The 131,702-nt window shown below is 51.1% G+C and overlaps 4 protein-coding genes and 2 long non-coding RNA genes across 14 annotated transcripts in view; 4 read left to right on the top strand and 2 right to left on the bottom strand.

Moving 5' to 3' along the window:
• Positions 1–605: 605 nt before the first annotated feature.
• LOC136106195 (voltage-gated potassium channel KCNC1-like) lies at positions 606–8,340 on the top strand. 3 transcript variants are annotated; one of them, XM_071813639.1, is made up of 4 exons: positions 606–922; positions 3,579–3,625; positions 5,612–5,858; positions 6,464–8,340. In XM_071813639.1, exons 1-4 carry the CDS (start codon positions 857–859, stop codon positions 7,265–7,267), a joined length of 1,164 nt encoding a protein of 387 aa, XP_071669740.1. In that variant the 5' UTR covers positions 606–856; the 3' UTR covers positions 7,268–8,340. The 3 variants fall into 3 exon arrangements, with proteins under 3 accessions (XP_071669740.1, XP_065702449.1, XP_065702451.1); XM_065846377.2 differs by lacking the exon at positions 606–922 and having other exon boundaries at positions 2,933–3,625; positions 5,328–5,858; XM_065846379.2 differs by lacking the exons at positions 606–922; positions 3,579–3,625 and adding an exon at positions 3,685–5,214 and having other exon boundaries at positions 5,328–5,858.
• A 14,414-nt stretch (positions 8,341–22,754) lies between these two features.
• Positions 22,755–61,005, top strand: MSN (moesin). 2 transcript variants are annotated; one of them, XM_065846083.2, is made up of 13 exons: positions 22,755–22,893; positions 45,677–45,760; positions 51,014–51,109; positions 51,660–51,934; positions 52,385–52,468; positions 52,761–52,907; positions 53,374–53,470; positions 54,337–54,500; positions 54,953–55,083; positions 55,419–55,579; positions 56,152–56,244; positions 56,651–56,884; positions 57,912–61,005. In XM_065846083.2, the coding sequence occupies exons 1-13, from the start codon at positions 22,882–22,884 to the stop codon at positions 58,074–58,076; spliced, it is 1,743 nt and encodes a 580-aa protein (XP_065702155.1). In that variant the 5' UTR covers positions 22,755–22,881; the 3' UTR covers positions 58,077–61,005. The 2 variants fall into 2 exon arrangements, with proteins under 2 accessions (XP_065702155.1, XP_071669736.1); XM_071813635.1 differs by lacking the exon at positions 22,755–22,893 and adding an exon at positions 40,328–40,426.
• Positions 61,006–67,090: 6,085 nt separating this feature from the next.
• On the top strand, positions 67,091–70,878 carry LOC136106323 (adrenodoxin-like). The gene is made up of 4 exons (XM_065846618.2): positions 67,091–67,335; positions 69,211–69,335; positions 69,755–69,884; positions 70,139–70,878. Exons 1-4 carry the CDS (start codon positions 67,157–67,159, stop codon positions 70,257–70,259), a joined length of 555 nt encoding a protein of 184 aa, XP_065702690.1. The 5' UTR covers positions 67,091–67,156; the 3' UTR covers positions 70,260–70,878.
• A 1,467-nt stretch (positions 70,879–72,345) lies between these two features.
• LOC136106478 (uncharacterized) lies at positions 72,346–102,486 on the bottom strand. 5 transcript variants are annotated; one of them, XM_065846813.2, is made up of 15 exons: positions 102,301–102,486; positions 88,407–88,489; positions 86,049–86,219; positions 85,310–85,459; positions 84,361–84,402; positions 83,551–83,635; positions 82,644–82,721; positions 81,310–81,376; positions 79,914–80,102; positions 79,324–79,499; positions 78,736–78,897; positions 77,508–77,617; positions 76,463–76,652; positions 75,728–75,845; positions 72,346–75,165 (listed from the first exon to the last, which is right to left on the bottom strand). In XM_065846813.2, exons 2-15 carry the CDS (start codon positions 88,484–88,486, stop codon positions 73,457–73,459), a joined length of 3,327 nt encoding a protein of 1,108 aa, XP_065702885.1. In that variant the 5' UTR covers positions 88,487–88,489; positions 102,301–102,486; the 3' UTR covers positions 72,346–73,456. The 5 variants fall into 5 exon arrangements, with proteins under 5 accessions (XP_065702885.1, XP_065702884.1, XP_065702886.1 ...); XM_065846812.2 differs by having other exon boundaries at positions 102,305–102,486; XM_065846814.2 differs by lacking the exon at positions 102,301–102,486 and adding an exon at positions 90,655–94,487.
• A 9,121-nt stretch (positions 102,487–111,607) lies between these two features.
• LOC139828805 (uncharacterized) lies at positions 111,608–116,535 on the bottom strand. The gene is made up of 3 exons (XR_011740792.1): positions 115,811–116,535; positions 112,901–115,063; positions 111,608–111,830 (listed from the first exon to the last, which is right to left on the bottom strand). It is a non-coding gene; the product is annotated as an uncharacterized lncRNA (long non-coding RNA).
• Positions 116,536–130,767: 14,232 nt separating this feature from the next.
• The window catches only part of LOC136106496 (uncharacterized), a 5,663-nt gene continuing 4,728 nt past the window's right edge, over positions 130,768–131,702 (top strand). The window contains exon 1 of one of the 2 annotated variants that reach the window (XR_010652131.2): positions 130,768–130,955. This is a non-coding gene — a long non-coding RNA (uncharacterized lncRNA). The remainder of the gene's footprint in view (positions 130,956–131,702) is intronic. The other variant, XR_010652130.2, reaches the window with a different exon arrangement.

The raw sequence follows: 131,702 nt of genomic DNA, 5'->3' as shown, positions 1-131,702 counted from the left end.
ATAAATTGTCTTATCTTTGGAGGCTTTTTTTTTTTTCTTTTTTTAAACTTCTCTCTTCACAGAATCCCAGAATGTGAGGGATTGGAAGAGACCTGGAAAGCTCATCCAGTGCAATCCCCCCGGAGCAGGAACACCCAGCTGAGGTTCCACAGGAAGGTGTCCAGGCGGGTTTGAATGTCTGCAGAGGAGACTCCACAGCCTCCCTGGGCAGCCTGGGCCAGGCTCTGACACCCTCAATGGGAAGAAGTTTCTTCTCAAATTTAAGTGGAACCTCTTGTGTTCCAATTTGAACCCATTACCCCTTGTCCTATCACTGGTTGTCACCGAGAAGAGCCTGGCTCCATCCTCCTGACACTGCCCCTTTATATATCTGTAAATATTAATGAGGTCACCCCTCAGTCTCCTCTCCTCCAGCTCCAGAGCCCCAGCTCCCTCAGCCTTTCCTCCCACGGGAGATGCTCCACTCCCTTCAGCATCTTGGTGGCTGCGCTGGACTCTCTCCAGCAGTTCCCTGTCCTTCTGGAACTGAGGGGCCACAACTGGACACAATATTCCAGGGGTGGTCTCCCCAGGGCAGAGCAGAGGGGCAGGAGAACCTCTCTGACCTACTGACCACCCCCTTCTAACCCACCCCAGGTACCATTGGCTTCCTGGCCACAAGGGCCCAGTGCTGGCTCATGCTCACCCTGCTGTCCCCAGGACCCCCAGCTCCCTTTCCCCTACACTGCTCTCTAATAGGTCATTCCCAACTTATAGTGGAACCTGGGGTTGTTCCTGCTCCGATGAAAGACTCTAACTGATCTGTTGCATAATCCCAGGAATACACTTGTGTCAGAGGTCAGAACCAAAACATGGGATGGGAAAAAGCACTGGAGGTGGCAGCCTGCAGAAGTTACTGACACTGGTGTTGCTGGTAGAAAAGGTAAGGCTACAGATTCTGGTGCTGGCTGCGGGTTCTGGTGCTGGCTGCGGGTTTTGGTGCTGGCTGCGGGTTCTGGTGCTGGCTGCGGGTTCTGGTGCTGGCTGCGGGTTTTAGTGCTGGCTGCGGGTTCTGGTGCTGGCTGCGGGTTCTGGTGCTGGCTGCGGGTTTTGGTGCTGGCTGCGGGTTCTGGTGCTGGCTGTGGGTTCTGGTGCTGGCTGCGGGTTCTGGTGCTGGCTGCGGGTTCTGGTGCTGGCTGCGGGTTCTGGTGCTGGCTGCGGGTTCTGGTGCTGGCTGCGGGTTCTGGTGCTGGCTGCAGCACTGAACAGCAGCTTGGTCTTTTCCAAGGCTGTCAGGACTTTAGGGTAGCTTAAGTTTTTTTTGTTCAATAGTCTGAAGCAAGAGTTTGTTTGCAAAACTGCTAACATTCTCACCAGCTTTTTATGAACATTCTCTGAAGAAATGCTTATACTGGAAAGCTCAAACTCCTTTTATATTCTAGCACAAGTGCAGTTAATGAAGCCCCCCCTAATTTAGACTGATGAGTATGCCTGAGCGCGTGGTTGAGTGTGCATCTGAATATGAGTGAATGGGAAAAATCATGCAAATTCTGCCCTATACAAAATATTGCATTAAATGCCAAAGATTATGGGAAAGAAATGCTGAACGAATTATCTTAAAATACCATATTTGAAAAATCTCTCAGTTCATTACAGTTTCAGTCTCTTCGCCCCTGTCTCCCTCCAATAGAGTCTACCTTGTTCTTCGGTTTTGATAAATGTAGACCAGTTATCACAACCAGTAAGCAATTGCATTGTGCATCACTTGTTTTGTATGTTCTGTTTTTATTATTTTATCTTCCCTTGCTGTCCTATTAAACTGTTCTTACCCCAAACCATGAGGCTGTGGGTTTTTTCCTTTCCAAGTCTCTCCTCCATCCCACATGAGGCGGGAGGAGTGAGCAAGCAGCTATGTGACCCCAGTTGGCTGGAGTTAAACCCTGACACTCCAACAATGCCTCATGTAGTGAAAGTGAATTCTCAGAAGACATGAGGAAGGGAGAAAACTTGGATCAGGGCCCCGTTCTCTGGGAATGGAGTTGCACTTTTCATCTGCTTAAAAATGTTCTGGAAGGACAAGCTGTTTACTGCAATCAAAGGGTCTCATTCACATCGTAGGAACACCATGTGTCATTCTGCTTGCCAGACTATTTCTGGGTTTCAGAAATGACCTGCAGTACAAAGGCTGTAAAGGCAAACAGTGCAGTGCTGTGGAACAGATAGGATACATCAAACTCGACTAGGTCACCTGCTTCCAGAGCTTCAGGGATGTATCAGAAATTAAATTAAAAGGAGTATTTTTCATTCTTATTCTCTCTGGAGAGGGAGAAAGATGTGAACAGTTTGGTGTCTGTTACAGAGATGAGGGGAGCAAGGACTGAACCGGTGCAGATTGCAGCTGCTCGCGTGCTCGCGGGTCTGCATCCAGGGGAATGGTGCCGAGGCCATGCTGGCGAGGTCCGGCTGCTCGGCTGCTCGTGGCGGAACTGGGAGGTTCCAGAGATGGGCAGAGATGGCTCGTTGCCCACCGTGTCCCACACAAGCCTGGCAACAGTTTGCCGGTCAGGTTCCCGCACCTCGCTGTGGTGGTGGCCGAGGGAAGAGGCCGGGACGCCTGCGGTGGGAGGCTGGGGTGAGTGGGGTTCTGTGCACCTGCAGATGCCAAGAGGCTGGAGAACAAGGCTTGTGATCTGTAACAGGGAAAAGGCCCAAATGGAAACCCTGTTATTTAAAAGACAAGGATTTCAGTGTGTCAGGGTAATGTAGGTAGTAGATTAAAATGAAAAATCCAGCAGGCGAACTGCGATAATACTTCCTCCAAAGAGACGTGAATCTGCGTTTCATTTGTATAACTGAAAAGGAAGCTCCAGAGCCTTCCTGAACACTCTTGCTCTTTCTGGGAATAAGGAAATTCCCTTTCCTACTTTCATTCTAGAGAGGTAGAAGCAAGCAGAGGTGATGGCCTTGAAATGTTAACTGATAGGAAATTTCGTGTGCAGCATGCCTTTCTAGACTGGGATGAACAGCTATGTGCAACTTTCTTCCTGGAGTAATCCATGGCAAAAAAAATGCATTTAAAATCAGTGGGTGCACAAGATCATGCTCTCAGTAATACAGAAATGGAAAAAAAAAAAAAAAAGCCCTTTAAATTTAAAAAAAAAAGTGTGTGACAAGAAGGTGGGAGGTGGGCTTTTTTGTTTGTTCGTTTGCTTCTCTTGTTTTCCATATTACTTTTTTTCACTCGAATAAGGCACAGCCAAGACAGAACGATGCTCTGACTGCCTTTTCGTGGCTTGCTAGTTTAATCTCTAATTGGTCCTGAGACGTTTTAGCTCCGCACATTTCCCAAAGACACGGGCTGTGAGCAGAGCAGCGGGTGGCGGAGCGGCCGCCGCGTGTCTGGGCTGGCGGCTCTGTCCTTGGAACGTTGTTCCCTGGAGCGGGGAGCAGCTGCTGCCAGCGCAGGACCGAGGGAGAGGGGCCTCTGCATCTGCTCAGTGCTATTGGCTGGGTTTGGTTTTGGCATCTGTGAGACTCGAGCTTTGGAGACCAGCCATGGAACATCCTGTTTTCACTTGTTTTGTTTCTGTTCTTCCCAGTCTCTTCTCCTTTCTTCTCGTTGCAGAGTTGCTGTAATAGCACCAAGGTAAGAACATGAAATGGCAATTCTGGGCTCATTTCTCAATGGGGATTGTTATGTTTGAGAAAGAGGTATCTGGCATTCCAAGCAGATAAAGGCAAGTTTAGCTGGGATCTCAAAAATCACTGTGCTCTTTAGAGAGCTAGGAAACAGAGGCCAATAAGGTAACTATGGATTTGCCGAGTGCTGAATGAATCCACCCTGCTTAGAAGCAGGCTGTGTGGATCGCTGTGCAGCATGTACTGAGCAATGCCTGCACACTGTTAGACCTTATGCTCAGTCCTGCTCTCGATGAAGTTAGTGGAAGTTTTAGGGTGAAACTGCATCCAGCCTCACATCTGCTTGGACTGGCAAGGGCAGTGGATGGGCAGTGATTCTCCTGTGCCATCAGCACGTGACCAAGCTGCAGCTTCCAGCCCTTTCTGATGCAGTTGAGTGGGGGGCTGTATGCAGCTCTTTACTTCTGAGAGTCTCCCATGGCGCAGGGCTTGTTTCCCTGCTGATCCTGGATGGAAAGTTCCGTCGCAGAAGTGATCTGTGACTCCCATGCTCAGCACTTTCTGCAGCAAAGGGAGGAGGGACAACTGGAATTTCTGTGTGCATGGTCTCAGCACGCTGAGCCCCCGTCTCTGGGTAGAAGAGTCCAAGCAGGAGGGGTAGACAGGCTTGCTCTGCTACAAGAAGAGAAGGGCTAGAACTAGGAACGCAGGGTATAAGAGAATGGAAGAGGAAAGTGGAGGGGGACAGGCAGTCAGAAGTGGATGGGTGTTGGGGGCAGACAGCCCCAGGCACTTCCTCGAGAACATCCTGTCCCTGTTCTACACCTCTCCTACCTGCTACAGAGATCCTCAGTTTCCCTCCTTTAGAATAATGTCATAAAGCAGGCCTCGAGCTCCTTCCACGTATGTTGGATTTTGAAGAGTAAAAGAGAGAGGGGATGTATGACAGGAGATACGCAACTGAACGTGGAACGTGCTTTCCAATGCCAGAGGCCATGGCAGCAGGTTCTGGTGTTGTTCTGAGGTGACAGCTGGCCCCGAAGGAGGAGGCAGCATGTTCTGCATCCCTATCGAGTCCAGGAATCCTGCACAGATCCCAGGTAGGAGGTGGGACTCTGTACAGGGAAGACTCAAAGAAAAAGCACAACTCAAAAAAACCAAGTGTTCCCACCAGGCAGCAGGGTCTCTTGTGAAACTTGCTGTGCAGGCTCAACACAGGAGATTATGTTTGAAGACTTGTTTGGAGAATAAGCTGTTGATGACTGTTTTATCTCTTTGGCCCATGGAGGTACATGCAAGAAAATCTTTGTGGAGAAGGAAATTGGGGACAGAGGTGGAAGAACTAGACGAGCGGAGGGATAGTGGAAGGCATGTCTTGGGAATTACAATTTTACCTCAAATGAGCTTATCGCAATGATTATCCACAGTATATGAGCAAATGTGGCTCTGTGCTCTGTTCCCATGGGTACAAGCTGAGAGGGAGAGCAATGGGAACCGGATGTTTGCCATTTTATTTGATGCATCTCCTGAAAAGTGCTCAGACAACATGGCCTTGGAGCAGAGCCTAGAACATGCAACAGGAGATGCGGGTTTCAGGTACAAAATGTGCTTTAAAAGCACTGGAATGAGGTACCCTTGAAAATTTTCTTGCTCCCAAACTTGCTTTACTTTACATCTTCCCATCTGTGTTCTGCTCTTTTTGACTGAAGGTAAACAAGAGCCTATGAGGACTTGTACCTCCCTCACAGATGGAAGGCTCCAAGGAAAAAATCATCCTGAATATTGGAGGAGTCAGATACGAGACATACAGCAGCACCCTCCGGACCTTCCCAGGGACCAAGCTGTGCAGCCTCACTGAGCCCCACGCCCCAAGCACCTACGACTATGATCCCACTACCAAAGAGTTCTTTTTTGATAGGAGTGCTGAGATCTTCAGCTATGTGTTGAACTATTATAGGACCAAACATTTCCACTGTCCCATTGATACCTGCAGGTCAGTCTTAGAAGAAGAGCTGGCTTTCTGGGAAATAAATGAGGCGCAGCTAGCATCCTGCTGCTGGCTGAAGCTGAATAACAGGGAGGTGCAGCCAGAGGAGGCTGACGTTTGGGATGAAAATGAACAGACTGATGACCAGTGCCTCATAGTCCAGACAGAAAGAAGGGATTTCAGCTGGCGAACCAGGTGGCAGCCAAAGATTTGGTCTACGTTTGACAAACCCTTTTCCTCTTTCAGCGCTAAGGTAATACTGTATGCGGAGATGGACACAGCCCGTGTCCTTTGGGATTACTGGAATGGGTCCATGAAAAGTGCTAATGGGTTCATAGCTTTGATAAGTACGCTTTGAGTCCCAGGTTGAAAAAGTAAATGAAGTTCTCTCTTCTCATTAACAGACACCTCCTTCTTCTCTCCTCTTCTCGTCCCTGTTCTCTGCACAAAATGCACACCCTGTTCCCCTTTAAAATGTCAGGCATGCAGAGCAACAAACACAAGCCAGAGGCTGCAGAGGATGCTTTCTGTGCTGCTGGTATTTCTGGAGCCAACATTTTAGTGCTGAAGAGGCCCCAGTGTGAGCCGGTCCACACCGCTCCGGCTGTCGGACATTTCCCCTTCCTTACAAACTTCATGTAGGAGTTCATGTAGTTTTTCCTTTGACTCCAATCTTATTATTTTTCAAGTCTGGAAGGAGAAAGTGCACTCCACGTGAGCAAAACACGGGGATTTGAGAAAGATTATTCTGGGATCGTACTGTGCCTGTGGCGGTGGCGCTGGGGTCGTGGTGGGGCAGTGAGGTCAGGCGATGCTCGTTTGTTGAACTAATTGCACGTGTGCCCTTTTCCTCTGCAGTGCGTGGCGTTTGTTTCTCTGCTGTTCATCGTTGGAATTGTCATCATATTCTGTGAGGAGACCAAGGCACAGTTTGAGTTCTTCACTGCTAACTCCACCTCTGTTGGCTATTCTGAAGCCTCTCACAACAGCCATGAACACTTTTACCACCAGGCTGCCTACTTGCTTCATCTGGAGCTTTTCTGTGTCCTCTGGTTTACTTTTGAGTTCTCTGTGCGACTTTGTTCCTGCCCAGACAAGAAGTTGTTCTTCCAAAATCCCCTGAACGTGGTTGACTTCCTCTCCCTCTTTCCAGTTTATATCGAACTCTTTGTGGCTGGGCAGATCCAGAGGATGCCGAGCCTGGGGCTGTGGTTGGGCTTTGTTCGCATCGTCTATCTTCTCAAACTCCTGAAGATATCCAAGCTGATAGAAACGCCACTGATCCTCAGAGTTCTGTGCTATACCCTCAAGTCTATCCTCAGAGAGATTTGCATCCTGCTGATGATTTTGGCCTTTGAGACACTCTTCTTTGGCTCTCTCTTTTTCTACGGGGAGCTGCTGGGGAGCCATCCCTCCTACATAGGGGAGCTGCACTTCGCTGACATTCTTCTTTGCTTCTGGTGGGCTCTGATCACGCTCACCGCGGTGGGCTATGGAGATATCATCCCTCTCACCACAGCTGGCCAAGTGACAGCAGCCTTAGCTGCAGTGTTCGGCATGTTAACTATTATCATCCCAATACCCATTTTCATGGTGAAATTTAGAAGCTATTATGACATCGCTATCTTTAAACAGAAGCTGAAAAGGAGGAGGAAGCATTAACACTTCAGAACCTCTGTTCCCCTTTGCCTTTAGCAACAAATCTTCGTTCTGGTTTATTCCCTTTGCTGGGAAGAGAGTGCAAATAGTTCTTACTGCTTTTATTTGCTGCTTTAGCGTATTTCAAACCGTTGGCAAGGCCTCAGTTGCAGCACTTGGTACACAGCTGATCAGCTCCGCTGAATCCCATGGATCATTCCCACATTGCACTTCATCCCATACTCTTTTATATGCCACAGTTTCTCACGTAGCTGTCCGGAGATGGGCCGTGATGCTGCGTTATAGCCTGAATGTGTGCCACATGGCTCGGTTCCATGGCTGCAGCCCCAGCGTGTTCCCGCAGCCGGCGTTCAGCCCGCGGTGCCCTCCGCCACCCGCAGACCCTCACCTCATTGCACGTGCTGGGAGAGAAGCCTTGTGCACCGTCCTGCTCTCACAGCCAGGAGGAAGCACGTCTGTTTTCTTTTTAACAATGTTTTGTTTTCCTGTTTTATCTAAACAAGCCAGTGCCTCTGATTTGCCAGCGTGGCAGAGGCTGCGTGGAGCTGGCGGTGCTCCTGGAGCCGCTCGGGGTGACAACCCACTCCGTGCGCCACAGGAATCCCCAGGCAACCGGGTGGCAGCGAGGGAGCCCTGTGGCAGCAAACTCCTCTTGGCTCTGCTGAACTCCATGGCAACCTGTCCTGGAGATCAGCGATTCATCGGACACTTCCAGCAGAGCAGCACCTTTCAACCGTTCTGGATTTTTATGTAACAGTCACCGAGCTATTAGCCAACTTATCTAATGTTTTAGTTGTTCAAAGGGAAGAAAAACTACAGTACTCGATATAATGTTACGGTTATTTAGTTTCTCAAGGCATGGATATAAACTAGGAATATTTATCTTTTAACTGGATTGTGTTGTTACCTATGTTTTATTTTGAATTAACAAATATTATTGAGGTATGAAAAGCCCACCGCCCTTTGTTTATATAGCAGGATGATGTGCTAAGATTATTTTGTTGAGTAAGTAAACATTTCTGTATACAATAACACATATGTATTTAAAATTAATTAAGGCTGTATTTTAATTGCAAGTTTGATTAAGTTTTGTCTGTCACTATGATTTTTTCTGTTCAGGGTAGATTTTAAGGCTGCTTTATTTTTTTTTGTTGTTTTATCAAGTAACTTCTCTCTATTTCAATGCAATTACAATTAATTAGTTTTTGTGTAAAGAGATGGATAAAACACTGCAAACATTTCAGACACAAAGCACACGAGAAGCTGGAGGTGCCCTGGCAGTGGAAGGAAGGTCCGGGTGCTCTGCTCCCGCTTTGCTGCACACAGTGGAGGAGTGAGCAGGGTAAACCGCGCGTGCTGGTGCACAGGAATGACCCTGAATTCGACCAAAGTGATGCTCCGTTTTCTGCAGACATACGTAGTCTTGGAAACTCCCGGTCAGGAAAGGGTCTGTGATACAACCATCAGCCATTACTCCACTTTAAGAATCGAAGTTGCATTCACTGGAAGTTACGTGTTACTGCCCGCGAAGTTAGGAGGTGGCTCAGGATGCTGCAGAGCTTATCTCTGTGCTTAGCCAGCTCCTGCTATACATCCCTCTTTCAGCAAACGGTTCCCAGAAGACAGACCTTTTGTGTCTGAGGAGAGCGGCCTTCGCAGCCGCCCCAGGAGAGGGTGCTCTGCAGATGCAGGTGGCAGCCCCGCTTCTGCACAGGAGTCGTGATGGGAACATCAGGAGAGGGTATCACCCTGTGTTCTGGAACACGGCCCCATTTGGATGTGAATGGGTGTTCCTGTCACATCTGTTAGTGTTTGCTCCCGTTTGCCATCAAAACAGCAGTTACAGCAGCAACATTACGTCAGTGTTGATGTGATAAAGGAACCGTAGTTCATCTGGACCAAAGGATCCTGCAAAACAGCTTCAGCTTTCCCTGCAGAAAATTCGGCGGGGCTGCTGACCGGTGCTGCCACCTTGTCCTGCCCTCTCAGCATGGGACAGACACGGCTCCCCCTCCTTCGTGTTCCCAGTGCTCCCCGCTGTGGAAGGATGAGGAGTTGCTTGTCGTTGGGAAACTAACAAACACCTTCACACAGTGCAAAAGCGATGGGGGAAACGGGCCTGTCCTGGGCAACAGAGCTTTGCTCAAGCAGGTGGAGTCCCTTCCCCTCTCCAGACCACACTTGTCTCTTGTGGAGCCTCCTGGCCGCAGGTCTCCTGAGCCAGGGGAGCACTGCGATGAGTTGGGCTTTAGTGAGTGAGAAGGGAAAGCGTTGCTGCCTGCTGGTGTGATCCACTGGAGGAACGGTCTGTGGGACAATTCCCTGCTGACTCCAGCGCAGCCCAACAAAGGAAGACACTGAGGCTTATCCAGGTTTGTGACCCGCTCCTTTGGCCCTGCTGGGGGGCTGGGAACTGCAGCCTCTGACCAGCTCTCAGTCTCTCTGCAGTGCTGGGGTAGGAGTCAGGTCTCAGGCCGTTAGGTGATCCAGAAGCAGATGAGAGCAGTGGTGTGATGATGGATTGTATTGCACTCCCAGACATGACTTTTAGGTGGGTGGTTTCCTTAACCAGCCATGTCATGCACTTTGTGCTTAGAAGTCACTGTCTTCTTAGGTTGTTACATTCACCCCTAATGCTTGTTTTCCTGTTTGATTCCAAAACAGTTTCCTCTTTCACTTAAAAGTAAAGGACCAACCTATTTCTGATACCCTGCATGATAAATGAACCTGTGGTCATCAGGTCTCTGCTAGACCCCCACGCTCCTTGGCACTTCCGTGTGAGCTTGGTTTCCATGCTATGTTTCAAAAGGAGTGTGTTCTGTGGCTGGTTCCCATCCCAGATAAGCACTTTCAGACCAGTGTTTTCCACTCATCTAGAGCAGCAGAGATAGGAAGAATAAAGCCTTCTGCAGCAAGACAAAATGAGCCATCCTGGTTATGAGTTTTCTTACTCAAATGAGACTCTGAGGTGTAGCTACACAAAGTGAGGCTCTTTGCTGCCACTGCAAGAAGGAGCCTGACCAAGTTAGCCTCGTGCGCCGTGTCCCACACCCTCTTCTTGCACTGATTTGCAGCCAGCCAGGTTCATGCTCCATCTCCCTGCCCCTTTTGGCACAGAGTAGCAGTGAATTAGCTGATGCAATTTGACCTTGTGCCTCTGACACAGTTGCAGGGCTTGTGCGGTGAACAGGATTCAGACCCAGGTAGAGGACAGCTCACAGTGGCTGCTCATCACCATCAGATAATTTGAACTCCTTCTTGCTTCCCAGCTGCTGTCAGCCTAAAAGCAAAGTTCAGTACTCCTGTCTCTCTCTTCTGAGTCTGTTTTCTTAACACTTTCTACACTCAATGGGCTGAATTTCTACTGATTTTAGCCATGTTAACTCCATAGCATCCCCAGATACCAGTAAGAGCTTGTGCCAGTGAAGGCAGTCACTCTCCTGGGCCTCTGAGGGTATGGAAAATGTAGGGTCCTGTACAGCAGCTCCCACACTGACCCAGCCTGTGCTCACAGGGCATGTGCACCGTCCATCTGTGGGCAATGACTCAGCAGCAAAGGGAAATTCAGCTGCAGACAGGCCTGGTGGAGCCCCAGGCGCTGACTCACAGACAGCAAATGCATTTGACTTCTGCAGAAAGTTAATGAAAGTTCCCAAATCAGGAAGCTCCTCAGGACCCTCGAGAGATAACACTGTCTCTCAGAGGGTCATGCTGTTAGCATCTTTGGTAGTGACATCGAGGACATAGCACCAGGGGCTTCAATGCCGTTTGTACCACTTGTCATTGACCACAGATAAGTACTTGAGTAAGCTAAAGTGGTGAAGTCACATCTTCCTGGCTCCCGTTCTTTCCGCTAACTGCTGTAAATGGCACTTTGCACTTGCCGCACAGACCCAGGCTGTCAAGTGCCTCTGACTGTAGTTTTTTTCCTGAAAGGCTTTCCTGCCTTTCTGCTCCTGAGTTTTACGATCTGCAGTTTCTCAGTGCACTGAACAGGGCCATGATGCTCTGAGAAACACTTCTTGCATCGTGGTGGTGTTGCAGAGTGACTCTCTCAGGCTTTTTGCTTTTCCATTTGGGTGATTTCTTGGCATGATTTAAAGCTGTCAGTGTTGCTGGTGCTGCATGAATGGGAGAAAACAGACAATAGAAATAAAATTATTTTATTTTCTACTGTTTCCCTTCCTGCCCTGTTCATGTCCAGACCCAGCAGGATGAGACAAGGAAGGATGTATTTTCAGATGTGCCTGTGTGGCACCGTTTCCCCAGCCACGGGTAAATTCAGAAGCAAAACTTCTTTGCCGGGCAGATCTCTTCTGAGACTCATCTGTGCTAGGCAGGGGAGAGCTTCTTTTTCATTTCTGCAGTTTGGAGAGGAACAACCCCAGTGGCTCCTCAGGCCAAGTTCCCGACTCGGGTCTGGCTGCTGTGCTCAATCGGTGCGCGGGGCCGGGGGGACTGTGCTGTGTGTGAGTGACACAAGAGGAACCATCCTTTTAAAATACGCCTTTCTGTCTCCCTCCCCCACTTTCCTCTTTCCTCCTTCAGTGTTGTCACCTTGTAGTATTTTAATCGGAGGAAGCAGATATACCAAGGAAGTCAATGGCAGGGGCGAGGTGGGTGGGGGGGCAGAGAGGAAGAGGAGGGAAATCACATCACAGCCCAGTCTGCCAGTGTAAACACTCGATGATTTCCTGTTATTGTAGCCTAAAATGTACCATGACATCATTTGCGGGCCTCCCAGAATCACCCAGAAGGAGGAAACGCCAGCATTCCCAGCCCGCCCAGCGGGAATCCAGGGGATTCAGACCCTATAAGGCAGTGAAGCTTTGCAAGAGCACAGATAGAGTTTCGAAAGCTTTCTTGTTCTTGGCAATGGGGAGATTTCACAAACAGGAAAAACTGCTTTTTCTTTTCCTAAAGGGGAACCATTTATGCCTCATGAAATATTGATGCCTTGAACCATGGTTACTTTAGAAGCAGAGATGAAATATAAGAAATATTCTCAGCTGAGGACAAGCACAGGGAGCCCCTCACCCACCTTTTATAGTACTTCAAAAATACAGTAGTATAGAAATACGGTGCTGTATTTGGAATCATTTGGACTCATATCCTCTCTTGCACACCTGCCAACTACTTGGCAAACATCAGTAACTATAGTGTAACATTTTGTTCTTGAAACAGAAGAAATCAGTGTTTTCATGTTACATGTAAGGAAACTGAGGCACAGAGATTAAATTAACGACTACCTTACGGAATAGAAAGTATTATCTTAATGTGGTCTTAAACAAATCCAAATAGTATCAGAAAATTAGATGTGTCTTACCATAATGTAGACTTGACAGGTCTGAAGGAAGTAAACCTGGAGAAGAATGATAGAAGCAAGTCTATTAAGTAAAGCACAGTTGGGATTGACATCGGAAAGGAGCAGAATAGTCTTGCAGTTTACTGGACAACAGACAACAACCACGTGCAAGTTTTGCTGTTTCACTCTCATTTGGACTTACTGGAATACAAAAGTGGGTTGTTCCCCATGAACTATTTTTGGGTAGCAGAACCAAGCCATTCAGTTCTTCACCACACTGAACTCTTTCCAAAGCTATATATGCAAGATGACTATCACTTGTTAGGCAGTTTTCATTCCACATGCTGCAGGGTGCAGCACTGGGAACTGAAGTAGGCTTAAATTTGTGCACGGCTGTGTCAGGACCCTGCATGCAATGATCTCAGAGGCTGGGTGCTGCTCACAGCATGGGGAGCCTGCAGATTTACACCCAACTCTGCTGGGAGCCAGGGACCAGGACATCAAATCGCTCAGAGGCTGCAGCGCTGCCTGTGGCTGTTGAGGCCTTGAATTAACTTTATTATTCTGTATCTCATTAGAGGAATGAGGTTATCATGTGGGCTTGGAATGGCGGGGAGGAGTCCTTCTAAGCACTGAATTTGCCAGATCCAGTGGCAGTTGTTCTGTCTGCGGGATTGTTGCTGAGTGACGCAAACACGTGGCCTGGTAAATGGCAGGGGAGCCGGCAGCGGGGCTGAGTACTGGATTGCAGCTCGGGGGGAGGTAGTTGTGGGGTTTTGTGGTGTGAATATTTGTCTAAGGTGTGTGTTTCTGGGATATTGATCTTTGTTTGTGCAGGAGAAAGTCTGAGTCCTGTGCCGAGTCTCTGTCCATTCCAGCAGCACAGGGATGAGCTGCTGGTTCAGGGATGAGCTGCTGGTTCAGGGATGAGCTGCTGGTTGAGGGATGAGCTGCTGGTTGAGGGATGAGCTGCTGGTTCGGGGATGAGCTGCTGGTTCAGGGATGAGCTGCTGGTTCGGGGATGAGCTGCTGTTTCAGGGATGAGCTGCTGGTTCGGGGATGAGCTGCTGGTTCAGGGATGAGCTGCTGGTTCGGGGATGAGCTGCTGTTTCAGGGATGAGCTGCTGGTTCGGGGATGAGCTGCTGGTTCAGGGATGAGCTGCTGGTTCGGGGATGAGCTGCTGGTTCAGGGATGAGCTGCTGGCACTGGGATGAGCTGCTGGTTCAGGGATGAGCTGTCGGCTCTGGGATGAGCTGCTGGTTCAGGGATGAGCTGCTGGTTCGGGGATGAGCTGTCGGCTCTGGGATGAGCTGCTGGTTCAGGGATGAGCTGTCGGCTCTGGGATGAGCTGCTGTTTCAGGGATGAGCTGCTGGTTCGGGGATGAGCTGTTGGCTCTGGGATGAGCTGCTGGTTCAGGGATGAGCTGCTGGTTCAGGGATGAGCTGCTGGTTCGGGGATGAGCTGTCGGCTCTGGGATGAGCTGCTGGTTCAGGGATGAGCTGTCAGCTCTGGGATGAGCTGCTGGTTCAGGGATGAGCTGCTGGTTCAGGGATGAGCTGCTGGTTCAGGGATGAGCTGCTGGTTCGGGGATGAGCTGCTGGTTCAGGGATGAGCTGTCGGCTCTGGGATGAGCTGCTGGTTCAGGGATGAGCTGCTGGTTCGGGGATGAGCTGCTGGTTCAGGGATGAGCTGTCAGCTCTGGGATGAGCTGCTGGTTCAGGGATGAGCTGCTGGTTCGGGGATGAGCTGTCGGCTCTGGGATGAGCTGTCGGCTCTGGGATGAGCTGCTGGTTCAGGGATGAGCTGCTGGTTCGGGGATGAGCTGTCGGCTCTGGGATGAGCTGCTGGTTCAGGGATGAGCTGCTGGTTCGGGGATGAGCTGCTGGTTCAGGGATGAGCTGTCGGCTCTGGGATGAGCTGCTGGTTCAGGGATGAGCTGCTGGTTCGGGGATGAGCTGTCGGCTCTGGGATGAGCTGTCGGCTCTGGGATGAGCTGCTGGTTCGGGGAGGAGCTGCCTGTGCAGGGCTGCTCTTCACCCCACCACTGCCCGCAGCTGCAGCTCTCGGCAGGCAGAGCAGCGGCAAGTGATTTTTGACACAGATAGCCTTTGATGTTAAATATTTCCCATTTTGGTTTTATGGCATGACATGATACCGTGTTCCCTGAGTGCGATGAAGAGAACAATGGCATGGTGCTGTGATGCAGCATGATTGGGATTTATGAGAATACTTCATCCCTTATGACAAATGTGAAGTGGTGCAGAGGTAGGTAATGATGACAAAGTAGAAATAGCAGCAGTTTAGGTTATGATGACGAGTTTGGGAGAGCAGCAAATGTGGTAGATTTCCATGGGTTTGTACAGGATTACCTCTGCTTACAGCCAGACCGAATCATCCTGGAAAGTTTGACTCCGCTTATTGTGGAAAGCTAGGCAAAAACAAAGTGGAAGAGAATCTGGAAGAGCAGTCATTCATCAGGGCAGTAAATCCAGGTTTAAGACTCTAAGTATGAGACCAGAACCACATTGGCCTGGTGATACAAGGAGCCAGTCGAGAGGTAGTTCTTTCTTCTGGTTCAAATTTAATAAAAAAAAAAAGATTGCTGAACTTATTTGTCCCAGGAAGATGGACCATACATCACCTTAAACATCCACCTCATGGACTCCCATGACCAGATCAGAATCTCAGCTTCAGTTTTGAAAAAACATAACATTTCATCTCAGAATGTTGCACCTCAGCCCTGGGGCTGCTGGAAGGCGTCTCCCTCCTCAGCTTCAGGGAGGACTCGTGGTATCTCCTGTGCTCTGAGCAACCATCCTCCTTCCTTTATTATTATTTTTCGTTGTACACTACTCTTTCACTGAGAGGGACGTTGGTATCTCAATGGCTGTGTGGTTTCTAAAAGAAAACTACTCGGAGAGCTTTTGTGTTTTCTGAGCACTGTACAAATACCAGTGAGCTAACTCTGCCTGCCCCAAGACTGCTGAGGACAGAGGTTTCTGCTGGGGAAGGCTCCTGGACTCGGCAATCTTCTCAAAATATGTGTTTGGGCTTGAAAAACTAGTTTTGACATTGGGGGCTTTCTTACTTGTCCTTTTAATTCAGATGATTTTCTTTTCTTAAAAACAGACAGGATGGATTGGGTGAGAGAAAATTGTAAGACAAAGAAAAAAAGTGACGGCTATGTTTTTAGAGTGGGAGTCTGTGTTCCTTATGAAGACAGCAGACTTCTGAACCAGAACCGGTGTAACTGGGACTGAGTGTCTGCTGCGTTGTGTCTGTTGCTGAAGGCGGCCATTTCTGGGATAGAGAACAGCTGAAAACACAGTATGTACATATGTATCTATGTGTCTGCCTACCTGTTCTTTATCTACCCACCAATCCATTACTTTTTTTTATAACCCACTCACTCTGCTGGTAAGTATATCCTAAATGCCTTAACTCTGCATTTTAGTGTCAGAGATGCCATGTGTTTAGTAAAAACCTAGGAAAGATCAACGATGCCCTCTGACATGGCCGTGCCTGAGTGGGCAGGGCAGTGAGTGCTGCGTGGTGCATCAGCGTGTTTTGCTGTGGGGAAGAGAACTGGATGCAGAGCGTGGGAGCTGGGGCTGCCAAGGGGTGCAGATCACACTGTGGGTGTCGACCGGGTGGGAGAGAATTCCCTTCACCTGTGGGTGAATCAGCTGGGTGGAGAGGCAGCAGGAACATTCCCAGAGCAGAGTCCTGCTCTAGGCACCTCCCGTCCTATAATGTTCTGGTGGCTTTGATTTGTTTTGTGTGGGGTATTTTTGTGTTTTGTTTGTTTGTTTGTTTTGGCTAAGTCTACTTCATGTTCTAGCCCAGAAACAGCTGTAATCCTTACCTAGACAACATTGTCATGGGTGACGGTTTGGTGTTCACCTGGAAAAATCCTGCCGTCTGAGCAGGAGACAAGAGTAATGCCTTCAGTATATAATGTTCCTACATTGTAATAAAAATGGCTGGCAACTCCCTGTATATTTTTAAGGTTTCCAAAAATAGGTCTAAGTTTCAGGCAAAATGAGTGGAGCCAAGACTTAGATGGAAAGAACTGGTAAAGTTTATCTGAAGCGGTTAGTGCTGAGATCATCTTCCGCGTTACACGCCACTCTCTGGAAACACGGGCCAGTTTTCTTTTCCCTCTTTATGGCTGTCTGAGCCCTGTGTTTCAAGCATTGATTCTGCTGACCGAGTTTCAGTACAGTGGGGAGAATTGACTGCACGTTAGTGGTGAGACTCAGATACCTGGGATTTTCCAGGCATTTCCAGCTACTTCTGCCCTGTGGAATGGACAAGAGCGGGGACCATGCACTGTAATAAGCTCCCTTCCTCCAGGTGGGGAGCGGTCAGATAAATGGGGTCACACATCCAGTGGCCCCATCAGCTTCTGCCCTGTCCCAGCAGCTGAGTGGGAACAGAGTTATTCTCAGCCTTTTCAAATCCTGCCTCCCTAGATGTCTGTCAAGGGTTAGGATTGCGGGGTGACAATCAAACCCTGGCAGATGTGTTGTCAACCTCCTCTCCCCCCCACTTCCCCCTTTTGCCCCTCCCTCTCCCCCCTTCCCACTCAGCACAGGCGATCGGGAGGGAAAGAAGGACAGAGAGAAGAGAGTTGGAAAAGTTAAAGATGTTTTACTAATGCTACTGATAAGAATAGAGAAAATAATACAAATATACAAAACCAATCTTGTAAGTCTCAGCAACTGCAGAGCCAGCACCCAAAGTCCTGGATTAGACTCTGTAGCCAACCGGAGCTGGATTCAGTCTCTCACTGGCCTCAGTTCGCAGGGACGACCAGCAAGGTCCTCTCCTAATGTCAGCCGTGAGGAAAAAAGGGAAAAAGGGACGAGATCCTCATGATCTCCCACTTTTATATGAAGTATTGACGTGAACGGAATGTTATACACCATTGGTCAGTCTCTCGGTCATCAGTTTCTCATTGCCCCTCTCGCGAGATGTCCATCCGTGCTTATCAATAAGTTTGCATTCCATTGCTGGATTTAACCAAAACATGTGTTGAGTTCTCCAGGAGGATGCAGCTAATATGAAGGCTTTAGCTGACAGGCAAAAATTCACTAAAAGAGAAACTTGGTTTTAACAAAACCAGGACAATGTCGTATGCTCTCCCTTTCCTTTGCTCCTCTCATCCTCCTAGCTTGAGAATCACTGCAAAGATCACCCTGATGCTAAAAGCGTGAAGCTGTTAGAGAGAAAGGGTGTTTGGAAAGAGCGGTTGTGTTTGTTTGTAAGATAATATGCTTTTTGTCTCTAAACACAACCGAATACTAAAATGGTCCAAGATTATAATCGAAGGCCTATCACTGTGAACTTGCGGGCATTAATGTCTGAGCAGAAGGAAACTATCAGAGCAGGAGAAAGAAGCTCACTGGTTATTCAAAGAAGAGCTCATAACTGGGCTGGTTAATTTGAAATAGAGGACAATTGGGGACTACCGTGTGCTGAAGGTGTAGCTCTCATACTATGGTAATAACTTCATTTTGTGCCTCCCTTTGCCTATGTGAATCCAACTGGATTTCTTTCAAGCCTCTGATATGCACTTTCTAGTACGGAACACCTTCGCTTTTTCACTTTTTGTTGTGTTTTTTTTTTAATTACATTGTGGCAATCTGGATGGAATAAGGCCTTTATCTTCTGTCAAAGCTATGCAAAGGGCAGTTCAAGTTACCCAGGATTAGTCTGAAGAAACTATAGACTGACGAAATGGACTCTTGTTTAGGTGCTCATGCTAAATAATTCTGGTGTTTCAGACCAAATAATTTATGTACTTTTTCTGCTTAAAAGAAGGTATTAAAAAAGGCTTGATGTAAGTGAAACCAAGACAATAAATCCCCAGTGAAATACCAGACCTCCTCCCAGGAGAGTGCTTAATGTCATCCTGGTCTAATCTGATTCTAAAATACTTTAATACTATTTGGGCTCTGAGCAGTCTGGAAAAAATGGCATTTTTCAGCCCTGGGTAATGTTACTCACCCCTCCAGCCTCCTGCAGGGAGGATCTGTCAGCGGACAGTTCTGCCCTTGGATCTCGCCCTGCAGCCGGGAGGAGCGATAACCCTGCCTGTGCTCCCAAGGAGCCCATGATGTGCGGCTTCTCACACGGCCCAGCCACAGCCCGGCCTGGCACCGCCATCCTCACCAGCCACAGCCCGGCCTGGCACCGCCATCCTCACCAGCCACAGCCCGGCCTGGCACCGCCATCCTCACCAGCCACAGCCCGGCCTGGCGCCACCATCCTCACCAGCCACAGCCCGGCCTGGCACCGCCATCCTCACCAGCCACAGCCCGGCCTGGCACCGCCATCCTCACCAGCCACAGCCCGGCCTGGCGCCACCATCCCCGGCAGCCACAGCCCAGCCTGGCACCGCCACCCTCACCAGCCACAGCCCAGCCTGGCACCGCCATCCTCACCAGCCACAGCCCGGCCTGGTGCCACCATCCCCGGCAGCCACAGCCCGGCCTGGCACCGCCATCCTCACCAGCCACAGCCCGGCCTGGTGCCACCATCCCCGGCAGCCACAGCCCGGCCTGGCACCGCCATCCTCACCAGCCACAGCCCAGCCTGGCGCCACCATCCCCGGCAGCCACAGCCCGGCCTGGCACCGCCATCCCCGGCAGCCACAGCCCGGCCTGGCACAGCCATCCCCGGCAGCCACAGCCCAGCCTGGCGCCGCCATCCCCGGCAGCCACAGCCCGGCCTGGCGCCGCCATCCCCGGCAGCCACAGCCCGGCCTGGCGCCGCCATCCCCGGCAGCCACAGCCCGGCCTGGCGCCGCCATCCCCGGCAGCCACAGCCCGGCCTGGCGCCGCCATCCCCGGCAGCCACAGCCCGGCCTGGCGCCGCCATCCCCGGCAGCCACAGCCCAGCCTGGTGCCGCCATCCCCACCAGCTACAGCCTGGCCTGGTGCCACCATCCCCGGCAGCCACAGCCCAGCCTGGTGCCACCATCCCCACCAGCTACAGCCTGGCCTGGTGCCACCATCCCCGGCAGCCACAGCCCAGCCTGGTGCCACCATCCCCACCAGCCACAGCCCGGCCTGGCGCCGCCATCCCCGGCAGCCACAGCCCGGCCTGGTGCCACCATCCCCACCAGCCACAGCCCGGCCTGGTGCCACCATCCCCAGCAGCCACAGCCCGGCCTGGTGCCACCATCCCCACCAGCCACAGCCCGGCCTGGCGCCGCCATCCCCACCAGCCACAGCCCGGCCTGGCGCCGCCATCCCCGGCAGCCACAGCCCGGCCTGGTGCCACCATCCCCACCAGCCACAGCCCGGCCTGGTGCCACCATCCCCGGCAGCCACAGCCCGGCCTGGTGCCACCATCCCCACCAGCCACAGCCCGGCCTGGCGCCGCCATCCTCAACAGTCAGCAGGAGAACTGGGGAGCTGAGGCCTTGGGGCAGCCCATCTGCAGCAGGAATTCCTCAGGAATCCTGGAATCATAGAACAATTTGGGCTGGAAGGGCCCTTCAAAGGTCATCTAGTCCATCCCAGCCCCATGACTCTGGAGCTGGAGCACCATGTGGTTCAAATATTTCAGATATCTTGTCCTCCCGCTCAGCAACAGAGGGGAAGAGGAAAGGAAGCAGCAGGAGAGGAAATAAAACAAGAGACTCATGTGCCTGTTACAGGGAACTGTTGTCTTTCAAAGTGGTGGCAATGGTATTTTGTTTGGCTATTGCTATGAGAGATAGAGAAGAAGGACAAGAGAAGTGGCTGGGGTGAGAAAGAAACGTTGATCATGCTGTGGAATTCACATTTTTGTCTCACGCATTCAGACTGTTCGCAGACTGTGTGACAGGCATTTTGTGACTGTCTGCGCACACCGTGAGCGGGAATGTGGTTCTTTGGATTGATTGTTTCACCGGCACGGGGCTCCACCTGCACCACGGCTCCTGTTCTCAGCATGCTGGAGAAAACACTGGCTCCCGGGTGCTAAACTACGCCGTAGAAATACCGAGACTATTGTCACCTGAAGGTGGAGAAACGTTGGAACTGAAGTCCCAAAAGATGCGGAATCAGGCTCTCCCGGCCATATGTGACGTTGTCAGCGTGGTAATGGAGAAGTGTCCCCAGAGTCACCTGGATTCAGTGAGAAAGCTCACGCATAACTCACGCAGATCTGAACCTGGCACTGTGGTGCCCACTATTGTTTGTTAACATCACAAACAAGTGCCTTTATTATTCTAGATCTCTCCTGTCAATGTCAATTTCTGTAGAAACAAGTGGAGCCCTTTCATGGGGCAGTCTCCTTTGACCTAGTCTAAGAAAGTATTAATGCAAAAACAAGGAAGAAAAGTTTGTAAAATAGGCTTTTACGGACCCTGTGACTTTTTGTGTAGAAAAGTTATACCAATTTATATCAATCCAATTATATCAATGTTTTTTCCTGTGTAGACAGAGCAGAGATTTTAGTCCAGGTGAAACCTGCATATTCAGATGAAGCAAGCAAAGCTTCTGGACCCCATTTCCAGCTCCTGCCAGGGGGGCACAGAAGCAGTTTTATTATTCCCATTTACTCTGGGGTGAGGCAAGGCCTTGTCTCTTACAAACCTCATTTTTCTTCTTTATAGGGTGAGAACTGTTCTGGATTTTCTCTTTCTCACATAATGCCGCATGGTAAGGAAACATCACATTGAAAAGCAAATCAACACATTTTATAAGCTTCTAGTTTAAAAATTATTTGTTATATCACATCTACATTTACAACAATATTATTCCTTGGGGAAAAAAAGAGAAACATCCTTTCTGCGGACCCTGAGGATTTAATTATGGGTATTTACAAGGCACTTAGGGATCTTTTGAATGAACTGCAATTTTTAAAGTTGTACAAAGTGTTGTTATGAATCTGATGTCAATTCCCAACATACCTCAGTTTCATTTTAATCCCAACAGAATCCTGTAGTCAAATTAAAGAAAACAGTTTACTCAGCAGGAGTCTGTGCTGAACTGCCTAGTAGAGCTTGGCTTGCTCTCTGCCTATTTTATATCTGAATTTATGTGTTCTCATATTAACACTATCTTCATTTATTCAACATGCTGGGAAAATTAGGTACGAAGTACAGCTAGTCTGCATGGTCTTTCCATCAGCCAGGACGGCCTGAAGATTGAAAGTGTTCAGTAGATTTCATAAGACACACATTCAAGAAAAATGGGAAGATAGGTTTCTACCTTCCTTAAAAAATAAGCTGTTAAATTTACTGAGAACACTTCATTTCCTTCTTCTGGACACTAGTTGTTAACTTTAAAAAGAATGAATTTTTTTTTTTCCTCAGAGAAAATAGGACTTGTGTCCCTGTTTAACAGTTATCCTCAGAGCCCAGCGGAGATGAGGTGGCTTTTTCAGATCCCCATGAAAATGCTGGACCTTCACTCCCTCCATCAGTGGCTCCAAAACACAGATGGCACAGGAAGCTCTGGCGAGCGGCTGCTGGCGCTTGGGTTATTTTCATCCATAATTCAATCGTTCATTCATACCCTGTGATTATGGTGGTGGCCTCCAAGACGACTTGAGGACCAGAGGCGGTTTGCCTGCCAAGCTTCAGGGAGCCGCAGCCCTTTCTGCTTTTGAAACACCTGGAGCTGGATGAAAAACTGGTACCTGTTGGCCTGTGACACCTTGGTACCTGCCAGGGTGTGACCACCCGGCACCTGCCAGCGCTCACGGGTAACACAGGCCCCAGGCAGCTGCAGACGGAGTGGGCCCCAAGCTGTGCCCTGAGCCCGCAGCACAGACTGAAAGAGGCGAAAGGATCTATCCCATGCCAGCGCAGTGTCTTACTTTGAACAGTGCCATCACCCATTAAATTGAATTTTTTTAAAAAATAATGCTTTTAGCAAGGACCAGAAGACCCAGTGACACCTGACATGCAAATGAACTCCAGTGTTCAGGGCTTTCTCGGCTCTTTCGGCACCCAGTTTTGGGGCACTGGGACGCCCACGGCCCTTGCCCGGGCGAGACGCTGCCGCTGCCTCCGGGGCCGCTGGGCGGGTCACACAAATGCGTCCCCTCCCGGAGCCTCAGCGGCGACTCCCGGCGCGGGGTTTTCCCGCCGCACGGCCGGGCCGCGCCCCGCTAACGAGGCCGAGGCGCGATGGCCGCAGCTCCCGCCCCAACGGAGGCGGCCGGGGCGGGGCCGGGCGGGGCTTGCGGCGGCGCGGGCGGGCGGGCGGAGAGGCGCGGCGCCGAGTCCCGTTAGGAGCAGCGCGGAGCCCGCGGAGAGCCCCACCGGCGCAGGAGCAGCGACCTGCCGTGCCCAGTCCGCCGGGAAGATGCCGAAAACGGTGAGTGCCGCCGGAGCGGGGCGGGGGCGCGGCGCGGGGCTGGGCGGGGGCGGCAGCGGTGCCCGGGCCCGGCGGCGGGAGGGGACGGCGGCGCCCCGGCTGCGCGCCCGCCCGCCCGCTGGCCGCAGGGGCTCTTCCCGCCCGGCTCTCCTGCGCCCCGCCCGGGAGCGGTGGCGGCCCCGGAGGGAGAGGTGAACGGGGGGGACGGGCTCGGGGAGCGCGGCGCGGGCCGGGCGGGAGGGAGCGGAGCCGCCCGCCGCTCCATCTTGTGCTCCCTGCCCTGCCCCGGTGCCCCCGCCCGAGGGGCCGCGCCTGGGCCCGCCTGCCCGCTCGGCGCGGCGGGTGACGGCGGGGCCGGCCCTGCTCAGGCCGCCGCTCCGCGCTGGAGGGGCCGCGGCCGCGGAGCTGCCGCCCGCCCGCGTGTGCGCCCGCTCCGGGGTGGGGCTTCCCCGGGCCTGTGGGGAGGTGGTGCCGTGGCCGCCTCTGCTGTGCGCTGTGCAGGGAAACCGGGGCTTTCACAACTTGTAATTAGTCAGCATGAGTTGCTAGGGAGCCTTGTCCCAGCTTGACTCGAAGTATTTCTTGGCTGGAGAGATCTTGGTACTTCAGAAAGTCTGGTCAAGTCTGTACTTGACTCTGGCTCTCGCAGCAGGAGTTTGGTGACTAATGAGGAACATGGGGTTTTTCCATTTAATTTCTCCTTGTTGGAGTAAAAGAATTGGTCCTGGCCCTTCATTGATAAAACAGGAAGGAGCAGCCTGGAAGGCTCTGGATGTTTCCTCACTGGGAGTGATCTGGAAGGCTCAAAGAACATCGAATGTTTAAGCTCAGAGTCTGTGGTTTACATAAGGGAGAAAAACACCCCAACCCCTAAACAAAAACCTTTCCCTGTGCAAGCTGAAGTTGGAATGGAATCCACCCTGATTTTTTCTTTTTTACAGATAGTTTGATTTTATTCCTTTAGAACAGATACTAAATGTCTGTTTGACTGACTTCTACTTTTCCTGCTGTCTTAAATGCCAGCTGAGACAATAGCTGGATGATTATTTTTTTTAAACATCAATATCTTAAAGGATATCAAACTCAAGGCACTTAAAGGTTAAGACAGTATTTTCTAAAGCTTTGGAAAGGCTTTTCTTCAAACATCAACAATGATAAGTGAAAAGTTACTTCCTAAAAAAAAACAAACCAAAACCAGAAAGCCCCAAACCAACCAACCAAACCCAACAAAAACCCTAACAAGCCAAACACCCCAGCCCCTCCACCCCCCCCCCCCCAAGATCAGGCAGCAAGTTCAGCAAGATCAACAGAAGTAGCTCAGGTTAGGGGAGTTCTGTGTAAAATGCAGCGAAGGTGTTTTAGCCAGAGAGTTCACAGCTGCGGTGAGTGACTTTTTTTGTGTGACTGTACCAAGAAGTCTTGGCTGTGTTGCAGAGGCGCTTACGGGCAGGGCTCCCACTGCCAGGCCGGGGCTGAGCGTTGTGAGCGGTGGTTGCAGCCTCTGCGTCTGCAGACACGCCCTGGGCTGGACCCGCGCTCTCGGCCTGCTGCTCTCTGGTTCTGACAGCAGTTCTGCTTTCGGGCTGTTTATAAACTGGAACAGATGCAGAGCTGCAAGTGTGTGCTGTGGTGCTGTGTTGCACGCCGCAGATCCCGCGGAAAGCGGTTGGGGTGTTGGTGCTGCGCGGTGCGGAGCTGCAGGGCTCTGCCGCATCAGCCCTCGGCTTCCTGCCCCATCTGCCCTACTTGCAGACCAAACAGAAATAATACTTTAAACATTATTTCTTGAGCTGTGGTTTGCAGGAACAGGATATGCTGGCCTAACTGTGTAATCAGTTCTTCATGTGAAAGAAACATGACTACTACTGTGCTAGCTTGAGATTTGTAGCAGCTACTTAATTAACAAAACAGTAAAATGCAAGCGACTTTCCTCAATCAAGGTCAAATGTGGGTGAAACTCCGGCAGTTAGATGTAGCTATATGTAGGCTTCATCACAAAAATAAATCCATTGTGAAGAAGACAGATGGAGGAAATGTTCCAGGGAACAGTTCTGGCTGGGCAGGAAAAACATTTGTGTCTGAAGTGTTTGGTAGCTCTTATCATTCATCTCGCCCAGCTTACGGAACACGCTGCTGTGTGGCTTGCACAGCAAAACCCGTTGAGCTCCGAGTCCCTGCTCATTGTTAAGCCAGGCTAAATGTTAACACTTCTAGCTAGAGACTGCCATTTCGTTACATGGGTTTTGCTACAAGTGGCACCATGCTTTGGTGCACTATTAATAGGAATCCAAGATTAACTCCGGTAACCTTTGAACTTGCGGCATGTGATGTGCTGTTGTGAAGTGAAAGGTCTGCGTGTTTTGGGGGGGTTTGATTGCTGGAGGCCACGTAGGCTGTGTAGAAGGCACATCATGTGTCGGGCTGCGGATCTGCTGTGCTCTCCACAGGACAGCTTCACTGCCTTATCTAGAATGGTCTTGTAGTTAAGCAACCAGCTCTGTTTTTACTTTTTTTTTGTTCTGAAAGGTTTGCAAGATGTAAACAGTTACATGCCCCCTTTGGTGTGTGCTTTGATTTCCCCCAGCGCCTGGTATCGCAGAGGGGTGGCAGTGGTTGAGCACTCACATGCCTCTTGCAAGCCGGAGTCCAGCTCTGGAGTGTCTCCTGCGGTCGTGAGGAGCCTCTCGCTCCCAGGGGCAGCTCCGATCTGTCGTGAGGAGCCTCTCGCTCCCAGGGGCAGCTCCGATCTGTCGTGAGGAGCCTCTCGCTCCCAGGGGCAGCTCCGATCTGTCGTGAGGAGCCTCTCGCTCCCAGGGGCAGCTCCGATCTGTCGTGAGGAGCCTCTCGCTCCCAGGGGCAGCTCCGATCTGTCGTGAGGAGCCTCTCGCTCCCAGGGGCAGCTCTGATCTCATGCTGACCAGTGCTCCTGCCTGTCCCTGAGTCACCTCAGGCTGGGCAGAGCTGGAATTCACACTCTGTGCCACATCCCAGCAGAAGTGAATAAGCTGTCATGTTGATGGTTGGTCTGAGCCTCACAGTTAATCACTTAACTTTAGTATTACAGAAACCATCTTAGTTGGAGGAGTGGAAGGGAAAGCGATGTTTTTGTACCAGTCATGTCAATGCAATGACCTGATACTCTACTGTATCAGGAAAAGCAGTGTTTCTGTTCCAGGATTCGTTAACTATTTTTACCTGTGAATGTACTCACATAGTGGCTATATGAATGGATAGGCTACCAAGAACTTGAAATGTGAGCATCTGTCGTGTATGAGGCGTGTTCCAACTGTACTATCGCTAGGACTTCAGCACTTCTGTTTTATGTAACTTAGTCTTCACCTATAGAGAAATGGGTTTAGTCAGAGCTACTCTCGTGAATGTAGAAAGCTTCAATCTAAGGTATAATAAAATTTGGACTCCTCTTATTGTATTGGCAGAACTAAATGTTCCTCTAGATGCTAAGAACGTAAGTCTCCAGGTTTCTAGGGCAAAGTGTTAGTGCAGAGAAAGTCAACTTGGACAAACATGAAGTTTTCAGCGTGAAAGAATAGTGAGAGTCATAGGTATCAGCTTTATGATGCTATTTAAGAGTTTTTAAAAAGTCTCTTCTGCTGTTGCCTTTTCCTTTAATAGTGTCTAAAACTCAGTGTAGCAGTAGCCATTAGGGCCTTCAGGGCCTGTCTGTAGCTTAAACTGGTGGTTATAATTGCCAGTTGGGCTTCGGAGGACCTTGAAGCGTCTCTCTCTCTTCCCTGGAGCTGCATGGGTCTGGTTAGAAGAAAGGTAGCGGGCACTGGGTAGGTATCGGAACTCTGGATGATTAGTTTCTTGATATGTAGGTACTTGCCACCAAACGCTGCAACAAGATGGCAGCTGTGAGCAGAGGGCGGCAGCTGCTGGAGGGTGCTGCTTTGTGTGCCTGGAATTTGCAAGAGGTTTTGAAAGCTGGAAGGAAGGGTAGACAGCGATGGAAGCCGTGACTTGTAATGGGTGGGCACTTTTGATGCCATGGGTTTGGATCCCGTTGTGCTGTGAAGGAGGACTAGAATCATTCCAGATGCCTTCTGTCTTATCTGAGGACCCACCCTTTGGTGTTCTGTCTCCTTCTGTCCCTCATGCAGTACAACTTGGGAAGTGTGAAACTACTGATCAAAGTTAAACAGGCTTGGGTGTGACTGGTGTTAGCTTGTTAGAGAAAATGAGTCCATTGTACCTCTCTTCTAAGGCTCAAATATATGGAGTTGCTGTGAAAAGGTGTGTTTGAGAGCTCCCAAAGATCTTGCTTTACACAGAAATATGTGTTGCCCCTGTTGGTGAATTTCAGATGACTTTGTACTTCAGAAGCACCAAGAGCTAAACCATGGAACCGGCTAAACTACTGGACTGGTACACAGTGAATTTTCTGTACCTTTACACCTACCATGGAATTCTACAAACCAGGCAAGGCCTTTATACTCTTGCTTGCAGTACATTCGCCAGCTTGGTTTCTAGATTCTTCAAGAATAGCAAGGTTTTACCTCTTGTAAAGATGAAGCAATTAAGCCTGATAGTGAGCAAAAGCTTCTGTTTGATGCTTCTGGGCTTTCTATGTTAAAATTAAACGGGGGGTTTAAAGAATACCATTGATAAGCTTAGCATTCACTTTGGTTTTACATACTCATAAGATCTTGCTTCCCCTTATGGAAAGCCTTGCACCCAACTGGCAGCGTTGTGCAAAACATACCAGTGACAGTGGGTTTGGACTGTAGTGAGCAAGAACTGTTTCGAGTGCTTAATCTGAACTGGTGGTCATGATCCAGTTATTAAAACTTTAATGTTACGGTGTTAGGCCTGAGAGTGTGCATCATACCAGAGGCTCTAGAAGATCAAACCTGTTAGCTGAGTCCTTTCCTTTTTGACCTCTTGATTTGTTGCTTGAGGCAGATGGGCAAGAAGCAGGTTGGTGAGGTGCACATAAAAGGAACCCAAGGAAAGGTTCAGATCCGCTGCTTCTGGTGTAAGAGCCCCATGGGACATGGGTGCCTGGGGCCGGGGGCTGCTCCTCACCCGCTTCCTGCAAATGTCCTGTCCCCTGCACACTGTCGGGCAGTGCCTGTTCTGGACCTGCAGGAGGTTTCAGCACTGTCCTTGGGCTGTCTCTGCCTTGTCTGATTAATCATCCCTGACAGTCAATTTCAATTCTTGCTCCTCTTGTGAGGATAGTTCGTAAAATGTCTTAATATGGACTCCTTTTTTTGACAGGAAATGGCATCACTGCCTCTAGAGGAAACTTGTTTCAGTTGTTTTATGTACAATGTCTGATCTGAAGTGAAATCTTCCTGCAGAGAGCTCGGTGAAGCCCCTAGGTAGCTACAAGACAGACAGATGGGCTGAAACGCAGTTATTCAGATCTCGTATGTCCTGGCGGGGCGTCGGGAGCAGGACCCTCGAGTCCCCGTGTCCCGCAGACCCCGCAGAGGTGGGCCCGGCCCCGCGCGGCTCGCGGAGGAAGATGACTAAAAGCTTCCTCCCTACGTCACCTCCTGGCCTCTTTCCTGGCTGCTGCAGCTCAAACAACCTTATTTGGATGGCTTTTTTTTTTTTCCCCTTTCTGTGCAGTGAGGGCCTCCCTGAATTTGCACAATAAAGCTGTTATCTGTGCTTAATCGCTGTTCTGAGGGCTACAATGGGGTCTGCTGGTGAAAGAGTTCCAAGATCTCCACACTAACTCCTCGGGTCCCCGCAGGGACTGGTTTTTCTGCCCAGTGACTGTACATCCCCGCTGAGGAGTCTCTGCTGCTGCAGACGCTGTTGGAAGAGAGGAAATCCCTCTCTGCCCAGAGATAATCCAGGGCAATTAACTGATGTAAATTAAGAGCACTAGTAAGCAGCTGGTTAATTACTTGCATTTCCCCAGGGGTGTTTGGGAACAGCAGGAATTTGTATGGTGCAGCCAATGATACTGCATCAAAGGAGGTTGGTTTTATCCCACCTCACACTTCGGAAGCAGGCTGAAGCCTCTGGATTCATGGAAAGCTGCTCTTTGCGACACACGTCTCTGGAACACTTCTGTGGCTGTTCCTGGGTGGAGCATTTGAGTGTTTTGGAAGTTGTGGGCATGAACCCACCCTGCTGACTCCAGGAGCTCCTACTGTAATGTTTAGAGATCCTGCAGCAAATACTTGGCAGGGATGTAGGAAGAGACAGACACTGGCAGGCTTGGTGGTTATAAAACCACAGGATCAGCTGCAATGGTTTGGAGGCTCGAAGCCTGAGATTGCAGAGTTTCAGGCCTTATATTGGTAGGAAACAATTATGGCTGCAACAGCTCTGGGTCTGTAGGCAGGTGAGCTGGTGCTGCGTCCTGCACGGCTGTGGAAGGATGTCGTCACTGGTGTGGATGTGTGATCCCCAGTGGGGTACCAGGCGGGCAGAAACTCCTGCCTTGGTACAGCAGCTTGTTGCACTTGTATTAAGTGGGGAGAAAACACTATTTGAAGAGGCTTTTAATGGTACGACTCCCGTGAAATGGTTTTTCCTGGTGCTTTGACATCTCTGAAGCTGTAATTGTTCTGAGGAACCTATTTTCAGAAATACAGACTTTGGATGAAGAAATTATGTTTGTTCTCATCCCATTCCCAGGCTAAGAAATAGGAGCTTTTGACTGTGCTGGGTTTCTGTCCCTGTGGCTGCTGCTGGTTGACAGACAGCTCCGGACAGACAGCTCCGGACCGAGGCAGCGGCCCCTCAAAAGGAGGAATGAATGACAAAGCTCCAAACCTGATCCGCTCTGCAGGGAAACGTGTGATTAGGCAGGAATGGGATGATGGACCAGGAGGGGGAAGAGACAGACTCTGTTCTTTGCCAGCAGCAGTTCTGAGTCAAGAAGAACGACATCTTGAAAGAGATCAGAAAGAGGACAATCGAAGTAGTGAAAATGGCATAATATGCATGGTCTGGGCTGATCTATGCTCTTGCAAGTTTCTAGCACTACTGGTCAGCTTGTGTTTTCAGTAGAGGAAGGCTGCTTAGGAGAACAGACCGCACTGGCCGGCAGAGTGAATACCGTGAAGAAGCCTCGGTATTGTTTTGAGAGTGGCAGGGAGGAGGTTAAGTTGGTGTCAGAGTATCTCATGTGCAGCATATTGGAGAACTGCTGTTCTGCCTTCTGATGTTCTCCAGGTATTTTCTTTTAAAGTGAATCTGCTGCAGCAGTTTAAAGCAAAGCTTCGTGCAGCCATGAGCTGTTCATCTGTGTGTCACCGACTTGTCCTCTTCTCCTTAGGAAGCCCTTATGACTCACAACCCTTTTTCTCTCTGGATTGGGAGGCTTAGTTCTGGTGAGGAAGTGACTAAGTACAGGAAAAATCTGCCATCACAGTCTGATCAATCACTTAGTCACAACATTTAATGAATGTATTTGGTTTTATGTAACACAGGCTAATAAAGCGTGGAATTCTGGTCTGAATCTTTCCTTGCCATAGTTTTTAAACTGCCAAACCTGACTCTCTGATATCAAATCTGTGCTTGGTTACAGTGCCAAAAAAAATGAGCTGCTGGAGAAATTATCAGGGTGAAGTGTCGGGGCTCTCAACAGTCCCCCCCCCGGAGGTGTGGCTTTGTTCATTTTGTCTCTAAGAATAATGTGTAATTTATTTCACCCACTGAATATGCTGTTCTGGAATAATGAATAAAAGAAATCAGTCTCCGTTTCCTCAGTGCCCTGCGCAGTCTTTCGCGCTGGCTGCTGGGTGGACAGGAGGGTTCTGGGACGTGTGGTTTTTTTCGCTGTTAAAATGCGGAACTTGAATTCCTGCTGAAGTGATGGCAGCGCACAGGGCTGGCAGCGAAGGGTTCTGAGGGCGCTCTGTGGGGAGGTCGGCAGTTCGCTGTGGACAGATTCAAACAATATCAAATTGCCCGTGAACACATGGTGATACAAACCCCACGTAATACCTTGTGGTCGAGTCCATCCTCTCGTAAGAAAACAATCCTAATAGTCTTTGTTAATATGACAGCTCACTGGCAACCATGTTATTAGGGGCATTCAACTTGTGTGCCCAGGTCACTGCCAGCAGTAATGGCCAGCGCTGGTGACGGTCACAGACTCTGCTGTGCCGCTGGTTCTTCACCCGAACCTGCTCGTCTGGCAGCTGCTCAGCAAGGGTGCTGAGAGGGACGGTATCCGTATCCTTACTAGAATCCAGAAAAGCTACATCCAGCGCCTTCCCTCTGTCTCTTAGGGGGGTGACCTTATCTTAGAAGGTTTTCAGATTAGTCAGGACTTTCTGAACCTGTGTCGACTGTGCCTGATGATCGCATTGCCTGTTGAATGCCTTACAGTAGCGCCCAATTACTTGGTTAAGCTATTAACTAGATTTAGTTAATATCTGACCACTGAAACAGATCTTCTAGTAGCTATATGTCAAGAAAGTAAATTACCTAGAAAACTGGATGGGTTGGAAGAAACTTGCTTGTATTGTAGCTTATAGTGCAGCTGAGACAGTAGAATACTCGTGGTCTGAGCAATAACCATGTGCAGAATCGTAACAGTTTGGTGTGTGTGTTTTGTTGTGTGTGGGCTTTTGTTTGTTTTAAAAACCCAAAGTTGTCCTTTAGGGATGATACCAGATTATATTACTAATTAAATTCATGCACTACTAATTATATTCATATGTTCCACTAAGTTTTGTTTGACAGCATTAATTAATGGAGATGCTGCTCAGCAAGCATGAGGAAGGCGTTGCTTTTCTAGTTTATGGTTTGTATCTATGTTACACACCAAATGATACAATAACTCTGTGATGAGATCAAAACCTTAAGCATCAATATTTTGCCAACATCCACTTATTTTAGATGCCCCTACATATATATAATATATATATTAAGGACATTTAAAATCACTTCTGAAAAAGTGGACTGGTTCGCTTCGTTTGTTTTACTGGGTAGATAATAGGAACTTTAGCTGAGCCATGTTGAATCCAGCATCTGCCTGTGTTCAGCTCTGTGGCTGCAGGTATCCTCAGTGAAAATGGGGATCTGCACTTACCCCAGGCTGAGAAACCCTCCTTTGTTTCTGAAAACGTGCTGTGTGAGCAACTGCTTTTTGTTCCTGTATCTGCGTTTTTTCACCAAGAAGCACTCAACACATGAATTTGTTTGTAGTGGTGAAATACAGGAAGCAGAGAGCTGTAAAATGATTGTTCTGGGCAATATCCACGATCCTGGAGAACCAGGGGCTGCTGTGTGAATGAGCTGTTACACAGGACTGCTCAAAACCTGTAAGGTTACTGGTGCCTTGAATAGTGGGATCAGAAAAGGCTGCTGTTGCTTATGGTACCCAAAGTTCCAAGGCCACGGCTGGGAGGTGGCAGGCTTTGGGAGCATTGCTCAGCGCCGTAAAACACTTCATCGCTAAACCAAGAAAACACTGCAGTAAGCAACGTGTCTCAGTCCTCCAGCCTGCAGCTCTTGTGCCGCCTCCGCTACGGGAGCAGGACTGTAGCTTCCTCTTGCCTGGAATCCTGAGATGGTGTGCGCTCCTTGCTGCTGTAATGCTGGTCCTTTGCTTCAAAAAGCAAACTAGGAGCCTCTGTTACCTGAGCTTTGTGTGCAAAGCCTCCTGAAGTGTTTACTGCATGCTGACAGAATATTTTTTTGTCTTAAAACACTAAGCTGCGCCTTCTGACCCAGCTGTGGCAAACGGGAAGCGGTAAGTTCTCACAGTAAGCTCCTGAAGACTCGGAACGTTCTGGTTCTCAGTGGCTGGCTGCTGCAAGTATTTCGGGCGATGTGAAATCCAGAATGTCTTTAGCACTGATGCGCACAGTGTATGCCCAGGGTGTTGTGGTGACAGGTGTATGTGCAGAAGCGAGTTAAAGCTCAAAACTCCCCAAGTTGGTGGTTTGTGTGTGTTGTTTTTTCAGAAAGGTTTTGCTCTCTGGTTTATTACCAACATCTAGAGCTGAGGGTTGACTGCAAGCTGCAGTGCGGTGTATTGTGCTTGGTGTTGATAACGCTTTGCACAAGCAACAGAACAGGGTAGAGATCTTTTTCAAATGAGGATACGTGTCAGCATCTTCAGCTGTAAGAAGGTATCATTGTAGTGTCTGCCTCGAATCTCTGTCAGAAGAAAGCAAATAGAAGGACTAAGTAACTTCCAAATTGCCAAGAGATCAAGGGAATCAACTGAAAGTGAGATGTGAACAACATTTGCTTCAGCATCATACAGGAAATATGATGCTATCTTAGTGTGTCTTTTGACAAATGGTAAATAATCAAGTAGAAATCTGTCAGAAGGCTGTGATGCTTCTCCTCCAGTTCTGACTAATTTGACGTATAGGCTTTGTTGCTTGCTGTGTGCTCAGCTCTCCTCTGCGCAAAGTCTCTTCTGCCACTAAGCACCGGGTGTAGCTGAGCCGGGGAGGTGGGCAGGGACTGCTCCTGTGGCTGAGCTCTGAAAGGGGCTTTCATTCATTCAACAAAGAGCTGGTTGGTGGGTGTCTCTTCTTTTTGTATCGAACCCCTCAAATTCCTGTAAGATATTTAAAATTTAAGCTTCAGTGCATCATAGCTTGGTTCTCAGTGAGCTGGTTCCCTCAGTTTAGAGGAGGGGTGCATGTGACGTGACTCTCACCTTCGTACCTTGGGACTATGGGTTTGCCTTACTCAGGTTTTTCCTCTGCTGTGGCTGTGTTTTGACTGCTTAGTCTCGTGGTGTCCGACTGATCTCTAGAATGTCCAGCCATCATCTGCCCTTAATTCTGTGCATAGTAATGGTGGTATGTGATGGACCTGTATTTAAAAGAAACACGTTAATAATCTTACTTGACTGCTGAGATTCCTGGGCATTTAGCAGCGTCGTCTTGCATGCATCTAAGTTTCAAGTGATAACTGCAGTTTATTGGGCATTTTTTTCAAATAACTATTTCAAGCAATGTATTTCAAGAGGTGTATGAGCGTGAACTTGAGTGTTCGTTTAATTGCAGCCTTTAATGGTCTAGATTAACTTGCTTGCATGTTGGAGAGCTTTGCGGTCACTGTAAAGTTTTGCTCCCCGTGTGTGTTCCTGCCTTGCGCTGCCCCATAGTCCAGCTCGATCGTGCACCAGTTGTGCCAGCCCCGCAGAACCTGGTGTGGCGGGATGTGCACGGGGGTTGATGGGGGACGTGTGTCACAGCCACTGCACAGGGTAAGGCTGGAGTGCCTGCGAGCCAGTAAGAACAGTTGTTCCGTAGCTCGGCCCATCTTGTCCAGTTGTACCCCAAAAAAACATTTTATCCTTCCTTCGTCCTGTAATCTGTGCCAGTACCAGTGCCCTTGTGCAACTGCAGTGAAGAGGACCAATGAAGAGGTTCTGCTGGAAAAAAATAACAGATGAGTTATTCTCAGCCTGATTCATTCTTTGTTCTCAGTTATGGTGCAGTCCTGGGGCACTGATCCCAGTCTGAGGAGGCAGCAGGAGGCCGAGGGGTTTGGGATGGTGGGATCGTCCTGTGGTGCTGGCAGCGCTGCCCCGGCTCCCCGACCCCTCTGCCGCGGTCGGGAGCGTTTTGGGATGGAGTCCCGGCTGTCCTGGTGGTGTAGCTGCTCTCCTCTGTATTAGGAAAGCTCAAGTGCTTGAATTAGATGGAGCTTAAAATAACAAAAGGTACTTCAGCAATCGCAAGTTGGTCTTTTATAAACTACGTACAGTCCCAGCAGAGCTATTTAAAAGCTAAAATAGGTTGGTGGTGAGGAAAGCAAATATGGGTGGGGAAACTGAGTATTTAAAAGAAGTGTAGAACTGAGCCATTTCAGGGAAATCCTGCATTTTAGGGAACTGTGACCTAAATAGAGACGAAAAGGCAGCCAGCCTAAATGAGAGCCTGCGCTGAAAGGAAGTTGAAGGATTTGTTCAGCTCACTGGAAATGACAGGGCTGAAAATCCCAGGATGATGAAACAGCTTTACCTCACAGTCGGCTGTGCCCGCAGTTAAAATTGGAGGCATGGCTCATAGTCTGGGCAGTTGGGTCCCACAGTGGGTCTGTGTTCTAGCTCCTACAAGTCTGGCTGTTGTTCACATTGCTCAGAGCTGGCCCAGAGCTCGCTGCACCACACCCGGGCGGTGCGGGGCTGTCTGTCCGTCCATCCGGATGGGGGGTGCAGGGCTGTTTGTCTGTCCGAACAGGGGGTACGGGGCTGTCTGTGCGATCAATGGGGGCGCAGGGCTGACCGTCCAGACGGGCAGCCCCGTGTTCAGCTGTCCCTCATCGCCAGCTGAAGTGCTGGGTGCTCACGGGTGAAGAACAGAGCAGCGTGTGAAAGGCACAGGCACGCTTCTGGCTTGTTGATCTTGAATGATAAGCCGAGCATCTGAGCGTAGGTGGTTTATATTTGCCCTTGGCTCCAGGTTACCTCTAAACCAGTTCTGAACTGCAGGTGCATTTAGAGACCTTTACATAGGGAGTGAGTATTTGGTCTGTTAGCTCACGAACCTCAAGTACTTACTGTATATCTGGTGCCTCTGTGCAGCTCACGCTTGTCTTGTTAGCATCCTGTCTTGATCTTATTTGGAGTCTCTTCCAGCAAAATAGCTGCTCGTCGTGTTGGCAGATGTCCCGATGCTCGGTTTGGAAAGCTCATTGGCTGTCTGGAGATGCAGCTCGGCTACCAGGCTCGTCTGCTTAGCCCCTTGAACTGGGTCTTCACAGCTGTTCAACAGTAAAGGGAGATCCTCTGCCTTTGGAATAAAGCTGGAGAGGGAAGAACTAGACTAAGACAAGTTCAGGGATGGGGGAGAAGGTTCCCTGTAAGAGTCTTCTCTGAAAATCTGAAATACTTCCACTGGTGGGAGGATGTTGAAGCTGTTTTGGTTCAGTCGCTGTAGGAGCAGCCAGGGTCGTAACACTGGTGTGTGGTGCGTGAGTTGAGGGGGATCACAAAGTGCACGTTTAACCTGTGAACGGGATTGCTGAGGGGGACACACAGCAGCTGCCAGGAGCATCACCTGCATAACTGCCGGCGTCTCCAACACCGCCCTGCTGACGGCTTGGGATGTGGTTGAGCTCAGACACGTGAAGTACAACTGCCAACCCCACTGTTACCACGCAGGCACCATAATATTAAGGCACATTCTATTTCTCCAAAGAATAGTGCCTTCTAACAGGGCCAGAACAAATGAGTGTTTACAAACTAAAACAACCTCAAAACAAACCCCAAAGCTATGTGGAGTGTAGAAGTTGAATGATGGCAACTGCATACGGCTGGATCTTGCTTTGAGTTTTGCCTCCTGATCCAGATGTTGTGGAAAAGGGGTCAGGGTTTTCCCCGTGATTTTTTAATCTGCTGGGTTTTGACTGGTAGAGGATGTTCTCTTGAAGTACCCCAAACAGCAGGTACAAAAATAGTTACTCTAAGGACCTATTCAAAGTAGCTCTAAAGAAATAGCAAATGTTAATGGCTTGGAACAGCTGCAGGAAAGCAAAGGGAGGAGTGTGAGGAATCTATTTATGAGAAAGGAAATGGCAAAAATAGAGAAATTGATCCATTGCACAAGGGTGTGTATAAGTTGTGTAATAAGTAGCCTAAAAATGTCTGGACTTGAGTATAAATGTGAGGATCCACCCGTGGCTGTTTTACTGGCTTAGTGCTTTCACCCCTAGCTCCTCGTGTCAGTCTGAATGTGGTTTGCCCCGGACGGGGTGGCGAGGCGAGCCGCCGGCAGCCGTGGGCTTGAGAAGGAAGGAATTGTGTTCAAGTAGCTGTAACTTGGAAACATGTCACTAATGGCTTCAGAACCCGTGCTGTACAGAGGGTAGGGGAATTCCCTGTCTTTCTTAAAAATGGTTTTGAATGAGTAACTTTGTGGTATTAGTAACTTTCTTATGAAGCAGAACTTTTATTCCTGACAAAGTTGCCTGCCCAAATCAGATCACTAATTAAGTCGTGTAAACGATGCCTCCAGAGTTCTGCAATGCCGGGTTCCGCGCCCTGTGAAGCAGCACTGGCGCGGCCGGCTCTGCGTCCTGCGTCACTCTGAGTGCCGCCTGCGGGTGACAGCTCTGCACGCTGGAACAGCGACTGTCAGACAGCTGGGAGCTGGGGCAGGGTGGGTGAGGGAAGGGCTCTGAAATAAGGCAACGACAAACGTCAGCCCCTTTGCATAATGAACAGGCTTTTTTGACACCGTCTTGTGAGCCCCATGGACGTGGTTTGAAGGACACCTAATTTTTCAGAGAGATTGTCCTTGGGGATAATAAATCCGATTCTCCACCACTTGAGGGGAAAAAAAAAGCCCTAGGTGACCTAAGCACATAGGCTCCCTGACTGGATATGAGTAGCTGAAGTCTGGGCTGATGGACACGTCCTGCAAGGAGGTCCCCGAGGGCTCCACGGGGCTGCTCTGCACTCTGAATACCAGGTATTGATCAGCTGCAAGGGCGTTTCAACACGGAGCCGGTTGTGGCTCCTCACACTCGCTCTTGAGAACCGGAGCAGCAGCAACATCCGGCTGTTGCTCTGCTCTCAGCACCTTCTCAACGGCAGCGAGCGTCTTCAAGGAAGCGGATTTGTTTCTTTTTTCTTCCCCATGGCAACGCTCCTGTTTACCACTGACTGTGTGGAAGAGTTTTATTTCCCTTATCACTGGGAGATGAGCAGTTCAAATTAATCTCAAAATAGTTTCTTGTGTTAACAGCCAAACAAATACCCATTTGGGGCTCTGACACTGCAGTGTGACAAGGTTGTCGAGGGTTAAGATTGCGGGGTGACAATCAAACCCTGGCAGATGTGTTGTCAACCTCCTCTCCCCCCCACTTCCCCCTTTTGCCCCTCCCTCTCCCCCCTTCCCACTCAGCACAGGCGATCGGGAGGGAAAGAAGGACAGAGAGAAGAGAGTTGGAAAAGTTAAAGATGTTTTACTAATGCTACTGATAAGAATAGAGAAAATAATACAAAATATACAAAACCAATCTTGTAAGTCTCAGCAACTGCAGAGCCAGCACCCAAAGTCCTGGATTAGACTCTGTAGCCAAACGGAGCTGGATTCAGTCTCTCACTGGCCTCAGTTCGCAGGGACGACCAGCAAGGTCCTCTCCTAATGTCAGCCATGAGGAAAAAAGGGAAAAAGGGACGAGATCCTCATGATCTCCCACTTTTATATGAAGTATTCACGTGAATGGAATGTTGTACACCATTGGTCAGTCTCTCAGTCATCAGTTTCTCATTGCCCCTCTCGCGAGATGTCCATCCGTGCTTATCAATAAGTTTGCATTCCATTGGTAGGTTTAACCAAAACATGTGTTGGGTTCTCCAGGAAAATGCAGCTAACATGAAGGCTTTAGCTGACAGGCAAATTCACTAAAAGAGAAACTTGTTTTTTAACAAAACCAGGACAAAGGTGTATATTGGGACAAATCACTTGGTTTCCTTTTTGAAAGGGACTGCTTTAGCGTTATATTGCGTGGCACTGTTTGGAGCTGCCTCAGTCCATCTCTCTGCCTTGCCGTTGTCAAGAGCAGGGATTGGCTCTTAGTGCCGCTGGACACGGCGCCCGCTGTGAGCCCCGTCAGAGAGCTGGTACAGCACGTGCTGTTGGAGTGGACACAGAATCAACATCTTTTGAAGCCCTTTGTGCTTTTTTTCAACTTATCCTATCTTAAAGAGCCTTTTCATAGCCCGTATATGATAATCGTGCTGCAATTCAAGTGAATTGCTCTTTTATCATTTTTAGTTCAAATGCTGACCTGAGCAGGAGGTTTTATTGATGGGATGCTGCACAACCAAGCTGCCACTTGTTTTTAAACACAGGAAGGTCTTTGAAGGTCTTTTGGTGTGGTTTGGGGTGTGTGTGTTTGTTTGTTTTGTGGACTTATTAATACATGTTGTGTACTCGGGGCAGAACAGCACATTGCATGTGTGGCTATGGGGCTCTGCACAGAAATCCAGTGGTTATGGACTCCGATCACACTTGTGATCTCTAGATCAGCAGCACTACGTGTTTTCCAGTGGAATCTGGAGGATGCTGCCAGTTCCTCGCATTTTGAGTCTAGAGCCCAGTAACCTGTGTTTCAGAGCACACTGTTTGTATGATCTGCTCCGTCCTTCTGCAAGGGCTGCGCCGGCACGGGTAAGAGAACAGGCCAGAAAAAATACTTGTTACTGAAGCTCATAAGTGCATCTTTCTGTGCTTCCGGACTACGGTTCCTGATGTCTCTGCCAAGCTGAACTCAGAGTGACTGAGGCCATCCATTGAGACTGGAGTTGTGCAGTCCCTTGTTCCTCTTGTCACTGCTTGCTCACAGAAGCCTGTCCTCCCTCTGCAGATGGCTTTTAGTTTAGTTTTATTATAGGTACAAACTGAAATTTCCCTCAGTGGCTGTGGAATCAGGCATAGCAGTAGATGAAATTTTACTGTAAGCTTCAAGCAAACCTGTAGTTTCTTGCCGGGTCCGGCTGCTACAGTTGATGTTTTCTGTGCTTTAATGACAACCACGTGTGTCTTGTTCATGTAAAGTAGCCTGAAGCTTGGAATATTGAACTAGTTTTAAATGGGCCTTGGGTGCATAAGGTAACAATGCATATGGAAGGCAGTAAGCTGCAAGGTCCTTGGGCATCGTGGTACCTTCCGAAATTTGATCCACAATCTATAGCTGGCTGTCCTGTATTACCTCTTAACATCCGTCGGGTGAGGACAGTTGGGATGTGTTTGTAACTAGTGTGTTGCTGAGGGGTACAGTCAACTCCGTGTCTGTCTGGCTCTGTAGGAAATGACGTTAAAAATAGCCCCAACCGAATAACTGACAACTACTTCTGCAGAATGGGCTTAGATGTGTGAAGAGAACAGGAGATGGGTGGGGACAGTGCCTTTTTTTTTTTTCTTACACCAGTCATGGGAGTATCTTATATGTCTGGTAGAAGTGTTTCAGATAATGGTCCTTGCTTGTGTCTGTTTTTAATCATAGTCTAAGGTGACTAAAAGATGCGTGTGCAAAGCAGCTCAGTTTCCTGTAACACCAGCTCTTTGTCTTCAGGCCCTGCCCCAGTCGTCAGGGATTCTGTGAGTGGGGAGCTCCTGCTGCAGACTGGAGCCAGATACCGAAAGAAAGCCGAGACACAACCTCTGACTGCAAGGGTGATGTTATAACATGTACCTTATAGCACATAAGTCGTTCTTCTGGCTCATGGGTACCGAGCGCATCAGAGGTGGGAGAGCTTCCTCTGCCACTGCATTATGGTGACTTTATTCGAATTGTCACAGCGGGGTGGAACAAGGCGCCTTCCTTGGTCTCACTGGCCCTGCTGTGTCCCCCGTGAGATGAGCAGGAGAGGGCTGGCGCTCTGGGGCTGCGGTGGAGCCGGAGCCCGGGGTGTGCCGGCTGCTGTTCCCCCACCGACAGGCTTAGGGCTATGAAAAGGCCCTTTAAGACTGCTGGAGGGGGGCTTGGTTTAATTCAGTCTAATCCCTTTAGCAATTGCAAGCGCTTTCACATGACAGATTGCAGCCTCACCCTGACGCGGAGGAGCCGGGGCTGTTTGGGCAGGGTGCTGGTGCTGGGGAAGGAGCCGATGTCGGTGAGTATGGCCGGGGCAGTGGGGGCGGCACCTGGTGCGCTCTGCCGAGGCCGTGCCAAATGAGCAATAAAGCACGACTTTTCACTATGCCATTTTCTCCAGAAATAGTCCACTTGGTGGCTTGAAGCTGGGAAGTGTGAGTATCTGAAGCTTGCAGGGCCTAACAGCTTCCCCGCGGTCAGGACGTCCGGGGAGGAAAGAAGCTTTAGCTCAGGGTCAGGGTTTTGTAGAGGTTGATGCTCGGTTGTGCTGACTGTACCCGTTATTGTGACATGAATTTCCTAGTGCTCTGTTCCTGCCTCAAATTCGGACAAACAGAATTGTCTGTTCTACCTCTTGTGCCGCTCATTGTGCTGAGGCATTAGTACAAGTTACACATCCGTTACTCGCTGTGACCGTATCAGTCTTTCCTGTTTGCCCTGCTGTACGCAGCTACTCATTTTCATCTTGGGAAGTGGTTATAGCAGGTTATTCAGAGACCTGGAAGATAACTGAGACTCCTTGCCACTAGTAAAACTTACCAGGAGTCTCAGTGGGGCAGAAAGTGAGACCCGAAGGTGTATGGGCAATGTTAAAATTTCTGAAAAGATGTTGCAGAGAGGTGCCTGATACCTCTGTCTGCTGCCTCGGTGTCCTGTAGTGCGCCAAACCCCGCGGGGGGACGGCGGTGATGTCCTGGAGCTTGTGCAAGCTTTTGCCGATCAAAAGGAGCTTTCTTTGGCTGTGGCTGCTGGGGGGCTGGAGCGGGCTGTGCTCCGTGCGGGAGGGTCCGTCTGTCCGTGCGGGAGGGTCCGTCTGTCCGTGCGGGAGGGTCTGCTGGTGCAGGAGGTCTCGCCCCCGCAGACGCTGTCCTTGGCAGCAGGAAGCTGTGACGTGCTCTGCTAGCAACGTCTAGCGGAGCTTGGCTGGTAGAACAATGGTGATTCCTCAGACAGAGAAGAGGAAGAGTCACTAGTTTCTAGCAGCTTCTTTCCTGTAGCTGTTATGAAATGAATCAGTTAAATGTATGTTGTGTTTTTTCTTTTTTTTCCTGAGTATTTTTTAGCTTGGTGGATGTAAATTTGCTTGTTGAAATGAGATACCCGAGTTTTCTCTGCAAGACAGCTTCCTCTGGAGGCTGTTCATGTGAAGTTGCTAGCTGTTCATGTGCAAAATATTGTGTTAAGTGATGATGGAAAGACAAAGGCTATTTAGAGGCCACCTGCTAGGGTAAAACTTCTCCTAGTTTAAGATCTAACCAGGTTTTAGAGGGTTGCAGATGCTTGGATGCAGCAGTGAGTGCATTGTAAATGTTATGATGAAAAAATCAATTTAGTTGCTTTAAATAGAATTTGAGTATCAATTACTGCATTAGGATAGTAATTTTTTGTAAATCTGATGATGAAATCCAGTAAATCCTCTGAAAACACCTCCTGAGTGGTGACCGTTGCAGACAAGAGTTTACTAACAATAAGTTTTGGAAAGGGGGTGCAGTGAACGAGCGCTGTCGCTGTGGGCCGTGAGGTCCGATGGCTGCTGAGCGGTGTCTGCCGTTCTCTCGCTGTGTTTTCGGCCTTACGCGCCAGCGCCGCGCCTGCCTGGACCGACAGAGCCAGACTGGGTATGCTCAGCAGTCCAAGTTGGTTTTCTTATTGAGGAGCGTTACATTCAGTTTGCAAATGGTGAGCATGCCGACGGCTATGCCAGCCCTCAGACCTAGGAAAACCTCATCAGATGGTGTACACATACAAAGTAGAAAAGATTAATGCTGGTGAATCTTGAGGCTTTTCTTAGAATAAACACTGATGGTAAGCTAGATAAATGGTTTAGAAGTGCTTTGGTGGGGTAATTCTCAAGGGATGGGGCAAACTAAAGCAGAGGAGGTTCAGGCTAGACGTGCCTTTTGACGTGCTGGGAGAACCGATTTGTATTTCTGTTCCAGTACACAGATTCCTCAAACAAAACCCTCAGTCGGGCCTCGCGTCTCGTGCCGGGGCTGGAGCGCAGCCCTCCCACCACCTGAGACGGCAGAGACCGCGCTTGTGTTTCCAGTTCACAGCAACTGGCTCAAGAAACACCCGAGCGTGGTAGCATATGGGGAAAAAAAGTCTTTGTATGTTATTTCCACACCAGTGAAGCTTAACAAAGCTCAGTTTTACAGCAAACTAACTTCTCGACCAAGTATTGAATGACGGTAAGCCCAGCGTTTAGAATGTCCCCGGCAGAGCCTGGGACGTGCTCCCCCAGCCCCGTGTGGACGGGACCAGCGCTGCCGGGTGTGGTTCCTGCAGCAAAACCTCTTCCTGCGGTGTCTCAGCTCAAAACCTCTTCCTGTGGTGTCTCAGCTCTCGCTGTTTGCTGAAGCAGCGGCTGCGAGAGCTGCGAGGCCCAAGACTGTGCTTGTAAAGCTCAGGGTGCTGTTCATCTTGAGCTCAGGAGGCTTCTGCTGGGGAAGAACGTATCTCTGTATTGGATGTGCTGGTCAAAGGATGGTAGCTGGTCACATAGCTTAACTGCATTTAAGTGAGTGATAGTGAAAGAATTTTGCTGCTTCCAGACCTTACTTTACTGTGCTAACAAAAATGTGAGTCTTACAAATAAGTATTGTGCATGAATGATGCAGATACTTACTGAAACAGCTTTATTTTAATTTTTGAGGTCTGATTTGCTCTGGATAGCCCAAAAGCTGTTGGGGCACAGGTTGCCGAGAGCTGCCGCAGATGTTTCAGTTCTGTTTTCTGGTGCTTCCTCTGTGCTCGGATTCCTCAGTGTTCAGTCACCTATGCAGATGATATCAGAGTAGCTATTGTGTTTTATCCATAAACAGTGGAGCAAAAAGACTTTCTTTCATTGTAGCTGGTGTATTAGTGTTTTATGTGAAGGGAAAGGACTTCAAACAAACAAAGAGAACCTGTTGCTGAACGGCTTATTTACCGTAACCCCTCCGGTACCTGGGCAGGGCTTTCGGACTCTGGCTCTCCCTGGCAGGTGTCGCTGGGTGAGTCGGGCTCGGCAGCCAGGCTCCGGTGGCACAGACTGCTGTCCCGTGTCAGCGGCAGAGCTGCTGGGGAACCTTCAGCCCTTCTAGCACGCGACATTGCTGTTTCACCAGGGCACTGTGAAATTACCCGAATGTCAGAACCCAGGAACTCAGGACAATAATTTTGGGAAGGTGTAGCAAGAGAACTTAAGGCACCTGCATGCTATTGAAAACTGCTAATTTTAAACAAAACGCAATTGCTTATGAATTCCAGTGGTTTGCTGTTTCCTTGCTGCTTCTACGGGATGGTTCTTCCTCAGTTTGGCTTAATTGTGTCAGAAGGTTCAATAAGGTTTCAAAACCAACTTGTACCTGGCCTGCTTGTTCATATTTTTTTCTCTAATAGTGTGTGTTATTCCTTAGGCATTCTACAGTTAGAACTGCGACTCTGCTTGACTTCAGTTGTGCTGCACTAAGCCCGCATTTTAACTTCTTACTGAATGTACTTCTTAGCTAAACTTAAATGAAGAAAAGCTTTAGGTTCATCCTGAGAGAATATCACGCATGATCCAGGTGTGCTGAGGCTCCAGGGCGCTTTTTGGGAAACTTCAAAATGGATTTGACTGTAGTGATCTCTTTTGGCACTTGACTTAGATTTACCCAGCAGAATGGTTCGTGCTTATGGAAGAAGGTTGTTCGTAGCTCTGCTGCTGCTTGCTGAGTAAACAAGATGTGCAGTCTGTCCCTATATACTTGGTGGAAATATGGGGATCGGGATGGGCTGTGATCATGTTGGTATTGGGTGGTTCCCTGGCCATTTCTCTGCCTTCTGGAGCTTTTCTTGCTGTCCAGGGTGATGTGGCTGGCTTCCAGTCGGTGGGAGCTGGAGCCGCTCCCGCTGCCTCTGCCCGCAGAGCTCCCCGCAGCCCCTGGCCCGGAAGGCTGGCGAGTGCTGCGAGCACCGATTGCGTGGGAGAGCAAATGAGGTGGGGTAAATGGCTGTTGGCAAGAAAGAGAACTATGAATGCAAAGCCTGTATGCTGGTGCTTGTGCATTGTGAATATCTTGTCTGTACAACTTGAATTTTGAACATTTGCTTTGATGGAAAAGCATTAAAACGTTTTGATCCAAAGTATCTGCAGCTTGCATTCATAAATTGTGAAATATCTTTACCTTTTTCAATTGATATGCAAATAGAAATGAATTTTCAGACAGCTTGGTGTACTTGCAGGCCTTGCTTTGCCTGTGAAAAGTTAAGGCATCTGCGTTCAGGCAGGAGGATTCCAATCCACCCCTAAGAGTCTGCACAACGTTTTCCAGTAGCGGGCGGGAGTTGTGAATGGAAGTGACTGTGTTACAGTAATTTTTTATTTGAAATGCCTCTGCCGTTTTAACTCGTTTTATGAGAACTATGGGTGGAAGATGTGCAGATGCGTTCCTGCCTCTATGGGGTGGAGCTGCCAAGTCCCTTGCTGCAGTCCCTTGCCACTTCATTTCCCATATGAAAATGTGATGCTGAGGCTTTCCTGTCCAGACAGAGCGCATCAGATAATGTTTCTTCTGGAAGACCGTTCATGATTGTACTACTTACATCGAAGACTAATGTTGTCATGAAATCTTGACTGCAATGTTGAATTACACCCAAACTGTTCCTGCGGTGTTTAGAGATCTTTCACCTCCCTGAAAGAACTGGAAAGCAGCAGGCGACTGTAGATCCTGGTGCTGCTTTGTGCAGCGTCTGCATGTAGTGATGCGCCTGTTAGTTCAGCACGTGTCCTTTTTGCCTTATCACGAGATCCCCTGTGTGTCCTGTCTGCTGCATACCTACAGCCCTCAGAGCATATCAGGGATTGTGCCTTCTAATTTCTCCAAATACCCATGGAGGTGGAACAGTATTGTTAGTATTGACTAGTCCTCTGTAACAGGCTGAGCTGTTAATGCTTCCAGGGACTTTCTTGACGTTCATCCTTCAGATGGAAGTGTTGGGTGTCTGGCTGTGTGTGCCAAGGTTTGGAAGTTCAACCTCCTCACCTGTGGATGGCTCTCATGTGTCAACATATACATGGGAGTATTAATGGGGAGAGAGGAAACTCTTACACTGCGAAACAGGAAGGTTAAATTCTGTAGGGAAACTAGAAGCACGGCGCTGGCAGGGCGGGTGGCTCTGCCTGCTGGCAGCGGCGTTCCTGGGGGCTCGGGAGCTGGTCCCCACGGGCAGGCGGGTGTTGGTTTCGTTGTTGGGTGGTGTCGTTTGGAGCAGGTGTTGTAATGATGCCTTTTGTGTCTTCCAGATCAGCGTGCGTGTTACCACCATGGATGCTGAGCTGGAGTTTGCCATCCAGCCCAACACTACAGGGAAACAACTCTTTGATCAGGTAAGTGATGGCGCTGCAGAAGATCTAAAGTTGGTACAGCTGTTGTGATTCTTTTAAGGCAACAGCAAACAATTTCTAAAAATAAAGTGGCAGTGTGTGTAGTGACTTGATGAGAATTCAGCATAGTAAGAAATAATACATTTTTTTCAAAACTACTGCATTTTTTAATCTCTGAGAATGTGTTAGGAGCTATTCTATCCATACGTCTGAGTGGAACTGGTGCTATAGCTCATAATAATATTGGAAAGCAGTAGACGTCTGCAGAAAAGTCTTCTGAGGGAGCTAGTGAGCCATCTTTAGTTGGTTTACTTGCAAGCTTTGCGTAGTTGATTTCAAAGAGCAGCTGGTCTCCGCAACAGGAGAGGCTTAGCTGGGTTTCGGGTGTTGCTGCAGCGTTAGGTGCAGTGATGTTGTACAGCCCCACCGGGTGCTGAGGGACTCTGAGGGTGTGCTGTGTCCATCGGGTGCGTCAGCCGTCCTCTGCCATCCCTGCTGGGCCTGTTTCCTCCTGCCTGGTGCAAACAGAGTCAGGGAGGCGTGTGCGGCACCGCTGGAGCAGCTCAGGCAGGCGTTACCGGTCACAGCGGCTGCAAATCGGCAGGCTCTGCTGTGTTTCTCTACTGCAGTCCGTGGATTGGCTGCTTGGGGAAAAATCTGAACAGGACGTTTATAGCTTAAGGAAGAGTAAAATGAGTTGTGGATTAATGACAAGATGAAGGAACTGCCAGACCAGGTATATCCGATAGGGGTGCAGTCCAGTAGTGCAGTGTTCTGGGGCCAGCTCTGTGTAGTACCTGTCTTAATGAAGAGAGAAACTTACAGGCTGACCACCCGAAGAAGTCAGCTGTTTCTTTTGGGGACAGGGAACCCAATTTGAAAATGTTCTTAGATGTTTAACCACCAACTACTACTTTCCCTCGTACTGAGCGGGATGATTCAACACTAGATATTATATTGCTCTTTGCAGCCCAGCCCTGAAAAGGAGGGAATAGAGTGGAATAGGCTTTACTAGAAGAGCATCCTTTCATAGTGGGAAAAGGAGAAGGGCTTTCAGGAAGGACCTGGGTTGCAGGGCAGTTCTCCAATGCCTGTGTGTTACTGTGTAGCAGCTCCTACAGACTTCAGCCCGGTGTCTCAATGTGGCAGTTTTTGATTGATAGAAATGAGAGCTGGGTTCTGTCTGGAATTCATCCATGCACAGTGGCACTTCAGCAGTTATTTCCTGGGAACGGAGGTGACATAGATAGGAGATGAGATGACAAACCCCATGTTCATCGAAAGGTGAACTCTTTTTAGAGGGTGTTCTTCACATGGATGCTTCCGTGATTATTTTTCAGTGTTTGATGTCTGACATTTTCCAAGTAAAGCACCAGGTGCTAAGAAGTGATACGACAGAAGTCAGTAGTATTTTCAATCTGCAAATGATATTTTCAGTCAGCTCTGGAGCATCTGCAGCCTTTGTGGCAAACTGGCACAGCAGTGGCAGAGTGGGGCACAGCAGTTGCTGTTTGAGAAGCATCTGATCTGTTTCCAAGTATGGGAGCTCTTCATGTCTTCCTAATTGATTTCACTCCTCCGTGTCGTTTCCTCCAGCAGCTGTGCGTTCTCCCCCTGCAGGCTGTTCCACACAGCACCTGTCTAAGCAGAGCTTCTGGTTGTTTGGGGCTTTTTTTCTATAGTAAACACCTTGTGAAGGGAGAAAACAAATGCTGTTGCAGAACTAAATTTCTAAGTTGCTAATATAAATGAGGCAGCGTCTAACTTCAGCTAAATTGGATTGTAGGTAGAGCTGGAAGAGGAAGTACAGTGGGGAGAAAGTGTGTGAAGCTACCTGTTAAACATTTGCTATTTCTAAAAGGTTTAGTAGACACTCTCTCTTTATGATGTCCATATATTATGCTTGCTGGAATAAGAATTAAACTGTTTTCTGGTGCCTAGCGCGCAAGATTTCCTTGTGGGGGTAGAACCGTTGGTTCCTGACAGGGCTGACACTGAAATGAAAGTCCTAGAGCCTTGGCGGGGCAGCAGTCCAAGCTTTGGCTGAAGGATTCGTCAAAGACCTGGCACGACGGTGCCGGGGGTGTTAGTGCGGTGCCTCTGTGGTGACGGGGAGAAGGGCGGACCCTCTGCCGGGGCTGGACGCTGTGGGCACTGCGCTGGGGAGCTGGCCGTACGTGTGGATGTCAGGAGCCCTTCACGGCTCACATGAATAAGGAGGTTGGAGGCTGCTGCTGTGTGAGTGCTCGAGGGGCCTGATCCCAGCTGCTGTCGCTGCCCTGCAGTCTCGTCATCAACCCTTTATGATTAAGGAAACTAATTGCAAGGGAGGTATCTATTCAGCTCCTGCCACAATGCAAGATGTTTAACTTTGGTCTCTGACAGCAGATACATAAGACTGCTGTCTCTCCATGTTCCGTGTGGTTTTTTTGGTGGAAAATTTAAGGAAAGCATGTACTTTTGTATGTGGATGTGCTCAAACAGATATTGATCTTTGCATAAAAAAGTAACTGAATACCAAACCAAAACACGAGAGCCTGAACTTGGGGATGGAGCTCTGAACAGCCAGCGGGCGCGAGTGCAGCGTGTCCCCAGGGCCTGCGCTGCTGCGGGCATCGGGCCGCTCAGGGGACACCGCAGGTTCTCCCACCCACGGGGCTGAGCAGCGACCGCTGCCCCATGGTCTCTTCCCTCTGTCGCAGTTTCTGTCCTGAGCTGGTCTTGGGTCCCCTGATGGGCTGTGTAAGAACAAAGTTCTGGCTGTTCATTTCCTGGCTCCCTTAAGCTGTCCTGTGCTCCTGGAGCTGCCAGTCCGGTCTTTTTGCACGATGCTGGTCCTGAGGAAGGAGCTGCTTTCACCAATGCCTTTTTCTTTTTTTTTGGAAGGGAGAGTTCCTCTGCAAAGCAACTTATGGTTTTGCTGTTGCAGCACATTGATCTTCTGGTGTGAAACCTGACTTTTGACTCTTTCACAGAAAGAATTTAAGATACCCGGCATGTTTTTGCCCTGGAGTGCCCTTTCATTTTGAGCTGGTAGTTCTGAGTTAAGCAGAAGGGAAGCTGCGAAGCATGGCCGAGGTTTCTAGCTGCACAGCCGGCTCTGTGCGTGCTGATGGCTTTGTTCAGTAACGTTTAGGTGGTATTTGTTTCCACCTGTTGTGTATAAAGGTAGATAAATATATTCATTATGCCACACATAATTCTGACCTACTATTAATAGGATTGAGAAGACTTTTGGCAAGCTTGTCTCTAGGTAGTAGCTTCATGAGGAAGAACAGTTTGAGTCTAAAGTTCCATAGTAATAATAGGTGAATGGGCTTGAATTAGAAGTGTTCCTGTCTCCCTCTTTCCTGTTTGGTTAAATTTGACGTGGATTTTTGTAGTGACAGAACAATGCAGATGCTTCACTGCTTTGTTAGAAATCATTTTCTGCACCAAAGTAGCTGGCTGTGGAAACATCACTGAGCTGGTACATGGGGCAGCAGGGCCGGGAGCCTCCCTCCCTGCACGTGGTGGTGTTGCTGAGGTCAGAGCTCTCCTTGGCCCCGGAGCAGCCCTTCTTCCTCGTGCGCTTTCAGTGCATACAGCAAACTCTGCTTCTCCGGAAGTCTCCTTAGTTGTGTGCAGCCTACGACCTGATAGGCACAAATTAAGGTTTATCTGCCCCACTTTCCCTGTGTTTACTGTGGGCTTTAGGCCAGTTCTCCAGTTTGCAGTCAAGCAAGGACAGGGTGAATAGTTTCATGGACTTCAGTGGGATGATGCGAATAGACTGTATGACCTTGCCTAGGTTTTGTCTGGGTGTGCACGCGATAGCATGTTTCTGCCGAAAGCTGCCTTTGGGTTTGAGGCAGGAGAGGAACGAGGGCCCTAGTGCTGCCTTTGTAAGGCTAGAGGAGATGCGACTGGTGGTGTGTCTGCAGGGAACCAAGTGCCTGGTGTGTCCTGACAAAGCTAGAGACCCCATCGCAGAGTGCACCCTTGGCATTCGACAGGGAAGCAATTTAAAAGGAGGTAGGTGTTTAGATAAAAAACATAAAACGTGGGACAAGGCTTTACCAAGAAGCTTCCCCCTCCTTTGTACCAGAAGTAGCATTGTCCTGCAGTCGTCTTGCCCCGCCGTGAGGTGCTTGTCTCCTGTTGCAGTGTGTCTGCAAGCCCTGGTGTTTTCAGAGCGCGTGGTGTGCTGGGGACGTGACTAAGGAGAAAGCTTGCATAGCGGTGCAGTTCGTTTCTGTGGTGGCTCTTTGTCCCGCACAGGGACAGCGTGTGGATGTACCCACTGCAGCACCTCCTCGTGTGCCACTCGCTGCAGAGCTGCATGAGAGGCCTGTCCCCAGCTCTCAGTGGGTAGAGTGCAAACTGTAACGTCGCAAACCTGGTAGCTCACAACTGAGCAGGGCGATTCACGGCTTACCCAGGAACGTAATATTTGCATTTCAGGTGTACCTGAAAATGGATCTGTGGTGTTGACACTTGTCAGACCCGTTGCATTGTACTTTGACTACACATAGAACAGAATAATAGAATATTTTGGAAAAGAGCTTTAAGATCATCAACCCAACGTTAACCTAGCACTGTCAAGTCCACCAGCAAGCCATGTTCCTAAGCACCACGTCTACATCTCCAGGGATGGTGACTCCAGCACTGCCCTGGGCAGCCTGTTCCAATGCCCCACAGCCCTTTGGCGAAGAAATTGTTCCCACATCCAACCTCAACCTCCCCTGGCGCAACTTGAGGCCGTTTCCTCTGCTCCTGGCGCTTGTTCCTGGGGAGCAGAGCCCGACCCCCCTGGCTCCAAGCTCCTTTCAGGCAGTTCAGAGATCAGAAGGTCTCCCCTCAGCTCCTGTTCTCCAGCTGAACCCCCCAGGTCCCTCAGCCGCTCCCATCACACTTGTGCTCCAGTTTTCTACCCAGCAGATGGTGCTCCCATCCAGGCCATGAGCAGCCAGTTTCTCCAGGAGAATGCTGTGGGAAACAGTGTCAAAGGCAAACGTGTTGGCTCATAGGTGGCTGAATAAAATAGTGTCCTAGTTGTTGTTTGTAAAGAACAGCAAGCCTTAAATAGACGAGGGAGAGGGATGAGTGCAATGCATCTCCCACTGGAGACCCCTCATCCAGGTGTGTGCGGCGCAGCAGGGCAGGTGGATTGCTGGGCAGCGGTTGTCTTTGTCTTTGAACTTGGCCTCTAACACGTTCCTGCCACCCTTGAGATCAGCCATCTGACTGGGCTCTTACTAATCATCTTTCTTCCAGGTTGTCAAGACAATTGGTCTAAGAGAGGTCTGGTTTTTTGGACTTCAATATCAGGACACCAAGGGCTTCTCAACATGGCTGAAACTGAACAAAAAGGTATGTTTGCTTCAAGCTCTCTTGTCCTGGGTTCGCTTCTCTTGGAGGATGGGGCAAATTCGGTCTCTGTGCTTGTGTTAGGGATCTGTTCTTGCCTCTCCACACACCTGAGGTGCGGCAGGACCAGCGAGTTGGTGCTGCTGTCCTGCAGTCCACCCCTCCCCTCCCCGGCGTACGGGGAGTCAGCGTCTGACCCGGTCCCTCTGCATCCAGTCCTGCTTGTTACCCACGCAGATCCGTCACCTGTCCCTGTAACGTGCTGACGTGTTGCTCATGTGAGTGTCTTGGTTGGAGAGAAACCTGGAAAGTAACTCCCATAGTGCTGATTTTGACTAGTGGCTTGTCATAAGTCCTGTGTGGAGAGGTGAGGAGGTATTTAGGAGTAAGCAACTGAAAATCCTTGCATTTCTGCGCACTCACTTCTGCATGGGTGTCAGACCAGCACAACTGGAAAGGAGAGTTGTTTTCTGATGCATGCTTGTCTTCCTGCTCGTAAACCTGCTCCCTTCAGTTGGTACACAGGCTGTAAAATCTGATAATTCCATTCCAGGTAACAGCACAGGATGTGCGCAAAGAAAGCCCCCTGCTTTTCAAATTCCGTGCCAAGTTTTACCCGGAGGATGTGGCAGAAGAGCTGATCCAGGACATCACACAACGCCTGTTCTTCCTCCAAGTGAAGGAGGCGATTCTGAATGATGACATTTACTGCCCTCCAGAAACAGCCGTCCTTCTGGCTTCCTATGCTGTCCAGTCAAAATACGGAGACTTCAACAAAGAGACGCACAAATCTGGCTACCTTGCTGGTGACAAACTGCTCCCACAGAGGTGAGTGAGCCTGGGGAGTCTCCGCCTTCTGTGCCTTCAAGGGTTTGGGATTATTTTTTTGGGGGAGAGGGACACGCTGGGTGTGATTGGAACGTTCAGAATAAAACATAGCCTGGTGCCTCTGCCTGGGGTTAGTTGAGAGCTGTAATCTTAAACATCCTATTGCTGCTGAAGAAACTCGAATCAGAAATAGTGAGAGGAGCTCCAAAACCAAAAAACGGAATGCTATAAGGAAAAGCACAGCTGAATACAACTTTGTCGTTTGTCAGAGTCTGAACACTGACCAGTGTGTCTGTAGCTAGCTTTATAATAAAGCTGTGTTTCCTGGAGTGCTTTTGGGGGGGAACTGTGATGACAGTGAGCGTTTAATGAAGTGTTAATCGGGAGTGATGTGACTGTATGTGCATAAATGTAGTGACTGGTCTCAAATGTTGCGTGTACTCTTCCTAGAGTCTTGGAGCAGCACAAGCTCAACAAGGACCAGTGGGAGGAGAGGATCCAGGTCTGGCATGAGGAGCATCGAGGAATGATTCGGTAACTGGTGCAGTGTGAAAATGGTGTATTCAAAGTAGTGTGATACATGCTGTTGTGTAATGTATGAATGCGTACAGGAATCCGTGGCTTGCTTCCTGAAGAGTTAGCGTTCCTCAGGTGATGCAGGTCCACCTCAGCGGGCTGTTCTCGGTGAAACAGGCTGAGTGTGCGGAGTGGGTTTGTTGTTACCCGCCAGCTTGTTGCTGCTCTGCTCGTGCAGGAGGACAGCACCTTGCTCTGGTGGATCGTAGACTCAAAAAGGAATATCTGCTTTCTCTTTTGCATGCTGCAGAGAAGATGCTGTCTTGGAGTACCTGAAAATTGCACAGGATCTGGAAATGTATGGTGTGAATTACTTCAACATTAAGAACAAGAAGGGCTCTGAACTCTGGCTAGGTGTAGATGCTCTTGGACTTAACATTTATGAGCAGAATGACAGGTAATAAACCCCCTCTCTTCATCATCACCTTCAGCTCCTTTCCCCTATAAAGGCATTCAAAATTAATCTTCTCTGGACTTCAAGTCTAACTAAACTCTACAATTTCTGTATCATTCTTGGCTGTATTTTTGATGCTGCCAGAATGATCCATAAAAGACGCCGTTTTGGACCAAAAAATACAAGAAATTGTCATATCTTATCAAGCTGCTTTTACTTGTATCTCTAGTCTTCCTGCCGTAGATGTATTCTCCAGTTCTGGTTTTGATTGAAAATAAGAGGGCAGGATTGAAAAATTGCTTCTTGTTCATAGTTCATCTGCATGACTAATTTTGTTTGCTGATTCCAGTCAACATAAGAGCACTGAAATATGAGGGGAGATCTGGTAGAATTTTGAGGTTTATGTTTTAAGTTAAGGATTTGTAATAACTTGGGGCCTTTTTATTTCCTCTGCTTTCTGTTTCTGCAGGCTAACACCAAAAATTGGATTCCCTTGGAGTGAGATCAGAAATATCTCATTCAATGACAAGAAATTTGTTATCAAACCCATTGACAAGAAAGCACCAGTAAGAAGCAACATTCAAGTTAAACTTTCAGTTTCTTAGCTGAACGATCTCTTTTACTCATTGCACACAGTCTTTTCATCAACAATGTCAGCGCTGACTTAAGCAGTGCTCTACTACCTGGTCTGTTCAGCTCAGTGTGTGCAGAATGGGTCTAATGGCAGCGAGGTGATAGTTGGGATTTATTTCTGTCTGGAGGGTAGAAATTTGTCCAGTATAACCTTAAGCTGTTCAGTCAGTGGCAGGGAGAAGTTCTTTTCTTTTGCATTTCAAGCTTCAGGCCATTTTGTAGGGTACACTGGGAGGGTTTTTTTCTAGCTCATTTATAATGAGCATAATTGGTTTCACCTTTAAGGTTTATTAATTTTTCGTGTCAGCTGATCCCCTCTGTTCCTCTGGTGGTTGTTGTTGTTGCATTACTGCTTGGAAACATTTCTGTGCTGCTGTTGCTGCTTGTTAACAGAACAAAGTTATTTATCCATGGGCCCTTTCTGCCATAAGACAAAACTTCATAATTGATGTGGCTGGCCAGGGTATTGCATTACATAACTAAGTGGGAGAAATCGTAGTCTGGGTGTGCCTGGTGAACCAGCCCCCGGTGGTGTTGGTGATGTGCTGGGGGTGCTTTGCGGTGGAACCCAGCACGCTAACAGCAAGTTGGGCAGTTCTGCCCTGGGTGCGTTTGTCAGGTTGAAATTCGTTCCTGAAAGACGCGTGTCCAGCTGCCACCCCCGTGAATGAGACACCAACGAGGGAAGGGAAGCTAGCTAACAGTTCTAGGAAGCTTGGGGTCTGGGAGCTTATTGCATACACAGGAGGGTTCTTATGCTGGAAGAACAGGTCTAACGCTGCCTTTTTCTTGTCCCAAGGACTTCGTATTCTATGCCCCCCGGTTACGGATTAACAAACGAATCTTGGCCCTTTGCATGGGGAACCACGAGCTCTACATGCGCAGACGTAAACCAGATACCATTGAGGTGCAGCAGATGAAAGCACAGGCGCGGGAAGAGAAGCATCAGAAACAGATGGAGAGGTTGGTGGGGTTCTGAGGAACCTGGACTTGGTTATCACTGAGTAGCATCGTGTGCTGGATAAATTGCTGGCAGCACCTTAATCAGCCTGAGCCAAAAATACAGCAGATTGCTTTCTGCTTCAGTATATCTAATGAGCTGATGGAAATGGCACTCGTCATAAATGTGACCCACTGTCACTTTCTTAAAGATTTGGCCCTCTATTTGATGGGACTAATATGGATCCTGATAGAAGGAGATTTTCCTTCTAACACTGCCGTTGTGAGCTTGCCATTGAGCCGAATGCCAGCAGAGTTCTTTTCTTTCTGCACTTCTGTAAAGGGACACACCTGGAATAAAACTTGTCAGCTCAGTGCTGTAGTGCACGTCCCTTGTATGCTCACAGCTTCGCTAGGAAGCACTGCAGTCTGCCTAGCTGTTAATTGGAAATGGTGTTATGACTTCCCCTCATCAGAGCATTGCTGGAGAATGAGAAGAAGAAGAGGGAGTTGGCAGAAAAAGAGAAGGAGAAGATTGAACGTGAGAAGGAGGAGCTAATGGAGAGACTCAAGCAAATTGAGGAGCAAACCAAGAAAGCTCAGCAAGGTGATACAAATTGTTCCAGTATTCCCTTAGATGCGCAGTGTAGTGTTGCCACAGTAAAATGCTGTATGTTTCTCTGCCTTTAAGGGTAGAACTTTGAGATGGGTAATTCCCCACAAATCAGTTGGGCAAGTAATCAATTAGTTTGGAACAGGCCTGGCTCAGTCTTCCAGCTGCCGTTACAATGTGAAGGAAAGGAAAGGGGAGAGTTGCTTACGTCTCCTTTACCTGTTTCTCTGAAGGAAACCCCTTATCCAGGATGCAGGTGTTAAGGGCACTTTCTTCTGCTGCCATTCTTTACTTGATCTCTCTTCAAACGTGCTCCTTCATTCTTTCAGAACTGGAAGAACAGACCCGCAGAGCCATGGAGCTGGAGCAGGAGAGGAAACGAGCTCAGGAGGAAGCAGAGAAACTGGCTAAAGAACGTAGAGAGGCAGAAGAGGCAAAGGAGGCCCTATTGAAAGCATCCCATGATCAACAGAAGACCCAGGAACAGCTGGTAAGAGGGTGACCTGAAAATTGAGTAGGGAAAATAGTGACAGGGTCGGCATCTAAGCTTTTGAAGCAAACCAGACTATGAATGCAGTGAGGCAGCGTAGTTTGTTTCCATAATTTTTTTAGCCTCAAGCAGATGAGCTTATGCCTAAATACAAGTGTAATTGTACAGTACATCTGGATTGTTGTGCTTTTTGCCTGTTCTTTTTTATGTGATAATGAGAACAGCATTTAGAGCTTGCTGATTGCTTTCTCTGCTTTGGATTCAAAGAATTGTGTAGCTCTGTTTGGAAGAAAAACAAAACAAACCTCAAAAAACCACACACACACAAAACCAAACACCTAAAACAAACCAACCAACCTCAAACAAAACAAAACAAAAACCAAACCCACAATAAAACCCAAAACTTCTTTACTTCCTTGCATCATGGAGATACCAGTGGGACTGAAGTTTACAGGAAGGCTTTCTCCTTACCGAGAAGATGTTAGAAATATTGTTCTTATTCAGGACTTGGACTAAATGCTTCATTTAGTGAGTACTTTTGTTTTGTCCCACTAAAAGCTTTTCTTTTGCAGGCTGCTGAGATGGCAGAACTCACAGCAAGGATCACGCAGCTGGAGCTGGCCCGGCAGAAGAAAGAGAGTGAGGCCCAGGAGTGGCAACAGAAGGTAAAGTGTTACCTGAGCACACAGCAAGTTGCTCGTCATTTCGCGTTATGACCTAAACTGCTGCACTAGTGGCCACACTGGACTGAGTGTCTGCAAGGTTGAGGCTGTTGTAAATACCTAGCTTTGCCTTTCCTGGCGCAATGAGTGCCCTATTCTGACTCCATGTAGAAATATTTTGACTAATTAGGCTTATAGGCTATATTTCATTAATTATAGCTGTTCTTCTCTGAAGTGCTAGCCTGCAGAAAGTTTTGCAAAAGATTGTGGCTGAGTGGCTTTGGAGCGCATCACTTGAGTGTTCAAGAGGTGCAAGGTGTCCTGTAACAAGCACCCAGCAGCGCTGCTGTGCGCTTCGGCACACGCTAGGGTTATAGTGACTGACTCGCTGTGACGTGTCCTACCACAGGCACAGATGGTGCAGGAGGACCTAGAAAAGACCAAAGAGGAGCTGAAGACTGCCATGAGCACCCCTCATGTCCCTGAACCCATGCACGCGGAGAACGAGCACGATGATGAGCACGATGAGAACGCGGCAGAAGCCAGTGCGGAGCTGCGGTCGGAGGCCACCATCAAGGACCGCAGCGAGGAGCAGCGGACCACTGAGGCAGAGAAGAACGAACGGGTCCAGAAACACTTGAAGGTAAGAAGCTGACAGAAGAGGGGGGTGGGTATCTGGGGGCTGCTTCTGTTCTTGTCGTTAATTGCAGCTGGAAAGTGTTACTGGTATTTAAAAAAAAAAAAAAAAGGTGGGGGCAAGAAGAGCGGTCGTGATCCGCCAGAGGGCTGCTTAAGCACGGAGCAGAGGCAGATCCTGTCTCTTGGCACTTGACTTCCATTTCACGGGAAGCAGTGAAGTGTTTTCAAGCAGTGCCAAACAGCAGCATCTGTCAGGTGTAGCGTGGCTGTGTGGGTCTCACCAGCCATCTGGCAGCGGGCTGCAGAGAACCGGGGGCCTTGGTCTGGTTCCTGTCAAGCAGCTGCCTGTGCCTGTCCCGCCTGGCCGGGCTGCGCTGCGCAGCGCCGAGAGCGGCGCACGAGGCTCAGGGTGGAGGGAGCAGCTGCACCACCTGCTCGTAAGGAGCTCCAGTGCTCTGCTGCCCAAGCTTTGCAGGCGTTTTGTTACGCGGCCTGTAGCTGCCTGACTTTCATCAGGCTTTGCTTGTTCTGCATCGTGTGGTGGTGGTCACGCACAAGTGGAGTGACAGAGGTGCCCTGTATCTTCTGCAGCAAGTTTCTTTTGTGGTAGAAGGCTAGTAGTTGCTCAAATTCTGCCAGATATTCCTGTTGTCTTTAGGGATCCCTCCATTTGTCTGTTCTTCTGAAGTACCTTGGAGACAGTCCTCCTTACCGTGCTAGACAGCGATAAATAGAGTGACAGATTGTCTGATGTTTTCTACTGTCAAATGCTGGGGAAGAATGTTAACAACTTCCACAGAATCACAGAATTGTTCAGGTTGGAAGGGACCTCTTAAGATCATATAGTCGCACTTCTTGCTCAAGCAGCGTCAGCTAGAGCAGGTTGGCCAGAACTGCAGACATTTGGGCTTACCTGTTGCCTGTCCACAGGGATATTGGATCTTTAGTATGATCAACAGGAAACCTCTTTGTCCAGCTTTGAGTCTCTGGCACATGCTAACCCATTGCTGTCTGTTCCCCTTTCTCCAAAGGCTCTCTCCTCGGAGCTGGCAAACGCTCGGGATGAAACCAAGAAGACGGCCAATGATATGATCCACGCTGAGAACATGCGTCTGGGCCGAGACAAGTACAAGACCCTCCGTCAGATTCGGCAGGGCAACACCAAGCAGCGCATTGACGAGTTCGAGTCCATGTAAACTCCCCTGCACCGCTGCCCTGCGCTCTCTTCTCCCTCTGTCCCATCCTCTCTGTCATTCACTCCTAATCATGCTGCGCTGGAACCACTACAGAAGAGTGACCATGATCTTATTTATCAAAGTTTTGGGCAAATGCTGGGTTAAGCAACAGAAGAAAGAATAGTATTTACGTCTTCCTAAGTTGGCTTGGGAAAGCAAACGTTTATTGGGGCATGTCTGAAATTGTTTGGCTTTGAGTACAGGCTCACTAGTTTAGTTCTGTATTGCTTACTGCAGTGGCTGCGTTGCTGTCCTCTCCCGTGGGGTGGGGAGGCCAGCAGATGCTTTTACTGAATGATGTAAAGTGCTAACGGTTTGACGCTGTGCCTTCCTACTAACTTGCACAAGCTTCAGTATTAAGCTTAGTAGCCAGGGTCTGAATCATGTAGCTGAGAAGGGGAGGCTGGAGCTTAGGAAGAATGGTTGGAAGTGGAATATGGACTTTCTTTCTAAAAGACCAAAGCTTTTGTCCTTGAAACATAAGCAGACCAAACAGATTCTATGGTGTTCCTGCTGGTTTTACCTTTTGTTGTCTAATGATGCAACTTTGAATTTCCTAATCATGAGGAGGCCTTTGGAATACTTGCACCGATGCAGTGTTGTTTGGAGCCTCACCTTCCCTGCTTTCCAGAAGTTTTGTCTCTGGTAAAGGGCTTTGTTCGCTGTCATTTGTCTGACTTGAATGTAACCAGTGAGGCAGAGATAGCTAAAGAACACTTGCCTTCTTTTTTGGGTTTGCCAATGGAGCCCTAAAGGGGTAGACAGACACGTGAAAGATTAAAAATTCCTGTAGCTGTGTTCTTCCTTTGCTGAACCAGTACATTTCTGATCCTGTGAACAGGATTTCAGGTTTTTCCCTAAGAGGCCTTTTTAGCACATAGTCATTGGTGCCTTATGACTGTGTATAGATCTACTGTAGCTTAGATGTCTTTAGTTTAGACTGGATGCAATCAAAAAGTGATCAGCAGCTGGGGACCAAAAACTGCTCTTGTATCTGGATCGTGTACAAGACTGCATCTGTATTCCTGGCTTCAGTCGGCATCCAAGGGGAGAGGATCCTGAGACGTTTGTCCAATTGTTGCCTTAATCATCGTAAGAATTCTGCCAGATCCCTGGCAAGTCTTCTCCTTCCCCGGAAGGATGCTTTGCCCCTTCGTAGCTTTGATCAGAAGGCTGTGTCTCCCGAAGTGGGACACTAGTGGTTGTGAGACTGGTCCTGAGAGCCGTTTGTACCGGTGGTTGCGATGCTCATCGCCTCCCGTCTTCCGAGCTGCCCGTGCTGCCGCTGCCCAGCGTCCCTCCTGCCATCGCTGGGGAGGAAGCAGCCCCGTTTGCTCAGGGTTGAATTGGGTTTTGCCTTGATTCTCCATAGAAGGGAATGTAACCTTCACAAGAGGCCTCTTAAAAACGGATTCCACCGATAGTGGAGTCCCTCTTTGCTTTGCCCTGCTGGGTTAGCCTGTCCCTATACGAAGCTGTCAGCCCAGCCTGTGACTTATTTTCTTGCCTAGCCTACTCCTAAATCTTGTGACTTCCCAGTTTTCTGGATTCCCCCTTTGTATGATATCACTGCTAGTGATGATATGAGGAGAACATCTGAATGCTAGAGCTCGCTGCTTAGTGGGAAAGGTAAAGGGGGACTGTGCCAAAAAGAGATGTTCATTATAGTGTTAATAAATGGCAGTATTTCCCCAAGAATTCCTTGGGCTGCTGGGAACAACCTTAGCAGTGCTGTATTGTTTTTTGGAAGCAATAGGAGTCTGTGGAGATGTGCACTGATCACCAAATCACAGCTCGGCGTGCGGCTTCTCGGCATCCTCGGCAGCCGAGGGGACGTGGCATGAGAAGCTTTTGGTTGGCCAGACACACACGCCTCGGTGCTTGGGAGTCACAGAGGAAAGGTTGCAGCCGCACGTGTCAGAACTGGTCTGTGTGTTTCTGTACTGATGGGCACCGGCTCTATGTGAGTCTTGTTACTGGGGAACAGACAACTTTACACTCCGTTTGGTGCTTTAAAGCTGGTTCTCAGCACTCCTGCTCTGTCCACAGCAGCTATTGATGCATTTGCAGGGAGAAAAGCCTTTATTACATTTTTAACAATTTCCTAACAAGCTGATGTATGGTGCCTGGAATATGTGTTCAGATTAATAAACCAGTAAACCTTTCTGCTTTGATGGGTCACACAACACTGGTGAGCTCATGTATTATGATGCTGGCATGACTTCTGTTTATAGGGTTTTTCAATCGTTCTAATTCCAAATTGTCCAATACAGGAATAGAACGGCTTGTGCCAGTGAGTCCACCTAACTCTTTGTAGTTGTTTCAGCCCTGCCTTCTTAACCAGTATTATATTTCAGTGGTATCTAATGATATTTGATTTCAATACTTCTAGCTATGCACAATTAGAAAATATTAGTCATGGGATGGAGGATGTGTTTATGGTCCTCCTTCCCTTGGAAATGTATACTGTATTGTAAAGAAATGATATTTTGCAAGAAAACTAATGTAAGAAGCTTTCAGTATTACAGTGAGATTTGTAGACACGTTTTTTATTTGTTAGAATACAGTGGATTGTTCTTCCTCTCCACGTTCCCCTTTAATTGGATGGCGACTCCTTCTGGGGCGGGGATGGAAGTTCTTTATCTAATGTTTGCCTGGCTTGTTTTTTGTTTTTTTTTTTGTTGCTGTAAATTATGTTGAGGTTTTTTGACCAGTCTTTTTACTGGATTGTAATAAAACATCAGTTCCTTAAAGTTGTGGAGTAATTAATTGTCCATGTGCTGATCTGCAGAGAGAACCTTGATATTAAGGCTTTCTTTTTTTCCTGTTTGGAGTTGTTAAAATCCTGCCCTGTTCTTCCTAAAGTGCCAATAAAGTTCAGAGAGATTCAGTCGGTGGTGTCTGGGTGGTTACTTCAGCTCGCTTTGCGTCCAGCGCTGTCTCCAGGCCCAGCAGCTCTGCCGCCGGCTCCCGGGGGGACACAGACAACGTCTTGCTTGTGTCCTAAAGAGAGCTGCGTGAGCCTCATCCCTCCTGACCCTCCTGCTGCAGCCAGTGCCAGAATTCACACTTCTTTGTGGAGATGGAGTGTAAATTCACATCATGTTTAACTTGCAAATGGATCAGTGAAGGCAGGAGGAGCAGCTGCTGTTGGAATCGCACCTGCCCTGCCAGCCCTGCTGCATCCACAGCTGGGGGGCCCTCGGTGCTGCCGCGTGTCCCGGCGTCTTGCGGGGCAGTCTGTCCGGCCCCAGCCCCATTTGTTCTCAGCTCCCTTGCTCGTGGCTCTCTCTGCTCGTGCTTCCCGAGGTCTCGGGACTGGGACTGGTGATGGAGGAACGTGGGCACCGCCACCTTTCTGCTGACGAACTGTGTGATCTTTGCAGCCGCCTTCCACGCGGCAGTGAAGAGGGGCTCTGCAGGTCCCGGGCTCCGCAGGTCCTCTGCCCGCGGTCGCTTCGCTGTGGAATAAGGCAGAGATTTCATCACAATGTCCCAGTGCTCGGGCAGAAACCCGAACTTGTCTGTAAACAGAAAGCGAAGGGTGGAGCAATGGAGCCTCTGCAGTCCCCATCAGGCCTGTGCACAGATCCGGTTTCCACAGGTGGGTCTTTCTTCTTCTTTCCAGGATTCCAAAGACCCAAACGCCACTGGAGGGACTGCATGTCTGCGCCAACATCACTGCAGCCTTAAAGGGAAGGTTGCTGTGGTCTGGGATGGTTTTTCACACAAATGGGCTTCTTGCTGCTTTTACTGCCCCTGCTTCTCAAAGGACAATACCTGTCAGCTTGTGTTTGAATTGCGGGAGTCCCTGAGGACTCGGTGCTTGCAGCTGGATCGCTCTTCCGCATGAGCGGCCTGCCTGTCCTGGCATTCCCTTGCCTGGGTCTCTGGAGGCTTCAGAGGCTTAGTAATTCTCCCGTTGGGTATATCTGTATTCGGGTTCTTTCTCAAAATGGAAGTGCAAAGCGTTAATGGCCAAAGGCTGCTGTGCAGGACCACGTCATAAGAAAAAAAAATATGGAACACATGATTCTTCTAATTTGTTGGAAGGCATTTTGTAGTTTAGAATCAGATTTGTATTTAACCTCTAATCTGTGTAGACACGTTCTACGGGATTTGCTGTTCTGTCTGTCATGTGTTTTAGACCCAGTTTAGGCTACACCAACAAGTGCTGGGGGCCCAGATGCTTCTGTCTGCAGGACAGGGGCAGACGAGAGCACGAAAGGCTCTCAGCAGAGCTGGGGGCCAGGAACACTGTGCAGATTCTGGAACGTGGCTTTATTAAGTAATGCAACTGGCTAAAAACTCTAAAGAAAAGCCAGCGTAACTCTGTAGAGTCAAGTTTTCATTCAGATAAACCTGCCTGTTGAGCTAATGTGTTTGGCCTGGGGTACTTTGTCCTCCTCCCTGGAGTCAGTGCAAGGACTCTGCCTTTTGACAGCACTGTCCTCTTGAACTCTGTTTTGGGCTGTGGAACCAGTAACAGTCTCTGGGATCTCAAACAAGATTTGTTCCCCCTTTTCTCATGTTAGCTTGGTCCCGGAAGGGTGCAGGTTTGTATGACTGAACAATGCCTAAATGAACATCCAGTGCCAAGTGATGGGTCTCTGAAAGTTACTGGTAATTTTAAGATGGCCTTTCTTGGGATAGATGACAGGATGAAGTGGATGTAGGGAAAAGTGGAGGAAAAAATAAGGAGCAGACATTAGGGAAAGAGTAGTGCTGAGACTGCAAAAAGGAGCAGTGGAGTTCCTGAAAGGGACGGTGCCTCCAGCTTCTGCTGAGAAGACGCTGTCTCTGACCAGGTGCCCATGCCATTGACGGATCTTTCTGTCAAGTGGAACTACTTGGAAAATTACAAGCATCCATTATTGCTCTTGCCTCTGTGCATCATCTGTTTAAGAAATACAAACCAGGGCTGATCTTCAATCATCAAGACTGACTGAAGGGTCAAGGAGATGTGGAAATATAACATACATTGAACTGCAGGTTATGGTGAAGGCTCTGGCGCGTCCCTGGCTGGGGCGCGGTGCCTGCAGGGGCCTTCGCCCCGGCAGCTGCGGCATTGCAGAGGTGGCTGCCGCCAAGAAGCCCCATTGTGAATCCCTTCAGTTTCCTTGTTGAGGGGTTCGCCCATCTTTGATGGTGGATTTACTGCCCTCTTGCTCCCAGCGGTGACAATTTGGCCCTTGTTCCTTTTGTTTGTAGGGATTCTCAGAAGGTTGCTGAACATCTGGAGAAGGGCTGGAGTGGGCCAACGCTGGCCTTGTTTGAGAGGCGTGGAAGCTGAGGCAGGTTTAGGGTCTTGTCTCCACAAGGCTGCGCCTGAGACTGGAGCACGCTTGATGTGAGCGCTCTGTCTGCAGGTTTGTGTTCAGTGGTTGGAGAACAAGCACAAATTGTCCTGTTTGCTTTTGTTAGCAGCTTGTTGTGGAGCAGGAAAGGTAGCTGATGGGTGTCCATAGTGACAGTGGGGAAGGGCAATCTTAGTTTGGTTCAGAACTCAGCTCAGACTTCAGCTCCGTGCGTGTCCAGACCTCCCGCCTGCCCCAAGCCCTGAGCGGGGCGGGGGCTGGTCCTGCTCGCTCCAGACAGCAGGGGAGTGATGAATGATCTGCTTGGACATGGTGCTGGGCCTCAGCTTCCTCGTGACTTGTTGAGCTGCTCGCTCAGTTCCTCCCTCTGCTCTGGACACCTCCTTTGCATCTTCTGCTGTTGAGCACCTGAGATTTTGTCAAATACTGATTTGACAAAATGCCACGGTGTTGCAGCAAACAGGTGTTAGGGTGCCGGATGACCTGTAATCTCTGCACGCGTTGCAGGTTGCTCATGGCAAGGCCGTGTGGTTTCTGATGTGTGATTTCTGTCCCTGCCCTGTCCTGCTCTGGTGGCTGCAGGACAGGCTCCCTCTCCCGATCTTTCTGCTCCTGCTGATTCTTCTCCTGCTCCTTTGCAGAGGAACCGTTCCTGCCTTAGCGTGTCAAATGTATCCAGTCCTGGTTCAAATGGTAGTGAGTTACGCTCACAACCCCAGAACTGTGTCATCACTAAAATGATATTAATGTGTATATTAATAACTACAGGATTGCACAATTATTTTCATCTGCTTTCAGAGAGGCAGCAGGCTAATGTGGTAATTCTGAACCTTCCATCTGGGGTCTTTTGGAAGCCACAAAGTCTACAGAAGAGCTCTTCTGGTCAGAGCTGCTTGCACGGAGTATCTTCTGGCCAAAGGAACCGATGCGAGTCCTGTCCTTTTCCCAAATTTCGAAGGCCTTAACACAGGCTGTTGGAACTCAGGTCACGATTGTTCCTGCTCCAGGAGCGCTGTTCCTGCTGTCCCCAGAGGACAGTTGTCCCCTGGCCTGCTCTCCCAGCTCTGGGCGCCACGCTCAGCCCTCACTCCCTTTGTTGGCCTCTGTCCCATCGGGTGACACTGACCTGTCACCCGCTGTGCTCTGAGCTCCTGGCGAGGAGGGAGGTCAGTGCCGGGCAAACACACAGATGTCCTTGCTGTGAAGACTGCTGTGCGTATATCTAGTGTATCTCTCAATTCAAGGTTTGCTGGAGAGATAAGACGCTTTGTGGTTTGTTTGGATGTGCTGCGGCCCCTTTCCTTGCGTCTCTCATGGCAAGCCCTGCTTTGCTTCTGCAGACATGACCGAGAAACTGAACTGGGCTGCCCACCGCCCCTCTTAGCGCCAGGAAAGCGAAGGCAGGGCTGGGCAGTCCTGTGGCTGCAGAGGCTGCACAGAGCGATCTTTAAATTGAGGTGAGCTGCAGCCCAAGAATTCGGGTTTGAAGGCTGAAGGATGCAGGGCAGCCTGCAGGAGAGAGCGAACCCCGGGAAAGCGGACCTGAGAGCGAGGGGCTGCAGGGCAGGGACGCGGGCAGAGCTGCGCCCAGCCGGGGCCAGCGGCTCCCACGGCCGCGCTGCGGCACCGGCCAGGGCAGGGGGAGTCTGCAAATGATGGGAAATGGGGAATTTTCACATTAACTGGGACTGAGGTGTGGAATTCCAGAGAAGTCCCAGTGACCTTGGGCAGCCTGATGCGCACCCGTGCCTCGGGATGCGACTGCCAGTTGCCAAGCCCATCACGTGTTGAGCCGTGTCACCTGTGTTCAGCAAAAGGAGCAAGGGGAATACAACTGAAAATACAACTCCAAGTTATCTCAGACCATGTTCCTCCACAGCAGAGCATGTTCCTGCGTGGGTCCCGCCACAGCAGCAGCGATGCCCAGACTGCGCCTGGCAAATAGGAGTGAGGTGGGATGAAATATTCCCCTGTGCTTCAATTCCAGGTGCAAAATGAGCAGAGGGAAGTAGGCAGGTGATTTTAGAAACGGGATTTCTCCCTAAGAAAAAAAAACTTTGTTAATCCGTTATGTGTTGCCCGTGAGTTTCCCTGCGCTGAAGCGCCCGGCGGTGCGTTCGAGCGCTTGGACGCCTGCCTGTAGCGTTCATCGGACTGGAGAACAGGATCCCCCTCACCCCTGACGGAAAGCACTTGCATTCCTTATTGCCTTTGATGCTTTTCTCAGAAAGTTCAAGCATCCCCTTCCAACCCGAAAGCTTTGTATGGAAAATTGTCATTTTGGGGTTTAAAGGCAAAACTTTCCAGTTGTCTTGAAAACTATGAATCCACTGAGTGTGTGTTGAGGGGAATATTTTCCAGGCAGTTCTCATTCTTATGCTGTAGTGTCTGCCCTGTACGGATTGATTAGAGAGTCCAGTTTCAAAGGTTTTTGCTTATAACGGCTGCTAATATGTTGCCACATTAAAAACTTGATTAAAGTAAACATCCTACCAAATGATGAACTGTTAATTTGGTACTAGGGACAATTTGGGCTCCTGAGATGAGAGCTCTTCTCAAACTCCCTAAAAACCAGGAACTGAAACTGTCTCTGCTGTTGCATGTTGGTCCTCAGGGGCAAATGGATTTACCCTGGAGAGGAGAGCAGACCAAGCCAGTGGCAGTGTTTCTGATAATAACTTAAAGGGTTTTATTCTACAGAAATCTGACTAGCGTGGAGTATCAGTGTGAAATGAACTATGCTTATCTGCACCTTTATGGTACTTTTCAGCAGGGAATTTAGCAAAGGAGCGAAGTGTGGCTGCTTCTCACCACTGTCCTGTGGAGTCAGTGGATACCGATGTGTCAGAGCTGGAGCCTGCAGGACTGGGGAAGGACACGGTGCGGCTGGACGGCCCGCGTGAGAGCAGCACCCGTCAGTCTGACCGTCACCTCACTGCTGTCAGAGCTGGAGCCTGCAGGACTGGGGAAGGACACGGTGCGGCTGGATGGCCCGCGTGAGAGCAGCACCCGTCAGTCTGACCGTCACCTCACTGCTGTCAGAGCTGGAACCTGCAGGACTGGGGAAGGACACGGTGCGGCTGGACGGCCCGCGTGAGAGCAGCATCCGTCAGTCTGACCGTCACCTCACTGCTGTCAGAGCTGGAACCTGCAGGACTGGGGAAGGACACGGTGCGGCTGGATGGCCCGCGTGAGAGCAGCACCCGTCAGTCTGACCGTCACCTCACTGCTGTCAGAGCTGGAACCTGCAGGACTGGGGAAGGACACGGTGCGGCTGGATGGCCCGCGTGAGAGCAGCACCCGTCAGTCTGACCGTCACCTCACTGCTGTCGGAACTGGCACATCCCTCTGCTCCCGAGGCAGCGGCTCTCGGCTTGAAACCCCTCAGATGATTAGACATCGCATCGAATACTGCTCCTAAAACTGGATTAAGGTCTGGTTGCTAAAAGGGAAGTCTGTAAAGAAAACAAGGTGAGCATTGCTTGGGGACTGGTACGTGGAGATGATGCTCGTGTTGCCGTGCTCAACCCAGTTCCCAGGCCCTGATGGGCCGGGCTGCAGCGAGGTCCAAGCACAACCCCCTGTCCACCGCTCCCTCCCTTCGCCCACCCCAGGGAGGCTGTCCTAGCTTTAGGTCTGTTTTTCTTCCCCCTCCCCCAGCTGTACTTATAACTCTTAATCTAGCTGGCCTTGCAACAAAGGACAGCCCAGGAGACACGGAGCATGACAGCTCAGGGCATCTCAGGGCTCCTGCGGCCCTTGCTGAGTGGACTGAATGCGAGCAAGATTCGCTTTATTTATGTCTGTGCGGGGACTGAGCAGCATTCCGCACCAGCTAAGCAGGGATCCAAAAGAGGCTTCAGCACCACGCACGAGCTCCGGGATGCCCCTGGGGAGCCCAGGTGAGTAAAATGCTGAGCCCTACGCTTTTCAGGAGGGACCTTTTTCAGGAGATGCACGCGCGCCTCCGCCTGCCCCACAGAAGGGAGAGCCCAGTGCAAACGTGGACAGGAGGTGGTGGCCACGCGTAGGCTCAGCGGGCGCTGGCAGGACAGGGAGCTGGTCCACGAGAGGGGCTGTCCTGCTTCTGGAGCTGTGGAGGCCGCAGCCAGGGTCCTGGATCTAGAGCAGGAAGGTGATGATGCGGCACAAAGTCTGTTGAGCGGTGGGGTCCAGTCACCAGCCTTTGAGGAACAGGGTGGTGGGCAAGGTGTGCTGGACAGCCGGGCCGTGACCTGCTGTGTTCCTGTGGAGGGGCGGCTGCGGTGACCGCTGGCTTCTCTGGGAACTGCAGATCCTCTTGGGTTTCTTGTCCGGGCGGCTGGGCGGGCAGAGCAGAGGGCTGGTGGTGCCTGCAGCTCCGGGAGCAGAACGCTCTCGGGAGGCGGTGGGAGCCACGCTGCAGGCTCTCCCGGCCGCCATCTGCCTCGGCAGGGGTGGAGGAGCGGGCTCAGGTGCTCAGTGGCCCCCATGGCAGCTGCATGTGCGAGGGGCTGCACAAGCCCAGAGCACCGGCGTCCTGCCAGGCTTCTGCCTTTTTGCCATCAAAACTGAATAAATGGGTCTAATCCACCAAACTAGGGAGAGGGTTTTCCTGTCTTGTTTTCTTGTGACATTTGAGAACTAGTCTTTAGATTGCTTATTTACAACGAAACGCCAGTCAGTGTCTCTGTGGAGGAGAATGAAATGTCTTAAAGATATTCTGTGGCTGTTTGCTTTGGGAAACAGGGTGGTCGTGCTCGGCTGTGTGTGGCCGCAGCGTGAGCTTTCCCTTCTCCACGTGGGAACTCCCACGTGCGTCCCCTGGCAAGTCCAATAGACGGTGTCAGCACACGCTGCCTCGGTGGGAAACCCCCAGCAGCCGCGGTCAGGGTGACAGCCTTCTCCACACTGCTGGGGAGAGCCGGGGCTGGAGGAGATGCAGGAGATGCTGTTTCCCTCTTATTTGTAGATCCGGGTTCTGCAAGCCAGCACTAAGAGATGCTGATGGCATTGTTCTTAACTCTCTGCCAAATTAAATATTGCAGGCTGTCAAAATAACGAGCAGTTTCTCCTGACCAAAGAGGTTCCTCGGCACGGCTGCTCTGGCGGCCGGGACGGAGCACGTCTCGTCACCACATGGCTCCTGTGGTTGAGGTCGGGGAAGGAGCAAGCGCTATGTGAGAACTGTTCCTCTTCGGCTGCTTGATCCTGGGGTCGGGGAAGGAGCAAGCGCTATGTGAGAGAACTCACACAGAGAGAACTCGGAGAACTCTCAAATAGCGCTTGCTCCTTCCCCAACCTCACAGTCAAGCAGCAGAAGAGGAGCAGTCATCAAGTAATCCCCTTGGGAAGGGGAAACACAATGTGAATGACAACAGCCCCTATTGCATAATTAGTATCTGATCCTGAGCACTTTTCTTGTTACTACCTCGCTCCATCCAGAGCAGACATCCCAGGCCCAGGACGTGCGGACGCTCCGGCTGCCCACGAGCGCTCCCTCCGCAGCCCCAGCGCAGGCGGCGGGTGCAGAGCATCTGCGCTTCCTCATGTGCAGCTACACCCTTCTTCTGGGGGAGCTTTGATAACGCGGGAAGTATTTTGGGTCAGCTCAGATTTGTTCACCACTGAGAACTGATAGTCTGATTATTTTCTGCCGTGTGTGGTGTAATCCTTCTAGAAAGTGCTTGTCTGCGCATTTCCCTCCAAGTGCCACATCTCCAGTGCTCAGCCAAAGCCCTCGACAGTGGGTGTGCAGGAAAGGGAGGGTTCTTCTGACTTGCAAACTCGTCTTACAGCTCTGCAGGTCGGGTGACGGTGCATTTTATAAATCGGGATGGAGAGCGACTTACAGCCACAGCCAAAGAAGGGGAGAGCTTGCTGGAAGTGGTGGTCAATCAGAACCTGGCCATTGATGGATTCGGTAGGTGTTGCACAGAGGTATGAGCTTTCAGGGTTTATGTGTCTGTGCTGTGACCGGTGGGTGCCTGGGAAAAGAGCAACTGTACGCACGCCACTGCGTTCTCATGAGACCACGAAACAAGCTTTTCTTCCCTAAGAGCTGCTTGCTGGGCTGGCTTATCACACCAGGGTGGCAGCATGACTGCCACAGCGTCACTGCGGCCACGCCAGCGGCCCACGCCACTGTGCGGGTGGTTGGATTGTGATCCTCCCAGAGAAGAGATGGGCTGAAATCTGCATCTGTCTGTTGTGTTCTCTGGCATGCCTTTTGACGTGCTCCGGATCTGTTAAAGGACATTTTCTCACGCCGTTCCCAAAGACGATCTCTCTCACCCCCTTGTTTTTTTCTGATTTGGTGTCACTCCTCCATATCTCCACCAGGTGCCTGCGAAGGGACATTAGCCTGCTCCACCTGCCACCTCATCTTTGAGAAGAACACCTTCCAAAAGCTGGAAACCATCTCAGACGAAGAGCTGGACATGCTGGACCTGGCGTACGGGCTCACGGAGACGTAAGTCCCCCTGCTGGCTGCAGTCCCTTCCCAAGCCACTGAGGCAGGTTCTCAGCACCTGGCACGTTTCCAAGGGGACAGGACTTATTCTGTACTTCAGTTGTGCCTCGGGAGCTGCTTTCTCTTGGGTCACAGGAGACCTTTGACAGGAACTTCAGCGAAAACCCAGCCTGGACCAGACACGCCAGTTTGGGCAGGGAATTTCTTCCTTTACGGAGGGAACGGATGAGCCTCACTTCATGTTTCCTTCTCAGATCTCGCCTTGGCTGCCAGGTGCGCATGAAGAAGTGGATGGATGGTCTGACGGTGCGGGTGCCCATGGATGTATCGGACATGAGGAGGCAGCTGGAGGCTGGCGAGCAAAGCAAACAGTAACTGGGAACGGCTCCTGCACAGCTCACATCCTCACTTCAGGTGTGGCTGGGTACTTGGCTTTTGTCAAGGCTGTTGCTTTTTGTGGCCGGCTTACAGCAGACCATAGAGGTCTGATTCAGTATAAATGCCTGTTCGGCAAATCTCTTATTTAAACAAGGCTTAACACTAGGTTCTTTGGTACATGTTTTAAGTGCTTAAGTGCTCTGCTGAAGGCAACTGGACTGAAGCTGTGGCCTTGCATTTCCCTGGGCGGGTGACTCCCCCGCTCCCGCGAAATTCGAGGAATTCTGCTATTCTGAGTAACTGCTGGGAGTTCTGCAGGGCTCGGCTCTTCAGCTGTAGAACAGCTTTCCCAATTTGGGAAGCCCGAGAAGAGGTAGCTGTTCCAAATACAAGACGGTATGCTGACTGGCTTGATGACATAGGCTGGGTTTGGTTAGCAAGAACATACTGATAACCAGCTGAACGCTGACATTTCACTGAAGAGGGAGTCACTTTCTGAGACGTTACATGCGACTGAATTGTTACGTGCCATGATCTGCTACTTTCTCCAAACACTTAATCTTCCCATTGCTGTACTACCACATACATCTAATAAAATTCTAATTAGGATTTTAGACCTATGAGATGCACTTTTCTGGTAACATAAGCGTGGCTGGAAGAGAGCGAGTTAAATGGAAATTTAGGTATAATATACTATCGCCCCAGTTTACTTGACTGGGTTTTCCCCTCGTGTTTGAGCGAGCACGTCAAACTTGCCATCCAAATGCCGTAAGAAGCCATGACCTGTAACAGAGTTCTCCAAACAGAATTCTACAGAAACCCTTCCTTGCCCTGCAGCCACACAGCCCCAAAGGGACCAGTAGTTTGTATCAGCAGCTTTTCTGATACATTTTGGAGGATTTTGTTTTGTTTTAAATGAAGAAAAATTATTAGTAGAGGGCTGGGTTAGAGCAACTCTCCAGGGAAATGCGTCCATATTAGGCAGCCTAAGATGAGAAGAGAGAAAAAAATGTGTGTTTTGCCCCGCCTCTGCCAGCATTTCTATAAACTGATCTCTTTCTAACTTGCTCATAATTCTTCTAGATGACGCAAATCGCGAGCTCTTACTCTGCATTGGTCCAAGCCCCCCTTGTTTGAACCGAGACCAGCCCAGCCACCGAGCCGCTTTACGATCCATTAGCGTGTTTAGAACACACAGCAATTTCTCTTCCAAGTACAGACTCTTCTCATCATGTTACTGCTGGTTCACCTCCCAAAAAGTGGGAGCAGTGCCTGAGCTGACGTGCTGGGGGCTCCCACCCCCGCCCAAGCACAGCAGGGAGGGGACAGCAGGTGATTCCTTGCACCACAGTGACAAACAAAATGGTGTCTTTATTGAAATAGGTACAACCGTAGCTCTTGTAAAAAAGACTGTGAATGCCTCATCAGTGTTCACGTGTGAGGGAAACGATGGCGGGGGAGCTGGTATTATGATTATATACACCTTTCATTATACAGGGGCCACCAAGGCACAGAGTGCCACGTTTGAGAGTTAAATACCCTGCATGTAACAGATCAAAGTCTGCACCTGGAGAGCGGGCGCTGGGCTCTCCCTCGCGCCTGCCCGGTACGGACGGTGTGAACCTGCAGGGCTGGGCCAGCTGGGAGCAGCCGACGCCCACGGGGCGTTTTACGCCTCCCGAGCGAGGCCCGAACCGCGGCGGTGGTTCGGCTGTTGGCAGACAGCGGCTCTGGGGGCACGCACTCCACACGGGATTCACTCATTCCTCTTGTCCTTCACCCATTCACCCATTCACTGTCAGTGGAGTAAAAGGAGTGGCCCTCTGAGAGAAACCACCTTAGCAAACTCTCACATAACTTTCAAATGAAACATCCTGAACCTCATAATCTTTGAGACTTTTCCCATTGTTTTCTTAGCCTGTCAAGGCGACGTGGCGGCTCAGCTGCTGTTGGAGCTCAGCCGGCAGCATCGCAGCCCCGAGCGGGTCCCGCGAGGCTGCAGTGGCGCTGTGCGGTGCTTTGGGTGGCACCATGGGAACGTTCCCAGGGCCACCAGCTGCGTTTCTGCAGCGGTGCAGCACGTACCGGGCTGAGCGGGAACCCCGAGCTCCTGCGAAACAGCATCAGAGCTGCTGACCCCTGGGCAGCCTCAGCTTATGGGCTGTCTGACAACTTTCTAGCCAGATGTGGCTTTGCTCAGCATCACTCGACAGCATTCTTGACAACTTTCACAACTCCTTGACCTCATGCTAAAGCCAAATACTGCTGAAGTCCCTCTCAGCATGCCTAGACCTTTGATCAGTTGCCCCATCCACAATGCCTCGCAAAAGGGCCTTCTGAAATATCACCTTTTACTAGGACTAAAAGGACCAGCTGCACCCAGAGGACACCAAAGAAGGCAAATGTTCCTAGCCCTGCTAAAGTGACGGTGCTAAAAACCTTCGTAGTAACTGTGGCTCTGTCAAATGCTAGCTTTAGGGGAGGTATGGGCAGAGAGCATCAACCCACAATTAACTGGGGGAAAAAAAAGTAATCTTAGGGCTAAAATATTGCATATGCTATCTGTCCATGAAAGCTGGGCTTTGGGTTCTGGGCTCCATTTGGTGTTTCCAGAACCCAGCTTCAACCAATAACGAATGCAGACTGTGAGCTGGACCACTGGGGATGCAAGACGAGCAGAGAGAAGCAGCAGTGATTTCTGGGCTGGAGGTGAGGGGTCTTCGGATGAATGGTGGTGGTGAACACTGAATAGTGGAGGATTTTGTGCAAGTGTAAGGATTTTTAAGTAATTCTGATGGAGCATTAGTTGTCCTAGTTCTCTGATCATCCACACACATCAGCAGCTGATTAGAGAAAATAAAGCAGAGTTTCTCCTTTCCCAGTTAACAAAGAAACGGAGTCAGACCCTGTACAGGTCGGCTGCTGCACTGCCATGAGTGTCTGGTGGCATTCAATCCCCCCAGCCAGTGAAGTCTCTTCTGTAGAAAAAGGGCGTAAATTTAAAACAAGAACAATCTCTCTCCCGCCCCAGCCAAAATAAATGTTAAACCCCAACATTACATACACATTAGTGTCACTTTACACTTGTTGCCCCATGCAGCCTGCTAGATTCTTCACACCTTGATCATAACTTACAGAATATTTTCTGTTGCACACACACACACAAAGTATTCAGTTCTTCCACATCCATCTCCCTAGACAAACGTCTCTTCTGCAAACGCCACTGTATCGCGCTCCTCGGCGGCCGCCTGTGCCCGCGGCTGGCTGCGGAGCCACGCCACCCTGCTCCGGAGCTCGTCTTCCACCGCCTCCACCTCGGGACAGCTTTGGGTTTCATCGTGCTTGAAGTACTCCCTGACGGTGTCCCGAATGGAGGCGGGGAGGATGATACGGATGGTGTGGCTGAACGTGTTGAAGCTCCTGCTCTGGGCTGGTGCCTGCCCCACAGCCACTGGCTTGCTCTCCAGCTCCTCGGGAGTGGGGACACTTTGGGGGCTCCCTTTGTGCTCTGCCTGCGGGGACGGGATCCTCGCTTCACGGTGGTGGCGCCTGGAGCTGGACCGCAGAACAAGGGGGGTGTCCTGCCCATAGAAAACTGTCTGGGGGATGCGGACGCTCACAGTCTGCAAGCTCTTGGATGGGCTTTGCCCACGGCTGCTGCTGGCATGTGCCACGGGCCTCTCCTCTTTCACTGGAGACCCCCAGCCGCTTTCTTTGTTTGGGGCCACGTAAAAAGTTATCTTGGTGCGCTTCAAGCTTTCTTGGCTTGGAGGGCATGCGTCAACACTTTTGATTTCCACGTTCTTCACTGCCTTCTCCCTGTGCTGCTGGTGGCTGCTGTGCGGGGGCTCCTCCTGCGCCGGGCTGGCAGCTGAGAGCTCGGGGGGTTGTTCAAACTCCTTCGTACGGTCCTGGCTCCTGAGCCCCGGGCCAGGGCCCCCTGCACGGCTCGGCCGTCTCTCCTGTTCCTCGCAGGCGGCGTCGGTCACTGGGCTTCCCACAGCAGCTCCGCTGACGCATGGAAAACTTCTCCTCTCTCCAAAGCAACGGCTGCTCTCCACAGCCTTGGGGTCGTGCTCAGGGGGACTGTCCAGGCCACACAGATGTAAAGCCACGGGTGACGTGAAGGGCTTGTGCCACTCCTTTGAGGACCTTTTGGCAATCTTGGGGGACACAGCGTGAAGCCTGGCAGATGTGCCAAACATGAACGGCAGGGAGGAGACGTCGGTGGGACTGACGGCTGACGACTCTGAGCAGTAGGAGAAAGCACTGTCCAAGGAGCTGAGCGAGGAGGCGGATGGGGAGGTGGTGGTAGAGGACAGGCTGGAGAAGCTGGACCTGTTGGACAGGCTGGATTGCTGCAGGCTGAGCTGCTTCACCCTCGAGCTGGTCTGAGGCGACTGCCACAAGTTCTGCCTGGCCTTACCAACCCCAGGGCTCAGGCCTTCATCTATCAGCCTCTGGCTCTCCACCTGCAGCTGCCGGAGCCGCTGGATACAGTCTGTGTGGCTGCGCATGATGGTGGCGTCGCAGCTGGACTGGCGAGCCACCGGCTCGTGGCCGGGGCCGGGCGGCTGGGAGCCCAGGCAGACGCTGGGCTCCGAGGAGCAGCGGTCCCTGGCCGGGCTGAGGGAACGGATGGAGCCGAGGGAGCAGAAGGAGCCCTCCTCCTCCAGCAGCTCGTAGCTGTCTGCGCTGGCCTTCTGCCTGGCCTTGCTCTGGTAGCAGGCTGTGATCTCACTGAACAAGTCCCAGTCTTCCTGATCCTTGTCAAGTAACAAGCTGCTGGATGGTTCAAAAATGGCATCTGTTTCAGGTACCGGGTGGTGCTTTGGTCCTTCTGGGTCACAAGCAGAGAACTCCAACTCATCAGAGGAATCATCATGCTGAGCCAAGCCTACGCCTGGAGCAGAGAATGCAAATTAAATAGTTGCCTATGTCTCCTAGCCCCACATACCTTACAACCAAGGCAGGGAAATACTACCAAGTCCATAGAAAAGCAAAGACGATCTATTATTTTTGCAGGGACCAGAGCAGGACTGGGAACAGGATCAAAAATTCTGGCTTGATGACCTGAGCTGTCACCACTGGCCTGTATTTATAGGACAGTTAACAGAGACAACACGATCTCTTTCCATTCAACCCTTCGGTTTAGCTTTATAGAACTAATCTGGAAGAAAAGACTGCTGGGACACGGCATTGCTAAGGCTACACTAAATTCTTCTGATGGCTGGAGCGGGTTGAACGGCAGCCACAAAGAAAGATGACAGTGCTCAGAACACGTGAAGCGATGCCCCTCGGCCCTCTGCTCTCCCTCGCTCCTGCCGGTGCCTGACAGGCAAAGGGAAAATCAAACCCAACCGTCTTCCAGTGCTTTTCCTTGCAAGGACGTGAAGGGAGAGCAAGTTCTTTTGCATATTGAAAGATTCCAAACATTTCTGGAAGATACAGTATCACCAACTTACCCAGACATTCCTCTGAGTTTTTGGACGTCTTTTTGTCTGGTCTTTGAAACAAAGCAGCAATGTCACCTCCAAAAATCTCTCCTGAGTTTTCAATCAGGAACTGCACTAACAAGGCCACCTGGCAAAGACATGAATTTACAGAGTCGGTTTCACGAAAATACAGCCAGCTATATAAAGTAAGTCAAATCAGTCCCAGAATGTTTCTTTTCCTTTGACAAAGATATAATTTCCTACTGACCCTTTTGCTCAAGAAGTTAAGAACGTGGCAATGCATCTGTATTTACTACACCTGGGGCAAGAATACGAGCTACACAAACTGGTAGAGTGAGCCAGGTACAACATGTTCTACGACTTTCCTTACTATTGGTAACACCTCAAAAGCTACAAGCCAGCATTCCCCCCTCCTCATTGCTCGCTTTGTCTCTGCAAGATGGCTTTAGACCCAGTTGAAGTGGCAGTGTCCAACTTCAGCTGCTCCAGCTTTCTTGTGCTTGCTTGACCATACAGGAGGTTCATCTGGTAAAGCAACCACAGCTTCCCCTTCCACCCTGGATAAACAGAGTGGCTAAACTTCTGTATTCCTCTGCCAGCACAGGCACCACTGCACAGGGGAAAAGACGAAGCCTGTACACCATCAGCCAGCGCTGTCACTGATCCTATGCCTTCCTTTACAAAATACAGTGCCCATAAAATGCAGGAAAAGACAAGCATGAAGCCAAACCTATGGGAGATTACCTTCTTGGTAGACCGGCTCTCCTCTTCAGGCCCAGTGGGACTTGGTAGCCACAGCATATTGGGTGCGATGCAAAGAGCCAGGTTAAAGGCATTCATCTGGTTCACACCAGAATTCTGCTCAATCTGATGGAGGACTCCAAAGAGGTGTCTGAGTAAGATGAGGTTGGCCTCTGGAAGCTGGTTGACCAGACTGTTCAAGGGGCAGGAACAAAAGCAGAGTACTGGTCACAAAAATCTCCTCTTCAAGCATCAGACATTCCTTCCCAAAGTTTTTGACCCTTCTGCCCTTTTGCAACCAGTTTGAGACAATCATGCTGGATAATAGTCAGACCATGTCACTCCTGCCACCAACTTACGTGAGAGCCACAGCTTTACACCCATATTGCCTGCGCACCCTGGTCACAGGGCCCGAGGGACCAGGGGACTCAGCCAGAACGGGGGTTCAGGTCCCTTGTGCCTCAACAAAACGGTGACTGCCCCAAGGAGACGCTCCCAGCTCCCGGCCAGCAGCACGGGACATCCCGCTGCCCGCGTCCCGGCTGCAGCCGCTGGCGAAAGAGCTCGATACTGCACGTCCCGCAGGACACGGACCGACTGTCCTTGCTCGGCACAGCTGTCTCAGAGCAGTAAAGCCGCTCTCAAGGTCCCAGTCACCGTCTTGGCAGGGCTCTTTCTAACTGCTAATGTGATGATCAGCTTCATTTTGTGCACGTAAGAAAAAAGTTACCATTGTTAAGGATGTAATTCCGCTAACATTCGATGCACTCCTGGTGGCTGAATTACTGTGCTTTTTCAGTTTGCTGGTTCTGATAATTTAAACTGGCCACTGGAAAAGAACTTTCTAAAGACATTTTTTGGGGTCAAAAATGTTCAAAATGTTCATAAAAGTCCATTGAAAGGAAAATGTTCTGACAAGTGACGCTGACAATCAGCAATAGCTGCGCCGGGAGTCCCCCAGAGACGACACCCAGACTCAGTGCTGTAGGTTCCCCTTCTCCCACCAAAATAAGCTTTTACAAAGGCTTTTGCAAAGGCTTTTACAAACCTTTTGATAGCTTCAATCTTATGTGCCCGATTTTCTGTGTCCACAGCTTCCATCCACAGTCCGTGCATGTCTGAGGATAGAACACTGTCAGGTATATTTCGGAGAAAATCCTGAATTAAATATATATATGCAGAGCAGTCTGGTCAGTTTTGAATTCCTTGTTTTCTTTTCACGATGCATATAGTCATTGTTTATTCATTTTAAACACAAGATACAACAAGACATGCCACAAACACATTTCTCCTGCCCTCCCACACCCCCCGCCGTCCCCTGCCCAAGGGCCCTGCCGGAGCAGCACGAGGAGCCCTGGCGCCCTGAGCTCTGCTGCCGCGGGGCGAGGACTCACTCACCCCTCACCGGCGCACACGTCTCTTTGCAAGGCTTCTCAGCTGTGATGATGGCTGGTTTTTTCTCAGGGGACTATTTAACAACTTAATATGCATCTTACATTGGAAAGTGCCTGAATATCCTCCCAGTCAACAGCTTTTTGTATTAAGCCACTGGGGGCAAGAGACAGGGATGTGTTTGGATACTTGAGATGCATGATTTGTCCTGACCAGATTCAACTGCGAGGGCAAAATACAAGCTTTTTCTCACTAAAACTTGCGTCTTATCACAAGCTTTATCCCACACCCACCACAACCCCTTCACTTGGATTTGGCAGCAGTTTTCCCTCTTGCTTGCTGGTTGATCAGAGGGTGAGGACTCAGGGTCCGGGCAGCACAGGCCAGCTCCTTTGAGCATGGCCTCTCCACCCTGGGGGGACGCAGAGCAGTTGCACTTCAATGGCACAAGTCCTCCTGTATCTCCTTGCAGTCTCCTCTGTGTGTCCAGAAAGGACAACGAGCACCTGTACTGCTGCCACCAAAGGGCTTCATGTCTATGTCAGGGCTGAGTGAAGACTCTGGCATGTCACTCGGCACTGAGAGAGAACTGCATCGATGCCTTAGAGAGAGAAATCACCACATCACCTGCTGCAGGCTGTTTTGTAAAATGAAACACTGGCCTGAAGACCAGTGCACACATCTGCGTGTGAAAACGTGCACCAGGGGATCGGGCAGATACCTCTGTGCACATCGATGGACCAGGCCATCAGGTGAGTATGTGCCTTGCTGGAAAATGCTTTGTGTTCCCCCTCAAATCTCCCCTATCCACAAAGACCCACGTTGCTTCCTGCAGCAGGAAGGCGCGATCAGCGCAGACAGCTGAGTTACTTGGCCAAACGTACCGTGATGACAGCAGCAGCCACAAAGACTGACTCTCCGTCCACCCGGACCTCATCTCCAGAGTTCAGCTTCTCTTTCAGCTCCTTGCAAGTCTTGGCATTGGCAGATCGTCTGAAAATGCCCCTAGTAGAGGGACCTTCATTGTACAGCAGAAGCAGCATATCCTAAGAGAAAGCCCAGTTGTGCTTAAGAGCCTAACACTTTATCTTGCTGTTTGTGTATATTACACCTCACATATTAGCACATAATTAACAAAAGACGTAGTTAGTACTGGGAACAGGACAGAGATACAAGAGATTTATCATGATTTAACCAGGGACAAGGGGCTGTCAGCTGAGTTGCACATACGGTTCATGTGGGTTTGCTCATCCTGTGGACTCTTGTAGTGAGGTAGGTTCTCAGCCCCATAGCACAGCACAGGCTGCTGACACTGCCCCTTGGAGATGCCCACCCATGTTACTGAGCTAGAGCTGAATCACAAGCAAATGGGGGTCTTCCCCATCCAATCCTCACAAATACCACAAATGACTTCATTCTGGGCTAAACACATCAAGTTCATGTCCAGACAGATGGTCCGCACTGCTCCTTACCATGATGGGCTTGGGAAGGATCCCGTCAGGACAGACAGAGGACAGAGAGAGGCCGAAGAGCTTCCGCGGGGTGGTGGGCGACTGCGAGGGGGGGCTGCCCGTGGGGGTGCTGCTGCTGCGGCGCAGCGCCCAGTCGATCAGGGACTTCTTCCTCTTGCTGTGCTTCTGCAGCGACTCTGCGGAGAACACAGACGTGCGTCACACACCCGTCTGTCCTTCCTGCTGTCCAGAGAGAGAGCTCCCAGCACGTTTAATAACCACACTCTTAAGGGGGACAGTCAGATAATATACAACAGGGAAACCACTTGTTCACCTCCGCCATCAGCGCAACTTCTACTCAATCACTGTTCTTCAGTGACCTTGCTGTCTGTGCAATGTAAGACTGGCTTGCGATTGAAAGCTAATCAAGGACCAAAAGCTAATTCTGAACATCTGCACAGACACATTTAGCCCCTCCACGACCCCTTCCTCTCTGCACACACTCAGGTGTGAGAGCGGCTCTGGAACACGTGTCATGCTGGGAGGAGCTTGGCACTGCCGTGGAAAGCAGCAAAGTCTCTGCTGGGTCAGAAGGCACTCACGGCCCCTACCTCTCCTCAGCTGCACCGGCGCTTGGAGCCTGGGTTTCAGGACAAACTGACACTGTTTTTCCTTTGGGAGCTGATCAAGGAAGGACGCCTCTGTCCCATCAGCCAGGAGGGTGTTGTTGTTGGTTCCTTGTTGCTGGTCAGCAGAGTCCCGCAGACAGCTCAATGCGATGCTGAAAGGATGCTCATGCCCTGGTGAACACAGGAGCGTAAAGAGCAAGCGGAGACGCAGAGCTGTGTGAAAACAGCTCCAGATCTGAGCAGGAGGAAGCAGCCACATCCAAGGGCTCCCACTGCAGCTGGGCCTCTAAGAAATGTTGCTCAAAACCTCCATGATCATTGCTTTACAAATAAATTCATCCAGTTAAATCTGGCCAGCCACTCTTCAGCAGCAGCTCTCCAGAATATTACGCAACAAAGCACTGTTAAATAGGCCCCCCTGCACTAACAAAATACTGTGAGCATTGCTCTGGGCAGGAGTGAGTTACTATGACAGTCTAGTATGTATTGGACAGATACAAAAAGGAAGCATGTGCCACGATGGCTTGGAAAACACCAATAATTACTCACAAATAAACAAGTGCAGTCTAATGAGCTTTACTGTAACAACTTGGGTTTTGGAGCAAGATCTTTTTAATAAAGCAACATGCATAAAATTCCTTGGAGAGCTTGGGGATGTATTTGTTGGTTTATCACTGAAAACACAATGCAGAGTTAATGCAGAGATTACTAAGCAGTATGTTATAGGGCAGAACAGGCCGAACAACGCGCACACATTGACACATCTGTCCAAGAAGCAAGCAGCAGTTTAAACGCATCTAACAGCTTTGGTTCAGGCGCTGGGTAAATCAGCGTATTTCCTTGCTTCCTCCCTGGCCAGATGTGCGCGGTGGGCTCCTTGGCAGGCGCGCGATGTTTGTCAGGAGTGGCGGCAGCGGGGCCGCCAGGCTGAGCCTGCCTGCGGGGAGGGGGCCCGGCCAGCGCGCCGCCCTGAAACCCACACCCGCAGCCACAGGGCGGCACTGGGCTCTGAGCCGCGTCCTGCCCTTGCAGCACATCTGCGGCACAGAAACAACTTCTTAGGCCAGTCTAAAAATCTCCTCTTTATTTGGAGCATCTGCTGAAAAGTGTCATGGGCTCCCATCCAGAAATGCACAGATTCGCCTGGCAAAGGGAGATGAGTGTGCAGGACTTCAAAGATGTCACCATGTGTCGATAAAACGTGGATGCTGAGATCATAAGAGCCAAGTGACAGCTCACATCGGCTTGATGTCACATCTCACATCAGCAACAGTCCCCCTACAACTGCTTTTTTAACTGAAAAGTACAATGTTTGAGATATCGCCTGCCACATACACCAATGTCATTTATCATGGAGGGAAAACAGGAGAGCTCTTACCAATGAGCGGGTAAGCAGGGTCATCCTTTCCTGAGATCACCCAGAGGTGGTGCTCACTTGTCTTGCCCTGGCAGTCGAGGAACAGAGAACAGAAAAACCATGGGTGAAAGGGTCAGGGTGAGGGTCCGGGAGGCTGCACCCCACTCTGACCACGGCAGGTCCCGCACAGACTGCACCCCACTCTGACCACGGCAGGTCCCGCACAGGCTGCACCCCACTCTGACCACGGCAGGTCCCGCACAGACTGCACCCCACTCTGACCACGGCAGGTCCCGCACAGGCTGCACCCCACTCTGACCACGGCAGGTCCCGCACAGGCTGCACCCCACTCCGACCACGGCAGGTCCCGCACAGGCTGCACCCCACTCTGACCACGGCAGGTCCCGCACAGGCTGCACCCCACTCTGACCACGGCAGGTCCCGCACAGGCTGCACCCCACTCTGACCACGGCAGGTCCCGCACAGGCTGCACCCCACTCTGACCACGGCAGGTCCCGCACAGGCTGCACCCCACTCCGACCACGGCAGGTCCCGCACAGGCTGCACCCCACTCTGACCACGGCAGGTCCCGCACAGGCTGCACCCCACTCCGACCACGGCAGGTCCCGCACAGGCTGCACCCCACTCTGACCACGGCAGGTCCCGCACAGGCTGCACCCCACTCCGACCACGGCAGGTCCCGCACAGACTGCACCCCACTCTGACCACGGCAGGTCCCGCACAGACTGCACCCCACTCCGACCACGGCAGGTCCCGCACAGGCTGCACCCCACTCCGACCACGGCAGGTCCCGCACAGGCTGCACCCCACTCTGACCACGGCAGGTCCCGCACAGGCTGCACCCCACTCTGACCACGGCAGGTCCCGCACAGGCTGCACCCCACTCTGACCACGGCAGGTCCCGCACAGGCTGCACCCCACTCTGACCACGGCAGGTCCCGCACAGGCTGCACCCCACTCTGACCACGGCAGGTCCCGCACAGACTGCACCCCACTCCGACCACGGCAGGTCCCGCACAGACTGCACCCCACTCTGACCACGGCAGGTCCCGCACAGGCTGCACCCCACTCTGACCACGGCAGGTCCCGCACAGGCTGCACCCCACTCTGACCACGGCAGGTCCCGCACAGGCTGCACCCCACTCTGACCACGGCAGGTCCCGCACAGGCTGCACCCCACTCCGACCACGGCAGGTCCCGCACAGGCTGCACCCCACTCTGACCACGGCAGGTCCCGCACAGACTGCACCCCACTCTGACCACGGCAGGTCCCGCACAGGCTGCACCCCACTCTGACCACGGCAGGTCCCGCACACCGCGCAGCTGCCACTTACAGGAAGGCCGAGCTGCAGAAGGGTCTTCTTCATCACACTCTCTGCAGTTTCCACATTGGACACGTTGACTGCGGTTGTCTAGAAAGCAAAACAGAGAAAATACAGGAAGCTAATAAGAAAACACGAAGTTTGGTCGCAGTTTCTTGTAGCTTGAAAATCTGGGGAAAATGTCACTCACCTGTCTATTTACTGTCTTTACTGAATGTTCATGGTTAGAAAAGTTGTTCTCATTGACTCTACACTGCAATAATTGCTAAGCGTGATGGCTATACCTTGTGAAAACTGTTCTCCTCTACTTCTACAATGGATTTATTATACCATGCAAAGATTTTGTCCATTAGAAATCACAGGAATCTGATGTTCAGATGCTGTATTTGATCAGTATTTCACTCCAAAGGGTGAACATGGCGCAACGCCAACAAACCTCGAGTGTCCATCCCCAGGAGGTAACTGTGACCCACCAGACTTGGCACAAAGCCCACGAATGTGTGCTATTAATATGAAGAGACCGGGACACAGTCCAGTAAATTAATTCAGGAGAACACAGCAGTGACTCTTTCACAATCAATATCCTCAGCTTACTGCCCTGAAAATAGGAATGACTGGGCACTCAACCACAAACCATCACCAGTTATGAAGTGAAGCAGAAGAAAAGGAGAAAAGAAGCCAGAGGCCAAGGATAATCTTAAGAATCCACTGCTCTTTGGTAGGGGTCTGGCTACCTCCTGATTTCCCAAATGAAACATGCCGGCGTGGGCTGCTGGTGGGAAGGACACAGCTGCCCAGATGTGCACCCTCTAAACCCTTTTCAGGTGGGACCTGAGTTTTGAAAAGGGACAGCAGCCCCACCTCCCGCCCCCACCCACAGCCTGCGCAGGTTCATGAGCGGGCTCTCAGCTCTACTCACAGATAAACTGTTGTCAGCATCCAGCACAAGGATCTGAAGGGTCAGATTCTTCACATATTCATTCTGTTTTACCTCATTGATATGCCTGAAAATCAAATAAAAGGGGGGAGAATATAATTTCCCAATCAAACTTGAGAAGGACCCTAAGGTTTGGATCCAAGAGGTCCAAGGGACCTGTTTCTTGGCGCTATAACAAATACAGACTCATTATGACAGCAGCAATACCACGCAGTGTTCATAGCGTGGTCATAATCTCCTACTGGCTTCTGTACCTTCCTTGAGGCCCCAGACTAGCAAAACCCCAGACAACAACTGTACTGCAGACAGACGTGCCCAGTGTAACACCTGCCAGCACCCTTGGGACCACCGCTCCTCTCCACAAAACAGGAGATTTCTTCCCTTCTTCCCTATACAAACATTTCTGCTTGGATGGCAGTGGAAACAACATATAAAACATAACATGAAACAACTGTAGCTTCTAGATGCCACAAAATACAAACTCTAGTTCAAATCACAAGAACACGTGAAGAATCAGTAACACTGAACACTTGTGACATTTCCACAGTGACCAGCAGAGTCAGCCTCCGCTCCAAGGGAAAGGCTGCTCCAACACAGTGACCCCTCCAGGATGTCACCTTTTCTGGACTGTCACCAAGGGGCTTCTACACTCAGCTTTCAAAGGTGGATTTTCCAAACAGTAGCTGGACACTTAATGTGCTGAAAATCAGAGGGGAACTTGACACGCAGCATGAGAAGTTTCCCTGGGGAGTGCAGAGGGCCTGCCCAGAGGACGGAGGGAGGGTCACTCACCGCAGCAACGCCGACAGCCACCGCTCCTTCCCGTCAGCCGAGCTGGAGACAAAAAGGGAGGCAGACCATCAAACAAGTGACGAGTGGGGAACAGCCTTGGGAAACTCTACCCAGTTTCAGTTATATATAGCTGTAAGTCGAAGTTCCTTCCTGCAAAGCCCTGGAACAAAAGCACAGTCCCTTCCTGCTTCTGTCCTATTTTAACTAGTAACAAAAATAATAATAACAAAAAAGTCCCAGCAACAAACTGGACTCCATTTCCTGCCCAGGCTGCCGAGTGTGGAGATAAGGGACAAATATCTTTCTGTGATGTTGGAGTTAACGCATCTTGTGGGCCCTTATTATTTTTGCAGTGACCTTTAATTGCTATTTTCTTTCTCCTATTATTTCCTTCCCAATGTCTGTCGTTCCAAGAAGCGTCTGCTGCCAACACGGGTTACTCAGTGACGTGAAGGAAATGGAACTGCTGTTGAGTTTGGACTAAGACACAAAGAGCAGCTCGCCTGTCAGAACGTGGCCCTAAGGCCAGCAACGCATCGGCATTTTTCACTGACTTCACCAAGCTGTCCTTCGTAACAAAACATTCACAAACTAGGGCCAATCTCCTATGGAAATGGCTGCTGGCAGGTGCTGAAACAACATGCTTGTAGGTGTAGCTGGTTTGCTATGGTGGATTTGGCTGTGATGCTGCAGGATGCTCTGCAGGGTCAGCCCTGGCTATAACAACACCTGCACGGGCTGGTCCTCTGAAAGGCGCTCAGGGACCAACCTGCAGATACCTTCTCCAGGTTTTCACCACGCTGCCTATGTGAGTGGAGGTCTCTATTGAGCGGGGAGAAGTAAAGCAGTAAAGGTCACAGCCCCGTGGCCCCAGTCGTCGTTCTGCTGGCGCCCGGGAGGCTCAGGTGCTGCCAGGCTGCAGGGGGAGGTGTGGTGTCTGGTGAGATACCTGAAGGTGACAACATAGTTGGTGGTAGGCCAGCCGATGACAAACGAGTTCTCAGGAGCCATCTTCTTCTCTGTCACTTCACCGAGACAGGTGCCGGTCCACACTTCACTCAGATGCACCTGCTTTTTCAGCTTCAGGCTGGAGGAGGATCTGCAATTCAAATAAAGGATTTCTTAGGCCAGATCCCAACATCCAGGCCTCCGGAGTCTGGCCATGCCACCCTGCAGTCATTCAGATGCAGTAACAGCAACAAGCACCCCAGAACTAAACGTCTGGGCAAGCGGAGACACTACAGGGAAGTTTTGCAAGGGGATTTTGGGGTGGTGGCTGCGGTGGGACAGCTGTGGCATAGGGCAATGTGATTCACCAGAGCCACATGCAGGTAGATGGTGATTTAGGCTAATTACTGTCTATGCTAATAGCTGAGGTCACCTAAACTCTTAATTTATGAGTGGCAGAAGCAGTCAGACCAGGAGTTGGTCTTCTGTCCTTACTGCCTCTTTTCCTCGCGCTATTTCTTCAAGAAGCCACACAAGAGAAAGGGCAAAACCAATTAGACAACCTTTTCCTTCAGGAAAATTGAGTGAAACATTAATACCAAGAAGAATTTCTGGAGGTGGAAGGGGGGGATGAAACATTTGTAAAGCAGCGTTGTTTTGACGCCTGCTCCACGAACAGCTCAGAGCCCAGCGCTAACCGCACACGCTGGGGAGGAGCCGCAAGTGCGAATTCCTCTTACTTGGACTTGGCGATGACCAGCACGTCACTGAACAGGATCAGATGTCTCTCCTGGGTCTGCAGGCCCACAGTCAGCTGTACGCGCTCGTCCAGGACGAACGTGGAGCCCGGGCTGCTGAACACCCCGCTGGGCAGCCCATCGTCCGGATGAGAGGAGGAAAGGGCAGTTTCCCTGGAGAAGGAAGAAAGATTGCAGGATCTGTCAGAAGCTTTTCTCACCAGGGTTCGTCACTGGACACAGGTGACTGTTGTGGAACAGCCCCACAGCCCACGCTTCTCCCAGTACTGCCCCTATTGCCCTCAGTTATGAACTGCGTTCGTCTGCCTCTTCCCAATTAATTCTACCAGCCTTAGGCGGATGGAAAATTCCCTGAATGCCTGCACCAAATCTGGGGAGGTTAAGCTGCTGAAATATTCATTTTTAAGTCATTTCTCACTCAGGTAAATCACTTAGTTCCTGCACATGCGTGTGAGCTATGACTCAAAAGAACAGGCAAACCCAGGGCTCGCGGCAGGGCGCGGCGCGGGGAGGCACGGAAACCGCTGCCCGTGTTCGCAGCCGCCCCGAACTGCTGGTCAGCCAAGGGCACAACAACCCAGCTCCGGCCACCTGGTGCTGCCCTGCCTGCCTGCACCCCAGCACCTTGTGTCTGCTGGGGCTGATACAGCTGCTGACCACTTCCAAAGATCCCCGATGGCTTTGCATGCTGACTGCAGCCCACACGCCGCCATGGGGACGGAAGCAGATCCTTTCTCTGTGCTCCCCCCAGCTGGAAGAGCTCTGCCAAGCGCCCATCTGCCCCTCGCCTCCCCGCGCCCTCCCAGCTCCTGCCCAGGCTGCTCCTGGCTCTGGTCCCAGCAGGTCCCAGCAGGTCCCACAGCCATCGCCCGGCTCTGCCCTTGCTCTGCAGGCAGGATTGTGCTGAACGAACAAGCAGTAGTTCTTTGCTGAGCCTTGTTCAGAGACCATTTTGTGTGCCCGACCCTGACTAATTAGCTAACCTCTGAGACATGGCCTCGGATTCATGTATATAGAAACTACCACAGATCCTACTGTCTCTACACATAGACAAAAACGTGTATTGTGCCTGCAGGCAAGGACGCATGTGGAATAGATCCTTACCTTCCCTCCACCCCTCAGCAACACTACCCAAGTCCAAGGGCAGTCTGCACAAGCAAATGAAAAAACATATGGGTTTTAAGGGTAGTATTTTTTGCATTGTTAGTCTAACCCAGTTTCTGCTGGCCTCATAATCTGGCCCCTCCAGTTTTGTGGGAGTGAGGTTAAAGCTAGCACCAGCTGCTTTTTAGATCACCCCCAGTGCCAGGAACACGCGCTCCTGCAAACAGAAATTCTCTCTTCCCTCTTTACAACTCCACTGCCACCACCAAGTGAACCCTTGCCTTATGCATCTGTTACCTCCACAAGTGAGAAGCTAAATCATCCTTGAACTTGATAGGAAAGGCTTCCCACGTGCATCAGTTGAGCAGTGGGAGCCGCACCACCACCGGTCCCAGCAGCGGATCCCTAGGGCGGGAGCACTTACACAGCTTTGTAAGCACAACGGCAGGAGAGGAGAAAAAACATGTCCCCAATACTCTTGGTGGCCTAAGCAAAGATGGCATTGTACCAGAGCCCTCCACAGCAATCCATCACAAGGAACGTCCGAAGCCTCCCTCCCTCGTGAGGATATTCTCCAGCCAAATAAAGTCAAGAATTTGTTTCTCTTCTGTACTTTTTTTAGTGCAATTTAGAAGTGGGCAGAGGGAATGACAAAGCAGCCACAAGACTTGGTCAGAAGACAACCAAACGAAAATCAGTCCCACCCTTTATTTTGAATGATCCCACGAGACTGACCCCACAGAGCTGTTTCGGAAATGTGGGATGTGCTGTGCATTAGTTACCCGCAGTGCGATAAACGGGGTACGCTTCAGGAAGCTGGTCAGGATCAAACTGTCAATCAGTTCAGCTTTAGTATCTCCTTCTTACAAAGAAAAAAACAATCAAACTAACCAAATCCCTCAGGAACGGTTGTTTCTAAGATGGCTATCAATGAGCTGAACGGCACAAGTGTCAGAGCTGGTTTATCCAACCACCCTACAGAACCTCAGGCGTCCGGGCTCCGCACCGCAGCTGCCTGGGGAGGCAAATGCCAGAGCATGAGTGCCCCCACCCTCCTCCTTCGCACCAGCTTTTATTGCTGAGCATCATGCCCTGCCAGTAAAAGAGAAACTGTTCCATACCTGTCCACAATCAAATTGCCCTTGACACCATTAAAGGAATTTGAAAACCAGTTTGATTTCAGTCTGTATAGGCAGAAAGGTGGAAAAAAAGGAGTCAGAAAGGTATTTCCTCTACCTGGAATGGGACTTTGACTTGCCGAGAGCTTTAGTAATGGCAGAAGGGGTGGATCGTCTTCTTTGGACTATGGGCTTCATCTTCTGCAAGACAAAAGGACACTGGTCAGCCGGCCCCTGGGGAGCAGATCCGCCACTTCACTTCTTATCTGGGCAACGCTCGCGAAATCTCAGCACCGAGAGCCCTGATCTGCGCTTTCAGACACCTCCCTCCGCTTCCTTATTATCAAAACACTTGTCAGCTCTCACAGTTATGTAGGACACTTCAAACTTTCCTAACTTGAAATGCTTCCAGTTTTCACAGCCAAAATTCAAAGTAATGACATGAAATGAAGCACAGAAAAATCCACAGGCTGAAGGTCAGGAAAAACTTCCTAACACTCATGCCATGGAATAGTTTGTTAAGGAAAGGTACAGAAATCCAATTTAAAACTGGACTGGACAAAGCCATGACCAGCATATAACACTGTAGGGAGCATTTTTAGAGTTTCAGCAAACAGACTGTTATCGGGCCCCTCTCCTGGCAGCGTCACCCCAAGACACTTGTATCAGCGTCTTGTGTGACACAGAAACGAGGTGACTGGAATGGTGACACTTGTGACTTAGACGTGATCACCATCCAGGACAACACATACACGTGAGGTCACGGGTCTCTTTTTATTTGCTGAGCAAATTCTGTGCTGCAGAAGATGACGTTTTAGCCTGGGAGACAAATCCTTACTCACACCAATGGCTCTTGCTCAGTAAGTGTGGAAAAACCTCTCCCGCAGCTCATTTCTAATTTCAGCATTTGTCTGTATTAGAGCTTTAAGGACTGGGAAATTCAGAGTATGCTGAGCGTTTTTTATCTTTTGACTTCTGAAAGTATCAAAATATGGAATATCCTAGGAATAAAAGAACCCGGGATTGCTGGTTGAGGAGAGGTCCTGCAGAGGAAGCACCTTCCTTTTATTAACCGTACACCTTTCAAACTCTGCGCTGAATGTAGAAATCTTCGTCGCTTATGCACGCATTAGTCCCATCTCCGAGTTCACGACACTATTACAGCTCAGTACCTTATAACCACATTAACATGACATTCTTACGATGTTAGAGGAAGGTATTATCCTCATTTCACTGATGGAAAGGCCAGGAACAGAGCGATTACAGTGAGTTTGGGTGCCGGGTGATGTTTCTGAGCAGCCAGGAAGGTCGGCTGGCGGCTGCTCCCCCGCGCAACGCTGGAGTGGGACTGCAGGCACAATTTAATAAAGTAACTTCCTAACACGTGAATACCCAGCTCTGCAACGTCAGTAGTGCTCTCTAAGCAGATTCTTTGTGTATATGTTTATATGGTCTCTTCCAACCAAAACTATATTATGATTCTACGCAGACAGTGACGGAAGGCGATTTCTCTCTCGTTCCCCGATGTGACCTTCCCAAGCAAAGATCTGTCTTCAGAAGTTTCACAGAGAGAACTAAATAAAAATAACATCAGCTCAAAAATGTTTGTTTTAAAAAAAGAGAGTCCCTACTAAAACGGAACATCTGGCTTTCAGAGGTGCCTTAATAGGATAAAATGTTCCTGCAAAACATAGCACAGCAAAGCATCGGTCACGCCATATCCCAGAGCAGGGAGAATATAAATGATGTTTCCTTAAGAGGCTGCAGGACAAGGACAGAGTCTCCTGCCACCTTGAGGGTTCTTCAGTGCCACGTGGAATGTGCTCGGACTCCCGCGCGTTTCTAGGGCAGACGGTTTTATGGTTTTGCTGCAAAAGCCCGTCCCATGTCAGTGCACAGCAGAAGCACCACAGCTCCGTGTGTCGCGCAGGAGCCCAGGGGTGCAGGGCTCGGCCACCACCGGCACCGCAGCATCGCAGCCCGGTCCACGAGCACCGCTTGGGGACCACGGGGACCTCGCCATGCCCCGCGCTGCAGCAGGGAGCGCTCCTGCCGGGAGCCAGCTCCGCTCACTCACATTAACCAGGCACTGCAACCCGAGACGGGCCAGAGGGACGTGGCTCATCTGCTGTTCTGGTGCCATGGAAACAGATCCTCGTTTACCCAACAGACCCTGAAAGTGCTGGAGCACTTGCAGCACTCTGGACCGTTTGTGCATTACTCATCTCAGAGCTGCCAGTTTTAGCTGAGTATTTCTTGGCACTGGAGAGGCTGTGAGCCTAATGCTCCTCATTCCAAACCCATGTATGGCCTATGCTATCGGCACAGCTGGCCAGCACAAGTGGGATTTTCCCCCCGCCACTGACCTCTGTGCTTGAATGTTATTCTTCAGATAGTTAAGGTGGGATGGAACTGAAAAATAACGAGATCTGCTTAGAACAGGGTGGATTTTCCTTCTGTCAACAGCTGGTCAAAGCTTGCAATGTCTGTGGCACTGGAATGCTGCTATTTGGTTTAGTCCACATTCAGAAATGAAATTTTTTCTAATGGTGCAATTTTTCTGCAAAACATAAAGTGAAATATTTGTTTCAGAAACATTGGTACACTGTGTCTTCAAAACCACCAGGTGCTTTCTTTGACCCCCGCATCTGCCAGAGCCCCGCGCTCTGCTTGCAGCAGCAGACGCCGCCTGCTCAGACTCATCCCCATCAGACCACGTGCAGCAGCACCAGCTGTCACTCGCGAGCTGCTGGTGCTGCCAAAGCACATTGGTGATCATGGCACGGATCAGAGACCCCCATGCTGCCAAAGCCCATCGGTGATGATGCAACGGATCAGAGACCCCGATGCTGTCAAAGCCCGTCGGTGATGATGGCACGGATCAGAGACCCCCATGCTGTCAAAACCCGTTGGTGATGATGGCACGGATCAGAGACCCCCATGCTGTCAAAGCCCGTTGGTGATGATGGTACGGATCAGAGACCCCGATGCTGTCAAAGCCCGTTGGTGATGATGGTACGGATCAGAGACCCCGATGCTGCCAAAGCCCGTTGGTGATGATGCACGGATCAGAGACCCCGATGCTGTCAAAGCCCATCGGTGATGATGGCATGGATCAGAGACCCCGATGCTGCCAAAGCCCGTTGGTGATGATGGCACGGATCAGAGACCCCGATGCTGTCAAAGCCCGTTGGTGATGATGGTACGGATCAGAGACCCCCATGCTGCCAAAGCCCGTTGGTGATGATGCACGGATCAGAGACCCCGATGCTGTCAAAGCCCGTTGGTGATGATGCACGGATCAGAGACCCCGATGCTGTCAAAGCCCGTTGGTGATGATGGCACGGATCAGAGACCCCGATGCTGCCAAACCAAAGCCGGGAGGCAAGCACAGCCCAGGAGCGGGTTGCCTTGGCCACCTGCGAGGCCAGGGCTGCCTGGACGCAGGACCACCCGCGCAGTGAGGTGTGACAGATCTGCGGGACTTTGAATTTCTGGGTTAATCCATACGATACGGCTGCTGCAAAGCTGCTGAGCATGGGGCTGGGTGGGCAACCTGGCACGAATTGAGGACATTCTCCAATGGAAACGTGCCTGGTAGGAAGCTTTAAGATCCCATGTGGCACGAAGATTTCCTTCAGAGCCCTCCCTTCATTGTACTAGGAGGCTCTTCCAAAGCACTGTGTTTAAATAAAATGTTTGTTCTCAATTCATCTGCATTTTTGACTCTGAGTCAATTCCACACTGACATTCGGATCACTTAGGGAGGCTTATGTTGCTAAAGGTACAGTCAGAGACAGTAAAACATGGGCCACATTGTCATTGATTATTTGGAGCATCACAGATTGTTCAGAGCCAATAACACCAACATTATTCTCATTCTTGGGTATATCTCGCGAAACACCCTCTTCCTACAGACACTCATCACAGCACCGGTGCTGTGTCAGAGCAGAGCGCTGATTGCTGCTATCAACCAGCTGAACCCATAAAGGCACATTTTTCAGTGGTCCACTGGAACAGAGCAGAAGTTGCTGTATAAATGTAGCACATGGTTATTTAGCTCTCAGGCAACATTCAAAAAAACACTTAAGAATACAGTTAAGAGAACAGAAACAATTAACCGATCGCTTGGGCTTGGATCCATCCATGTGAAAACACCTGCTGCTGCTCTTCCGTCCAGTAATGGGTTTATGTTAGCAGGCATTCCTACAGAAGTATCTTAATGAGATAATGTGAGACGCTTTGCCTCCTGCTCCGCCGTGTGTCCTGTCTGTGAGCACGGGATGCTCGTACACAGTGTTGGGTACGACTGCGCTTGTGTTTCTAGATAGAAAACCCAAACTGAGAGACACAAAGAGAGGGGGAAATCGTTCGGTGCATAAAAGGAAATCAGGCATTAGGTTACACAAACTGAAAACAACTGGGCTTGCCATTTTACACTGAACCTGCTGCTTTTCCTGTGCAATTCAGAACTTTTCCTGGAACAACTTCACGGCGCGTTAACTGTTTGAGGCGGATCTGTGTTAACCGGGTCACTGGACCCCGGCAGCGCTGACCAGGCACCGACAGCAGAGCACACGCTGCTGAGGACCGGCTGCCCCTGCCCTGTATCCCATACTGATGGGACGAGCCACCAGCTGGTGACACTCCGGCAGCACTGGTGGGGACCTGGGCTGCTGCCACCCCCAGCCACACTGCCCCAGGTGCCCTGTCCCTGCTGGAACAGCACTGGGGCAGTGGGGCTGCGGCTGCCCAGAGGCAGGAGGACTCGAGGGGCCACACACGACCCCCGCAGGCACAGCCTTCCCCCGGGGTCACCCCCAAAGCTCGTCTGTCCCCTGCTCCTCACCCAGGTTTTCCCCAGTGCGGATGGTCTGAGCCCGGCTCAGACAGGGCTGCAGCACACTGGGTTTGCACTGGTTTAGCCCTGGAATTACACCTTTCCCAGGCCGGGCTGTGAGCCCTGTTCCCTGCGGGTTATCTGCTGCAGACGAGGGTGTTGGGATCACCCTTCCCAGCAGCGGGCTGAGGTGTCACAGCCGGCTGCCCTTACAGACCCCACAGGAACGTCCCCAGTCTCCGAGAGCTCCCTGCCACATCTGGGTGCAATCCACCAACAAGCTCAGACGCTACCAGTGGGGCAGGGTACAACCACCTTCCAGTCCTTACATTGACAGCAAGTGCCTCATCTGAGAGGGCGCCAGACCAAACCAATGTACTTTGCCCCCAGCTGCCTGCACAGGGCAGCTGTGCCGCGCTGTCTGGGCGCAGTCGGGCTCTGTGGGCAGGCCCCACACCTCTGTCAGCTGTGCCACCCAGGACAGCCCGGAGCAGCTGACACAGACCAAGGTCTCCAGATCGTGGAGCTCACAGCCCAGCTGTGCTGCCCGGGCTTCTGTCCCAGGGGCAGTAAGGAGCCCAGCAGCTGTGGGAGCAGCTCCACATGTGCTGCGACACCACCCCGGCCCCGTGCGCGCCCCTGCAGCACTCCAGGCCCCGCGGCTGCCCTCGAGAATTCAGGGCACAGGAATACGGGAAGAGAAGCAAACCCCATGTGTCTCGAGGAATGTCCACGAGCAGGTGACAGCTGAGGAGCTCTGCCAGGACTACGACTAAGCTGCCAGAGGTGGCCTTAGCAAAGTGACTTTCTGCTTTTCTCTCTACATAACTCTTTCGCTTCACACATCATTTTCCAGCTGATAGGCTCTAGAACACACTCATCTTTATTCAGCTGAGCCCTTCCTTACTCTGATCCCATACATCTCTACTCCAGCTTCGACCGGACTGTTTGGAAAACGGAGCAACTGAGGCTCAGAATGAAGATTTACGTAACAGGCCGGCAGCGATGCAGACACGTAGTGGCAGAGCTAGGCTCGGAAGCCGGGTCTTTCTTCTGGAGAGGTGTAAGCTAGGTGTGCTTTCTCCTCAAACCGTAACGTATATTTCCCTGGAGTCACTGTTGCAACATTTTCACTGCAAAATCAAGACACGGTTTTTGCCTCAGGAGCTTATCCAAATGCACAGACCAACATCTGTGAGCAGACAGAATCTGAGCAGATCAGATCTCATGGAATACTATCAGGAATTCCTGATACCTAACCACCTGCTGTCCGAAGAAGCAGGTCCCTGCACTATCACTTGGGCTACAAGAAGCTGTTCCACACCACGGGGGACCCAGCCCACCCAGCGAGCAGCAGCACCGGCTGCTCACGCACCCCGTTAACACAGCACCAACCGCCCCCTGCCCCCGCCACCAGCACACTCTGCCCGTCCATTCCACCCCATTCCCTGGCTATTGCAACCCTGCTCCAGCCCACCCAGCCTTGTTTTTCCAGACAGCTCCATGTTAGGTGAGGACACGTGTGTCTGTACACGTATATTTTAAAAGTTCGCACTACTTCACTTTGCACAGGGTGCAAGTGCAGTGCCTGGAAGAAAGGAGAAAAAGTGCAGCTGTTTTATGAGCTCTTTGGGGTGAGTTTTGCCAGCACAGACATATGGTAAAGCATTAACATTTCCTTGCAAATGCTAGGGAGAATCTTTAACTCTCCTGCCACCACTCTAACCCTTTGAATTCTTTAAGATCCGTAATTAGCCTCATTAATCAGAGGAGGAAGCATAAAATAATGTTGGGTGGCCACAGCCCAGTGTTTTATTTGTCCCTTCAGAGGGACAGGGCAGGGTTCAACGTGAACTCAGAGCTAAGAAACTCAGGTGTAAATATTTATCTGAGCTGTTTTACACAAGTTCATTTTCCGTGGTGTTTCACTAATTGGTTCCCTCTCTCTCCCTGCTAAAACACGGCTCAAACCAAACTCAAACGTTTCTTAAAATATGCAGAGCCCGATGGCAGTGAATCAGTTTACAAGGACACACTTTGAAACATTTCCTTTTCCTTCCAAGAAATGGAACCCTGCTGGTTTATTTTAACGTGTCCCTTATAAGGGGGACTGGGAGAAACAATTCTTGGCGGCCAAAGGCCGGGTGGGTTTTCCACTCGGAGGTGCCCGGGGATTAGTTTGACCCACACTAATCTGTTCCACGCCACTTTTTCCCCTGCTCCCATGGATTGCTGTGCCTGCAGGGCCTGCCTTGCTCAGGGGGCACTGAGAGAGGACGCCCTGCCCAGCACGCAGGAGATGCTGGCTCACCAGAGCACCTGAGGTCTTTCTGAACAGCTGATGGAGAGGCCCACGTTCTCAAATGACACTGGGCTGGACCCCAGCTCAGGACACCTGGCATTTGTCAAGGCTCGGGTCCATGTTTCTGGACGCTGAACGCAGCCTCGCGGCTCCAGCGCGAGCGTCCCCGCCTGGGACGAGCACGAGGGTTTGGTCCCTGACACCGCGCCGCCTGGTGCCCCAAACCACGAACTGTCACTGTCACTCACGCTGCAGGACAGGCACCTAAAAAGGGCCCGAAAGCTTTAAGCTGAGCCTCTGTGAACACCCGTGTGTCCTCAGCGCAGCATCCAGCGCCGGACTGAGGTGAACAGAAATATTTCTGCTGTTTCCAAGCCTCAGGCCACTGATACGGTGTTGGCGGACAGACCTGTAAAAATCATGGGCAACTGCCCGTGCGTTTTCTCTGAAAATCTGAAGGTTCAGCAGAAGGGGGGGTGTCTGTGCATTTCGGGACAACAACAACAACAAAAGCACTGCAAGAAAAACGCTTTCTGCCAGCGAGGAAGATCACCGGCCATCCCCTTCAACAGGACCAGGTTCTGACGGTCCCGAGGGTGCGCTTACACAAAGTCTATTTTGCATCAATACCAACTTGAAAAACTTTGAGTAACACAAATGCAAGTCTCTTCTCTGTAGCCAGCAGAGCACAGCAAATTGCTAATCGATGGAAACTGAAGGGACCAATAAATATTGACATAGATTTAGAAATACTTCTGTACCGCATGCTTCCAGCCTGGAGAGGAACCAACGGCTGCTTGAGGAAGCGCTTCCCCCTTCTAGAGCTAGCAGAGGAGACCAAAAGCAGCGGAAAAATAAAACCTCATTTTGTAAAATTTCTTCATCTTTTCTTGGAGGTCCCAATGGTTTGGTTGCAATTCTGATGTCCAGCGCGGCGTAAATTCGAAATATTTGCTGGCAATGGATTAGACCAACAGCTGCTGCCTGTTGGGATTTTCCCGAAGTGCTTATCCCCGTGGTGAAAACCCAGCGCACCAGATTCCCCACGTGTGTCTGACAGAACCTCTGCAGCGGTGCTGAGAGCCGCCCCCGAGCCCCCGCGGGAGCCGCTGCCCCTGCAGCGCCCGGAAACCCCGGGAAACCGCAGGAAACCCGCGCAGCCCCTGGCGCCCGCCGCGGCTGCTCTGGCCAAGCGAGGCACCCAGCAGGCAGGGGACCGCGCCGCTCAGACCCGTGCGGGAGGCCAGCGCGCTCGCACCTTTACCGAGCCCTTTAAGCCATTCAGTTCAAGCTGGTACTTTGGGATAGAAGTTTCTGTTGTAAAGTTGTATGTATATATAACATTGGAAGGGAACTTGCTGGATTTCACAGTATAAAAATTCATCATTGGGGCCAAAGTAAATTAAGAATCATTCTCTTTCTTTAAAAATGCAAACAAATAGTTCACTGAATCGAGTTTTGGCAAAATGAAAAACTTGCAGAGCAGCCAAACCTAAGGAGCATAAAAATGTAACACATTCCTTTGTGTCTCTAAAGCAAGCGCCTTCCCTTCCCCTCGCTTGGTTCAGAACTCCTCCTGCCATATTAAAAACTCACAGAGAGCTGGGTCTGCGCAGCTACAGAATCACCTCAGCCTCTCCAAGGCAGGGTCTCTGTGCCCGAGGATGCCGGTCCAAGCCCCCACCAGGGCCCAGATTAACCACGGCATGAACTGCACAGCACCCGCGCCCGGCGTGAGTATGGGGAGACAGGAACTGCACAAGGACAAGAAAGTGCCAGTTACCAACTGTTTCTGAGCAGTGACAGCTCAGCCCACGGCGCAGACCGCGTCCCCACCGCTCCCTGCGCACGCCCAGGGCGAGAGCCCCACGCGCCCCGCGCAGACCGCGGGCGCCCGCGCCTCCCACCTGCCTCGGGCTCCCCTCGCCGACAGGGGGCGCTCGTTCCCCAGCCAGCTGCCCAGAGCCTGACACACACGGGCGTGAATCCCCAGGAAACGTCCCAGGTTCCACCTCCCAAATGGTCTTGCTGCAAGCAGGGGGTCGCTGGGCGACCCCATCGTCGCCAACAGGCAGTGCCTTTGGTGCCCATGAGTTTAAGAACCTACTGCATGTTGCAAGTCTGGTGTTTCTCATCTATTTACAATTATTAAATCATTTTATTTGCAGCTTGGCCATGGAAAAGGCCTTGAGAAGAGGCAGCTCTGTGCATCTGGATTTCATTAGAGATGAACATTAATCCCTCTCTGCCTTATAAGCATCCTGTTAGCATTATACAGACTTGGGGTTGTTAAATGTCATTCTTAGAGCTGGCTGGCTGAAAAATGGGTTACCCAATGGCACCTCTGGAGCACACGCGCCAGGAAAGGCATTTTCTCCTCTCTGCTGCTTGCTCATGTGCCTGTCAGCATCGGGGCTGGTAACACGCTTATTAGTAACATTCGCTGTCAAACTCCTCAAAACGCATACTAGGTTAGTGCTGAACTGCAGGATTTAATCCCACAGAATTGTGCAGCTGATGGAAATGAAAAATAGGCATCTCAGCCTGAAATTAATTTCAGCAGACTTGCAAGTCTAAAGTTACGTGAGCTGGGCAAATAAAAGTAGACTTTGGCTTGAACAACTGCACTTTTTTTGCCAGTTTTGGAGATGCAGGAAGACATTAAGGGTTGAACAGTGACAGAGGTCAGGGGAGAGACATCGCTGAGCAGCGGGGCAGGTCAGGAATGGAAAGGCAGGCGAGAGCCGCATTATGTGGGCTGAGCCCATGTGGAAAGGAAGGGGCAAAGGAGGGGCCTGAGAGCAGCGTGGCGGTGCTTGGCGGGGACGAGGGATTCGACAGCGTGGGCACGGCATGGCCAGGGAACCAGACGCAGCCCAGACAGCACGACGACTCCTCCTGTCCCGGGCAAGGGCACAGGCCAGGTCCAGGAGGACGGGCAGAGAGGCAGCGATGCTGTGACACAGAGGTGGCACCTGGTCCTGGCAGTGGGGACAGCCAGTGGCCGCGCGGCTTGGAGACGTCAGTGCTGTGCCCCTGTGTGCGGAGCAGCCTGGAGGGGCATGCGTGGAAAACTCTGAAAAACATTCTATTTAAAGACAACTATTCTGATTCAAATATGATTCCCTGCCTCCTTTTCTCTCAGCATTGCTTTTCCACTTTTGCCTTAACTTCTACAGGAATCAGTGTGAAAACTATGCCAAGCACAGGACACAGCACGGGCTACCAACAACCCCAAACTCTTCCTCATCTCCCCTTTACACCTCATTTCACGTTACTTGAGTTTAACATACGTTTATGTGTAAACTAATACCTCCAGTCATGAGCAGTTTTGTGGGTCCTTGATAAATACTTTATAATTTAATAGAATCTTTCCAATTTCAAGGTGTTCAAAGCAGAAATCAATTATCCAGCAAGATTTTCAGAAGAGCTACATAGATGGAATTTATATTTTCCATCACTTAACTGTTAGTGCCTACTGGTTTTACTTTTCGGTCAGGAGACTGTCCTGAGGCTGAGCAGGAGCCTCTTCGTTTGCTCTCCCTACGCAAGCGCACATGCACACACGTACATGCACCAAGCTTTTGGCTGATAAATTTCCCAATAAACGTGGCAGGGAACTTCAAAAATCAAACCAAAACAAGCCCTTCAATAGGAATTATCAAAAAATATGTTTTAAATCACAAAAACATCCTGTTTTCCTTCAGTTTCTCTGTCACATGCCACAAGCTGGACTCCACCCTACCTGTTTTCAGAGGGGCTAACTACGGGCGCCAGGTTTTGGAAACTCTCACATCCTTATCTGTGCTGCCATTCGCTTTCAGGGAAAACGAGGAGGGCAGCGCTGCGGTGACAAGCAGAGGGGCGCTGATCCCGCGTGCCCAGATCTCTGTGCCAGCTCTTCTGCCCACAGCTCCAAGATCCCTCAGGAGAAAATGCCGAGAAGTGGAAGATTCATTGATTTTTTTTAATTGCAGTAGTGCTACAGTCCCAAGCTCTGGCTGAAATGGAGAAGGTGCCGTTAAGCAGACGGGCCATTCGCTCTGCTAGGCGTAAGTACTCATATCGGCGATGCTTTCACAGACAAGTCAAAGAACGCATCTGAGGTCCCTGAGCAGCAGCACTCGGAGGGCCAGGGGGTGGCGAGGCAGGTGTCCTGTCCCAGCTGAGACCCCAGCCATGCAGCCCGGATGTGTCCCACCCCCAGGTCACCTCTGCAGGCCAGCGTCCAGCCAGAGGACACGGTGCTCCCCCAGGCAGCGCTGCCAAACACACCACGAGCTGCTGGTGCTTCGAGGCTGCCGGGGTGTTTGTTTGAAATGGGTGCAGCCCCATGCAGGTGGAATTGCTGTGGCGGTGGCACTGGAGAGGGTGGAAGGGTGAGCAGAATGTGGATGAAAGTGAACAGAGCAAACACTGGAGCCTGGGGGTGTTGGGGGGTGCTGGTGTGGCAGAGGGTGAGGCAGCAGAGGGGGTGACCCTGCACAGGTGTGCTGGTGCAATGCTGTCCACTGGGGACTAGGAGAGGACCCACAAGAAGGGTCTCTGCATCAGAGCCACAAATCAAAATCTTCCACATTACAAGCAGAAGAGGATCTGAGAACCCTCATGGCCAGTCATGAAGAACAAACATCCACTACATCTTCAGGATAATCAAGAGAAACCACAACGATGGTACATTCCTCAGCATCTCCCACACCTATGAAGCAAAACCAGTCTGACCACACAGATGCTCGAGTCACATCCCCTGGTTACAATCTCAAAGAGTTCCAGGCCCTGGAGCTGGCTCCTCTGCAAAGTCAAGGGCACACACTTCCCATTTCTGGGGCCAGCCTGGCCGAGTCAGGGTGAACCAAGCACCAAGAAGCACAAACAGTCCCTTCTGCGAGTGCCAGGCTCACCTAGACCAGAGCCACATTAAGTGAACTACATGTGTGTTCACCCAAAACCTAAAGTGCAGCAGCACTTAGAGATGGGTCAAGGGAAAGGAGCTGTGTCCAGTGCTGTCCATGGAGAGACCTTCACTGAGCACCACGGGTGAGCAGAGACCACCAGTGTCGCCATGGCTGGAGATCCCTATCCAAAACTGGGTTATGCACCCATCGCAAGTGTGCTGTTGGGATTGCAGGGATTCCCTGCAGCACCTGACTCTCAGAACACGTGAATCTTTTTAAACCAATAAACATTAATATTTGTTTTCTTCTTGAAAGGAATCTACGTTAATTTTTAAAACATCGCTAGAGGGCGTTAAATAAATAAGCTTCCCAATCAAGCTAACTGCCTGTAAAGACAGCGAGATCTTTGAGAAAACTTTAGTTGCAAGCCTTGGGGGGAAGGTTTCAAAGGTCTGCACATATCAAAATGGCCTCCTGACCACTTTCTGCCTCACAAACTAAATGTGTTATTTGTCTTTCAGTGTGTCCTGCAGAGCACCCAGAACACCCGGCCGCTGGGCACGAGCTGTGCCGGCCCTCAGCACGGAGCCAGGCAGCTGTCCCACGGCCAGGAGCAGTGCTGTTCATACAAACCCATCCACCACCAGCGCCTTAGTTAGCTCAAAAACTCATGCTGGGCAAAGTCACAATCAAGTCCCTTGAAGAAACCCCTGGGAAATCTGAGGTGCCTGATGGGGCTCTGTGCATCCCAAGGAATACAACCCACGCAGGAGCTCCTGCAGGAGCAGCAACCGGCTGTGACACTGAGGCAAAGAACACCCTGTTAAAGGCCCGCTTGCCTTCTCTGCAGGTGATGCAGTGCTGGCACATCACAGCAGCCTTCCGGGTTATACAAAGGCATCAGCAGACACAGGTCTGGTTAGGAAAAAAACAATATTAAGGGATGTTCTAAATGTAGAAAAAGATGGGAAGGTAAAGGGAAAAACAGACATCTCTGGTTTAGGTAGGGCTCATAGGTAAAAACTGCAAGAGTCTCTAAAGAACTGGCAGCAAAAGCTGCAAGAATACATCACTCTGTATCATAAGGACCTCTCTGGTCGTGGGCACACTCCAGTCCCTGGCAAGCACTCTAAGTATTACAACCAGTTGCAGATTTTTTTTTTTAACAGAACTTGCTATTTATTCCAGTGGAAACTCCCAGCAAAGAAAACAGTTCCACTCAGCTACTGTTTGCTTTGGATGATTTGTCTGAGAATTTCAAACTGGCGTTTTGAATAATGCTTACAGTTTCCCCTCTTACTTTCCATTATTTCAGACTAATCCCATGATAATACGATATTCTATTGTTTGTTGTGTTGCACTTACAAAATCCGCAAGGGCAACTGCCGCTCAGCCAAGACTGCACCTCTTCCCGCCCGCACTCCCCAAGCCAAGTGCACAGGCTGCCCCCCTCCAGGAGAGCCTGCGTTTCTCCGGCAGGGTCTAAAGGAGCAAGACAGTAACAAAAGAACCGCTTTGCCTGTCTTTGTTTGCTGAGAGGAGCGCCAAGTGACGCGCACTCGACAGCTCCCCCGGAACGACACCGGGATGCGGAGCGCGGCGACTCCGGCACCGCTCGGCAGAAGCGACTCCGCGAACGCGCCGCAGGCGCAGCCGCTCCCGGCAGCCGGGGGGTCACTCCCGCCCGGACCCGCGCAGCGCCCGGCGGGTCCCCAGCTCCGCACACACCGTCACCCCCGCTGCCCCCTCCCCTCGGCAGCCGGGCTGACGGAACCAGCTGCTCCCACAGCGGCAGCGGCTTCACCCAGCGCTTGTGCGGCGCGTCCTGACCCGGCCCCGCGTCCCCCTCAGCCCCCCGGAGCCGACACCCGAACCGCCACCGACCGGCAGCCATCCCGGGGAGCGCGCAGAAGACCCCGCGAGAGACACCCCTGCCCGGACCGCACCCGGGGCAGCACAGACGCCGCTCCGGTACCTGCCTGGCCCGAGGCAGCACGGACGCCGCTCCGGTTCCTGCCTGACCCGGGGCAGCAGGGACGCCGCTCCGGTTCCTGCCTGGCCCGGGGCAGCACGGACGCCGCTCCGGTTCCTGCCTGGCCCGGGGCAGCACGGACGCCGCTCCGGTTCCTGCCGCCGTCACGGCCGCGGCGGCCGCGCTGGTCCCGGCGCGCGGGGCGGCCGGTGCGTGGGCTCGCGCGGGGCCGCTGGCGCGCGGCCCCGCGGGGCGGGGCGGGGCGGGGCGGGGCGGGGCGGGGCGGGGCGGGGCGGGGCGGGGCGGTCCGGGCAGTGGCGCCCCCTGCCGGCCCGAGGCGGCGGCGGCGGCTCCGCTCGGGCTCCGTCGGGCGGCGCCGTCGGTTCCCGGGTCCCGCTGCTGCTCGGCGGGAGCCCGGCACGGTGCCTCGCACGGTCCCTCGCACGGTGCCCCGCACGGTGCCCCGCAGGCGCCCACCTGTCCCTCCGGTGGACGCCTCGATGCTTCATCATGTTTGGGGCTATATACACAGTGGAACATAGTCCTTATCCCAGAGAGTTCAGGCTCTGGCATGGTAAGACCAAAGAGATGCCCTGGCAGCACAGTTGCTCTGAGCTGGCTTACACAGCCAATAACGGGCCTGATCTCAGGGTAAAATAGATATGTTTTTAAAAATAGATATGCTTTTTAAAAATACATATACTTTTTTTGCTGGATTAAGTCGAGTTGGGATAAGATCCCCCACTGGGAGCTCCATGCCAAGGCTGGGAGTGTGACAGCCCTTGTTGTGGACCCCTTGTCCGGGGCCACGGTCACTCCCTCACACTTGCTCTAAAAATACAGGACAAGAATAAACAAATGAAGCAGAGAAGCTGCAGAATCTGAAGCCACCATGTCTGTCTTACCAGCCTCTTCCTTTCCTCGTGTGGCTTGATACATTTGGCAAGGTCTGAACTGCCAGATGAGGTAAGGAAGTATGCACCCCCCCATTGCTTACAGCCCTGCCGAACCGGGGGCAGCAGCAGCGGGAGCTGAACCAGCCCCGACGCTTGGTGCGCTGTGACTGCCCGCGAGTGACGAGGGCAGCAGGCGTGTGCCAAACCTGATTGTTGCCTGGAGATGGTTTCAATGGAGAAATTTGGCGCCAGGATCACCTCTGGGCCATTAACGTCTCTTTGAGCTGCTCACAGCAATGGAGGATGAAAAGGGGCTGGTGGGTGGTGGGAGGGCAGGAGGAGCAGGCAAGTGATCGTGAACTTTGAGAGACGCTCGATGCTGTTTTCTGGAAGTGCCTGACAACCCCACTCCTGACTGTCTTTTCCAGAACTTCATTCAAAGCTTAATTAAGTAGGAGCTTAATTACTTTTGGGTTACATGTTAAAAGAAACCCTGTTAGCAAGTACTTTTCCCACACAGATAGATGAGAGGCCAACACTTGTCCAGCCAAGACTAATGAGTCTGATGAACATTTGTTGAAAATGTTGAAGTACTCAGATGTAAAACCTCCCAGTGCCCAGACCTCCTTTCAACTTATGTTTGCCAGACTTGGCCCACAACGCTTTCCTTCCTGCTCCTTTATTTGAAGGGTGAATAAATATAGCTCTGAACAAAGAAAGTGTTAAGAAAAATGGCGCTTGCAGCGTTTCTGGCCATAGGAACAGCAGGAAACCTTTAAGAACCCATGGCAGAGCTTTTGGCTCTCATGAGCTTCCTTGTCCAGCTCTTCGTGCTCGTGTCTTTGTGAAGGTCTGGAATGGCCATGGCGTAGCTCCATCTTCAGGTTAAGCTCCCTCTCACTCTGGCATTCAGCTCGGTCTTCAAAAGCCCTCCATGGGGATATTGGTTTGTCCCTTGTCCAGGAGGATCTCCCAGCTTTGCTCAGAGATATTCCACTTTGAATAAATAATGAAGTTCTTGTAAAGTGAGGACTCGTGTTCATGCTTTAATATCACCTTTAGTATTAAAAATGTAGCTCTAAAAGGTCACAGAAACTCTCTTTTTAAGTGTGAAGACATGCAAGTCCACTGGCCTTGGAGCACAATTTCCCTGTCAATTAGAGCTTTCTGTTTCGTGTTGTAATAGAATTGCGTGTTTTTCATGCTCAAAATAAGCAGAGCTATCTCTTTACAGCCCCTCTCATCTCACATAAAGATATATTTAGGCTTTATCGTAAAGTACATTGCAATTCTTAGGTGAGAAGTTCAGCGTACCAGTGCTGCTGTTATCAGTGTGGTCCCCTGACAAGGATGTTGCGACGTGCATATTCGAGCGGGTAATCTTATCACAAGGATGAGCTGGTCTCCGTCTTTCCTTGCGGTGTGTTCAGCTCCAGACTTCCCTTCAACATCTGACATATGGGTTTTATTGTTCAACTGGCTTCTTCTTGCACAAACATCCTGACTGCAGCACATGCAGAGGGAGGAGGGGAGACATTCCTCTCCATACGTGTTTGAGCTTCTCTGTCTTCTTGCTATGTGGTCCCAGAAACACATGGAGGTCCCTGCATATTTATAAGCTCTTTGTTTCCCAGTTTCCAAGGCCAGACAACATGTTACGATGTTTTGTGGCACTTTTACCTCTAGGCCCTGAACTTATTACAAACTGGAGTGAGATGTCCTCACCATGTTACTGTGCAGCTAAGGAATGTCTTGTAAATTGCTGCTTTGGTAATAGAAAAAATAGCACCAGAAACGAAAATGGACTCTGGCAAGGCCCTTCCCCGACCTGGGTCCCACGGAATGCTTTCCTGGTCGTCTGCATTAGATCTGACAACACGCGTCTTGGCTGCAGCTATGGCACAGCTCACGGCTTCCTTGGTTAAGGTCGGGTTCGTGGGCTGCACATCTGTTCACAGCTGCCTTCCAAAGGGCACTGGACTTGGTCCTTTGTGCCCTTGTTAGCTGAACAAATCGTCAGATGATCCCATCTGGTTTTGCCATCACCTTTATTTTTTATTGATCGGTTTATTTATCAGTTCATAATACCACAGTGTTAAATTTTGCATAAGCACAAATGAAGAGATCGTCCCTCTTAATCTCATGCAAGACAAAGAAGAGGAATAGAAGAGGCAAAGTTCATTCAGTTCATGGACGATCCTTTTCCATTCTTCGTCTTTGTGGAAAAATTGCTGCACACTGTGTATGATCAAGAACATGAGTTTGGCTGGAGTATGTTAAGTGGATTAGGTTCCTGCTAATGTGAAGAAAGTAGGAGAAGGTACCAATTGTCAGCACAAGGTCTTGTCTGAGATTGTACACCATTGGGTTTTGTTGGTTTGTTTGTGTTTTGGTTTTGTTTTAAGGGAGCAATAAGATTTGTGATCCACAAGGCAAGAGAATCCTTATTTCTCTTTTGGCCACAGTCTGCTATGCTATCTATTATGTCAAATAAGGTATGAACTAGTTTATACCCTTTTCAGAAATAAAACCAGTATTAATATGTCCCAATTCAACCCCGGTCCTCATGTTTTTAAAACCTGTAGAAACTTCATTACCTTAAAATGACAAAACTCCAGAAAAGTCTGACTGAAACTTTTCCAGAGCTTAAGAAAAGATTAACATATTTGGGTTTATAGTAAATGCTTTGTTTTCCTACAAAACAAAGCTAAGAATACGTTTGAGGTCTCTAAGGAACAATGGACTGGACGCCCTTTGCCGCTCAAGAAGATGCACTCCGCGGGCTGTCTGTTAGGTGTCTGCACGAAATAGCTCTCTACTGGTTTCTTTCATCTCAGTCTTATTGAAGTTTCCCTGGGAGTAAGACCCATGGAGAGAGAATATTCAATTTATGGTTTTTGGCCATGTTTTATGACGTACTACGGTTTCAGAGTATTTAATTTCCATGAGAAGCCTGATCCTCTACTGCCAGGTGCTCCAGGAGTGGCCACGATGCAGGCTGTGCTGCAGGACACTGCTGGCAGCGTGGAACCGGGGCATCTTTGCAAGTGCAGTTGGTTCCACGGTTACTGCTCGTGTCAGCGGGTCAGTCTCCATGCCCGTCACAGCTGGGGTGCCGCAGAGCGCCAAACACAAGAGCTGGAAACCGCTCAAACCCAGCTGGCAAGCTGACATATGCAGACTTGTCACCTTCCTCCTTATGGCAAGGACCTCCTGTGCCTCCCGAGCCTTCCGTTTGCTGGAATCCCCGATCGTTCTTTGTCCAACAGCCAGCGACCTCGTCCTCTTCCAGGCAGCTGCTGCAGTGGCGCTGGGGCGGGCGCTTGCGGTTCTGCACAGGCAGCAGGCGGCGGGAGCTGCACAGCCGTGAGGGGACGCGGCAGCGTGGCTGCTGGTGGCTGTTTCTGTTGGTTTTCTAGCTCAGAGCTGGGCTGGGTTTCCTGATCCTCTTGCTTTAAGCAGCTAGCAATTTATTTCCAAGCTTTCTCATTGATTCCAGCTGGAAACCTGCTGGCACGGTGGCCCGAGAAAAGTGATTTCACAGCTGTCCAGCACTCTCTTCCAGGAGAGAGGTAAGTGATGGCTGGGATGAAAAGCACCCTTCGGATCTCTTAGTTCTGTACATCCAGCCAACTGATGTTCTAGAGGGTTAATGAGTTGAGAATGCTAAAACAATGTTTCTATGGGTATGTCAAATGGCTGGAACATGACAATATTCTAGTGGAAAACAGCACAGTTGAAGCAAAAACCGTAAGCACAGCAAGTCAGAATGGAGTCAATCATTTGAACGACATTTGTGACGCAGGCCTTGCTTCATCCCGATCACACGATACCTTTGCAACTCCCAGGGCAGCAGCACCAGTGCCTGTGGTGACAGCTCGTTGGGACAGACGTTGGGACAGATGCTGGGACAGACGCTGGGACAGACGCTAGGACAGACGCTGGGACAGATGCTGTGACAGATGCTGGGACAGACGTTGGGACAGACGTTGGGACAGACATTGGGACAGACGCTGGGACAGACGCTGGGACAGACGTTGGGACAGATGCTGTGACAGACGCTGGGACAAACGCTGGGACAGACGCTGGGACAGACGCTGGGACGAACGCTGGGACAGACGCTGGGACAAACGCTGGGACAGACACTGGGACAGACGCTGGGACAGACGTTGGGACAGACGCTGTGACAGACGCTGGGACAAACGCTGGGACAGATGCTGTGACAGACGCTGGGACAGACGCTGGGACAGACGCTGGGACAGACGCTGGGACAGACACTGGGACAGACGCTGGGACAAACGCTGGGACAGACGCTGGGACAGACACTGGGACAGACGCTGTGACAGACGCTGGGACAAACGCTGGGACAGACGCTGGGACAGACGCTGGGACAAACGCTGGGACAGACGCTGGGACAGACACTGGGACAGACGCTGGGACAGACGCTGGTCCCACAGTCCCTGCCGGGGAACTCAGCCGGCACAGAACGGCTCTTCCCCTGGGAGATGAGCTGGGCCGTGCAGCCACCGCACGTTTCACTGGTCTGTTCCTCCTGGCCCAGCACCTTGTACTGGTGGGTCAAAGGGACCCTGAACAGGTTGCTTTGCTTTTGTGTGGTTTATTCATCTATTTTCCCAGCTGCTGGAAGAATTACTGGACTTACACTGCCAGGACTTGCCAGGGTCAAATCGAGAGGCCTCAGTACTCCCGCACTGTGCACTTTTGGACAGTTTGAGTCTGGAGATAGATTTGCACTTCCAAGAACTTCCATTTTTTTTTGAGATGACAAGGAAGCAACATGAAAAAAGCATCAGGAAGGTTTAAAGGCAGAGAGGGAAAATATTTTGGTTCTGTGCCAGTTCGATATGATTAGTAGATTCTCCTAGAATGGCTTTCCAAGATCTGTTTTTCTACAGGAGTGACGGGGATGGATTCTTGCAGGAATAAATGCTAAGAAGCTACAGGAACATGGCTTCGTGTCAGTTTGAGGCACTCTGTGAAACAGGCAGGTGAGGGGCCCCGCTGGCTCAGCTCCGCTCCCCGTGCACGCCGCACGCGCCCTGCCAGCAGCTGCCATGGGGACCCGGTGCCCATGCTCCCTGGGAGAGCTCGGTGACACCCATGTGGGACAGCACAGGGAGGGCAATGCAGCACAGCCAGGCTTTCAGCTTCCCGCCCTTTAAAGGATGAAAACATGCAGGAAGGTGTCAGAAGCCAGTTTGCTTTGGCAGAGAGATGGGGAAAAACCCGCGCAGCCAGGCTGGGAGCCAGGGCTCCGTGCGGCTGTGGCCGGGGTGACGCTGTGGACCGGGACCGGGAGCCATTGGCCGTGTCGCTGGTCCCAGTGGCTCCTGGTGTGGCTGGGGAGGGCTGAGGTGGTGCTGGCGTGGGGCACGGCAGCAGAAGGACACTGCTGCTGGACACTGCTGGTGTACCCGCGGCACAGGGAATTCCTTTCCTCTTGCTTTAGGAGGTGGATGCGTGTGGGGAATGGGAGGTGGAGGAGACAAAAAAAGAGCCATTCAGCTAAACAGCCTCGTTGGCATTAACCCTCACCCTCCTGGCCATTGCTGCCCAGCTGGACAACAGAGCTCTCCGAGGGGCGGGAAAGGGAAAGTCCCCCAGACCTCTTGGGACGGAGGTTCTCAGTGAGCCCTCCGTCCCCGTTTCTTCGTTGGTGCCCACCCCCAGTTCCAGTCTGTTTCTGGATTCCGCAGGCTGGACGGCCCTGAGAAAGCGCGGACACCGCACGGGAGGCTCCTCCGAGGAGCTTCCCAGCCTCACCGAGCGAAACTCCCGTCCCGGAGGAGGCACCCAAGGCTTCCATCTAAGCTGGAAGTGAAAGGTGCATCTGTACAGGCTCCTTCACCAGTAAAGTGTTATCCTGGTGCTGAGGGTCCAGCCCATGCCAGCCCTTCCCCACTCAAACCTCTGCCGACAGCTCCAGCTCTGCTCACTGACGTAGCTGTCTTCAGCTGCTTTTTATTTGTTTTTTGGTGGGGTGGTGGAGACTGGAACAGAAAAGAGATCTTATTTCAGAGATGGAAATCCTGCTGTCACTGACAAGCTAGAGAAGGCATCTCCCAACTTGTAGTTCTTGTTTTTGGGTCCCACATATGGAAATTGTTACTTCGAGTTATTACAAATGATTACTTAGTGACACTGGAATTCCTTGCACGGTATCACACCCATGTTAACGCTCCTTCTGCTGCACTGGGCTGAGCGGGTTGTGCTGGGGACATCACTGGGGCACGACCAGTCTCGCTGGGCTGAGCAGGCTGTGCTGGGGACATCACTGGGGCACGACCAGTCTCGCTGGGCTGAGCGGGCTGTGCTGGGGACATCACTGGGGCATGACCAGTCTCGCTGGGAGGTTTTCCACAGCCCGTGACCGCTGTTTGAGGAAACGGGCTGTACGCAGGAGTTGCTCACGGTGCTTTGAACAGGCAGAGGAGTTGTGCAAAGCTCTCTAATCCTCAGAAGCATCACCAGGGATTGGATTTGCCAAAGTGTCATCAAAGTGTTGCCCTAAACAGCTTGTGCCTTGGACAGTCCTTTATTAGGGTGGTACAAACCCCTCATAGGAAAACGACAGGTGCTTAGAAACACTCCTGATGTCCTTGCATCAACCTGTGAATTTGCCTGTGACCTCCCTCACTCTGACAGAGCGTGGAACAGTCCCGAGATTTTAATCTCCGGAGCAGCTTTGAGAGCCCTGCAGGAAGGCGGATGCCCCTGCAGACTTCTGCAAGGATGCTCCGGTTTGGTGACCACATATAAGATTGCTGTCATCCAGCCTTGAGCAGTGAGGTCCATTGTATTATTGGGAAATAAAAGCCCATCCCCGTGCAGGTCTCGGGGCACCGTGGGGCACAGACTGTGTTGATCGGACAGGTAGGAGTGTCGGGGCTGGCGAGCGATGTCACCGAGTTTGTGCCAAGACGGCCGTGCTGACACCCTCCCTCACCACACCGGTGCCTGGAGAGGATGAGCAGCTCCCCCGCTGGCCGCGTTCCCGAGGATTTTATGGGACCATTGTGGGACACTGGGGAGTTAACAGACATTCATTAGGAATAAAACAATCTCAGTTCTGGATTTTTGTAGCTCCCATGACAAGTTTACAAAAACAATGACATATTTGTTTCTGTTTTCTTACTTTTTTGCAGCAAGGCCGGCTCATTTTAGAAACGAAACTAAATGAAAACAAATGAAACTTCTTTTTCCTCTGGTTTGTTTGCAGTTAAAACCAAACAAACAACTTTCCTCCTCCCTCCCACCCCCCAGCCAAATTAACCTTAGATTGAAATAAAACTATTAAAAAATGAAAAATGACCATCTTCTGACTTCTCACAGTTTTTCAGGTTTTGTGGCTCTGGTTGCTGGAACTACGGGGGCATTTGGTCTGAACAAGTGTTCCTAGTTTGCTCAGGGTTGCTGATTCCCTCTGCCTGTCTGCACTGGCAAACCGACGTTTGCTGATAAAGGAGAAAAACGGAGGAGAAAAGGAAACAACCTCCAAGGACTTTGGCTTCCACTTGGCCTTTGGGCTTTGACCGGAGCCGCTGGGCACCCTGGCGAGCAGAGCTCGGCTCTGGTGCTGGCTGGGAGGGGACGGCGGAGCCCCGAGCTCAGCACTGAGGCCGCAGCTCCAACAGGAGCACAGTTTGTTCAATGATACGGGACACGAGCACCTCCCCGAGAGCTCCCACCCTGCAGCCCTGAGCCGTGGGTGTGAGGGGGCAGACTGGGGAGGGAAACCCCCAGGGAGAAGCAAGGGTTTATTGTGTTCGGTTGTTCAAAGCCCATCCGCGGGTTCAGAAGCAGGTGTTTATTGTGTTCGGTTGTTCAAAGCCCATCCGCGGGTTCAGAAGCAGGTGTTTATTGTGTTCGGTTGTTCAAAGCCCATCCACGGGTTCAGGAGCAGGTGTTTATTGTGTTCGGTTGTTCAAAGCCCATCCGCGGGTTCAGAAGCAGGTGTTTATTGTGTTCGGTTGTTCAAAGCCCATCCGCGGGTCCGCGCTGGCCGGCCGAGGCTGCCCGCGGCGCTGGAGGGGAGATGGTGCTGCCCAAAGAGCTGCTGGGCAGCGGTGAGGGAGCGCGGGCTCAGGAGCGGCACAGTGGGGCTGTGCCCATATGGATTTGCAGCTTAGGGCTGATCCAGTTTGAATATCTCTGTGAAAGAGAAAACCTTTGTTCCAGAGCCCAAAGCAATCTGGCCAGATTGGGAACTGCTACTGCATTTCTAGGAAGTACAAAGGAGAACTAATACATCTTTAGCACTTGAAAGTAAGTACGCATGTTTTTCACTATATAACTATAAAACCTACCTTAATTTTATGAGAACTGTCAAAATGTTCATAAACATCTAGTGAAGTGATGTGAATCCTACTGGAAAAGCCTCAGATTCTCCTGTACACATAATAGAGATATGTTAGGCTAAACAAGTCAGTAAAGAGGCACAGAAAATGTTAACCAGACTCAATACACATGTTCTCGGCTGCAGTCACTCTCAGGCTTGTTCATCACTTGTCAGGCACCTGAATATTTGGGTGTCAGGGCTGCACCGAACCGCGGTCCCGCGAGCCCTGCTTCATCCCCGCTCGTCCCTTCCTGCAGGGGACGCCAGGCGTGAAGAATCTGGGAGAGGACAAAGTTTATTGTCAGAAAATGTAAAAACTGCCCGCATCAGGCAATTTTATCTGACCTCACTGTACAGCACTTGAGCACCCAGCATCAGACACAGCAGAGCCCAGTGGAGCTGAATGAGCACTTGCACTGTTCCACTCCTGTTCGGCAGAGGGAACAAAAGGCAACAGACTTCCTTTATTGGTGTTCTTATAATGATTTTCTCATTTTTGCATTTTTTTTGCATACATGCAAATAGTATTTCATTTTCCAAATTAAATAGCACTTTTCATTTGCAGATCCACTTAACAAAGAACTGAGCACATCTCAGTTTGCATCGTACAAGCGAGGAGCTGGATGAGCTCCCTGTCTTGAGAAGAAAGATGAACACGAGTGTCTTTGAGGTCTCAGGTCTGCCCCTGAAAGGCAGAAATGTCCAAGTGCTCTCCCTCCACCGGACCGGTCTCAACCCCCTCCGGCCCTGCCCGCGGTGCCGTGGGCTCACGGCGTGTCCCGCGGTGCCAGGTGCCGCGGCTGGGAGCCCCTCTGGTGACCCTGCCCCTGCCGGACACGTCCCCTCCGGTCCCGGCTCTTCAGCTGCAGCGCTTCGCTGCCCCATTTAGATCCAGACCCAGCGCTTCTGCCAGCGCTGCTGTTCCAGAGCCACGGCGCTCGCCCGGTGCACTGTGCCAAACTAAAGAGTGGCTAAATGCTGTGAGTAAACTTTCCACAAACACTGAGATGAGACCGACATTATGCATTGAACTTGGACAAAACCAGTACTGAAGAGGAGCTTGTGCTCTGCTGAAGCCTTGGCATACTTTCCAATACGAAAAGCTGTACTTGTGGCCAAAGACAAAACAAATGCCAAAGTGATGGATAGGTCAGGAACACAGAGGGTATTACAGCCCGTGAAACATCAACTCATTCTAAGGAAGGCAAAACGCTGAGTAGTGGGCGCTGTGCCCTGTGCTGCGGAAACCATCATCCATGTCACCGTTCTGCTGGAAAAGCAGCAGGCTGAGCGGGGAGGATCCAGGGAGAAAAATGTGCCAATTGGGGATTTTCAGGGAAAAGCTTACATGAAGGAATAAGAAGGGATTGATCCGGGAGATCACAACGTGCATGACTCCGTCCTCTGCCCGCTGCGCGCAGCACACCGGAACGGCTGGGAAGTGCAGGCACGCGGGTGGAGAGGAAGTGATTGAGAACAGTTCAGCAGGACGTATCCAGGAGCGGTATGCTTGGCTGGTTGGCTGGCCGTTTAAAGTAGAAGAATGTCAGAAAAACGCTGCGCCACCGAGAAGTGTTAGGCTGTTAATTGTTTCCTGAAAAGAATTGGTGGAAGCTTCATCACCTAGGAAATGTTGAACTTTGCTTGAGCGAACAATGCAAATTGTCCCACAGGAACCAATTCTGTGCTATCCAAGCAAAATGGATTAGACCTATCAGCAGTTTTTTTCTGTATTTAATTTCTGTGGTGCATTTATGGAATGCTGCCCACATGATAAATCACAGGAAAGCCTTACACTTCCTAATTTAAAGAGTCCTTGCTGCAAAGCCCCGAAGCCCCAGGCTGTGCAGTCGAGGTTGCAGCAGCAGCGCAGGGTTTGCTCCGTGTTGGGAACTGCTGGCTCCACCATAATTTTCCGCTCAGCTCTATGAGTGCTTGAGTTAAAAATCCCATACAGAGGCACAGTTTGGAGAGAAAATGGGTGTTGGTCTTGTTGGATTCACTTCCATGGGGCAGATGAAACCTGGTTAAAGGCTGAAAAAAGAAATCCAGCAGGTACCTCATGCACATATAGAAAATAAGCAGCTCGGTTTCCCCTGTGGGACTGTTTTTGTTACTCAAGAAGGACTGCAGTTACCCCTGAAAATACCTGTGAATAAGCCAGAACCAGAAAATCACAAAGGGCTAAGGCATTCCAAGCAAATCAGAGTCTCATCATGGGCACTGACTCATCATTAAGGTAGCCTGAAAGAGGGGTGACTGAAGCAGTCGGATTTTGTCTGAGCATATTAAAGTTGATACGCCGCTTCAACTATCTGCTTATAAGCTCAAGAGAAGGTGCAGTGAACGCTGTGGCCACCCGGACCATCTGAAGTCTTTTGTGCTATTTTGACATTTTCATGTGTTTTCCTTTCGTGCTGGGCGTGCACAAGCACACATCACTCATCTCAGGCCGCTGTTTCCAATCCTGAGAAAACCTGTACATTACACTTGTATCTTCAGCCTCTGCCAGTGCTCTAATCAGTCTCAGTACAAGCCCAGTATCCTCTAAGAATATGCGCCAGGGATTTATCTAGCACAGTGTTGAAAGGCCTGAGAGATGGATTTTAAATTGATTAGGGGTTGCGATGGTTTAAAAATCGCACAGCTAAAATACAGAGGCTTTTGCTGTTTCTCTTGGGAGCTCGTGTCTCACCACAAGGATGTTTTACTGGTCAGATTACTGGTTAGCAGAGTGTCCCCTCCAAGCACAGGGGTGACTCCGGCCAGCCCGTGCCTGCGGGTCTGTGCCTGTGCCGCCGCTGTGCCCCGCGCGCGGGGGCCGCGCGGTGTGTGTCTCAGTGCAGGCGTCAGCCACGTCGTTTTATTTCCTGAACTAGGATCTATAAAAAGTCACATTCCTGGAATCAGGAACCTTCCAAGCCCATCCTGTGCCCAGTGCGACACAGACGCTTGCTGCACGGAAACCCCCCCGCTCCTTTTGTAAGATCAGTAACAACAACTCGTCCATCCAAGAGCCCATGTTAAAAATAAATGACAGGTCCTAAATAGGGCAACTTCCTTGTCCCAGAGCGGGGAGATTCGCCGCTTTGAATTTCTCCCGTTTCCACTGCCCTCCTTCCCTCTCTGCGTCCTGCCCAGAGCCAGCAGCACAGCGGGGCCCCTCTCACATCTGTGTCTGTTGCAGCGGGTGCATTGCATGGAGCTCAATGGTGGCACCACTCACACATCCAAGGGTGTAGATTTGTACAGTGTTAGGGTAAAACCTGGGGTCGGTGAGCTCTGCTGGGTTCCGGTTCTCGCTGCACCAGGCTCGGTGCATTACCTGCTGTGACAGCTCCAACAGCGTCGGTCTGCGCAGTGAAAACCATTCCCGGCTCCCGGGTGGCTGACACATGTACGCCACTTGCTGGCATGGCTTTCTTCTCCTTAAAAGGCACTGTTTTGAAATGCCTTTCAAAATTCTCTTGATTCTTGCAGAAGCTGGAGGACCCCCATCCTGTGCCACTGCCTGTTTGAGGAGGCAAGGAGAAAAACAATGGCTTGGAGTACTCACTTTGCCTTGAGAAGCCCTGCGTGCCCCAGTGCCCCTGCAGAGCTGGGGGCCTTGGTGTGTGTCAGAGCTACGGACGGTTCAGAGGTCTGGAGGAGGTCCTCAGGGCCTGGAAACACCGCTTGGCAAACCACAACCCTTTCCTTTGATGTCCCGCTCCCTCCAAACACATCTGACACCTTGTGGTGCCCTGGCCCAGGCTCCAGCCACCTGGCCCACGTGCAGAAGCCAGTTATACACAAAAAGGCAAACCAGGACATCTCGCGCAGAAGGCAGAGCTCTAATACAACTCTTCCTGAATTATCTTTTATTCTAAACAATGAAATAGTTTTCCCCCGTTTGCTGTGATGAGCAACTGCACTTACCCAGCCTGCTCCTGAATTTACGCGGTATCAGGGCTCAGAGGACGCGCTGATCTTCCAAGCTTTTAGTATCCCTGATGAAGGTGACTCTGCGGCCTACGCCACTCTCTCTTGCTTTGCCACCCACCCCAGTAAATGGTGGCAGCAGCTTTTGTATGGCTGCATCCTGAAGTTATTATTTCATGTTGATGGGGAATACTGAACAAGTCACAGCGTGGCTCCAGTGCATGTATTTAGCACTGGTAAAGAGGGGCTCCACCAGCTGCGGCAGGCAATGGGTTCCGCTCAGCTGCAGTGTCGGTACATGGCTATACCCGTGCAGAGAGCACCTGAGAACACTCACCTATTTCATATAATCGGTTGAGCAGATATGTGCGGACTGTGCTGACTCTTGCCTGGCTCGCGCAGGTGATGGACGGTGTCAGGGCAGCGGCTGCAGACGTCGGTCTGCCAGGGAAAGGGAGGCATCCCAGCACAGGACGGCAAGGGATTCGCTGAGGAGATTCTTGATAGGCACAACTTCAGTAGTTGTTTCACATCCCCGGCGAGCAGGTCCCCGCGTCACAGCAGCGATGCGGCCGCTCTTTCCTCCAGGAGGGTGCGCGGGAGGGCGGCGGGAGCCGAGCAGCGCAGGACGGGGACGCCGGCAGCGCGAGGATGGGTGCCGACCTCCACTGGTGCAGAGAAGCGGCCAAGGAGCTGCCAGCGTGTCAGGCGGTTTTGTGAGGGTGTGTGTGAAGGTGCTTTCGGAAGACAAAACGTCCTGAGCTTTGTGCTCCCTTTTTATGGGCTACTTTAATCCATCAGGGACTCTCCAAAGGGGACAGGAATAACATGAGATCTGATCTGGTCCTCTCGAGGAATTAAGAAACCCAAATTCCTCCTGAGCTTTACCCAATATTTTACTGGCCTCCTGCTCTAAACCATCCCTCATTAAGATTGCTGGTCTCAAGCCAAAGGCCTCAGCGCCGGTGACAAGCGCTGTGCAGACAGAGGTGTCCCTGCAGGATGGGGAGCAGCTTTGCCCGTTTCGTAAGTGGCCGTACCTGTGAACCGCCGGCTGCCGACGCTCCCTGCGCGGTGGAGCCGAGCTGAGGGGTTGTGTAACTTCTGCCCTTTGATTCGCACGAAATGCTAATTGCAGGCAGCCTCCCACCCCGACCCAGAGGTACAGACGCGCCCCTCCAGGCAGAACAACCCACAGGGGGTGGTTAAGAATTCATATCCCAAGGCTCTTGAAATGTTTTCATTTTTGCGGCTCTCCCGCTCGTGTTCTTTGCACCAGTGCCATGCACCTCCTAGGACAGAAATTAACAGGAGAAAAAAATTACAGAGACAGAGGAGGAGGAACATCTGTTGGCCAAATGGTCTCTCAGACCGAAGCTGCAGTTTTCAGTCTATGAACGGCACTTTTTGTGTCCTGCCAGAGAGGGTGAACCTGGATGGGTGCCCAGGAGCCAAACAAGAGCTGCGCACAGACAGCACCAGCACAGCCGGTAATACAGGAAAAGGCGGAATTTTTGTGGAATCTTCACTCTTTCCTGCTGGTTTCCTGCTTGCTACATGTGAGCAACAGAGACAGCTTTTGTATTGGCAACTGCAGCACAGCAGCTATTCTGGGATGGCCGGGCTGAGGAAAAGAGCCCATGGACAACCCGCTGCCATGAACCCGACTTCAGCCGCTGTTGTGATGGACAATTCGCCCAAGAACCGCGCTGGTTTCCAGGAGTTTGGTCGAAGTTCTCCGTCTCCCTCTTTTTGTTTCTGTCCTTCCCTTGGCAAAGCCCATCGGCCGCCAGGGCCGGGCCGCGGGGAGCCAGCGGGCACCGGCACACCAGCTGCTCTGCTGTGTTGCTTTTCCCTCTCGTGGTCACGAGAGTTTCTGTTTATCGATATGTGTTGTTCTATGAGGTCTATTAATCCAGGAAAACCTTTATCTGGAGATCTCACAAATGTGGGGTTTTTTTGGTGCAAGGATTAATAAAAACCTTTTGCTTAAGCTTCCTGCTATTGAAGAACAAAAATTAAGATAGACATTCTCCAAGAGGTTTCTTTCATTGTGTTTTGGACCTGGTATGGCAGTGAAGTAGCGTGATTTATGGTGAACACTGCATCCAGCAGCAGGCTGATGTAAGCTATGTAAGTGTGTGTTTTTATAGAGAGATTACATTTATCTCAAAGCCAGAAGGCTGGTGGGGGAACTTTCCCAGGGTCCTGATGGTATTTTGCATAGAAAGGAGGAAAAAACCCAGCACAAAACCTTATAAAAATATATATCGTACTGCAGTTTTGGAATGGCTTACACTACAAAAACCTGACCTACCTGTGAATAAACTGCAGTCAGCCTAAATGCATCTGCTTCTTATGCAAGGGAAGCTTGCTTTCTTTTGAAAGAAAACAGTCCGTGCCCCATCCCAAACTGGCCTACGAGCGAGTGCCAGAGGGATGGGAGGTTTGAGAGATAATTCGCTAACCAACACTTTGTTATCGTTATAGCTCAAACATGATTAATTCCTGTGGAATTTGTTGTAATAATATTAGTTTTGGTGATCTCATTTGTTGCACAAGTTGCTGCCATTAGCACTCCAGTGCGTTACGTAGAAGACGCCGAGCTCGGTCTGTGCTGTGGGGTCTGGGTCTCCTCACCTGCCTCTGCTGCCCAGTTCTTCCCCTGGGCAGCCCCAGCTGTCGAGGTTCAGATGGCCTGGGGTTCCGGACCGGTCCAACCTCCCAGCTGCCACTCCACTCGCTGGGAAAGGTCCGCTTTGTTTAATTTGTCTTTGTTGAGTTTTGGCATTCACTTTTTTGTCATCTTCCATCCCCCTGGTCAAACGTCTCCTCTTTATCCACCTTCTTTCTTCTCTCTCCTGATGGGTACTGGGGTCTGCTGGCCTGGACTGTTCCTTCCATCTGCAGCACAACTCTCAGCTGAACTTTATTACAAAAGGAAGGAAAGATTAAATCAGTTTATAACTCTTTTTTGTTTGCCAAATGTATGTGGGACAATCACAGCTGCTGTCAGAGGTTTCTAGAGTCAGATCTTCTACCCAGGGTTTAGAACAGTGATCCATGTTCAATGAAGGGACCACTGCGGTTCCCTCTATACTGTTTAACTCTCATGCAATTGAACAAGGTTTGCCAGGTACTTGGAGTCAGATTAACGCACTTTTCTTGAGTTTGAGCTCTGCTCCCCACAGTCACCCCGTGCCGTGCGCACCCAGCAGGCCGGCGGCTGCAGCAGACGCCTGTGCGGGTGCCCAGCGCTGGAGAGGAGCTGCCATGGCGGGACCCGGGCTGCTCGGGGCTTCACAGGCCCAGACAGGCACCCCGGAGCCCCGCACCCCGAGCTCCTCGGTCCCCTGCTCTCTCTGCAGGTCTGCACTGTGAGGTTATTGCACTCTGACTTCACAGCGGTTGTAAGAGCTCTCTGGTGTCTGCACCACGAGATATACAATTAATGATCAATTTCTTTGCTCTCCCAAGGACATTTTGTCTTGTTCTCTCAAGTGCTCTGCAAACATGACTTAATGCATTTCCCTTGGCTTCATTTCATGTCGTTCTTTTTAATTTTAGCCTGTATCTGAAACCAATGGGATGAAACTGTGCAAAAGGACATTTAAGACTGAAAGTTGGTTAGAAAAATGTCCTAGCAGCAAGATCTGTAAAACCTTGGCAGCATTTCCAAAGGTGAGGGGACGGAAGCCCTTAAATCATGTTAATCTGGGCCTGGTAAGCAGTTTGGGAATGTGCTGCGGGGAACTGCACATGAGGATGCACTCGCAGACTGGCACCAGCGAAGAGTTTTAAATAGTGAGTCAAATAGAGAAAATAAAGGGGGGTGTTGGAACAGAAAACTTGCAGAGGGTGAGCTGTATTGAATGCATTACTATGAGTAACTCCTGCTGCTTTCAAAGAGGAGAAAATGAGCTGTTTAAAATATTCTAATGTCCTTCAAAACACATGAAAAGTCTTTGTTCTGAAATGTTTTTTATTGTAGCTGAATGACCCCGATGTGTTTTGAACTACTCTTCCACCATGTGTGGACCACCCTGCACTTCAGGAATACTCAGCAATGATTCTTCCCCAATCCCAATGCTGCTCCCATGATATTGTTCTTCCCCGCTAAGAGCAGGAGCAAAGTAGCTTACTGGGCAATTGAAGAACAACCAGGGCAGCCCTTCAAAACCATTTCATGATTTCATGAAGCCCTGGTCCCAGTTGCGTGGGTAGGCAGAACACCTGAGCACGGCACCGCTGATGCCGCCTGTGGCGCTGGAATGCTGCCCCTGTCCTTGGAGAAGAGCCTCCTCCTGCTCTCCGGGTGACAACGGTCTGCTCGTGGCGCAGATCTGGCGTGTCCACCACATCCCGTTCCTGCCCGAAGCCCTCGCGCAGTGAACAATCCCTCATCGCTCACATTCTTGCTCTGTTCTATCAAATCTACCTTCATAACAGAACCGATGTTTAATGATTTAGACAAGTACATAAATTTGACAACGCTTGAGCCATGATACAGCAGCCGACGGTCACTGGAGAAGAAACAAGGAGCAGGGCGGCAGGGCCGAGGTTGCTGACGCGCGGGCCGCGCGGGCTGGCAGAGCAGCGCACGAACCGCGTTTCCCTGGCGTTCCCCCCCGCCCGGCCCGGCCCAGGCTCTGCCGGCGCTGCTTTGCAAGTCTTCGCTCGATTGGGAGTTTGAGCACTGGGCCAGTGACTGTCTGTCCTACTCAATTACCAGCCTGTGCTGATAGCACTCTCCAAAATGATGCCTGAACGCTGTTTGGACAATATCATAAATCAGGAACCATTGCCAGGAGGCAGCATGGGCAGCACACACTCCCATGCTCCGATGGACTGCAGCACAGGATGTGTGCTCCTTCGTCTGCTTTGAACTGAAAAAAAACAGGCATGAAAAATGCTTTAGGAGCACAAGGCCTCCACATGCTAGAGACCAAGGACTAGGAGCTTTGTGATGTGGACACAACCAAATCCGGGCTGTCTGAGCCCAGGGCGCAGCGCTGTTGTGTTCGGTGGTGCCGGCAGAGCCGGGTGCTCCGCACAGAGCCGGGGTCGGTCCGGGAGGTGGGGGACGGAAGAGCCGCGTCCCGCCCGGAGCCCCGTGCGCTTCCATCCAACCCCTCAGAGGTTTTCAGCATCTGGCAAGCTCAAGGGAGACACTGAAGCCAGGATTTTGTCACCAGTGAAATGTTTCCGATCTTTTCTATGTGAACTGAAAAAACGGGAAGATAAAGTTGCTTTCAAGGCCCGGGCACACTGTGTGTGTGGCAGTGTGCGTCTGTATGGAGTGGGAAAAGGTTTAAAAGACAAACAACCCCAAACTTCCAGGTCACGTGATGTTAGAAATGTGTTTTATTTTTCTCACGGGAGCATGATGCAAAAAGCTAAGAATCACTAGCTGAAAGAAAAAACTGTCTGAAATATGCATTTATTTTATTCTTCTCATGTTTTTGCAAGTGAAAAATGTTGGATATGGAAAGAAACTGGAGAAGCCTTTCACTTTATCAAATGAATTAAAAGGAAATTTGAGGAGGACCACGCTACACTCAGCATGCATATATTTTTACTGATTTCCAAAAGATTGATTGAAGTGAAAAAATGTGGCCCTGAATAGAGAAACAAAATGTTTTAGTCCCTGGGAAAATGACATTGCAAACCACATTTTCACTGACAAATTGCACCAGTGACAGTGCGATTTGGGAGCCGCGCACAGGGGATGGGGAGCCTCTGGGGATCTGTGAGCAGGAGGGTTTGGGGGACCCCAGGAGCGGCTCTGGGGAGCCCGGAGCCGCGGCAGCGCGAGGCGCGTCGGTGCCGTGCGGCCCGCAGAACGGGCGATGCTGCTCGCCTGCCCTGCCCCGCCCTGCCCCGCCCCGCCCCGCCCCGCCCTTTGCTCTCCCTCCCCACCTGCTCACGGGAGCTCTGGTCCCATGTGAAGTGCAGATACTCTTGATCATTCAGCTCAGGTGTCCTCGCAGAGCATCATCAGCACTGCGATTTGCAGCTGCCCTCACTCTCACAGCCCAGCCAACCTCACCCGTTTGCACTTATTTACAGAGCCAAGAGCTGGCCGCACTCTCTCAGGATCCAGCAGCGTGTGCTGTTGTTCCCTTGCGAGAGCCAGCTCGGTTCCTCGCCTTGTTTCGCGCCCGCTCGGCTGTGGCAGCGGCCCCTTTCCCGCGGGACATTCCAGTGGTGAGTACTCGCTGTCACCGCACTGACACTACAGCCACACGCCCAGGGCTTGCTCTTTTGCTCACCTGTTCCTTTTGTGCCTCAAGTTTGCCCTGTCTCAAGGCATTAGTAGCATGAAACTTGTTCCAGTGCTCATCCCAACTGGAAACGCCTGTAAAACCTGTGGGACTGTGGCTGCCAGATAGTGAGAAGGACTTTCGTGAGGGTCAGGCTGAGGGCTGTGAAGCTGTGGCAGGGGGAGGAGGGAGGGAAGGTCTATCCAGAGGCCAGCTCAGGACGGGTAGCAGCTATGGTGCATCTTCTGGAGACACCTGTAGGTAAAATGGGATCTGCATTTCTGCACCAATGGTGTGCCTGGTGAGGGAGCTAGGCCCTTAGCTTGGTAAGCTAAATTAGGTTCCTGGCATCAGACTGTGCTAACAGCAGGGGTAATAAGTTCTAGGTGCGTTAATTAGAAGCCAAGCGATTTAAAATCATTACTATATTTAAGAGGCATTTAAGTGATGCCCCAGGCCTGGGCCTGTGATGCACAGCTCAGGGTTGAACTCGGGGATCGCTCTGCGATCCTGCACCCAGTGCTTGAGTCACATTAACCCTCTCTTCTCAGCTCTGTGCTGCAGCAGCTGCCAGTCCTCTGGGGCAGAGATTCCTCCCGTCTGTGAGCCCTGGCAGGATCAGGACCTGACCTCTCATACAAATACATACAAAAATATGATTGTATTGCGTTACAGTTCAGCAGAATGATTGTGATAAATACTACCCCTGCCTTGAAGAGTTTGAAGCACAAGATTAATTAATCACTAAATCCAAGGGGAAGGCATTGCTTTCAAGGGATAAAGTCTAATTTGATAATGAATCCAGAACGTGTGCCTGTCCAGCAATAGTATTAAACTCAATTAAAACTGCCTGACTCCCACGGGGTGTCAAAGCAGATGGAGTTTGAGGAGGGATGTGCAGGAGGGGGTGCTGTGGTTCTGCTCAGGGTCTCCCATCTACTGTAAGGGACACTGAAGGACACGGGGCTCTGGGAGCAGCGCTGGGGCGAAGGGGGGGCAGTGCTTGGGGGGGCAGTGCTTTGAGGAGCAGCGCTGGGGCGAAGGGGGGGCAGTGCTTGGGGGGGCAGCACTGGGGTGAAGGGGGGGTCAGTGCTTTGGGGAGCAGCGCTGGGGCGAAGGGCGGGTCAGTGCTTTGGGGAGCAGCGCTGGGGCGACGGGGGGGTCAGTGCTTTGGGGAGCAGCGCTGGGGCGAAGGGGGGGTCAGTGCTTTGGGGAGCAGCGCTGGGGCGAAGGGGGGGCAGTGCTTTGGGGAGCAGCGCTGGGGCGAAGGAGGGGTCAGTGCTTTGGGGAGCAGCGCTGGGGCGAAGCGGGGGGCAGTGCTTTGGGGAGCAGCACTGGGGTGAAGGGGGGGTCAGTGCTTTGGGGAGCAGCGCTGGGGCGAAGGGGGGGTCAGTGCTTTGGGGAGCAGCACTGGGGCGAAGGGGGGGTCAGTGCTTTGGGGAGCAGCGCTGGGGCGAAGGGGGGGTCAGTGCTTTGGGGAGCAGCACTGGGGCGAAGGGGGGTCAGTGCTTTGGGGAGCAGCGCTGGGGCGACGGGGGGGGCAGTGCTTTGGGGAGCAGCGCTGGGGCGAAGGGGGGGTCAGTGCTTTGGGGAGCAGCGCTGGGGCGAAGGGGGGGTCAGTGCTTTGGGGAGCAGCGCTGGGGCGAAGGGGGGTCAGTGCTTTGGGGAGCAGCGCTGGGGTGAAGGGGGGGCAGTGCTTTGGGGAGCAGCGCTGGGGCGACGGGGGGGGCAGTGCTTTGGGGAGCAGCGCTGGGGCGAAGGGGGGGTCAGTGCTTTGGGGAGCAGCGCTGGGGTGAAGGGGGGGCAGTGCTTTGGGGAGCAGCGCTGGGGTGAAGGGGGGGCAGTGCTTTGGGGAGCAGCGCTGGGGTGAAGGGGGGGCAGTGCTTTGGGGAGCAGCGCTGGGGTGAAGGGGGGGCAGTGCTTTGGGGAGCAGCGCTGGGGCGAAGGGGGGGTCAGCAGCGGCTGCGCTGGGTCTGACCACTGCTCGGTTTGCAGGTTGACAAGAACCAGGTTCCTTGGGATTACTGTAACCAGCAAACACTTCTTTGTTTAATTTTCTTAATGGGGTTCTAGCAGAATCTGTGGCTGGTATAACGATACCGAAGGTCACATTTTAGCCGGTAGGAAGGCAATTCCCAGGGCAAAGAGTCCAGTAGCGCTGCTCTTCTTCAGTTGTTGTTATTTGGCAGGGCTGCTCAAAGCTGCCTGGGAAAGTGTCCCTGCTACTGCTCCAGCACTCCGTCTTCTGGGCCCGCAAGCAGGCACAACTCTATTTGCATTATTTTTACATGGACTTTAAAAATAAAATCCAGCCCCCAGAGTGAAAAGTCCTCCTTGTATTTTTGTGACCAGCAGCTCTTTCCCTGGAGAGACTGTCAGCCCAGGATTGTGAAGAATGTTCCCATGCAGCTTCCACAGCACCACCCGTCATGGAAACCGGGGCTCTGCCAGCGGCCGGGCCACCGGGGAGCGGGCGGAGCGGAGCCCGGAGCCCGGCTGCCCGGCCCCGGCTGCGGCTGCGGCGGCTGCGCTCGGTAGGGCCGGGGCCGCCCCCTGGTGGCCGCGGAGGGAGCCGGAGGCGGAGGGAGGGCGGAGGCGGGCTGGCCCCGTTGCGCCGGGCGGGCAGCGAGCGCCGCTCCGCGGTATCGGGCTGTGCGGGTGCGGGCGGTCCGGGTGTGCGGAGGGAGGAGGGCGCTGCGAACACCGTCCTGGAGGCGACCAGGCTGGAGCAACGAGGAGTGTGAGCGCTGCACAGTGACTTCAGGTGCAGAGCATGTTCCCTGCCATGTTTCTCTCCCCTTCCTTGCATCCATCACCCTAAATTTGGCTTCGTGTCTACTAAAAATTTGCAAATCCTCAGGTAAAACCATAATGTAATACAGAAAACCGAGGCACAGCAGAACAGTTTTAAAAGTAATCATGCCCATCTCTGGGCCCTGCTGAATTCTACACTGAGGTTTCTCCTCTGAAACAGTGCTAGAACGGCCTTGTCCTGGCTTGGGAACACCATGTGTGCAAAGCTTACCCAGCAGGTTAGAAGCTCACCTGCTTGGAAAAGCGACTGTGCCTCATGAAGAAGTTACCCTGGCTGCTACAGTATTATGATTCAGCGTTGCTATTTACTCAGCCTTTGACAGGAAGCCGCGAGAGCAGCCCCGACCCTATCGAGCCCTTCGATCTGCCCTGCGTGCAGCCTGCAGAGCCCTGCGCGGCCCCTGCAGGCGTTTTAACCCGCTCAGCAGAGCGGTCGGTGCTCGGACGCTGAGCCTTCCTTGGCCAGTGTGCTCTGATGGGCAGTGTCTTCTCTCTCTGGGTGCCAATTTTAAGTTCACTATCTGGATAAGGCTGTGATGCTGATTAAAATACATTTTTTACCTTGCTCTGTTGGATTTCTGTAATGTTCCATAAACTGCTTTGAAAGTAGACATTGGTTTATATATTTGAATTCCTGAGACTGAGGGCTTTCAAAGCTCATTGGGATAAGATTAAGCTGCCAGGTTCAACAGAATTTCTTCCCATTTTTCCACGCTCTTACCTGGAGGAGTCCCTAATTCACACCTGAGTAAAGAATGTCAAACAACTCAGATGCTCTGGGAAAGGGGGAGAAATCCCCAATTACTACATGCTGGCGTTTCAGCCTGCATCACTGCTCTGGGCAGTGTCCCATGGAGCCTTGCAGTGGAAGATGTGTGCTGTTGGAATTGCACTGAAGTGGAAAATGCTCTGGAACGTCTCAAAAGCTCCATCACAAGAGGAAAGATGTGACTGGAAATGCATACAGTGTGTTGGAGACATCATGGTCTGTTTGGTGGGTCCGTCCCAGCTCAGCTCTAGCGGGGAGGTGTACGATTTAGTGAATATTCTCTGAAGAGCCTCAGAAGAAGAGAAAGGGCTGCCCAGGTTATGAGGACTGTGATCTTCTTTCGAAGTTGAGTTTTTCTTTTGGGAAGGGTAAGGGCCACTGCAGGCAGTCAAGGCAATGCTCATGAAACACAGGGCTTCTGCTTTTACAAAACTTGTTGGCAACTGTACCAGCCCTCACAATTTTGAGCTGTTCTTGTCCCACTGTGAAGGGGTCTGATGAAGCAGGTCATCCTGCTGTAAGAGGTGTTTTTTGGGGACAGGAGTTAGAAAGATCTTCTGTGTCCAAACGGGAGAGATTTGATGCGATGGTTACAGGGAGCCCCAGCAGCGTGGTGCGTCCTGGGCTGAGATGGATGTGTGTCGCACAGCAAAGCCCCCTTTTGTTCTGTTACAAGGGTTTCTGCAGCTGAAGAGCAGCTCTGGGCTTGGGGAAGCACTTCATTGCCACAGAGGCTGGTGGCTGATGTAAACCCAACTGTTACTGTTGAGCAACACAGCATGCGAGCTGGACCCTGGTGGCCACGCACTTCCCCACGACAGTGACTCTGCAAGCACAGGCAGCAGTGTTGAAATGACCTCTCTGTGTAAAAGCCTGGGGCGGGGGGGGGGTGATAAGCTGCACCTCTGCCTCCTCCCGGAAGCCCAAAGCCGAGGGTCTGAGAGTGGCAAGTGCAAGCGCCTTGGCGATGCCGTGGTGGCTGCCTGTGGAGCGCAGGGCTGATAACCACACCATTTTGGTATCATAGGTATTCCCAGTACTGTTGGTCCCGTGTTGTTTCTGCAGTTGTTTCTGAGGCTTAACCGAAGAGCAGAACATCTGCCCGGGGTCAGACAAGGGCCCGGCCAACCCGCATCCTATCGCAGCAGCGATGCCACGGGGAGGCTGGAAGGACGGGGCAGCTGGTATCTCCGTGGTGCGGTCCCGCTTCCACTTATCTGTGGCTCAGGAGCGTTTCAGCAGCAGTATCTCTGAACTTTTAGGCCTGATGTGTTTTTCTTCCCTGGCTTTGCCAACTGCTTTTGCCAGCAATGGCCCCTTCAGCGAGGGAGCGGGGTGCGAGCTTCCACCTGCGACTGCTGCCGAGCGGCCTGTCCTGCGCGGTCCTGAGCCGCAGGGCCTTGACTGGCTCTGCCCTGGCGTGATCAGCAGTGCTTTGTACCCAGGACCTTCGTTCGATAAGATCTGCAGAGACTGGCAGCAGAGAAACTTGTCTAGTACCCAGTTTCTGAATGTAACACACGGAGAAAAGTGATTCAGCATGGTCAGTAAAAGGCAATGATCAGCACCAGAAGCAGAGTCGCTTTCTGCTTCCATCGTCTGTGAAAAAGAATCAGCACAATCCTATGTTTGACAACTTCAGTACTGGTTAAAAAAAAAATATTGTTAAAAACAAAAACCAAAGCAAACAAAGAAAACCGAGGAGAGCAGCCCCCGCTCCAAACCCAAACAAACCCACCAGATGTGAGTCCAGGGCTCTTTCCAGTGTTCCAGGGCTGGATTCGGTTCCTCAGGGACGATGTCTTTGGAGTGACTGTGTTAACATCTGCAGTGAATGAAGTGCAGATCCATAGCTACTGATCTCTTTCAGAGATAAAGCCCATCAATCTTTCACACCCAGAGCAGGATTTCACTCCTTGCCTGGACACGTAACAAGATTATTGCAAGAGAAAAGATATTCCTTTGAGGGAATAAATATGGGAAAATATGGCTTTGTTTTTCAGTGATGTGCTGGAGTTAAGGAGATAGATGGCTGCAATATGAGCTTATTTTGAGGCAAAGCCTCTGGGTGAGGGTGTGATTCTTACTCAGCAGCTGTGAACAGAGAACTCAGCTGAACAGGGGTGGCAGACCTGGGGAAGGCAAAAGGAGGTTTGGATTTCCCCTACTCATGTACAAATCTAGATGTGCTAACTGAGATGGAATAGGGATGAAGCCAAGCTGCCCTCTGGCTGGTGCTATATTTCTGCTTCCTTAGAATTACAGTGTTAGCACTACTGTTATTCATTGTGTACTGGTATTGTCGATAGTGTGTGCTGTACAGGATGTCTTTTGGGTCATTCAATGGCTGTGACAGTTGGTGGGGTTTTCTTATCTGTCACCGTCCATCTGAAAACCAGCTTTAAACCTCCTGGTTTGTGTCTGTCTTTTTCTCCCACTCTCTTTTTTTCTTAACCAGAGGTCAAAAATAAAAGTGACAAATGCATAATCAACCACCAACAGAAACATCCTCCGTTTGCTGCAGTCTGGCCCCTCTCAGCCCTGGGGGACAGGAGGAGGGAGATGTCACTTGCAGCAGAACTGGAAGCTCCTCGTGGTGTGTTGGTTAGGTTTGTGTTTTCTGGATGAGGGGGAGAGTGGAAATGCACACGGGGTGTTGGGGCGGCTCAGAGCCGGGCCAGCCAGCGTGGCGGGGCTCGGCCCAGGTGCCTTTTGGTGCAGGAACCAGCGGTGAGCGGGCCGGCGGCGCAGTCCCTGCGCGCAGCAGGCGGCGCCGGGGGTGCCGGGGGCGCCGGGGGTGCCGTGGGTGCCGTGTCTCTGCCCCAGCTGTGGCTGCAGAGGTTCCTCCCGTGCCCAGCTGTGGGGCTGGGGCTGCGGGAGCATCTCCCCAGCGCCTCCCTGCATCGTGCACAGCTCAGCCCGCAGGCCGTTCTCCAATAAAGCGCTGCGGTTTGGGGAACGGTTCAGAAACCTCTGCTGGCCGTCGGTAATGCCCCCAGCTTCTCTACCTCCCTTCCTCCTCTTCCAGAGCAAGCCACAGAGCTGCGTGCTGCAAACGTACTGAAAAAATGGCTCGATTGGGAAACGTTGAGTGCAATTTTGAGGCTATTGCACAGAGTGGGGTAGTGAGGCAACGTTTGGAAACCATAGAGGAAATCAGCTCACTGTGGAACATCCATCTCCAACACCTACATGGGCCCACGGGGCTGTGCAGAGCAGGGCGGCTGTCCCGGCAGGAGGAGACGCTTGGTCTCCCGCCGTCCTGGTCAGCGAGGCTCAGGTCTCTGCGTCGCATTGGCCAGCAAATCCTTGTTGGCTGCAGCTCCCGCTGGCATACGGAGCTGAGCTCCGAGCTGGCGGGCTTGGATGGCGCCGTGGGATGCAGGCGAGGGATTCGGTGCAGGGGGACAGGGAAGAACCTCAGCTGCTAACAGGAGGTTTGCAGACATGCTCTGGGCCTTTTTGTTGGGTGTGCAAGGCTCTTGCTGCTTTTCGCACTGATTCAGTTTCATTACTCCTTTGGTTTTGTTTTTTGCCCTGGACATGTAAGGTCAATAATAATTTGTGCACCCACCTAAGGGCAGTGTTTTTCTGCACGGCTCAGATCCCAGACTTGCAAGGCTTGCTACCAGCTGTGGCCAGAAGCCACAAAAATAAGCAAGATAAAATCACCCAACTTGTAAAGAGACCCCTAAACTGCTGAGCCCCGGAGGACCTGACCCGCAGGATCCGCAGCCCGAGGCCAGGGATCCTCAGCCTTTGCCAGGGCTGCTCTTTCCCACCATCCTGTCTGCAGATTCAATACCCTGCGTGCGGGCATCCAAGTTTGATGCTTTTCACGATTCGTATTTGAGATGCAGTGACCAAAAAAGATAATTTTGACTGACCGCTGTGACTTCCTGAGTAACAAATGCAGTGCATTTTGACAGTTAACTTGAGAGGGGGGGGGATGTTTGCCATGAGGATCAAGGCACTCTTGCTCTGAGCATTGCAGTTCCTTCAGGTCAGTTTAATTTGTGGAGGAATATGTCAACATGTTCTTGCTCTCCTAATGAAAGGATTTAAATAGTCTATGCATTTTGCATACGTAGACATAGTCCTGAGTTTGTCTGTTTGCCTGGGGCCTGAATCGATTCTGATCTGCACTGCTGTACATCAGCACTGGCTCCAGTACAGTGCAGGCTGTCCCACGGCTGTGATGATATGTGAGCAAGATCAGAAATAAACGGCGGTATTTTATCAATGATACTGCAACCAGTGTAGAAACTAGCAAAAAGGAGTAAGTGGTTCACGTCTTCTGTTCAGGTAGCAGAAAATGAAGGGAGCTGCACAGTTTGCTGCTGCTAGAGAAGACAATTGAGAAGCCCTCTGCTCGAGGTGGATGTGGACTGAAGATTTTGGATCCAAATTCAAATCTGGGTTTTTAGAAGTTACAAAATGTAGTGGTATTTGCTTTGGGTGTTCTCAGGCACTCATGGGGGTTTTTGTGGGGTTTTGTTTTGTGGGTTTTGGTTGTTTGTTTTTTTTAATTTGGCACCAACTGATGTTCCCATGGGGGTGACCAAACGTTTTTCAGCACTTTGCATTGCGTCCCCACCAAGAATGGACATAAAGCATCTGCCCTTTTTCCTTTCTGTAGACCTTGATCTGGAAGTTCACCCATTTCAAAGGCCTTTAGGAACAAGCAGGAGAGAGTGAAAAAGAAGATCTAGAAAAAACGCACTACAAAGGACATGAACAAACCTACTTCTTTGCCCCAATTAAAACCAAAGTAAAAAACGAAACCAAACCACCCAGACCTTTCCATTCCTCTTTTATTGTACATTTTAAAACACGGGCAGATGAAAGAGGAACTGGGCAGTAACTGTATTCCTCATCATCTAACTACCCCTGGGGCACAAGGGCCAGGTTTTCTTCTGGCAGGGAGGTTTCCCCCACGCGTGTCCCTGTGTGGGAGCAGCTTGTGAGCACTCTGGGAGCCGGTGTGCAGTTACCTGGAGGCAGAAGGGGGTGTTTTCCATAGCAGGGGTTCGGACAGAGCTGCAGGAACATAATAAACCATGCGGCTGCAGCCCAAGCGTGCTGGGAGGTACCAGAAAGCTGCTGGGTTAACGCAGGGCCCGGCAGCAAGCGCCGCAGCATCTCCGTGGGGTTTGGCTGCAGAGCCGGGTGGCAGCGGGGAGCCCGGGGAGGGAACACCCGAGAGGCAAAAGCTGGAAAGGAAGGACAGAACTGGATGCTGGGAATGAGAAAATGGCCCTGCAAGGAGGATCCCAAGGTCTCTGTGGGGTGGCCGGACCTGGTGCAGCCTGACATGGCCGCACGGCGCGGCGGGTGCGGCGCTGCCCTCCGGCTGGGGCCTCCCAGCCGCTCGCGGGCTCTGTGCCGCTCGGCAGGATGGGGAGAGCGCTTTCACAACCTGGATGTGTTGTCACTCGCATCCAGACATTTCCTGTTATCTAACCTCAGCCTTATCTTCCCCATTCGCAGCTTCCTCTCGAAGGAGGAGCAGCCCCTTCAAAAACGAGCTGTGTGCCTGGGCTTTGCCCCCACCGCGCTCCTCCGGCAAGGCCCCAGCCCCACGGCGGCCCCGCACCACCAGCCCTGCCCGCCCGGGACCAGGCTGGCTCAGCACGGTAGGTGCCAGGTCCCCATCCTGCCCGCTGGCGGGGGTGGCTGGGGACAGGGGAGGATCAGTCCCATGGGGTGACCTCCTGTTTCTCCTCTGGGAGGTCTCAGAAGACCACAGGGGTTGGGACACCAAAAACTGTGGGATGTCCGCGTTCCTGGCGAGGCAGAAAGCTGTTGTCCCAGCCCGGGTTACACCTCCAGCTTCGGGGGACCGGAGCCAGCTGGGGCTGGGACTGCGTCCCCTCGGCACCGGCACCATGTCTGCCTGAGCCAGAAGAGCTTTCTGGTGTCTCTCCTCAGGGGAAAAACGGCGGTGTTGGGACAGGGACGCTTTGGTGAGGGCAGGTCTGGGGATGCAGACGCTGCTGGTCCAAGCCAGGGACCGTGATTCATTGATGAGGATGAATTACAATTAACAGCTATAGCAATGTGTACACAGCCCTGTTTGGTACCGGGATGCACGTGAGCCTGCTCCCCGTCTCGCACGCGCACACTGCACGAATTGCTGGCGGTAGGGTGGTCTTGATCTAAATCAGTCATAGGTGAGACAGCACACAGAGAGCAGGGGAAGCTGCAGGGCAGAGCAGGGGAAGCTGCAGGGCAGAGCAGCGTTTTACCAGGGAGAGCGGGTGTCCCAGCTGGGTGCAAGGGCATTCTTCAGCTCCTTCTCGCTGTCCTCATGGCTTCAGGGGGGTGGACAAAGGTTTCTCTGCAGCCCTCTTCTCTCTGCTGGGCACTGGGGATGCGAGCAG

Source organism: Patagioenas fasciata, chromosome 11 (genome assembly GCF_037038585.1).
Source record: "Patagioenas fasciata isolate bPatFas1 chromosome 11, bPatFas1.hap1, whole genome shotgun sequence".
In the NCBI taxonomy this organism is placed as follows: Eukaryota; Metazoa; Chordata; class Aves; order Columbiformes; family Columbidae; genus Patagioenas; species Patagioenas fasciata.
This window is presented reverse-complemented; position numbering and strand designations above follow the sequence as displayed.

What these genes read in the sequence shown, in the direction of transcription:
- LOC136106195 (XM_065846377.2), top strand. Translation starts at nt 5,367, where the DNA reads ATGGAAGGCTCCAAGGAAAAAATCATCCTGAATATTGGAGGAGTCAGA. An exon ending in TTTCCTCTTTCAGCGCTAAG is followed by an intron (nt 5,859 to 6,463) that starts GTAATACTGTAT and finishes TTTCCTCTGCAG; the next exon opens with TGCGTGGCGTTTGTTTCTCT.
- MSN (XM_071813635.1), top strand. Translation starts at nt 40,343, where the DNA reads ATGACAGATTGCAGCCTCACCCTGACGCGGAGGAGCCGGGGCTGTTTG. An exon ending in CATCAGAAACAGATGGAGAG is followed by an intron (nt 54,501 to 54,952) that starts GTTGGTGGGGTT and finishes TCCCCTCATCAG; the next exon opens with AGCATTGCTGGAGAATGAGA. An exon ending in AACCAAGAAAGCTCAGCAAG is followed by an intron (nt 55,084 to 55,418) that starts GTGATACAAATT and finishes TCATTCTTTCAG; the next exon opens with AACTGGAAGAACAGACCCGC.
- LOC136106323 (XM_065846618.2), top strand. Translation starts at nt 67,157, where the DNA reads ATGACAGCTCAGGGCATCTCAGGGCTCCTGCGGCCCTTGCTGAGTGGA. An exon ending in CCTGGCCATTGATGGATTCG is followed by an intron (nt 69,336 to 69,754) that starts GTAGGTGTTGCA and finishes TATCTCCACCAG; the next exon opens with GTGCCTGCGAAGGGACATTA. An exon ending in GCGTACGGGCTCACGGAGAC is followed by an intron (nt 69,885 to 70,138) that starts GTAAGTCCCCCT and finishes TTTCCTTCTCAG; the next exon opens with ATCTCGCCTTGGCTGCCAGG.
- LOC136106478 (XM_071813632.1), bottom strand. Translation starts at nt 89,517, where the DNA reads ATGAGGATAATACCTTCCTCTAACATC. An exon ending in CTGGTCATCGCCAAGTCCAA is followed by an intron (nt 85,460 to 86,048) that starts GTAAGAGGAATT and finishes TTTGAATTGCAG; the next exon opens with ATCCTCCTCCAGCCTGAAGC. An exon ending in GCCGGTGCAGCTGAGGAGAG is followed by an intron (nt 79,500 to 79,913) that starts GTAGGGGCCGTG and finishes TGTTCTCCGCAG; the next exon opens with AGTCGCTGCAGAAGCACAGC.